General features: G+C 41.7%; 1 protein-coding gene across 1 annotated transcript; it reads left to right on the top strand.

Annotated features, from left to right (window-relative positions):
* The first annotated feature begins 27116 nt into the window (after positions 1-27116).
* ENPEP (glutamyl aminopeptidase) lies at positions 27117-123549 on the top strand. The gene is made up of 20 exons (XM_082243343.1): positions 27117-27889; positions 40939-41080; positions 47059-47190; positions 47352-47472; positions 53445-53599; positions 57647-57760; positions 67401-67535; positions 71029-71094; positions 75311-75376; positions 79834-79985; positions 87513-87592; positions 93934-94076; positions 97665-97720; positions 101474-101624; positions 105596-105669; positions 106272-106373; positions 113442-113612; positions 117952-118095; positions 118916-118997; positions 123343-123549. The coding sequence occupies exons 1-20, from the start codon at positions 27207-27209 to the stop codon at positions 123490-123492; spliced, it is 2919 nt and encodes a 972-aa protein (XP_082099469.1). The 5' UTR covers positions 27117-27206; the 3' UTR covers positions 123493-123549.
* The last annotated feature ends 20630 nt before the right edge of the window (positions 123550-144179 follow it).

The following is a 144179-nucleotide window of genomic DNA, read 5'->3' as shown; positions in this document are numbered from 1 at the left end:
AGAGTCTGGTCATTATTATGCACCAATCTAAAGTGATTGGAAACGCTATGGTTTTTAAAACCTTTTTTGATATTATCAATATGTTCACCTATTCTTCTCAGTTTCCTAGTTGTTCTTCCTACATACTGAAGCCCACATGGGCAGGTAAGTAGGTAGTTCACATGGGTGCTGTCACAGGTGATCAGTTTTTTTATACTATAGGTCTTCTTTGTGATGTTGTTTTGCGTTTCTGATTTTTTATGGTTTTGCACACTTTGCATCTGCCACAAGAAAAGAAACCTTTTTCATCAAAGAAGGTGATAAGTTTTTTTGGAGGATCCGGCACATTTTTCACTACAAGATCTCTCAGGTTCCGACCCCTTTTGTAAATAAATTTCGGTTGTGTTGGCAACACCTCCTTCAATCTGTCGTCTCTTAATAAAATTGGCCAGTGTTTATGTATGATGTGCTCGACCTCTTTATACCTGGTGTTAAATTGGGATATAAATGTAAGGGCAAAGATAAGGTAGGTTGATGGTGCTGTCTAGTATTTTTTTTTTTTTTTTTTGTAATTAGAAAAATATTTTTAGCACATCGTAAAGGAAATATATACATACAAACAATACTATAGATTCCTTTAAGTAAATCAAGCCCCCAATTTGACAATCACATCCCAGTTTACCCAGTGAAAACTTTTCAAGTATATTTTCTTGTTCTTAAATAAGAGATAGCGATTAAATACATTTCAGAATAAACAAATAAATCTCTTGTTACCACCTGTACTAGTCATTAAACAAATGGGTTGATGGCATTTTTAAAACAAACTCCTAAAGTTCTCCCCAAAAGACCAAATGGCTAATGATAATAGTTAGTGACTAAAAAATGTGCGTGACATATTTTCAAAGTTAGTGCAATCTGAGTGCAAAATGTGTTGTTAAATTGTGTGCTTTCTATTGCATATTGTTTGCTATGGGGCTTTGTTTTTATATTTCTTTATTAAATTTTCCAGGTAAAAAATTATTTACAACACTCCAATCGCTGGAGAATTTTTTCATATACATTTTACACATATTACCTTTTATCCCTTTTTTTTCCCCCCCTCCCTTCCTTATCCCTCCCCCCCCCCCCCGTCTCTTCTTATCATTCGACTCCTATTATTTCTCTGTATTCCCTTGTGTCCTTAAACTCTTGCCACTCATCCCAAATCTCCTCTTCATTCCCCTGTTCTTCCTCCTCCCAGGTCCTCAGCTGCTCCAACTTTCTTATTTTCTCTACTTTTAACAGCCATTCTTTCCTGGAGGGGGCCTCTTCTTTTTGCCAATTAAAGGGAATCAAGCTCTTAGCTGAGTTTAATAAGTGAGGGAGTAATGTTTTTTTATATTGTTTCACTGACATATGGGTTCCATGAAACATGCATTTCCAAGGATCCAAGGGAATATCTATTTTAGTAATTTTACTTATTAATTCTATAACTTCACTCCAGAATACTTTAATTTTTGGGCACTCCCACCATATATGGGCTATAGTCCCTACCATCTGACATCCCCTCCAGCAAAGTCTTGAACTCTCTACCTGAATTCTTCCCATCTTATCAGGAGTGTTATACCACCTTGTGATCAATTTATAGTTCATCTCCTCCGTGTTGGTGTCTATCGCGGATTTATGTACTAATTGAAGGCTCTTATCCCACTGTTTGTTGTTACTACACGGGCCGAGGTCTCTTTCCCATTTTTCTTTTAATGTTATTCCTCTCTCTTTTGTTATTGTTAATAGTATTTTATACACATTCGAAATATTGTTTATTATCTTATCTTTAAGACATAATTGCTCAAGAGGGCGGAGGTCGTTTTTATCTCTCAATGGCTGCGGTAGTGACAATGTGAAGTGCTTTAGTTGGATATACCTCCACTCATTTATCTTCCAGTTTTCTTTCCTTTGTTTCAGCTCCGCCAAGGTTATAATTTTCCCCTTCTCTACTATATCCCCTAATTGTGCTTCTCCTTCTTCTATCCATTTACCCAATTCCTTCTCTTCCCCTGGTGCAAAAAATTTTGTGCCCTGTAACGGGATCAGTGGTGAATTGTGTTTCCAATTTTCTTTTTTATGTATATTATCCCAAACCTTAATAGCATGTCTTGTGATTATATGCGTGTTAGTGTCCAGATTTCTAAACCTCTCAGGTATCCATATAACTTTTGCTAGGTGTGTACCACTCATCGTGCTTTCTATTACCACCCAATTTCTATCATTATTTTTTTTTGTCCATTCTATCACCCTTGTGAGTATTGCTGCAAAATAATAATTTTTAAAGTCGGGTAGGGCTAGTCCCCCTTGTCCCTTACCTTTACATAGTGTAGTGTACTTTACCCTTGGCTTTTTGTATTTCCAAATAAAGCGGGATATTAATCTTTTCAGTGTTTTAAAAAATACTTGAGGTAATGAAATCGGAATCATCTGGAATTTATATATAATTTTTGGCAGGATTATCATTTTTATCGTATTTATTCTCCCTATCCAGGAAAAAATTCTCGGAGATAATCTATTTAATTCTGATCTTACTTCATTCAGAAGTTCTAGAAAATTTGTTTTGTAGAGTTTTTCTGGAGTTGGGGTTAATTTTATCCCTAAGTATTTAATCTCATCTTTTCTCCAGTTGAACTGAAATTCTTTTTTTAACATCTCCTCTTCTTGTTTAGGGATATTAATATTTAATATTTCTGATTTTTTTTGATTAATTTTTAAATTGGATAGTTCTCCATATTGTTTCATTATTTTAATTATGTTGGGCAAAGTAATCCTCGGATTACTTATGTAAAGCAGGATATCATCTGCAAAGGCAGATACCTTATGCTCCACTTGTCCCACCTTTATGCCCCCGATGTCCACACTATTTCTAATAGTTGCCAGTAGTGATTCCAAAGATAAGACAAATAACATCGGAGACAAGGGACATCCTTGTCTTGTTCCATTGAGCATTTTAAACGAGTCTGACAAAGTTCCATTGACCTTTACCTTTGCAGTTGGTTGATTATACAAAGTTTTGATCCAGGCTAACATTCTAGGTTTTATTCCCAACTCCACTAGGGTGTTTATCATGAACTCCCAGTCTACCCTGTCAAATGCTTTTTCCGCATCTATTGACAGAAGTAGACTGGGAGCTCTGCTTTTTACCATATGGTCTATCAACAGTATAGTTTTTATCCCATTGTCCCGTCCCTGTCTCCCCGGGATGAATCCTACTTGATCATTGTGTATCCACTCCCCCATTAGGTTCTTCATTCTAGTGGCCAAAATTTTTGTGAATAATTTAGTATCAACATTAAGTAGGGAGATGGGTCTAAAACTAGAACATAGTACCGGGTCTTTTCCCTCTTTCCGTATAACTGTGATTGATGCTGACAGGGCCTCTCTACTCATCTCGTACTGAGTCCCTATTCCGTTTATATATTCTTTAAATCTTGGGATAAAAAATTTTTATAATAACCTATGGTAAACCCATCCGGTCCTGGGCTTTTACCTAGACTCGTTTCTTTAATAGCTCTCTCTATTTCTTGTTCTGAGATTGGTCTTTCTAGGAATGTTAACTTTTCCTCATCTATCTTTGTCAATCCTGCGTCTACAAGGTATTTTTTGATTTTCTCCCTCCTTTCTGTTTCATTCCCCTGTATCTCACCTTTTACTGCATACAGATTTGCGTAGTAGTTTTGGAATTCTTTGGCTATTCCTGTCGTTGTTTGAATTATTTCCCCATTTTTATTTTTAATTTTATCTACAAAATTATTTCCTTTCTTCTTTTTCAGGATTTTTGCTAGGTTTTTCCCAACCTTATTACTTTCAATGTATTTTTCTTTTATGCATCTTTTCATTTCCTGCTTTATTTCCTGTTCTAGTAGATCTTTCAATTCTTCTCTCTTCACCTCAAGTAAATTATTTATTAATATATCTTGTGTATTTTTATGTTTTTGCTCTAATTGATGTACTTCTGTCATTAGCCTAATCTTATCTTTTATTCTTTCTTTTTTCCTTTGGGTCCCCTTTGAGATAAATATGCCCCTCATATAAGCCTTATGAGCTTCCCATACCATGTCTTTTGGTGCATCTTTTGTATCGTTTATTTGAAAATAGAATTCCAACTCTTTCACTATTTCTTTTTCCCACTTTTTATCTCCAAAAATCTCCTCATTTATTTTCCAAGCATCCATCCTAGGCCGCTCTTTCGCCATTTTTATTTTTACCATAATGGGGGTATGGTCCGACCAAGTCTTGACCCCAATCTCAGCCTCGCTTACCCTTTCGATCCACCTATGTTCGATTAGTATATAATCCAATCTTGAGTATGTTCCATGTACACTTGAGTAACATGTATAATCTCTATCTTTCGGATGGAGAATTCTCCAAATATCTGCCAGTTGATTTGTAAATAATTTTTCCTTTATTTTCTTTGCCTGTACTTTATTTATCCGTAGGGTTTTTGATGTGGTATCTACTTTAGGGTCGAGGCAGAGATTGAGGTCCCCTTTGCCAGTATGACTCCTCCTTTTTTAAACTCCATTAATTTTCCCAGTACTTTACCTAGGAAGTCTACTTGTCTCTCATTAGGGCTATATATATTTACTAGGGTCAAATCTTCATCTCCTATTTTTCCTCTTAGAAAGAGGTATCTTCCCTCTGGGTCTACCATTCTCGACTCGAGAGCAAATCCAAGGTCCCTAGAGATGCCAATGGCTACTCCCTTGGACTTCCTCCCGGGTGAGTCCGCGTAATACCAGGTAGGATGGCTCTTAGAATATAATCTAATATTAGTTGCATGAGATAAATGAGTCTCCTGTAAGAATGTCAGATCTGCCTTCAAATAACTAATTTCTTTTAAAATCTTTTTCCTTTTTTCTGGAGAGTTTAAACCTCGGACATTGTAAGATAATATGTTAACTATAACCATTGTTTCTTAATCTTCATTACTGTCTTTCTCTATCATCTCTTCAACTCTAAGGTGGCCATAAAAACTGTTCAACCAACACCAGGGATCCCTAAGAGATGGCATTAATCCCTCTGATTTTTCTTGTCTTTTGGGTTCTCTTAATTCTTGTATTTTCTTATAGGAGACGTTTTGATCTATTGACTTCTTTTTCCCTCTTTCTTCCCCTTTCCTCTTCCCACCCCTACCCTCCCCTCCCCCAACTATTCCCGGTCCCTCCATCAGGGTTGTCGATTCTCCTTCCTCCCTTTCCAATCGACTTGTGGCCGAGGTCGAGCTCTGCTAGTGGTCACCGTTCCCTCCCATCTTCCCTACCGTAGGGTCTAATGGTGACGGCCCGCTGATCTCCATAGGGCCACCTGTTTTTTATTCTTACTTGCTCCTCCTCCCCTCCTCCCCTTCTTCCGCCAGCCCTCCCCCCCTCCCCCAATCCCCCCGGTCCCCCCAGTCCCTTTTCATCCTTTTGTTTTCATCTTTTTCTTCTGTTTCCACTGATTCAATTCTCCTTCATCAACTTCTTCCTCTGGGCACTCCTGGTCTGTCCAGCCTGGAATATCTATGAGTGGGATTTTTACTGCTTCACAAAAGTCTTTGGTTTCCTCTGGGTATCTAAGTAGTACTGTCCTCCCATCTCCTCTCACTCCTAAGCCTGCAGGGAAGTTCCAAAAGTATTGTATATCTTTTTTCTTTAATATTTCTACCATTGGTCTAAGAATGCGTTTTCTGTTAATTGTCTCTTTTGCCAGGTCTGGGAAAATCTGAATGTCCTCCCCGTCATATTTTAATTCCGGTCTACTTCTCATTTTCTCCCAGATCTGGGCCCTTGTCTCGTATTTATGGAATCTTGCAATCACATCTCTTGTTTTCTCTTTTGGTAGATTGGTTGGTTTACGCAACCTATGAATTCTCTCAAACTCAATTTTATCTGTGGTCGCCTTTCCCAGCAGAGGGTTAAATAACTTCTCCAGGGTTTCTTCTAATTTTTCTGTTGGCCCTTTCTCTGGTAATCCTCTTATTCTCAGATTTTTTCTACGATTTCTATTCTCCTGATCTTCGATTTTGTATAACATATTTCTCTGCTCCATTTTCATTTTTCTCATTTGTTCTTTTAGATTTTTTAGTTCTTTTCCTTGGGACTCCACCTTCTCTTCTATTTCTTCTACTCTGCCCAGAATATGCCCAAAGTCGACGTGTAAGGTAGCCATCTCGGCTTTGATGGATCTTTCAAGGCTGGCAAACATTTCCCGCATTTCTGATTTTGATGGTGGATAATCTTTTTCATTAAATTTCTCTTCTCTATTCATGTCTCCATCCTCTATTGTTATACTGCTTTCTCTTGACACTTGTAGGCTTTCTTCTCCACTTACTCCTATATGCTTTTGATTCTTAATTTTCTTGGTTCCCTCTGTATTTTGTTTGGGTCTAACAACCGGTTGATCCTCTTGCTGTGTGTTTTGATCTTTTCCCTCAGATGTCATGTATTTTTTAATTGTTCCTGGGCTTGCTGTAGTTTTTGGAGGTTTCCCTGCCACTTCCTTTGCCGGTTTACCTCTCATTGTGGATTCGGCTCTGGGGAATAAGCCCTCAGTATAGCTTCCTCTTATGTCTCAGTATGAACTAAATATCATATATATCATTTAGTGATTCAGGTAAGAGAGGTCCCACACTTTTTGCACGACAGTCTCCCTAGTTCTTAAGCTATAGACTCACGCATGATAATATAGCTGTGCTACCAGGGGAAGCAGTTTGTTGAAATCAAACGTATGAAAACCCTGGTGGTTTCCCCTCTCACTCAAGCACTCAGACTCCCGCACATCTCTCAATGCGCGCAAGCAAGATCTGAGGGGCCTCCGCACTCACCCAAGTGAGTAGAGTCTCGCACTTTTTCCAGGGCCGTTCAACTGGCTCCTAAGCATACACTCGTAAATAAATACTGTAGCAGTGCTTTCTAAGAAAGCTAGTATTTGAGATTGGTCATATAGGAATTCTGGGGGGTTTCCCCTCTCATTCAAACAGGCAGAGTCCCGAACCTTTTCAACACAAACCCACCTTCTCTTAAGCCTTATACTCATAGATGACAATATGTCTTTGCTTTCAGAGAGGGCCGGTATATTATATCCAATGAAGGAGGATTCTAGGGGGTTTCCCCCCTCCCTAAGTAAGCAGAGTCCCACACATTTTTTCCAAACAGTCCCGACAATTCTTAAGCTATACACTCATGAAAGATAATCTAGCAGTACTTCCAAGGAGGGCTGATATTGAAATCCTGTGCAATAAGTCCTGGGGGATTTCCCCTCTACCATAAGTAAGCAGTGTCCCGCACAATTTTCAGAACCATCCCCCTGAATCATTAAACTGTAAACTCATAGATGAAAATATACAGATGCTTTCACAAAGGTCTGGGAATGAGATCAGGTGTAGTGCAATTCTATAGGGGTTCCCCTCATACTTTGGTAAACAGATTCCCGCACATTTTTTCTCAACAGTCTCGTTGACTCTTAAGCTATATACTCCTGGGTGATAATTTAACAGTGCTTCAAGGAAGGCTGATTTTAGGATCCAACGCAGGGGGGTTCTAGGGGATTTCCCCTCTCGCTTAAATAAGCATAGTCCCGCACTATTTTCAGATAAGTCCCTCTGTTCTATTAAACTGCATGCTCATAGATGATAATAAGACAGTGCTTTTTAAGAAGAGCTAATGTTGAGAAATAAACGTACAACCTCTCTGGGGGGTTTCCCTCGCACTCAAGCAAGCAGGGTCCCACACCACTTTTCCATCACAGTCACATTAGCTCTTAAGTTATATAAGTAAGCAGAGTCCCACACATTTTTTCCAAACAGTCCCGACAATTCTTAAGCTATACACTCATGAAAGATAATCCAGCAGTACTTTCAAGGAGGGCTGATATTGAGATCATGTGGAATAGAATCCTGGGGGGTTTCCCCTCTACCATAAGTAAGCAGCGTCCCGCACAATTTTCAGAACCATCCCTCTGACTCATTAACCTATAAACTCATAGATGAAAATATACTGATACTTTCACGAAGGACTAGGAATGAGATCAAATGTAGTGCAATTCTATAGGGGTTTCCCCTCATACTTTGGTAAACAGAGTCCCGCACATTTTTTCTCAACAGTCTCATTGACTCTTTAAGCTATATACTCCTGGGTGATAATTTAACAGTGCTTCAAGGAAGGTTGATTTTATGATCCAACGCAGGGGGGTTCTAGGGGATTTCCCCTCTCGCTTAAATAAGCATAGTCCCGCACTTTTTTCAGATTAGTCCCTCTGTTCTATTAAGCTACATACTCATAGATGATAATAAGACAGTGCTTTTTAAGAAGAGCTGATGTTAAAAAATAAACGTACAACCTCTCTGGGGGTTTCTCTCGCACTCAAGCAAGCAGGGTCCCACACCATTTTTCCATCACAGTCACATTAGCTCTTAATTTATACACTCCAAAATGGTGATAGTATTTTTAAGAAAGACTGTTTTGATATCGTTCATATGAAAATTCTGGGGGGTTTCCCCTCTCACCAGTCCCCTTCGGCTAATCTGTGGCGTCCCTTGTAGAGTGGTATGGTGGGGATGATTACGATATCCAATGTTGCTGGGTCTCTCCAGACTGGATCCCTCCAGCACTGGCCCCTCGACGGTGTTCACTCCAATCAAACCTTCTCTCCTGATCCTGGACGCCGACTCTCCCAGCTTCTCAGCAGCTCCTGCACTCGGCGGCCACCTCTCCAATACACAGCCGATTCCAGTCTCCCGGAGGGACCCAGGGTGCTCGTTCTCCCTCCTCCAAGCCTCAGGGGGGGTCGGCAACCAGGACCGGGTCGGGGCCTCCGGGTAGCGGGGTGGGTGGGGGGGCAGCGGGATCCAGCTAGGCAGGCATCGAGGCTAGGTGAGAGAGCATTCCCTCACATCTCTCTGGGCGGTGGCTCAGAGACTCAGCAGGCCGTCGGGATCAGCTCCATTAGCAGGCTCCTCCCTCCATCAGGGCTCTCTACTGGCTGTCTAGTATTTGATAATATGTTGACAGTGCAGATAAAAGGTGCTGATGCAAGATAAGAATATATATAATGCACTAGAAATCCAGACTATGGAAAAAGGGCACTAAAGGTACAACTATATGGTAAAATCCAAAAGGAAAGAAATATAACAAAAAATAAAAAGTATAGTGTACAGATAATACTTAATTGGTATATAAAAGTGATATGTGCATGTATGTGTGGACAAAGAAAAGTTATAATGAAAACTTAGTTCACCTAAGACAATGTGAATAGTAAATATAAATATAAATCAGGTCCAATATATAAAGTGATAGGTGCGTAAGTGACTCCACACATTAAAATTCACAACATAAGCTGTATAAAGGTCTGAACCATATAGTATAAAACTTATAGACAAGTTAGTTGTATAAAAATCTAAATAATACAGTATAAACCTCTAAACAAATAAAGGTGCTCTGTGCGTATCAAAATACCCCAAATGGGATCACACACTGGAGTATAAAAGTGCAGTGACAATAAATAAATAAATAAATAAATAAATAAATAAATGTAAAATATATGATAAGTGATGAAAAAGTGCAATATTAGTGATAAGTGCCTATAAACAGGTGCTGTGACCATAAAAGGAATATATATATATAAATGTGATAAACACAGTTCGGTGTTGATAGCAGGTGACGATTTTCTTATAACAAACTGTAAGGAGTGACCCCGTGGTGGGCGGTGAGGTGCTGGGTGACCCCTCTAGTGAATAGCGCACTCACCAGAAATACCCACCCCATACAGGGGTATAGAGCAGGTATATAAATGTATCCTGTGGCCAAAGAGATCCTAGTATCCTCTACAGGTCCTAGGTGGGGGCATCCTGGAAGGGTCCTAGGTGGAAAGAAGGTTCCCCAGGGAAAATGACCGGGATCTAATAGGCTCCTGCCAATAGGAAGTGGGCTTCCAGATATCCACGGGGCATCACTCGTAATGATGTGTCAGGGTGTAGGGAGTAACAGAAAGGCACATAGCGTGATACCGTATAAACAAGTTTATTAACTATTAACACATAAGAGAGGTACTCACGTTTGCGGAGTAATATGTAAGCATATAAACAGGCGGTGGAGCGCTATGCGGTCCGAGCCTCGATTTCAAAACCGGAAGTTATGCGACACGCTGTACGCGTTTCGTAGTAGTACGTCTTCAGCAGCGAAACATAGTAGTACCAATACGAAACGCATACAGCGTGTCGCATCACTTCCGGTTTTGAAATCGAGGCTCGGACCTCATAGCGCTCCACCGCATGTTTATATGCTTACATATTACTCCGCAAATGTGAGTACCTCTCTTATGTGTTAATAGTTAATAAACTTGTTTATACGATATCACGCTATGTGCCTTTCTGTTACTCCCTACACCCTGACACATCATTACGAGTGATACCCCGTGGATATCTGGAAGCCCACTTCCTATTGGCAGGAGCCTATTAGATCCCGGTCATTTTCCCTGGGGAACCTTCTTTCCACCTAGGACCCTTCCAGGACGCCCCCACCTAGGACCTGTAGAGGATACCAGGATCTCTTTGGCCACAGGATACATTTATATACCCGCTCTATACCCCTGTATGGGGTGGGTATTTCTGGTGAGTGCGCTATTCACTAGAGGGGTCACCCAGCACCTCACCGCCCACCACGGGGTCACTCTTTACAGTTTGTTATAAGAAAATCGTCACCTGCTATCAACACCGAACTGTGTTTATCACATTTATATATATATATATATATATATATATATTCCTTTTATGGTCACAGCACCTGTTTATAGGCACTTATCACTAATATTGGACTTTTTCATCACTTATCATATATTTTACATATATTTATTTATTTATTGTCACTGCACTTTTATACTCTAGTGTGTGATCCCATTTGGGGTATTTTGATACGAACAGAGCACCTTTATTTGTTTAGAGGTTTATACTGTATTATTTAGATTTTAATACAACTAACTTGTCTATAAGTTTTATACTATATGGTTCAGACCTTTATACAGCTTATGTTGTGAATTTTAATGTGTGGAGTCACTTACACACCTATCACTTTATATATTGGACCTGATTTATATTTATATTTACTGTTCACATTGTCTTAGGTGAACTAAGTTTTCATTATAACTTTTCTTTGTCCACACATACATGCACATATCACTTTTATATACCAATTAATTATTATCTGTACACTATACTTTTTAATTTTTGTTATATTTCTTTCCTTTTGGATTTTACCATATAGTTGTACCTTTAGTGCCCTTTTTCCATAGTCTGGATTTCTAGTGCATTATATATATTCTTATCTTGCATCAGCACCTTTTATCAGCACTGTCAACATATTATCAAATACTAGGCAGCGCCATCACCCTACCTTATCTTTACATTTACTATATAGTCCTTTGGACTATAATTTAGGGAGGCTGCAGCCTAAATTCCACTATATATTTATTTATTTATTCATATAAAAATATTTATATTTAGACCAGAGGCGTAACTAGAGCCTTCAGGGCCCCGATGCAAGAAACCATGAAGGGCCCCCCTAGATCCCTGGCCGGGGCCCTTCCCTTCAAGCCCAGGGCTCTTCCCACTAATCCTGGGGCTCTTTATTCTCGTTGTATGGCCTTTTATTACGGTCCCGCAGCAGGATCCTTTCACAAGTTCTGCAGTGGGCTCCCTTCCTGCAATCTTGGGGCCTCCCCACAGTGGTGCAATGCCAGGGCCCGGTCGCAAGTGTGACTTTTGCAATCCTGGAAGTTCACCCACTGGTTTGCTACTGGGCCCCCTGGAGCATGGGGCCCGGTAGCAATCGCAACCCCTGCAACCCCTGTAGTTACGCCCCTGATTTAGACCATAAGCCCAGAGTTCTAATATTCTCTATAAATGTAAGGGCTTACTCTTCAGTTTCTTTCGTCTTTTTTTCCAACAGTTTGGTTCTATCCATACTTTTTACTTCCTCCTTGACTTTGTTCAATATGCTGGGTTTGTATCCCTTTTCTCTAAATCTTTTGATTAAGATGTCACTTTGTATTTCAAAGTCTTCATGTGTTCTACAATTTCTCCTCATACGCATGATTTGTCTTTGGGGATCCCCTTTATCCAGTTTGGGTGATGACAACTATGTGTAGGAATGTAGCCATTCCGGTCTGTTGGTTTAAAGTATGTTTTTGTATAAAGACCATCTTCTTTCTGGGATATGGTGAGGTCCAGGAAATAATTTCCTGTTTATTCCAGATACCTGTAAATTTTATTTGGTATTGATTAATATTAATTTCTTCTAAGAATGTTCTCAGAGATTCCTCGGTTCCTTTCCAGACAACAAATATGTTGTCTATGAATCTTCTGTATATTTTTAACTCTTCTCCTTTTTTACCAAATATCTCCTCATTTTCCCATTTACTAAGGAATATATTGGCTACACTTGGCGCATAGCGTGCGCCCATAGCTACTCCTTTGTGTTGCCTATAGTAGGATTCTTGATGCCAAAAATAATTCTTTCTCATTGCCATCTTCAGCATTTTGAGGATAAAAGTTTTTTGTTCCTGTTCTATCTGCGATTTAGTATTTAGGGCCAATTCTATAGCTGACAGTGCATCTTCTTGTACAATATTGGTGTACAAGGATTCCACGTCTATAGTGGCGAGGATAACCTTCCCATCTAATTGCGTGGAGTTCAATATATTAATTAAATGCCTGCTGTCCTTCAAGTGTGATGGATAGGTTTCCACTAACGGTTGGAGGTAGGTATCAAGGTATTCACCCAACCGTGAAAAAAGGGAGTTGATACCACTAATTATTGGCCGTCCAGGTGGTTTTACCGGGTTTTTGTGTATCTTGGGCAATTGGTAAATAATCGGCAGTCTAGGTGCCTCTGGGAGAAGGTATTTAAACTCTTTTTTGTTTAATATGCCCTTTTTGTGTGCTTTTTTCAGGTGCTTTTTTAATCTATTTTTATATCTAGTTAGGGGGTTATCTTTCAACTTTATATAAGTTTCTTCATCTTGTACGAGTTTGTTAAGTTCCTCGTAATAATCCTCTTTCTTTAAAATTACAATACCCCCCCTTATCCGCTGGACGAATAACTATGTTTCTCCTTTCTTCAAGCTCTTTTATCCCTGTGATTATATTTTGTTTCAGTTTATGCCATTTCTTTTTCATCTTTTTCACATCCTGTTCCACTAACGATTTAAAAGTTTCGGTAAAATGATTATTGGTACACTTAGGGTTAAAAACGGACTTGTTACGTAGTCCACTGTGTATATATGTCTCCTGTTCTTTTTCTTGTTCTGCACAAGTCCACAAATCCAAATGTTTGTTTGCTTATCAGAGAGCACAGTTAGTGTGAATGAGCTCTAAGGGTTAACGATGAAGCAAGCAGAGGGAGGGATGGACAGATCACACAGATCCTGCATCCCCACAGAGTCTCTAGATCAGGGGTAGGCAACCTTGGAGAGGTGGAGATTTACCTGAACAACATGGTAGAAGTCAAATATCACCGGACACAGGGACAGATTTAGTAAATCTAGTGCACACAGATTCTTGTACAGTTGTGCATAATAACCAATCAGCTTCCAGGTTTTAGCCCCCAGTCAAATTGCATGACAAATCGCAGCCTATTTCCGGCAATGGCACCGTCCCAATCGGTTTCCAAAAGTAGTTCCTGCACTACTTTTGGTGATTTTGGGGCCTGAACTCACACAGATGCCCCCAGTGTCGAACTGAAATGCGGTCCTACGATTTCAAAAGCCGAGTTCAATGTGAACGAGGGCTAATTGTCAAAGTTTAATTGATTCAATACGGGTACCTCGCTGGATGGGAAGTGGTTAAAGGTTGTAATTTAAAATAATTGTAATATTCCACAAGCATAACATAAAGATGCAATGAAGATATTGCACATACAGAAGTACCATAGGGTCTTTTCGGTTATAAGCACCATTTTCTCAAATTAGAAGCTAGTAGGATACAGCATATGCCAACCTCTGCTTTAAACTCACATATGGCCTGGGTAGTAATGAGCCGAACAGCCCTCTTGCAGCTCTGCAGGGGTTCACCAAGCTTCAGGTTGCTGCACCTGAGTCCCCTTTAAATCAATAAGAGCTACCTCTTTTAAATAAAATTATAAATTAAAAATGCCCATTTTCTGGCCTAATATGCAAGAGGGTGTGTTAAAAAAAACAATTGCATTGGGGGTGGCTGGGGTTTACTGCTCTGGGGAACAAAAAAAATTCAATGCAGTGGGAGCAGTGTTTTTTATAGCACTGACTTACACATGGGGGGTGCCTTGCCGGGGAAAGCACCTTGTCCCCATGTTGGTGAAGACAAGGGACGCTGATGATAGAATAACAATGCTTGATTATGTCAAATGTAGGACTTGCCAAATGTTTGTGTGTTTATTTCCAATTATCATTTCTATATGAATAAGGGTACTATGTAATAGACATGTGCAATTCTTTTTGGTCCGAATACAAACTTGGACCAATTTTTGGTTTATTCGGAGATTTAGATGTATCTGAATTTCTAAATGAAATAGTAACCAAATTAGTTGAAGTTCGTTAAAATTTATTTTGTTTATTCGTTTTTCTAACAAATCCCACATTTTCTGAATGACTCTAATTTGGATTGGTTGAAAAATGATCAGCCGATTTGAATTCTGTGTGAAGAATAGCTGCTTTTTAAGCAGCGGGCCGAGAAGCCGGCCACCTCGTTCTTAACAACCGATGACTCATCAGCTGTCAGCCGGCTTCCCCACTGACAGCTGAAATGTAAACAAAACAATGCCGGCAATAGAAAAGTCTGAAAAAAACAGCTTGGGGTCCCCCCCCAAGCCATACCAGGCCCTTTGGGTCTTGTATTGATTCTAAGGGGAACCCCACGCCAAAATGTAAAAAAAAACTGCTTGGGGTTCCCCCAAAATCCATACCAGACCTTTATCCAAGCATGCAGCCTATCAGGCTAGGAAAGAGGGGGGGAGAGCGAGCGCCCCCCCCCTCCTGAACCATACCAATATCCTGATGTAGATCCATCGTCAATCATGCCGTCCGCCGCCACTGCCGGACCGGAAAAAAAAGAGAAAGAAAATCTCTGGCCTCGTCGAACGATCCCCGCCGACTGCCTGCTCCTCCGTCTGACATTTCTGAATTAGCTAAGGGGTGGAGTCACTGATGACATCACCCTATCTGTAACGTCACAAGGGGGCAGTGTCACCCACCGATGTCATCTACATCGGTGGACATTGTTTTTTATTTTTTAATAAAGGAATTGTCAAAAACTTGTGTATTGTCTTTATTCACTTTTTTAGTGAATAGGTAAGGTACCCCATACTCATTCACATAGAGAGGGGATGGGATCTGGGAGAAAATTCCGTTAAGCCCCCCACCCACAGAACCTCACTTACCCCCCAGGGTTGTGGAGAAGAGGCCCTTGTCCCCATCAATATGGGGACAAGTTGATTTGGGGGGAGCAGAGCCCCCCTGCCCCTGAGCAGCCCCCATGTTGAGGGAATGTGGCCTGCAATGGTTCAGGAGGGGGGGAGAGCAGGCTTCAAGACTCCCATAAGCCACCCCACCCGTGGACCCCCACAACCACGGACTGTGGTTTTTTTTTCGATATAGCATGAATATAAAAGTATACAGTTTGCTGTTCATAATGCTAATTAATTTGTATTTGTTGTCTTGCTTACTCCATGTATTTGACACATATTTTTTGTATTTGATAGAAGAGTCATCGTCTTGCGCTAAAATTTTCTGAGGAAGCCTGTTTTTTGGCAAACCGGTCAAATAATTTAGCGTTTCGAGAAATTAGGCCTCACACTTCGCATCCAGACATCCAGGCCGCCCACGGAAGTTAACACCTCGACAGGAGCGTCTTCTGATAAGAAGGATTTAAGAAAATCGCCAATGCAAGTTCATAGCAATTAGCTAAAGAAGTAGAAGGCCAAACTGGGGTTATTGTTTCCTGGGACACAATATGGCTTACACTGCATTGAAATGGCATGCATGGGTGCTGTCCATGAAGGAAGCCTCTCCTAAAGCCCATGCACAAAAAGCCTACCTAGAATTTGCCAGGGCCCATGCTGAAAAAGAAGACTACTGGAACTCTGTACTCTGGAGTGATGAGACCTAGATAATTGTTTTGGGACAGATGGCTTCAAAACTATATGGCGTTGCAAAGGTGAGGAGTACAAAGAAAAATGCATGGTGCCTAAAGTGAAACATGGTGGTGGCAGTGTCCTTCTGTGGGGCTGCATGAGTGCTGCTGGTGTCAGGATGCTGTTTTTTTTTTTATGGTATCATGAGTTCACAGATGTGCTGCTCTATATTCAAAGAGAAGATGCTACCGTCACTCCGTGCCCTTGGTCGTCGTGCACTTTTCCAACATGACAATAATTTAAAACACACATCAAGGGGCCACTGTTGCATTTCTGAAGAAGAACAGGGTGAAAGTGATTCAGTGGCCAAGTATGTCTTCAGATCTGAACCCAATCGAACACCTATGGGGAATTCTGAAGAGACAAGTTGAGTATCACTCTCCATCTAGCATCCAGGCTCTAAAAGAGGTCCTTCTTGAAGAATGGAAAATGATAGAAATTGCAATATGGTGCCAACTTGTTAAAAAAAAAAGCACTTTGTGGACTTTATGCAGAAGGTGTTTGAGAGAGATCATCATGCTGAGTCTGCACCTCCTCTTAAGGAAGGAGAAGAATGTTGGTATCTACCATGCTTTGGTGTCTACCATCCTCGCAAGTCTGATCAGATTAGGGTGGTCTTCGACTCTAGTGCTCACCATGAAGGTGTCTCCCTTAATGACAATCTTCTCACAAAGCCTAATCTGAACAACAATCTTATAGGAATTTTACTTCACTTCAGATAAGAGCCAATTGATGTTATGGTTGACATACAGCAAATGTTTCACTGTTTCATCATCCGTGAAGACTATAGAAACTTCCTCAGGTTCCGATGGTACCGCAATAATGATGTCAATGATGAAGTCAAAGACTACCTGGTAAAGGTATATGTTTTCAGTAACGTCCTTCTCCTGCAATAGCAATTTATGGTAATAGAAATGTGGCGCTATTCTGGAACACTGCTCTCACAGAATGTCCATATATTGTAGAGGGAAACCACAGTCCATAAGTGTTCAATGTTAACAAAGGTGAAAAGTCCGTAAGCCCAGAGAACCACCACCAAAGATCAGCTCACACTGTCTCTTACCAAAAATATATAACCCTCACTACAAAGGTCATATAGAGCATACAGATCAAGATAAGATAGGGTCCTCCTCTCCTCCCAAAGGAATGGCATTGTAACGCTCCTGCGTTTTCTGAAACAAGATGGATTTGCAGCTGCAGAAAAACTCCACTCAGCAGTCATGTAGAGATACGTTGAAATACCAATTCCAACTCCCAAGACTCATCACTGTGGTCTGTCTGATTCAGCATACAAATATACACACTCAATAAGATGTTCCTGGGGTGATAGATGTATATAGAAGTATAGTGGTGATGAGCTGAAGAGACAGGTATGAACAGTGACAATAGGTGAACAGCACTTGAGAGAAATGTTCATGAGAGTATAGATGGTAACAGGTAGGATGCAGATAGGTTAGCAATCATGTATGGTAGTAGGTGGTAGGACAGCAGATGACATACAGGAGAGACGAACCCAGTGCAAGGATAGATGTTAGTAGGCTCAAGAGCTAGCAATCTAAACAACAGTGCAGATGATAGTTACAGTCCTTAATATGCAGAGCTAGATAGTGTAAGCTTAGTAGGAAGGTTATGGAGGATTCCCCAGCGGGGTACTTATCACTAATAGCAAGCAGTAGTAGAGAGGTTCGGTATGAGCGAGTGATCCGGTAGCGGGATACAGGGATCAGCAGCGAGGTTCCGACAGCGAGGTACGCTTGTAAGCATATGAGCTTCAAGGCAGGTTGAACGAACATGTGAGTGAGAACGCCGGCGGTTGAAATAGCCGCTCTGCGGCGCTCAGTGATGACAGCATCGGTCTTAAAGGTGTATGCGCACCTACCAGAAGAGAATGGTGGGACGCATACACTGAATTGGAAAGTGGAATAAGGGTACCAGAGGTACCAGAACATTACAGGCATACGATCACCTCTCCACCAAATGTAGGCTCAAAAGATATAAAACAGAGCACTCCACATAGTGTAAAACTATTTGGTAGGTTTATTTGCACAAAAAAGTAAAGTTAAACTTACAAAATAGCAGATCAAATGGAGCGTGGTATGTTTCCTCTCATAATGATGATAGCAATTTATGGACTGAGGAAAACAGCTCAAGAGGGTGAGAAGGAATTTGAATCTGATGCACGACAGTTCATCAAAAGAAATTTCTATGTAGACAACGGCCTCAAATCTCTGCCTACGGAAGAAGAAGCTATTGACCTTCTCACTAGAACCCAGAACATGCTTGCCACTGCAAACCTCGGACTTCACAAAGTCATCTCCAACAACGACAAGGTCATGGGAGCTTTTCCTTCTGATGATTATGCCATCAGTGTGAAAAGATTCCAACTAGGATCTGACCTTTCCGTTACGCACCTCAGTCTTGGATTGCTTTAGAATGTTAAGCAAGACACATTCACATTTCAAGCATCAGCCTGTGACAAGCCCTTCACAAAGTGAGGAGTTTTCTCTACAGAGAACAGCATTTATGATCAGTTGGGTTTTATAGCATCTCTCACCATTCAGGGTAAGATACTGCTGAGACAACTTCTGAAAGCTCAGACTGGGATACCCCCTTATCCAAGGAGAAACAACAAAGGTGTTTACAACAGCTGACGGTTCTTCTCTCTCAGCGGGGAGCGATCGCAGATGGCTGGCGGCAATCAGAGCTGCCAGCCCCGTGCATCGGATTCCTCCGCTGCCGAGTGGGGGTGGGAATGCGTCACCGGCCGCGCACGCTCGATCCCTAGCTGCAAGCGCACGACCGACATATACCTACGTCGGTTCGCGCAGGAGGGCGAGCCTGGGCTGAACGAAAAAAAAAGAACATTGCATTTATGCCCATGATTAGAAGTGGGTGGATGCTGGGAGGTCTAATGGTGGACATACCACACACTTTCTGGCAGACATTTCTTCATCAACATCGATTGATGTGAATGGAGGAATCTGTTAGGTTCTCTTTTTTCGTTCAGCCCATAGGCTGCATGAAAACAAAACAAAAGGACCTTACAATATATGCCCAACAAGGACCAGCAACGTACTGGTACGTCGCTGGATTTGGAGTGGTCATACCATGCTGCCTGGAGATTTAGGCATCATTTTGGTATCGCTATTTACAGTCAGTGGTCAGCTTTTATGTAAAAGCAATCCTAGTGTATAATTAGCTGCTAGACTGTAGTGACTCCCCCCCTCCCGCCGCCTTCTACATTTTTCATGGGCTTTCCTGTCCCACCGGGTAACCCGAGACTGAAGCCGGTAGTTCCGTCAGCTGACTATAGAGCTGATTGGAGACAAGAATGGCTCCAATCATCTCTATGGCCTAAGATACCGGAAGCTACAAGCATTTCATGACAGGTATAGACAGCGCCATTGGGAAATTGGGAAAGCATCTTATCACACCAATCTTGATGTGGTGAGATGCTTTAAGGCCAGAGGAGAGATCTAGAGTCTAATAGACCCCAATTTTTAAAAAAAAAAGAATACCTGTCACTACTTCTATCATAGGGGATATATAAATTCCCTGTGATAACAAAAAAAAATGATAAAAGAATAAATGAAAGGGAAAGTGTCAGAGTAAAATAAAAAAGCAAAATAAACAATAATAATAAAAAAAAAATTCAAGCACCCCTGTCCCCCCAAGGCGAATGCAAGCATCAGTTTGGTGTCATACGTAAACAGCAATTGCAGCATGCATGTGAGGTATCGCTGTGAACTTCAGGTTTTTTAAAGGCTTTAAAAGATGTACATAGTTTGTTGCCGCTGCACGGGCATGTGCAATTTCAAAGCATGTCATGTTTGGTATCTATGTACTCGGCATTCGATCATCTTTTATATTTTTCCACACAATTGGGCAATATTTAGTGTATTTGTACATTAAATTAAAAAAAAAGTATTTTTTTCCCCAAAAAATTGCGTTTGGAAAACCTTTGCGCAAATCCTGTGTGACAAAAAAAATTGCAACCCGCACCATTTTGTTCTGTAGGGCCTCTGCTTTAAAAAATATATATATACTGTTTGGGGGTTCAAAGTGATTTTCTATTTAAAAAAAATTTTTTTTTTCATGTAAACAAAAAGTGTCAGAAAAGGCTTGGTCTTCAAGTGGTTAGAAGAGTGGGTGATGTGTGACATAAACTTCTAATATTGGGCATAAAATGCCAAGACAGTTCAAACAAGGATTTTGCTGTCTTACGTCCAGGCCACTTTTTGCGATTCGGCACTGTGCAAATTTAACTGACAATTGCGCGGTCGTGCGACTCCGTACCCAATCAAAATTTATGTCCTTTTTTTCCCACAAACAGAGCTTTCTTTTGGTGGTATTTGATCACCTGTGCGATTTTTACTTTTTGCGCTATAAACAAAAAAAGAGCGACAATTTTGAAAAAATAACAATATTTTTAACATTTTTTTATATGAAATTCAACCCCAAAAAAATGTAAAAATCAAATTTTTTTAAAATTTTTGGCCAATTTGTTTTCTGCTATCTATGTTTGGTAAAAAAAAATCACAATAAGCATATTTTGATTGGTTTGCGCAAAAGTTATTGCGTTTACTAACTAAGGGAAAGATTTCTGTCATTTTTGGTGTTTTTTTTTTAACGAGTAATGGCGGCGATCTGCGATTTTTTTTGCGGGACTGCGACATTGCGGCGGACAGATCGGACCCTTGACTGACATTTTTTACACTTTTAGGGGTACCAGTGACATTACTACAGTAATCAGTGCTAAAAATATGCTCTGTTACTGTAAAAATGACACTGGCAGGGAAGGGGTTAATTTTATTGGAGAGGGAGGGGTTAATGCATGCCTGGTGCTTACTAACGTGTGTGGGGGGAGGTGACTGAGTGAGTCAGGGACAGATCGCATGTTCAGCTATGCTGAACACTGCAATCTGTCACTCCCTGTCACTTAGGAGATCTGCCCGCTCTGTTTACACAGGCGGGCGGATCTCCAAACTAAGAAGAGGAGTACGGGCCGGAAGAAGGGTACAGTACCAAAAAAAGAAGGAGAGATTGGTGAATGAGGGAATCTTTAATATCAGCAGTGTGAGTTTAACTAAGAGTGAACTTCACATTTTAGATCAAGGGCTCAAGTGCGCACCCAAAAAACCCATTAATAAATTCAATGTATACATTGATATACATAAATACATTAGAAAATTTAATTAAAAAAAAACACTTTATAAATAACCCCATCACATCCATAAGCAATAGAAGCAGAGGAGGGATGGTTAACAGCGGGTTGCGTAATAAATCCATTTTCAATCCACCGGTTAGCAATAACCATTGTGTGGAAGTTTTTAAGAGTCTAGTATTACAAGATCTCCAGTCATTGGAACCTGGCCATGAGGTCAACAAGAAGTATAGACATATACATGAAGGCTTGGAGTCACTAGAATCTCGGAAGGAGATCATTATTCGCCCCGCTGATAAGGGCGGTGGAGTGGTCGTGATGGACAAGGTGTTTTACCATGACCAGATTAAGGTGATGTTGAATGATGCTTCAACTTACACCAAGCTATCTAGAGATCCAACTGGGGATTTTGTGATTGACCTTAAAAGGTTGGTTGAACCCGGATTTAGGGATGGAGTTCTGACAAAAAAAGAACGGAATTATTTAATACCAAGTTCATGTCGGATTCCTATTATATACACGCTACCTAAAATCCACAAGGATTCAACCAATCCACCTCCGCGCCCGATAGTTAATGGTATTGGGTCTGTGAGTGCTCGACTGGGCCAATATTTGGACCAATTTCTCCAAAAGAGTGTAACAAGTACGAGAGCCTTTTTGAAGGACACTGCGGACCTCCTCTTGACGCTGGATGATGTGTTGTTGGGGGCGACTCGTCGGCCTTCTTGGTCACGGCCGACGTGTCGTCCCTCTACACCATCATTCAGCATGATGATGCCCTCTTATCCCTAAATTGGGCACTAAGTAAGAGAGATGATTTACCTCATGAACAGAAGGTTTTTATAGGAAGGGCCCTTGATTTTTGCCTTAGCCACAATTATTTTTGGTATCAAAGCAATTTTTTTAGCCAGAAGACGGGTGTGGCTATGGGCCTGGTAAATTTATTCATGTCAGAATGGGAGGATAAATTTGTTTTCAAACAGGAAAGGCAGGAATTAAAACTATACAGGCGTTTCATAGACGATATAGTCTTTATTTGGGAAGGCTCTGAGAATCGTCTATTGGCATTTATGGAACATCTTAATTCCAACCAAAACAACATTAAACTGGATTTTCATTATAGTCCGAGTGAAATCAATTTCCTGGATGTCACTATTAAGAGGGATGGAAACAGATTGACCACTAAGGTGTTCTTTAAAACGACAGACCGTAACAGCTACTTGGCGATCCAGAGTGGTCACCATCCTAATTGGCTTAGGAATATACCAAGAGGTCAATTTGTGTGTGTAAGACGCAACTGTACGTCTGTTAAGGACTATATTGAACAAGCTGACATCCTGAGAGAAAGATTTGTTGCTAAGGGCTATGATGAATCCTGTTTGGATAGGGAAATAATTAAGATTAAAGACGCCCCTAGACCTCTAAGGCCTTCCACCAAAGCTCCTAGGAATGATGATGATCCGAAACAGTGGAGCTTCCTGTCGGATTTTTCGAATGACTACAGGAAGGTAGAGGAGATTTTCAGTCACCACTGGCCTATTCTTCGAATGGACAGAACATTAGGCCCAGTTCTGCCAGAAAAACCACCTTTTATTTACAAACGGGCTCCGAATTTTGGGGACCAGATTGTAAAAAAGGTATTAGATCCCCCCAATGTCTCTTTCTTCCCGGACATGAAGGGCTCCTTTACCTGTGGGAGGTGTAGGGCTTGCTCATTTGCACCAACCAATTTTAGGAGAAGAGAGTCCTTTACAGTTCCGGTGATTAACTACTTGCCTTCTGTGCACTTAAACACCCTTCCCATCCAGGCCAATTTTCAGCTTTCAGCGCTGTCACACTTTGAATGACAATTGCGCGGTCATGCTACACTGTACCCATTTGAAATTTTTATCATTTTTTTCACACAAACAGAGCTTTCTTTTGGTGGTATTTAATCATCTCTGGGTTTTTTATTTTTTACAAAAAAAAAGAATAAAGACAAAAAATTTTGAAAAAAAAAAAGTTTTTCTTATTTTCTGCAAGTAAATTTTGATAATAAATTTTTCTCCTTCACTGATGTGCGCTGATGAGGCGGCACTGATGGGCACTGATAGGCTGCACTGATGGGCACTGATGAGGTGGCACTTATGGGCACTGATGAGGTGGCACTTATGGGCACTGATGAGGAGGTACTAATATGCCGCACTGATGAGCACTGATAGGCGGCACTGATAGGCGGCACTGAGAGTCGGCACTGATGAGCACTGATAGGCGGCACTGCTGGGCACTGATAGGCGGCACTGCTGGGCACTGATAGGCGGCACTGCTGGGCACTGAGAGGTGGCACTGCTGGGCACTGACAGGTGGCACTGCTGGGCACTGAGAGGCGGCACTGACGGGCGGCACTGATGGGCACTGATAGGTGGCACTGATGGGCACTGGTGGATGGCACTGGACACTGACGGGTGGCACTGTTGAGCGGCACTGATGGGCAGCACCATCAGTGCCCACACTCAGTGCCCATAGTGCTGCCAGTCAGTGCTCATCAGTGCCTAGATGAGCAGGCACTGATGGGCACTGACTAGCAGCACTATGGGCACTGATTGTGGGCATTGATGGGGGGCACTGATGGCGGGCACTGTGGGCACTGATGGGGGGGCACTGTGTGTGTGTTTTTACCTCTTGTAATCAGGGCACTGGTGATCGGTGCCCTGATTACATTCTCCTGTGTCCCCGGCGCTGTGAGGCTCCCCCTCCTTCCTCACACTGCAGGCTCCGTGTGAGGAAGGAGCGCCGGCGATGAGAGATGATCTCTGGGTCGCTCATTGGTCGCTCATTGGACGGCCAGATCACGTGGTGAATGGCCGCTGTGATTGGCCATTCACCACGATCTGTGATCGGCCGCTGGGGGCGTGTCACTGGGAGGCCGTTTAAAAACGGCCTCCCGAAAATTCGAGTCCGCGCTGCAGCCGTATATAGGCTGTAGCGCGGATGGGTAGTGGTTAATAAAACTTATAAAATTAAGAGCTTAATCACATGTGACACCACACATGTGGTTTATGCACTTATGTGCCCTTGTAATTTGATATACATAGGCCGTACCAAGCGAACCCTGAAAATTAGGGTAGGGGAACATATCACTAACATAATGAAAGGAATGCGTGAACACAATGTGTCAGCACATTTCCGCCAGTTCCACCAGAGGGACCCGAGAAGTCTCCATTTTTGGGGGATTGAGCGGGTCACCCCGTCGTGGCGGGGGGCTAATTTGGTGAGGGAACTCTCTAAGTGTGGATTTTCCTCGCCCAATCCCTCGCCCCGACGGGGTTGAACATAGAACTGGACCTGAATTGCTTCATTAGTGATTCATGATCTAATGCTTTGTGTTCTCCCCATTTTTTGGAGTTGATACTATGACAATATGTCTGGTTGTGAAATACTAGGTTTATAATGGCTACTCAGACACAATGCTTTGAACCATTTTAGAAGGATAATACACAGGTTTTCTCTGTGCACTCTGAATTTATTATATGAATTTTATGAGATTTTATGTCCTTTTTTATATATTGATTGTGATTTTGAATGTTTTAATGTTTTAAGCATTTTTAGATATCTTTATAGATATTTTTATATATTCACATGATTATTAAGTATATTGTGGTTTTTATGGATTATAGAGTTATACTACAGGTAATATTATGCATTACTGATCGGCACATTGCAATCTGCCTGGATGATTTTTAGTCTAGATGACACAGTCATTTTTAGTATATGTTTATTTTCCTTTTTTTGTGACCGTTTTGCCCATTTAGCGGCACTTCCGGTGCTTATTAGAGCATCAGAGGGGTCACGACATCAATTACATCTAATTAGATGCAGCTTTGAAGGATACGAGTCTTTACTTCCGCTGTAGTGAGTGCTGGCTCTCTTCCGGTCGGCTTGCCATGCTGCCAATTGGTTGGAGTTGCGTTCCTGCGGGGGTATTTAGATTCCGCGATGCGTCGTCTGAGTCACGCCCCCAGTTGAAGTCGGAAATGACAAAACGCGTCGGGGCGTGACCAGACGACGTATCTGGCATCACGTGACACGGCGGAGGAACATCCCGGAAGCAACTGGGCTAGCGTGGAGCTAGCTCGGCGTGCGGTACGAGTGGTGATTCCTGTCTTGCCGTTCATTCATGAAGTGCCTGCTTTTACACTGCCAAATGTGAGTGCAATACATATGTTTATTTCAATAAAGTTTATGATTTGACGGTATTTCACTATTGGAGCCATTCTTTTCTGCATGGTGCCTGGCTTATGAGGAGTTTATGAGAAGGAGTGGATAGCAAACTTTTAGCGGTGTGGATCACTATATGTTTTCCTGCTAATCCAGCAATATATACCCTGTGTGTTTTCCTCACATGTGAGAACATTTGAGCAACAACATTTGGTGAGTTGCCACTTCTTCTGACCCCTCGGTTTGGCACTTGGTGGTGGTTGAGAGGTGATCCTGCATAAACGTCACGAATCTTCGGATGTTTTTAATGGACAATTTTATATTCATTCTAAGGACTTTTTTGACACTGAGAATATTCATTTAATACTTAGAGTGCTAGTTAAGTATGACCAATTTGAATACTTAGTTCATATGTGTTCATGTGTTTTTTTCTGAGACAATTCATATTGACTCTTGCGCTACTATTTTTTTCATTTTTATTTGGATCTCCAAACTAGATTCCCCGACGATCGGGGAAGAGCAGCGGCGATCGCCGCCGATCCTCCCCTGACTCGACTCCCGCTGTGACTGAAAACAGCGGGAGCGCGCCTCCGGCGGCGCGCGAGCGCCGCCTACAGGGGGAGGAGTCCAGCGACGTAGGTCTACGTCGCTGGACGGGATCGTGCCACATTGCCGCAGTAGCAGCAATGTGAGTGGTCTTAAAGTGGTTAAGGACAGATCTATGCCTGTCACCTCTGAGAAGATGTCAACATGTACTAAGCTCATTTGGGACCTGCGTTTTTAGTGCCGTTTTAAAAAATGCAGCTAAGATCCAGCTTGCAGGACCTTTCAAAACACACTGCACCCTCAGCGCAGTGGTGTGAAGAGTCCCATGGCATGTAAAGGGATTTGTGTTTTTGCTGTGTAACATTGTAAAAATGCAGCAAAAACACATTAGTGTGAAAGCAGCCGAAATTAGAGAGCTCATCATAGCTGTAGATAAAGAAAACATGAGTTGCCTAATCAGAGATCAAGTAAAACAAATCTATATTACTGAATTACTAAAATTTCATATAAGCTTTAATGTATTACATATCCGGGTAATATTTTAAAGCAGTTCTAGCAACATTTTTTTTCACTTGGAAAACTTTATGATTTAATCCGTTGTTCCGCTTTTAAAATGTGATAAGAAATTTGCTTATAAAAGATATTTTGCACTGTAATAAGATATATGCATACAACAGCTAGCAATAGCAGATCTTTCAAATCACCTTGTCATGCCAGATATCTCAAATTCAACCAGAACAGCTCAATAAAATCATTCATTAGGTTTATTACCTTATCCTCATAACTTAGGAAAAAGCCCTGAAACATTCATAAAGTTTCATTGCAGCTGTATGGGCAGAGTCCGCTGATAGAGCTGGCTTGTGTTTCCAATTTAGAGATGCTCTGATTATTGCATGTGGCCATCAAGTCACTGATAATACCCTGGCAAGATAAATATCCTGCCATCATCTATTGCTGATTAGCTCGAAGTTATTTTCAACTAGTCTGCAAGGAAAAAGGAGGAGGAGGAGTGGGGGGAGAGCTGAGAAATGTGCTGTTAAAAGCAGAGGGTAAAGAGTTTCACATCATTGTGGCCTCTGCAGGAGGAGGAAGAAAGAGGACTAGGTGAACCGCTACAGCTGCTAGCCACTCTGGCAATAGAAAGCTTAAACATGGATGAGGATTCGGAGAAGGGATTCAAGAAGTACTGTATCCAAGGGAAACATGTGGCTATGATTGTAGCGGCGGTTGTTGTGGTGGGATTAGCTGTAGGGCTCGGGGTAGGTCTCACATACCCTGAGCCATGTAAAAGTACCAATGGAGGTGATCACACAACAAAACCTTCTACATCTTCCTCCACCACTAACTCTATCTCTTCTACCACCTCTTCTACCCCCACTTCTACCACTGCTCCTTCAGAATCTGAGATGTGTCCAGTTAAGGATGACAGCAGTGGGGACTGGAAGAACTTCCGACTTCCATCACACATCCGACCTTTGCATTATGACCTGGAAATCAAGCCAGAGATGGACAAAGACACCTACACTGGCACAGTGACAATTTGGCTTAAGCTGACCCGCGGAGACAAGTATCTATGGCTACACATCAGGGAAAGCAAGATCTCGGGGCAGCCCAAGCTAAGAGATCGCAATGGCCAAGAGATACAACTCAGTCAATGCTTCGAATATAGACCCCAGGAGTATGTTGTTATGGAGTTCACACAACAGTTGCAGCCCAATGCCGATGATGACAAACTAGAGGACACCTATCTTCTGACTCTGCAGTTTGCTGGTCAACTCAATGGTTCTCTGGTGGGGTTCTACAGGACCACATACCAGGAAAATGGCGTCACCAAGTAATGTATTTTTATATATTGTGTATATTAACAAATTCAGGAAACCTATAGCTAGTGTTTAATTCGAGTTTAAGTGGGAAGTCCAGCCCAAAATGTTTTTTTCAGCTTTGGATAGAATGGGAAAAAACTCTGCCATGTTTTTATTGCTGCTGTGTTCTTATCTGGGAGATTGTCCCTCACTTTCTGTCCCTAACAGGGATTCTCACAGCAAATAAAGGCTGTGAGGTTGTAACCATTTCTAGTGTATCCAAAAAAAAGTTTGTGCACAGTTCTGCTTGGTTTATTCACAACTAGGTGTCTTGCTGCATTACAGTGCATTGCACATGTGCATTCCCTTACTGCCATTGGGTGCCATTAGGGCCATATTACATGTGTCAGCATGTTGTGGTGACATGTATCTTCAGTTGCACATCAAAACAGTAAGAGAACACATAAAGTAGGTATTGCAACACGCTTCCATGCATAGTAACATATATTTTGGTGTGTGTGTGTTGGTAGCCTATTCACTTGAATGGGCTGCCTAAATACAATGCATGTTAACATGCACAAATGCAACACACCAGGGGCCAAGGTATAAATGGTCCCTATCTCCTCTGCTGCCTGATCTCTGAACTCCACTCTAATGCAGAGTAATATGCTGCTAAAGTTTCTTCTGAGACTGATACTTCTAAGAAAATGGGTGGAAGTCAGCAGACGGAGCCACTGAGCACTGCAGCTGATCCAGAAATCACCTTTCTCAGAAGAAGTACACCTTTCTCAGATCTCAGAGGAAACCTCAGCAGTGGATTTCTTAGCATTAGAGTGTTTTTTGGCAGCGGAAGAGGTAAATATATTCTTGCTTCTTTACAGATATTAATATTATTATTATATTTGAGTAAGTGGTATTTTAAGATCTGCCCTGCATGTCTACTGGAAATTGTAGTTTATCAAAGACCCTAGAGTCAATTAGTTGACCTCTAAATCAAAATTCAGTGGAAAGAGGTTTTCCATAAAACTCATCCAGGGGTTAAGTGCATTCAAATGTCATTAAAATTAGGTTTGTTGCATGCCAGATGAAGTTTAACAATTGGAACTCCCACAACCACTCAGTTTTTCTAGTTTTGGGTAGAGTGAGTAAGGGTTAGGATCCCTGAAATTTTGGTTATTGGTGGAACACAGGTGACACGCACACCGGTCCATAGTGCTGATGTCCCTGTTTACTGCACGCGTGAATGAAAAGTAGTGGGTGCCGCTTTTGGGCACAACAAAATTTGAGTGTTCTATGGATTATTTTATGTGGAAAATTGAATAAACGTTATTGCACGATTATATCCTTTTTGCTTTCTTCTGGGAATTTTTATTATTTGGAGCCTGATTTAACATTTCAAGAAGCTTTTATAAATATACCAAAGTCGGGACCATTCTAATTCAGGTGATTGGTTTTGAAGATGGGAGTCTTAAGCTGAGACTTACCAGGGGTCTTCAAACTATGGCCCTCCAGTTGTTTAGGAACTACAATTCCCATCATGCCTAGTCATGTCTGTGAATGTCAGAGTTTTACAATGCCTCATGGGACATGTAGTTCTGCAACAGCTGAAGGGCCGTAGTTTGAGGATCCCTGGTATATACCAAGCTGTGTGGGTCCTGGTGGCCCAGATCGGTCTGGTGAGTGGCCCCCTTACATTAAAATGGAGGAGTATCACTAAGGAGTACGTGTGAGACAGAAATATAGAGCACATTGGAGCACTGGGTGTGGAAGACAGCTGTTCATCTTGAAAAAATTGTTCACAATTGTATTTTTTTCATTATCTCAAGTGTTTTATATATTTTCTTAACTTAACCACTTGCCGACTGCCGTCAGTATATTTACTGCGGCAGTCAGCCCCTCACAGGCAAAGCGACATAGGGTTACGTCGCTCGCCTGTGAGCCTCTAGGGGACGAGCGCGCACCACCGGAGGTGCGCTCCCGCCCCCGCTCGTTCACAGACACCCCCGCGTGTGTGCCCGGCGGACCCGATGTCCGCCGGCCACTCACGATCGTCCATTGCAGAGGGAGAAAGGCAGGCAGCTAATGTAAACAAAGCCACCTGTCATTCTCCCCTGTGTAAGAACAGAGATCATACGGACCTGCTATGTAGGATCGTATGTCTCTGTTGTTACACCACTAGCCACATCCCTTTACAGTTAGAAGCATGCCCCTAGGGACACACTTAACCCCTCCTTCTCCAATAAAGTTAACCCCTTCCCTGCCAGTGTCATTTTTACAGTAACAGTGCATATGTATAGCACTGATTACTGTAGTAATGTCACTGGTAACCCCAAAAGTGTCAAAAATGTCAGTCAAGGGTCCGATCTGTCCGCCGCAATGTCGCAGTCCCGCAAAAAAAAAAATCGCAGATCACCGCCATTACTCGTTAAAAAAAAAAAAACAACAAAAATGACAAAAATCTTTCCCTTAGTTATATGTAGCAGAAAACAAATTGGCCTAAAATGTTAAAAAATTTTGATTTTTACATTTTTTTCTGGGGGGAATTTCATATAAAAAAATTTGAAAAATATTGTTATTTTTGCAAAATTGTTGCTCTTTTTTTGTTTATAGCGCATGATCAAAAAATTGCACAGGTTATCAAATACCACCAAAAGAAAGCTCTGTTTGTGGGAAAAAAAGGACATCAAATTCGTACAGCGTTGCACGACCACGCAATTGTCCGTTAAAATCACGCAGTGCCGAATCGCAAAATAGGCCCTGGTCAGGAAGGGGGTAAAATTTTCCGGGGCTTAAGTGGTTAAGTGTATCATTTCTATCTAGAAGTTCACAATATTCGTGGAAAAAAATTTTTGGTATATTGCACACATCTATTAAGTTTGCATGATTTTTGTTCTATTTTAGTCACTTTTATTTAGCACTAGTGTACCACGCAGCTCCTCAAATTGAAACACTTTACCATTTACTTAGGGGAAATCAGTGTGCTGAAACTTTTTTAGAAATGTGCATAGTCTGAGCTAAAGTCAGAGATGGAGCTCTTGACAATTCTGTATGCCTGGATATTGCAGATAATTACTGAACATGTCTGTGCCCAGTGAGATTTTTGTATCACACTGCAGCATAAATAAATAAAACTGCATAGCTGGTGTCCAGTGCACATCATTCTAAGGTCAGGGCCAAAAAACTTGCTAAGCTTTTTCTCTTTTCAAGGTATTATGGCATTTAAACTTTTGTTAGGTGTCATTTGGAAAAAAGTTGTTCTTACTATCATGGTTGTTGTCCTTTTCTCAGGGTTGAGAGTAACCTCTATTAAAGTGAATGTAAAACCTTTATTTGCATTGACACTCATGATACAGAGACCTTTAACTACAGAGTTTGGGTTCTGGCATGGTTTCAGGCTTTGTCCTGTACTCTGCAGCCAGCTTGTAAGTTGGGTGCAGCATGATGTGGTGGCAATAACACACACAGTCCAAGTGTGATGAAAGAACTTGTATAGAAATAATGCAAGACAGTTCACAATAAACTTGGTGGAAAGACAGCCCACCTGGGAGCAATGGTTCCAACTGTGTGTGGAGAGCAGGTTTCAGTACAGTACCTTTTTAGGAGGGGCAGAATGCGGCCTGGCCATCTAGTGCTTCAAGCAGGAAGATGTCCAGAGAAGTTGCAAGTCCTGGCAGAAAACAAAATCAGTTAAAACACGATGTGAGAAGGATTAGAATAAACTGACCTAAAGCTGAATTCCAGAATAAGCAAATATTGTCCAAATCAAGAGTCAAATTTATCCTTATTTGGATTTTGGGTGTTTTTTGTGTATTTCTTCTATGCATGTGCCGTAATCCAGTGTGAAACTTTACCTTTATCTGTGCTGGAGTTTCCTGTAATAAAGACCACTCACTTCTGCTCTGCCTCCTTCTGCAGGGTGACTGGTCTTGTTTCCGCCCCCTACTTTAGCTTTCTACAGGCAACCTGTACTGAATGGAGCCTAGAAGCCCCTCCCACAACTCTGCCCTCTACACAGGATATGTATAGCACACTGGTGATGTCACTACTACATTTACAATGTTAGCATCTGGGTTTTTAAAGACATTTGGTGAACACAAATTTGATTTATATCCTTTGTGGCTATTGAGGAATATATACCTTTTTTGCATGAAGATAAGAAACCTTCTCTGTGCACCAGCCCCCCATAATACTTACCTAAGTCCCATCACGATCCACTCCCTCCTCATTGGCTTCATTAGCAGGGGGAGCCTATGGCTCCCACTGCTGTCAATCACAGCCAGTGAGCCAATGAAGAGAGAGAGGGGATAGGGCTGAGCCCCTGCTATGTGTGAGTGGACATATAGAGCAGCAGCTAGGTAGTAGTGTGTCCCCAGGTATAGGAAACCCTGGAAGTGGGTTGCCAACATCCCAAAAATACTGTAACAAAACAGGAAAGGGTTCTCCCTAGGGGTGGGACTTTAGCAGCAATCACACTTCCAAAAAGAGTAAAATTAAATCATTTAATAAATTACAGCAAGGTAAATTTGATCAAAAAGATCAGACAATATACAAATATACAACATTAACAAGAGTGTAGTGTATGGATGTAAAACCATATGTGGAACGTAAGTAATACATATATTGTAGGGTATATGATGAAAAGGATGATGAGGAAATCCTCCAACCCCATGGTGATTAAATTTTTCTTTTTGAAAGTGTGATTGCCACTAAAGTCCCACCCCTAGGGGGAACCCTTTCCTGTTTTGTTAGAACAGCAGCTAAGGAGTGAGCCTGCTTGGGTGCCCCCATTGCAAGCTGTTTGCTCTGGTGGCACTCGGCAAAGGGAGGGACCAGGAAGGCCGGTGGGGGACCCGAGAAGGAGAAGATCTTTGTGCAAAACTTTGTAAGTATAACATGTTTGTTAATTTCAAAAAAATACATTTTAATATCACTTTAAACTTTAGCTGCAGCACTGATATTGAGATAAGAGGCTAAAGGTGCACTGTAACAAATCATAAATTTAAATAATAGTGAAATCAGGGTTCCCAGATTATACAATATGTAATTTATTCTATAACTAGAATTCCAAAACAGTACCAGTACAAATTGGGCTCCATCATAAAGAACTCTATTATTTACAGAAGAACAGACAGACCTGTACTTTTTTTTTCAGTGTAGCACACCATAATTCATGGTACAGCAGCACAGGTGTATTGCCTCTGTACTTGTGGTTTAGGAAAGTGATTGTCAATGCAGTACGCCTTAAAAAAAATTCCATGCATTAATGTGCATTGTGGTAATGCATGGTAAAATGCATCACCCCAGTATGGTAGTGTGAAGCAAGAATAGCATACTGTCTGTAAAGGACATGTGTAGGGATTAATGCCCATTGTGTTGTGTGTTAAAAATCCCACACCATTTCTCATAGTCCAATGTATCATGACTGGCTGGCTGCAGTTACGCTTTCTATTTGTTCCAGGTGTCCAAAGCAATTTGCACTACATCTGGCATCCCTAGCCGGCACTTTTTACTAGCTCTGTTGCGTCATACAAATTTTTTGCAGCCCTACAGCTTCAAAACAACAATGGTTGTTACAAAAGAAATGACTTTCAAACAACATCATAACTAAAAGTCATTTTGCAAAAAGCCTGTGATTCATAGAATGAAAACCAGACATGTACAACAGTGGGAATGATCCATTGCCATTTAAGTGCTCATGCCTGCAGAGTTGCTGCTGATGAGACACAGTCTCACGCTTTAGTCCCATTTAGATCTGTCATGCACATTCAGCACAAGTCAGTCATGGCACACACTTCAGTGAATGCAAGTAGGTATTTCGTTGATTTTAATTGGGGGTTTAAACTAAACCTGTTAAAAAAAGAGGTGGAGGAAGGGGCACACCAAGAATAGTGACTTAACAGCTGCATTTGCCCATGCGAAGCAACAAATTATTTTTAATACCCCCCCCTCCCCAGCGGGATATACTCATCTTCCTTTTGCTCCTAATGTTTAATGGCTGGGTGCAAAAAGAAAGCTCTGTTTAAGCTATGAGTTGCTAGTGTTATAGGGTACACAGGGCTCTGGACTTCCCTCTGACAGCATGGGCTGACCAGGACTATCATATATAATGAGTTTCATGATTTTAATAAAATGCCAAATGCATACTCACAGACATGAAGATAATAAAATCGTGTTACAAGAATCCACCATGTGTGAACTGGAACAAGTCCTTCAATCAGGACTGCTAACGCATTTCGGGGGTCAAGCCCCCTTCCTCAGAGCTTGACCCCCGAAACGCGTTAGTGGTCCTGATTGAAGGACTTGTTCCAGTTCACATATGGTAGATTCTTGTAACCCGATTTTATTATCTTCATGTCTGTGAGTATGCATTTGGCATTTTATTAAAATTTTGCAAACAGTGACCACGGGTAATGCACTAGGTGTTTGCGCCTCCTTTCTCTCTTTTTCTATGTACCCATGTTGGAGTTCCCTGCCTGAGGCGAGCAGCACGCTAGTCTTCCCCTTCGGAGTGGGAGCTAGGCTGAATTTTGTATAATGAGTTTCATGCTTATCTATACCTGGAAGGACCAGGTACTTCCTTTGTCTTCTTGACAGCTTGTAAAAATATGTGATTTTACAGCTGTCAGTAAATGTCTGTTAGAGAAATTTTATGTCAGTAAAAAACTGGTTAGTGTTGGCTCGGCAAGTGTAAGAAAGAACCCCTTAACTGCTTGATGCAACACCAGTAGTCACTTATCCAGGCAGAGTTTGAAGCTAGTTGGGATTATTTTTAAATAGAAGCAGGCTGAAGCCAGTGGCAGAAGGAGAAAGCAGCAGTGTTTGCTAATCCTGCTCCTCTCGTTCCGGCTGTGGAGTGACTTCAACTGTGCTCCACCTGTGGCCTCTCTGCATAGATAGGCTGTTAGAACCTGATGCTTGTTTGGTGCCAACAGCTTCTGATGCCTGTGTCATGTGCCCCACAGCTACACTACACTCTCCTTTTGAATAAGCAGTCCTGCTCTTCTGCAGCCACAGTTCTCTATCAGGTACTGTCAAGGAGAGGAATTTGGGGTGGGAGTAGAGCACTGTACTGGGGGAGGGGGTGATTTTAGGGAAAAGGGGACACCCTCTGCACTAAGCACACCCCTGAACCGTGCACTCTGTATGCAGCACACCCCTAAACCCTGCACTTTGTATGCAGCACACCCCTAAACCCTGCACTCTGTATGCAACTCACCCCTGAACCCTGCACTCTGTATGCAGTGCACCCCTGAAGCCTGCATGCTGTATGCAGTGCACACCTGAAGCCTGCTCTTTGTATGCAGCTCACCCCTGAAACCTGCACTCTGTGTGCAATGCACACTTGAACCCTGCCCTCTCTATGTAGTGCACACTAGAACCTTGCACTTTGTACGTAGCACATCCCTGAACCCTGCACTCTGCACTTAGTGCACACTGCTGGTATTTAATGGCCTTTGAGACCCTTCCACTGTTAGTGCAGGAGGTGATACCACTGCTCCATTGATTACAGAGGAGCCAAAAAGAACCAAATTTGCTTAATATCCTAGTATACTTACGGACCCAGCCTGCAAAACAGCCAAATTGGCGTTAAAAACAGAGGGTTTTGTTTGCACTTATTTGCAAATATATGCATAAGGTTCCTCTGTATATACTGTGGTCCTAACTTTAAATTTACAGAGCCTCCATAGCAGGGCACACATACCAAAGAATAGATTAAGGACTAATTATTCCCCTCTTCCCTCTGAGTGCTGCCTGCGGTGTTAAATACTTACCTTCATACCCCTTCCAGTGATCTTCATTGCTTCATGGTGCAGTCCTGCCTGGCACTGAAAGTTTTTTTTTTAAAATGTCCCTGCCAACTCCTCTTCTTACTGCGCACTAAAAATAAAGGTGTCCTTTAATCCTTGTTTCTCAGGCTCTGCTATCCCACCTGTGGGACCAGGACCGCCATGGAGGTTGCCGCCTGGTAGAGGGGAGGGAGACCAGTGAACATCCATTTGCTGATCTTCCTTTCTGGGTAAAAACCCGGAAATGGCATGTATTGCATTAATTTAGGGTTCCACTGTCACTTTGCCCAGCCGCTGTGGTCAGGGAAGAAGCTAAAGTGTGATTATCATCAATAGAAAAAAAAAAATAAAGTTATACCTAAGCACTTAACTAACCTCAACCCCCCCCCCCCCCCCAAAAAAAAAATAGGCCTATAGCAAATTTATGGTACCAAACTTTGTTGCTGTTTCAGGAAGGCATGCAGTTTTAAGGCTTGAAATATTGAGTATCTAGTTACTCGGGGCAGCTTCATGCTTTAAAGTGATTGAAAAGTCTAATTTTTTTCAAAATAAAAATAGCAAACATGGTATACTTACCTCCTATGTGCAGTTGGTTTTGCATAGGGCAGCCTGGATCCTCCTCTTCTTGGGTTCCTCGTTGCTGCTCCTGGCCCCTCCCTCCTGTCGAGTGCCCCCACAGCAAGCAGCTTGCTATGGGGGCACCCCGTGCTGAGCTGCAGGTCCGTGAGTCCATTCAGACACGGAGCCATGGTTTGGCCCTGAACCCTCTCTCTCCTGATTAGCTAATCGACTTTGAGTGACAGTCATGGGAGTCCCGAACGGACAAGGGAATCGTGGACATTGCTGGACAGAGAGGGGGCTCAGGTAAGTATTAGGGGGTGCTAGGAAGGCTGCTGCACAGAGAAAGATTTTTATCTTAATGCATAAACTGTATTAAGATAAAAAACCTTCTGACTTTACAACTTTAACAAAAATTTTGTTATACTGTATATTGTATTTTTGTGCCCTAAAATGAACTTTAGTGTAATTTTACCTGCACTTTTGCACTTGGTAAAACGTTGTGAAAAAAATGACATTACCACTAATGTATTCTCCAGGGTCTCTTCTGCTTTCAGAGTTTTGGGAATTTTAGGGAATCCTCGGACCTTTTCCTTTTTTTTTTCTCTCTCTTCTGTATACATATGGACCCAGTGCTGATCAATGTCATCAAAAACTCCAATGTTTTTCAGCAAATACGTGAAAAAAGTCTGCTACACTTAGAAACCAGATACCTCTTGTCTGCTGAAGACAACTTTTTGATTTATTATTCTTTCATTACAACAGTAATATCAAATTAGGAAAGCAGGGCTACACAGTGTCAGCCCTAATTAATCACAAACAACATACTTCAGATTCCAGAATAATTAAACCTGAGAGGGGGATGCCACACTTACTTGAAGCTTGCTAGAAACCTGTTGAACTATGTTCAAGGTTCAATATATTAATGATTTAGCAGATGCTATGTTCAAAACCATTAGCATTGTATTTCTTGCTGGCTGTTTATGAAACATCATGGCAAACTATAATAGGTTGTAATAAAAAAACTTCACTGAGTGCACAACAAGCTTTATTTATTTGAGCTGCTCTAAGGGTGGCAATAATGTGCATGGTTCGGCTCCTGCAAGATGGCCTAGTTCAATTCTCATGTAGCACCCCCTGACTCCCAATGGCATGTGAGTGTAGCCTGGGCTACAGCAACTTTGAGAATGAGACATTGCCTTTTTTTCTTTTATCCATCTACTGAGATACTGATGTTATGTAGCACCATTCACCCCTGGCCAGCGAGGGCGCAAGCTCATGCTTATGTGATTTGTAGTTTAAACGGCAGCCATATAATGAGACATATTGACTCCTGAGACAATTCCCAATAGGCACTGTGCAGTAGGAAGAGTTGAGAGATGATTTTTATAAAACTGCTCAGGAAAGCTCTTCCTCTTGACACCAAAGGAGTTAGAGAGAGAGCACCCCTGTCTGGATATTTGTCTGCAAGCGGGAGAACATACCAGTGGATATTCAAGCCTGAGGCTGGGAGTGTGGACATCAAGGACAGAGCAGAAAAGGTCATATCACAACACCTGCACCGCTGCAGCAGGAAGACAGTAGCCTCCACTTAGCCTCTGCTTTCCACCTCTGATCACCAGAGGCTTTTGGGGAGAGACCGAGGGGACCCCCTTTTAAAGTGAGAGGTCACTGCAGCATCCCTCGGACTGGTGAGTGGGCTGTTCACCCATTGCTGACACTGTCAGCAGGGACTGAGCCACTGGGAGCAGGACAATGAGTGTACCCAAACCATTCTGCACTCATACTGCACACATTCCAAACCAAGACTGCATCTATACGACATTATACTGAATCTTTACTTCATCTGAGCCACATCTATCTTGCACCTGTGCCGAGACTATACCGTACCTATATTGTGCCTATACTGCATGCAGGTTAACTGGGACTGTCATTAAGTGCACCGACACTCATATAGGGCCCCAACGATAGCCAGCAGAAAAACGTCTCAAAGGACTACCCCTCCAGTAATAATCATTTTTCAAGCCCCCTTTGTTCCCCTGTTCCCTCTGGTAGCATCCTCCTATTCTTTTAGACAGTGCATACCCAGTCAGTTTAATAACTACCATAAATGCTCTCTGGCAGTGTAGTTTCAGCACTCAGTAAATTAAACTTTACTATTTGTCACTGCTGCACTTAAGGTGGCCTTGCTACTGTTTATTCTGATCTGGGCGACAGTGTCATTTTATACCTAGTCCTTAATCACTTTGTATGCTAAAATGTGTTATTACCATTGGTAATCTATTTTATGCTTGCCCAGGTACCATCCATATTGGGTAATAATATATTAAGATTGCCTTTATTGCCTGGTCTGGTGCCTGTTTTCTTTGGTATAGCACTACTTTTGGGTGCTAAGTATTACTTTCATTAATTTTCTGTGATATTGTATGTTTATACACTCAAACTGGTGTGTCAGAGGGGCTGAGGTTCTTGAGAAGGTTGAGGTAAAGAAAAGAGGACACATCCTCTCCAGCGGCTCCTACAGGGATAGCGCTACATGAGAGACCCATAGAGGCAAGAAAAGCTGACAATTACCCCAGGGCTAAGTCCATGGCTAGAAATGGGAGATTGAGAGACATTGGGTACCAGTCACTTTAGTATTTTTTAAAAGTTTAAAACCTTTTTTTAAAATGTAATGTAATCTATGGCAGACAGAGCGGCTCGGGTTTGAGCATGCATGAGAGCCCCCATAGAAAGCAGCTTTCTATGGGGGCACTCACTGAAGAGGTGGAGCCTTGAGCATTGACATGGGACCCCAGAAGAGGAGAATCAGGCTGCTCTGTGCAAAACCATTGCACAGAGAAAGAAAGTATAACAAGTTTATTATTTTAATAAATAAAAAAAAAGAAGCTTTAATGTTACTTTAAGATTTTTTTTGCTCCAAACAGACAGGGAGAGAGTAATAAGGGCTGCAGATACCCAAAAGCGACACTTACAGACAAGACAACACCAGCAACAATGTAAATAGCACACTTCAGCTGGCTAGCAGACTTCTCTGTGTATTATTATGCTTCCTCCCTGGTCCTTAGTCTTGGTTAAACGTCTCCCTTCATCATGCAGGACAGGTTCTGAGGACCACTTTTGGCCCCAGTCCAGCTCTCAGCACAAATAAGGCCCCGTAAATGCTACTGGCCTAGCAGGACAGACTACAGACAGCACACCGCCTCAGGCCAAAGTCTGGGGAAAAGATACCCTCACATAGTCTGCCCGTCATATTTATGCTCACCCCCTGCATGCGCTACTGGCAATAAACTTCCCAGTGGTTGGTCAGGGGGAACAGAAGGCAGAACCAACAGCAATACTGAGCTTAGAGGAATAAGTACAAATTAGCTAGCTAGTGTCTAGCACCAAGCAACTAAATTGACAGGCTGGCTACAATCAAGTGAAAATTGGGGCAGTAATGAGCACTACCAACAGCCAAAAGTGTTTGTTATCAAAAACATTTTCTGATTGTCTATAAAGGCCTGGTCCTTTTTTCACCTAGTTAAGAAGAGGGAAGGAAAAGCTAAAAAGCCTAGTACACACTATTAGTTCTTTTTCGTTCAACCCAGCGGGTTAAACAAAGAAAAACTGACAGCGCAGGTTGTAGCCACTGTACTAACAAACTGATGTTAGTACAGGAATCTCCCCTGTTGTGCTATTGTGTTCTGACAGGGGACCTTCCCCAGAACACCCAGGTCAGCTGGTCGGCAGACCTTTTTCAGTCATGACCCTTCGACAGAAGCAGGCCAAACAGCTGGCTTCTGTCGGACCGGCTGCCTTACACATGGGCCGGGTTCTATTGAATCAGCTGATGCCACCCAATATTCGGTCTGTGCGTACTAGGCTTAAGTCACATAGATGCTGTCCACTAAATCTGTTGAAGATGAAATAATGTAGTATTTTTTAAATTGGGCAAATGTCTCCCAGATCAAAATTATCGGTAGATCCATTTTATCTTCTATGGTCCGTCTCTTCCATAGCAACCAATCATAATCTTTCTTTCACATAAAAACCATTGCTGAAAAAAAAAAAATCACAGCTTTAATCTGATTGGTTGCTATAAAAAGCTATAGACACAGTTCTTAATTCAGATATTATGAAAAAAAAAAGGTAGAGTATTAACTGAAAAAAAAACATACTCTGACCTCTGTTCTATGGCTGTCAGCAAGTCCTGCATTCTGACCTCCCGCACAGACATACCAGTTGGGATAAAATATTTCCGCTTTTCCATGTTATTTCACCACAAAAGGGAATGAGTGTGTGTGCGTGTGTGTTAATGACATATCAGCAATTTTTAATGAGCAATACCCCTTAAAAGACTCTAGATATAAAAATCAGAAAGGATCTATGTGAGCAAAAATATTATTGAAGATTGGTAAATTAAGCCTTTGCATGCTGCTATACACGCTTGGATACTTCTAGCACGCCTTTGCTTTAAATTTAATCTGATAAAAAATGTTGTAACAATAATATACATTTAATCTGATAAAAAATGTTGTAACAATAATATACATTTAATCTGATAAAAAATGTTGTAACAATAATATACATTTAATCTGATAAAAAATGTTGTAACAATAATATACAAAGTATACTTGTATGGCTGCTATATACTTATATGGCTGTTGATGAGATACTGACTGTAATAAATAAACGAAAGCTGCATAATCACCCCTGAAATCTAGTAGACTAAAAGAAGCCTTTCTTTTCTCCAGGAGTATTGCAGCTACAGATCATGAGCCAACAGATGCACGAAAATCATTCCCTTGCTTCGATGAACCCAACAAAAAGGCAACTTATAATATAACCATTATTCACACTGCTGACTACGATGCAATCTCAAACATGCCAAAAGAGGTAAGTGCTTAGGACCCAAAGAATCATATTTAAAATAATTTACTGTGTGTTATTTTTTTGTGTGTTTACTTGACATAATGGTCACTCGGTTTAAAATAATGTACACCATTGCAGAGTTTTTGTTCTTTGATCATGGGATTGTTCAAAATAATAAAGACAGACCACTTCCCTTCTTCCTTTATCACAAGGCAACCTGAAGCCTCTCCTCAGAAAGAGTTGTAAAATAGAGAGACTACATGTAAAAAATTTTTTAGTCCTTAAATGGACAATATAGATTATTTTTAGACAGAGATTAGAAAAAGTAGGAAAATGCATTAGAAAGTAGGAAAAGTCAGTGAGTTCTCAGTCAAAACATCTGCAGTTCGGAGTGTCCATAATAACCCTTTGACAGTATTAATATCATGGGTGCAGTGCATTTTTTAAGACCTTTAAGAAGGTCCAGATTTTCCCCTTGCCCAGCAATGCCCAGGGAGTGGAATGCAGCAGCACTGCTACATATACATCATGGGACTGTCTTGCAATCACACCCCCACTGAACAGAAGAGGGATTATGATGCTGGAAAAAAATATTTTTTTAAGGCAAATAGCAAATTTTTATGGTTTTTAAAGGTCTTTTCAAATTCACAGAAGTGCATATAAAGTTACAGTCCGCTTGTTAACACAGACTTCACATAAGCTTTAATTTACACCCAAATTCTGGCTGGCTCACCCCAGGGTGGACCTCACTGGGCCTTTTCCTGTTATCCTGGAAAAGCTGAGGATCCCAAATTGTGCAAAGATATAAAGTCCTGGAGAATCTTCCTGTAAGATTTAGGTTACTCAGCTTTCTCAGGAAACTGAAAAAAACTCAGTGATGTCAGCAAAATTAGGCAGAAAGCTGCTGGAAATTAGGGAGTAAGGTAAGTATTTTTTTAATGTTTTCCTTCCAGTAAGTTATGTGTAGCGTTACCCCCACAGAAGCCACTGGTGATTTGGGTCTTCTGCTCTGGTCCAGCCTTGTGTGAGGCCTCACCCTCACTGACATCACCAGAATACCTTTCTGCAAGCTCCTAGCAGGCATACAAGGATGAAACTCACAACCTTTTAAAAGATAATTAGAATAATGTTTTGGCAGATAAGTCATATAATATAACTGAGGATATTGACCCATGAATGTCAATCAGCATAAACACAAGGGTAACGGTATAAATAATCTCACAGTGATGCATATGGAAATTGAGATTCCAGCTTATACTGTGACCCCAAGAGCATAAACAGTAGCTCTTCATATGAGATGATATACCTGTGATGTTAGCAAAATTAGGCAGAAAGCTGCTGAAAGTTAGGGAGTAGGGTAAGTATTTTTATTCTTTTTTTGCTTCCAGTGAGGTATGTGTAGCGCTACTCCCTGCAGGAGCCACTGGTGATTTGGGTCCTCAGCTCTGGTCCAGCCTTATGTGAGGTCATGCAATGCCAAGCCGCTGCAAGCAAAGCCAACAGAATACTGGGATGTATAAAAAAGGGGATTCACTCCAGAAATAAAGAGATTATTCTTCCACTCTACAAGACTCTGGTCGGCCACATCTGGAGTATGCTGTCCAGTTCTGGGCACCAGTCCTCAGGAAGGATGTGCTGGAATCGGAAAGAGTCTAGAGAAGAGCAACAAAAATAATTAGGGGAATGGAGGACATCAGCTATGAGGAAAGACTACAAGCACTGAACTTATTCTCTCTGGAGAAGAGACGATTGAGGGGGGATATGATATCAATGTACAAATACTGTACTGGAAACTCAAGCATATGGAAAAACCTATTCAGAGAAAGGGAATACAATAAGATGCGTGGCCACTCACTATAACTAGAGGAAAGGCGGTTTAACCTTAAAATACGCAGGGGGTTCTTCACTGTGAGAGCAGTAAGGATGTGGAATTCTCTTCCGCAAGCAGTCGTATCAGCAGGGAGCATTGATAGTTTCAAAAAACTATTAGATGGGCACCTTAAAGACGGCAACATACAGGGGTATACAATGTGTGGTTAACAGTAGAGCCAAACACACACACACATCATAGGTTGAACTGGATGGACTGATGTCTTTTTTCAACCTCACTAACTCTGTAAATATATGTAAGGTCTCACCCTCACTGACACCACCAGAATACCTTTCTGCAAGCTCCTAGCAGGCACACAAAAATTATACTTAAAACCCTTTAAAAGATAATTAGACTGTTTTGGCAGATCAGAGTCATATAATATAACTGAGGATATTGACACATGAGTGTCAATCAGCATAAACACAAGGGTAACCATATAAATAATCTCGCAGTGGTCCATATGGGAATCAAGATTCCAGCTTATACTGTAACCCCAATAGGATAAACAGTAGCTCTTCGTATGAGATGATAAACCCAAAAAAGGGGGTGACAACATAGACAAACTATGTCACTTGGGAGCTCTCAAACAAAGGGGATAGGTTTAAGCCTGCAAGATACAGACTTAGAGTTAATACAGTTCTGCCCTCAGGATAGATTAATTTGGACAAGTCTTTGTAATGGATCTTCTGCCAGCTACATTGGGGCCATTTAAGAATGTCGAAATGTTGGTGAGAATTTTTCAATTAAATTAGTATTGCAGCAATGTATTGCAGATGTTGAACTTAACAAAAGAGTGAACTCCTTTGAAGCAAATGTATACTGAGAAAGGACAAACCAAGATGCGGCAACCAGTTCCCAAGATGTACACTGTGATTCAATAGTGGCGGGCCCTCTTATGCTGTAGTCAACTGATGGTAGAGGCAGGTGAGGTGGCTCCTCAGCAGCTCTGGATGATGACATCCTGGATCACAGCAAGCATCTTGTGATAGCGCCTGGGCAGCCGATAATACAGCAAACTCTCTCCAAGCCAGCCTCTGTGCTCTTAGGTACATCAGCGTCCAGCAAATTCAGCACAAGGCCTGCTCATCCAACACAACATAGCACAGCAATCTTTCTCCCTTCTTTCTTTGGTTGGTGCTCTCCCTAACTGCCCTGCTCTTTCCCAGGCTTTCCTTTTTTTTACGACCCCCTTCTGCTCTCAGGTGTACATGGGTATTGTAGTTGCTTCCCATGGATGCTTGTGGCTCGGATCCCCCTCTAAACCACATCTCCCAGAATGTTCCTGTGTAAAACCAGTCACTAGCTAAACAAAGCACACCTGACATTATTATCTTGTGAAAAAAAAAAGAGTTCTGCAATCAGTAATATTGCTGTGTGTTACATATGTTTTTTTAAAAAAAAGAAAACATGTTGATGCCTGATCCTCTTTAATTTGGCAGCTCTACTTCGTGAAATGGTTTATGGACCTTTTATCTGGTATAAATGTTTTATATTGCAAAAATCTAAATTACCAACGTGCTATAATCTATTTCTGGATTTATGTAGGTGTGGTGCCCCTTCGAAGATTTATTCTGTTTGGTCTTGCCTACCATTTCTTTAGGTTTTACATGATTGGTAAAATATGTCTAATAAGCTCCCACAACATAAAAAACACTTTTGTCTTTCTCAAAATGCACACCAGACAAGTTTTAGTTTTAGATTGGATGAAGGCAAGATTACACAAGTAAGGATAGTGTAAAATAGTAACACCACATTCATGAATGACAGACATGGCAACTACTGATGTGTGGCCTAAAAGAACACTTCTTTTGTTAACTATCCTTTAAATTCTACCCAAGTGCCTTATTCACATTTTTAAATTTATCCTTTGGTGGCCTGTCTGATTGATTGTGTTGCAACCGATAGTGATGCCATCACACACACTGCCAGGCCCAAAAAAAAGTCGTCACCAAAAAAAAAAAGGTCACACACTCTAATATTTAGTTGGACCGCCTTTAGCTTTGATTACGGCACACATTAGCTGTGGCATTCTTTCGATAAGCTTTTGCAATGTCACAAGATTTATTTTTGTCCAGTGTTGCATTCGTTTTTCACCAAATGATGGGAGAGTTGGACCACTGTGCAAAGCCTTTTCCAGCACATCCTAAATATTCTCAATGGGGTTAAGTTCTGGACTCTGTGGTGGCCAATCCATGTGTGAAAATGATGTCTCATGCTCCCTGAACCACTCTTTCACAATTTGAGCCCGATGAATACTGGCATTGTCATGTTGGAATATGCCGCTGCCATCAGGGAAGGAAAAATCCATTGATGGAATAACCTGGTCATTCAGTATATTCAGGTAGTCAGCTGACCTCATTCTTTGGGCACATGCAGTAACTATCCAATTGGATAGTTACTGCATGCTTAGTTTAGTTAGTTGCTTAGTTAAATCAAGGTGGCAACTTTTTTTTTTGGGCTGGGCAATATATCTTTATGAAAGTCTTTTGGCTCCATCTCACTTCTGAACAGATAACTTGTCATAGCTTTGAGTTTTTGCATCTCCATCCTCAGGTTACCCAGTCACATTCTAGAAGTTTTAAAAAGATAAATAAAATAACTAAGAAGCTTGCCACTTGTCTCTAAACATGTATTATTATTAGTACTCCAACTAACTTTACATTGTTGGGCTGAGAACGTATGGGACAACCCTTATAGATTTGTAGGTGGTCTTTGATTGACTCAGTTCAGTTAGTAAATCTTAAAGTCTTCTTGCAGTGATTCTATTATACAGTGTAATTTACAGCAGCAGAGATAGCAAGATTTAAGCATAGTTCAGATGTAAAGAGCTGTATAAAAGCGAAAAAGCAGGCATTAATGAATAAAATGTCTATAGCCATAATGCCAACCCTTAAAGTTTAGGTAACCCCAAACTCTATGTTTCTGTCTGTTTGGCATATTAACTTGGTTAAACAAACTGTTTTTGGAAACTTTTTCTAAGTTTCCTATTTAGCGATCCTGTCTGTAACACTTGGGGGTTGGTTTACTAAAGGCAAAAAGGGCTATTTACTTTTCAAGGGAATTGGACCCAGAGCTTAGTAAATGGGGTATAATTTCACTTTGCAAAGAATACCCAATCATACAAGGAAAAAAAAAAAACAGGATTTTTGTTTACACATGATTGGATGAAAGAAGGCAGCTGAGGTTTACTGTCACTCACTAAGCTCTGGGTCCAGTTTCCTTGCAGAGTGCAACTTCCCTTAAACAGCCTATTCATCTTAAGTAAATCAACCATTTTCTGTTGGAGGCTGACAACACTGTCTCTGCCTTCCAATTAGCAGCAGAGTCATCAGCTTGCCTCATTAAACTGCCTATATGTCGGCCATGATCAGCAACCCAGTGGCCAACTGAAAGAGTGCGCATTGCACTGGAATAGCATTACCAGCCTCCAACAAGAAGGTTGGTATTGGCAGGCTCTTTAGGTAACAGTCTTTGCAAAAAAATAATTTGCTTAGAAAACATGTACAGTATACAATAAGAAATGATGCCAAACATAATGAAAAATAGATTTTGGGTTTACATACACTTTGATGGGCACCTACACTGAAAAATGTATAGGCTGTCATAGCGGATCATCTTCTAAAAATGCTAGTTGTCTGCCAATTTCACCTAGTCAATATCAGCTGAGTAACTGACCTGGAAAAACAAAATGCAGCAAGAGTAGTCAGAACTGTTGGGATCTAGTTTCTCCATATGTTTTTAAAATTGCTGGATTAGCATGAATGCCTCATAGCTTGCATTTCTAGTAGAGGCCATCAATGCACACATACAGTACATATTTCCCCCTTCCTTATTTAATAGTTTGCTGAAATTTATATTACTGTATGTTTTCCCCATTTAGTTCCTTTGACATTTTAACCTCTTCTATCTCCATTGGCACTTAATTTACTTCCTATTTCTACAAAATTATTCAGAATTAAAAAAAATATTTTTTTTAATAATGAAATTTAGTAAATCTATGTCTCCAAGAGAAGAGATAAAGATTCTGTTTACAGTAATTCTGCTATATTCATATGAGACACAGTTAATACATTTGTTGGTTCAATACTCTAATATTAAAACAGCTATATTAAATTGTTTTTTCACTTAGACCTCTACTAACTTAGAAAATGGGTGGCATAAAACGGTGTTCCAGAAGTCAGTCCCTATGAGTACATATTTGGTTGCCTTTGCTGTCCACCAGTTCACATTTGAGGAACGATTTTCAAAAAGAGGAATCCCTGTAAGTATTCTAGATCCTGTAATGACCTTGTACACAGCATGCTTGATATATGGGCTGATCAAAAACAGAGTTACACGGCAGTTTGAATTTGTTGTATTTCTCAAGCTACAGTTTTTTTTCTTTTTTGTTTTTTTGCATTAATATTTTTGTTTTAATTTTAGCTAAGAATCTATGTGCAGCCAAATCAAAAACAAACAGCGGTGTATGCTGCAGAGACTACAAAAATTGTATTTGACTACTTTGAACAATACTTTGATATGGACTATTCTCTACCCAAACTGGGTATGTATGAAAATTATGTCTTGAAATATGTCTTGAAATATATTCAGGGAACTTAACCTCCCTGCTTAGTGCTTTGGATTTATATTTTAGTTCAGTATTTCAAGTCTAAATATATGCTGCACTATCTAATTCAGATATATAGTGTCAGAATGAAGTGCAAATAAACAACATCATATACTCAACATCAATTGTGTGAGACTGTGTATATATATATATATATATATATATATATATATATATATATATATATATATATATATATAAAGTAAAAATAGTAAATAGTAAATATTTTATTATAACTTTTCATGTGACAACACTGAAGGAATGGTAATTTTCTACAATGTAAAGTAGTGAGTGTACAGCTTGTATTAAAGTGTACATTTTCTGTTCCCTCAAACTAACTCAACACACAGCCATTATTGTCTAAACCGCTGGCAACAAAAAAGAGTACACCCCTAAGTGAACATGTCCAAATTGGGCCCAAAGTGTCAATATTTTGTGTGGCCACCATTATTTTCCAGCACTGCCTTAACCCTCTTGCGCATGGAGTTTGCCAGAGCTTCCCAGGTTGCCAGTGGAGTCCTCTTCCCCTCCTCCATGACGACATCACGGAGCTGGTGGATGTTAGATACCTTTCGCTTCTCCATCTTCCGTTTGAGGATGCCCCACAGATGCTCAATAGGGTTTAGGTCTGGAGACATACTTGGCCAGTCCATCACCTTTACCCTCAGATTCTTTAGCAAGGCAGTAGTCATCTTGGAGGTGTGTTTGGGGTCGTTATCATGTTGGAATACTGCCCTGCGGCCCAGTCCCTGAAGGGAGGGGATCATGCTCTGCTTCAGTATGTCACAGTACATGTTGGCATTCATGGTTCCCTCAATGAATTGTAGCTCCCCAGTGTCCGCAGCACTCATGCAGCCCCAGACCATGACACTCCCACCACCATGCTTGACTGTAGGCAAGACACACTTATCTTTGTACTTCTCACCTGGTTGCCGCCACACACGCTTGACACCATCTGAACCAAATAAGTTTATCTTGGTCTCATCAGACCACAGAGCATGGTTCCAGTAATCCATGTCCTTAGTCTGCTTGTCTTCAGCAAACTGTTTGCTGGCTTTCTTGTGCATCATCTTTAGATTTGCTTCCTTCTGGGACGACAGCCATGCAGACCAATTTGATGCAGTGTGCAGTGTATAGTCTAAACACTGACAGGCTGACCCCCCCCCCACCCCCACCCCTTCAACCTCTGCAGCAATGCTGGCAGCACTCATATGTCTATTTCCCAAAGACAAACTCTGGATATGACGCTGAGCACGTGCACTCAATTTCTTTGGTCGACCATGGTGAGGTCTGTTCTGAGTGGAACCTGTCCTGTTAAATAGCTGTATAGTCTTGGCCACCGTGCAGCAGCTCAGTTTCAGGGTCTTGGCAATCTTCTTATAGCCTAGGCCATCTTTATGTAGAGCAACAATTCTTTTTTTTCAGATCCTCAGACAGTCCTTTGCCATGAGGTGCCATGTGCAACTTCCGGTGACCAGTATGAGAGCGATAACACCAAATTCAACACACCTGCTCCATATTCACACCTGAGACCTTGTAACACGAACGAATCACATGACCCCGGGGAGGGAAAATGGCTAATTGGGTCCAATTTGGACATTTTCACTTAGGGATGTACTCACTTTTGTTGCCAGCGGCTTAGACATTAATGGCTGTGTGTTGAGTTTTTTTGAGGGAACAGCAAATTTACACTGTTATACAAGCTGTACACTCACTACTTTACATTGTAGCAAAGTCTAATTTCTTCAGTGTTGTCACATAAAAAGATATAAAAACATATTTACATAAATGTTAGGGGTCTCTCTCTCTCTCGTAAAGGTGCTAAAGTGAATCGTCAGTGACCAGATTCAATGCTCCACCACCCAGAGCACACCATAGCAGCTTACCAGAGATTAAGACCCCGAGTTATAGGAGGTCTGACACCCAAGCACTCTAACTGTAACACAGCTTCTCACCACTCCAACTTAAGACACCATAATGGATAAAGTAGAGGAACTCTGTAGTGAAATATATATTGTAAACCATTTATTTATAACAGAAAGGTACTCACATGAAAAACAGGGGCACAATGTCGGTTGTGGCTAAACACGTCGGGGGGGAGCTTAGTGGTGATATTACGCTCGATTGAGCGGTGGTTGCTTGTTACATTGATGTGCTGCTTCTTATAAGTAATGTTCTTTCTATGCTCCAGCCACTACCCTGAGATGAGGAATAATTCTCCTATGTTTTGGGATATTTGCTGGAATGATTCATGTGAATACATTCTCTTTTGAGAAGGATTTACTGAGATATGCACTGAATAAAAAGAAGGCTTTTTGATCGCTTATGTCTCATTCTGACCATACCATGTATGATTTTACAATCCCTAAATTAAAACTTTTTTGTAAGTTATTCAAACACGTTAATGCTTCTCCAAAAACTAGCCCTAAACCTTGTACTGATCCTTTTTCAGCAGCAGTAATAAACAAACTGCAGATTTTACTAAAGTTGCATAAAGACTTTCACTATAAGTGGAAGCCATCCATATACCTCCTGAAACCTGGCTGAAAAACTCCCAGAGATGGTTCCCCCTGTCCTGCCTTGTTGCTAGTACATGGCTAGGAAACCCCCAGCTTTTGCCACCATTACAGGAGCAATCTCTTAAACCCCTGCACATGTGAGATTCACTAACTCCTTCATTTCAGAATCGCTGAGCTCAGAGCCAATGTGACAAGGAAAAGCGAGCACATGCAAGGGTGTTTGAATTGATGAAAGGGCTTGCTCTTGGGGGTGAGAATGGTTGGGACAGACTTAGAAACAGCCTAACAGCAAGAAAGGATAGAGGGACACCGTTTATAGGAGTTTTTTTGGACAGGCTTAAGGAGGGACATAAATGGCCTACACCTATAGCAAGGGAATATTTTAACTTAAAAGCTGTACATTTATTTTATCTACAGGAGCCCCTTATCTGCATAGGCAGATTTTGGAAAATGTGAACTAACTCTTTAAGTCTATCTATGGCCCAATCCAGAAATGAAAAATAAATCGCCCATGTGTATGTCGTTATTTAAAAACTGCCATCATAACAGAAAAAGAGTCTGCAGCAATAGCAAGGAGAGTTATCATTTTTCACATGTGACAAATTTGTTGTAGAGAAACACTGTACCTTGAAGTAGATTTGTCTAATGTGGCAAAACAATGGGGGGAATTCAATGAAGAAATGACATTTTTTTTGGCGCTATGGCCCTTTAAAATGGCCTGCGCCTAATTGAAAAATGTATTTATATTTAATAGTGCCACTTTTAGAAAGTAGTGCTAATAATGCACCAAATTAAAAAAACAAATGCCTCTAGTTCATAGATAATAAAACGGGGGGTAGTTAAGATCTACTAGGACTTTAAAATTCTGTTTTGATCACAAGTTATGGTGAATGAAAGATTAAAGTCGTTGACACCAATAGCCTTTACTGAAAACAAGATATATGTAATGCTATCAACAGCAGTTAAACTATGCATATGGATGCTGTAATGAAATGTACTATGTACTGCTGTATGGTTAGTGTTACTTACCTGTCTGATTTTTTTTTTATAATCTTAGAAATGTATGCAATTTTGTCCTGCGAAACATGTTGGAGTTGAAGAATTGTATGCTAGACCCCCTTTGTTATCAACTGGGACCTCATACAAAATACTGGCATATTCTGCAATTGTACTGTGTTTTGAAACAATATCATGTCTGACATTCAATTTAAATCCTTCATTTTTTTAGTCCCGGTTCACACTACCGCGACTTGTCAGGCGACCTGTCAGCCTGACAAGTCGCGTTCCGTTCAGTGCTACGGGAACCGTTCTAATAGGAGCGACTCAAGTCGCTCCGACTTAGAAAATAGTTCCCGTACTACTTCAGGGCGACATCGGAGCGATTTGCATTGACTTCAATTATGTGAAGTCCGTGCAAGTCGCGCCGAAGTCGCGGTGCACGCAACTTCACAGGTCGCCCCCGAAGTTGCGCTGCAGTAGTGTGAACGGACACTTAACGTTTTGTATAAAAATAAAAAAGAATAAAAAAAATGATTTTCTCTCTAATTTGGTGTGGTACCTATAAAGTCCTAGTAGCTCTTCGTGGTTGGGAATTGACAATTTTTAGTGTCTTATAATAGAGGATGTGGTACCAGTAAAACCTCAGAACAAGTTAAGACTCGTCTGTTGAGATCTCCTTCCCATTTTCTCTAATTCTGGCATAATTAAGATCTACTCTTTACTTGGCATACAGAGACACAAAGAGTGCCTATCCCTGTCCACAGTGTAGCAGAGTGGCATATTCACCGCTGTTACTCCCTACTTGTCACTGATTGTTAAGGGCGCTGTCAGCTTCACAGCCAAAAGCCTCCTAACAGCCAATGATGCTGCAGTGGGTGGAATCTGAAGGGAAAGCTAAGACACTAGTTCCTCATCAGGTCTGCTCTCACCTTGTAATTGACAGCAGTGGCTATTTACTGGCTAAGGATCCACCCATTGCCGGCTGTCAGTCACAAGGGGAGTGGATCTGATGGGGAACTAGTGTCTGTAAATCCCCATCAGGCCATGCTCCCCCAGTATTAAACTAGCTAGCTGCCATAGCCCCAGTATCTTTTTTTCAGTTAGGCGGTCAGCTTTCAGATAAAAGTGGTCCCAGGTCCCAGGTGGCGGATTTGCCATGGGATCACTTTTAGAGGTGGCGGGAGAGGTGGCGGAAGAGGTGCCCCCCCCCCCAACCACGGCGGAAGAGGTGCCCCCCCCCCCCCAACCACTCCTGACGCTTCTCGGTCATCTCCGAGCTTACCGGAGCCGATCTGATCCATCAGATGCTTGGGCAGGAAACCGAGTGAGGGCAAGGTAGCCCCCACTCGGCTCTATGCCCTTGGAGGACCAGAGCGACGTCTGACATCACTTCTGCCTCTCAGGCTTGAAGAGTTTTTTTTTTCTTAAAGTCAAAATGTCCTTTTTTGTATGTTTTTAAAGAAAAATGAGAGACCCGGGGTCTTTTTGACCCCAGATCTGTCAAGAAAAGGACCTGTCATGCTTATTTCTAATACAAGGGGGAAAAAATGAAAGGGACAGTGTAAAAATAAAAAGTAAAATAAATAGGAAAAAAAAAAAAAATGTAAAGTGCCCAATTTCTGTAAACTTGTACGCAGAAGCAAACGCATATGTTAATGATGTTCAAACCACACATGTGAGGTATCACTGCGATCCTTAAAGTGAGAGCAATAATTCTAGTGCAAAACCTCCTCTGTAACTCTAAACAGTTACCCTGTAAAAAATGTTAAAGCATCACCTATGGAGATTTTTAAACACCATAGTTTGTCGCCATTCCATGGGCATGCACACTTTTAAAGCATGACATGTTAGGTATCTATTTACTTGGCGTAAAACCATCTTTCACATTGTTTTTTTTTTTATTAATTAAAGTGTATTTTTCCCAAAGATAATTGTGACCGCTGCTCAAATACAGTGTTACAAACTATTGCAACGACTGCCATTTTATTCTCTAGGGTCTCTGCTACAAAAAAAATATATAATGTTTGGGGGTTCTAAGTAATTGTCTAGCAAAAAATAATGATTTTTACTTGTAAACAACCAATGTCAGAAAAAGCCAGAGTCAGCAAGTGGTTAATGAGGGATCTTATCAGTAGACAGTGGGATTGCTATGACTCCTAAAAAGTCTGCTTCATCATATAGCATATACTAACATAATGGTAAGAAGTTTCCAGAGAACGGTCTAATTTTGCTTTATTATGCAGTTTGAGTACTGTTACAGTTATTACTATCATTTTTATCTCTTTTGTTTAGTTGTATCTTTGTAGGATCAGACAAAAAGTTGTCATATCTATGAGCAGCCTAGCCTGTATTACAAATGGTAATGGAAATGTGCTTTTTTTCTTAATCTAGACCAAATAGCAATTCCAGATTTTGGAACTGGAGCTATGGAAAACTGGGGATTGGTCACTTACAGAGAGACTAACCTGCTTTATGACCCCAATGAATCAGCAACAATCAATAAACAGCGGGTGGCAGCTGTTATAGCTCATGAGCTAGTACATCAGGTATGGCTATATATGAAGTTTTTAAAAGCTTAGGCCATCCATAACTAATAAGTTAGATGCTGAATGGTTTAATTCTAAACTGATTTCCTAGCCACGCAATGGGGTTGATTTACTAAAACTGGGGGGTGCAAAATCTGGTGCAACTCTGCATAGAAACCAATCAGCTTCGAGATTATTTTGACAAGGCTTAATTGAACAAGCTGAAGTTAGAAGCTGATTGGCTACCATGCAGAGCTGCACCAAATTTTGCACTCTCCAGTTTTAGTAAATAAATCCCAGTATCTCAAGTTGTGAACTCTGGCAAAACTTTGAGGATATTGTCTATTTTAGATGCATAGTACAGGCAGATTAGGCAACATCATGGAGAATACATGAGGCTAATTGCTGTTTGGGTAGAGGGGTGGGACTCTGTGGTGGAAATGGCGTGGATGGTTTGAGAGCTGGAAACTCCATTAACCTTTAGGTCCATTGAGTATCCCAAAAATATAAGAAGCTAAATGTCCCAACTCAGCACTTTGCACTTACAGATGACTCTTTATTCACATTCTCCAATACACAGTAGAGGCACCAATCATCTATTTATGACCCTAATGTCTTTGTAAAGCAGAACTGTCATTGGTTGTACATACTGTCACATAGAGGATGTCTAAGTACCCTTGTGACAATAATAAAATTACATAAAAAGTAAAGTTAAAAAAAGTAAAAATGACACTATATTGTCAAAAGTATTGGGACACCTGCCTTTACACGCACATGAACTTTAATGGCATCCCAGTCTTAGTCATTAGGGTTCAACTCTTCTAGGAAGGCTGTGCACAAGGTTTAGGAGCGTGTCTATGGGAATGTTTGACCATTCTTCCAGAAGCACATTTATGAGGTCAGGCACTGATGTTGAACGTGAAGGCCTGACTCACAGTCTCTGCTCTAATTCATCCAAAAGGTGTTCTATCCGGCTGAGGTCAGGACTCTGTGCAGGCCAGTCAAGTTCCTCCACCCCAAACTTGCTTATCCATGTCTTTATGGACCCCGATTGTGCACTGGTCCAAATCAATTGGTGGAGGGGAGATTATGGTGTGGGGTTGTTTTTCAGGGGATGGGCTTGGCCCCTTAGTTCCAATGAAATTAACTCTTAAGGCGTCAGCATAGCAAGACATTTTGTACAATTTCATGCTTCAAACTTTGTGGGAACAGTTTGGGGATAGCCCCTACCTGTTCTAATATGACTGCGCTCCAGCGCACAAAGCAAGGTCCATAAAGACATGGATGAGCGAGTTTAGGGTGGAGGAACTTGACTGGCCTGCACAGAGTACTGACCTCAACCCGATACCTTACCTTTGGGATGAATTGGAGCGGAGATTGCGAGCCAGGCCTTCTCGTCCAACATCAGTACCTGACCTCACAAATGCACTTCTGGAAAAATGGTCAAACACTCCCATAGACACACTCCTAAACCTTGTGGACAGCCTTCCCAGAAGAGTTGAAGCTGTTATAGCTGCAAAGGGTGGGCCTACTCAATGTTGAACCCTACAGACTAAGACTGGGATGCCATTAAAGTTCATGTGCGTGTAAAGGCAGGTGTCCCAACACTTTTGACAACATAGTGTATATACACACATTTTTTCTATAAACACATGCACAGCACATCTGCATGTGCATAATGCACACTTTTGTACAACTAAAATTCACAGACGTACAAATGACCCCTATTGCACTAAATATATTAGATATCCCCATCCACTTTAGAGGTTTAGAAATAATTGTATACTAAACAAATGAAGTCCTTTTCTTTTAGTGTAAGGTGTTTGTTTATAGTTTTGGGTATCTTCCGTTTAAAGTGGTTGTAAACCTTTACATATACCTAGTGAAGTGACTCTTGGTGTCAAGGAAAACCTAATAGAAGTGATTCATGCCGATAGCGGAGGAATGAAGCAGCAGCCAGAAATGACACTTCGAGCCGGTCCACACTAGCGCGACTTGTCAGGCGACTTGTCAGCCTGACAAGTTGCGCTCCCTCGCGGTCCATTGACCGCTACAGGACCTGTTCTAATAGGAGGGACACAAGTCGCTCCGACTTAGAAAAAGGGTCCTGTACTACTTCGGGGCGACCTCGGAGCGCATAGACTTCCATTATGCAAGTCGCTCCGAAGTCGTGGTGCATGGTAATGCACAAGTCGCCCCCGAAGTAGTAAGGAGTCGTGTCACCATAGTGTGAACCGAGCCTTAGTGCTCTGGATTGAGACAAGTACGCACTATGGAGGGATATGCTTTGCTCATATTTCATGTCTGAGGTTAACAACCACTTTAAATTTTTTTCACAAAAACACTCTTTTATATTTAGAATTTTTATATAATACAAAGTGCAGCACTCTGTGAAAAATGAATAAGTTGATACATTGATACCAATATATTAAAGGAACTTATTAAAGGAATCACATCTATCAGTGGCGTAGCATGGGTTGTCAGCACCCGGGGCAAGGCAAGTAATTTGCGCCCCCTAACCCGCGGGATTTTAGCACTCGAGTCTCTTCCACTAGATTAGTTTAAGAAACCCTTACACCCTAAGCACATGTATTGTTTGTTATGAAAATACTGATGTAATTACTAATTAAAGTAAAATGCATCTAAATACAAGTTTGAATGACCAGCGTGCCCTCTTTCAATGCAGAATGACCAGCGTGTCCCCTTTCAATGCAGAGAGACCAGCGTGCTTCTCCTCAGTTCCCCGCATCTCCTCGAGTCCTCCCGCCTCCTCCTCAGCCAATGGCATGCGTTCGCATTTCGGCCAATCAGGAAGCAGGTCTGGGACCCGCTTCTTGATTGGCCAGGATGATCTGTGTGACAATAGCAAATTTTCATTCGCTATTGTGACACAATGGGTGGGCTCGGGGCACAGGGTCCACCCTTTTTTGAAGCCTATTAGAGCCTCTGGCTCTAATCAGGTGATAAAAAAAAAACACTCTGTGACAGCGCCAGGCTGCTGACTTACTTGCTGCGAAATTGACTGAGCAGTGAGGATAGGCAGCATAGGCGGGGCCTGGCTTGCAACGCCACCCCACCCTACACCAATGGACAGGTGAGGCACAGTCCAGCCCCACCCGACCCGCCATTTTCAGCCATAGGGCGGCCACACTGGACATCTCCCAGCCTAAAGATGGAGGCAGCCGCAGACAGTGTGTGAACTGTGTATGTCAGAGTCAGACAGACAGAGTGACACTGCAGATGCGCCCCCCCCCCAGATGTTGCGCCCGGTGCGGCCCGCCCCCCCCCTGCACCCCCCACGCTACGCCACTGACATCTATATCCCTTTCCTGTGGGTGCTGGCTCCTCACTTGGTTTATACTATAGGTTTTGCACAACTTCTGAGGATTCACAGTTCACTAGCTGGACTCTCTATGATACTTACTTTCCTGTATTATTTCACTTTATTGCTTATTATATTGATTTTTTTGCATTTTTTATCAGTTTAGGAGATTGTATGCACAAAGTTCCTTTAATATATTGGTATCAATGTATCAACTTATTCATTTTTCACATAGTGCTGCACTTTGTATTATAATTTATCTGTAACAATTTTATGTTAGTTGTGGTGTTAGCTGCTACTCTTTAGGTATTTGTTAGGGCAGCTGTATTCATTTTTTTATATTCAAAATTCGTTTTTTTTAGACCATCTTGTGTTTATGTGACTATGATAATGAATATGATGACAAGAATGATTTTAGTGTATTCCTGATTTAATTTTGAGAAACATTTGCACAGTTCCTTTTATTCAAAACTTCGAGAAACCCGCATAGCCAGGATTCTATGTTTGTACAAGCACGCTTTCCTTGGAGTAAATAAACTGCTACATATGTATACCTCTTATTTTTGTATTAGGTATTTCTTAGAAAACAAATTATTTAGCTTACAGCTGTTTTATATTGTGCATGTTTTTTCTCTTCATCTCTGGCACTGAGCAAGCATCTTTCTAAGCATGTTTATTTTTTTTGGGGGGGGAGAAGAGACCGGAGGGAATGTTTATAAAGGTTCCTAATGTGTTTGTATTTTTAGTGGTTTGGAAACATAGTCACAATGGACTGGTGGGACGACCTGTGGCTTAACGAAGGCTTTGCCAGCTTCTTTGAATATTCAGGCGTGAATTCAACTGAACCCTCATGGAACATGGTGAGCTTGACTTTAGAAGAGAAGAAGGCTTTGTTATATACAGTTCTGCAACATTCTATAAAGAAATGCGTACATTTGATTTTCTGTCTTTAGGGCGGGTTCATACCAGATGCAGTCCAGTGCATTTTTAATCTGCATCAAAAATGCATGGACAGGGTTTTCCATTTCTTCCAATGGCCCACATGCAGTCAACAAAAATAGAACCTGATGATTTTTTTCTGTATGAAATGCACTAAAAACCCACCAGAACGCATGTAAACACATGCCCTGGAAAACATGTAAACGCATCAAAAATGCACTGGAATGCACATTGTCTTGGATTTTTTATGTTTCAAAATGAAAACGGGGGGGGGGGGGGGGGGGAACGTACTTGAACGCATTGAAAATACATTATAAACGTGTGAAAGTGCGTAAACAAAAAGAAATCTGGAATATGAAAAGAAAAAAACAATATTTTTCACTTTCTGCTATACAACATTCCCCCCAAAAAATTAATTAAAAACCTAATTTTTTCATCCTTTTAGGCCAATTTGTATTCTGCTAAATATTTTTGGTAAAAAAAATCCCAATATGCGTATTTTGATTGGTTTGCGCAAAAGTTATTGCGTCTACAAACAAGGAGAAAGATTTAGGTCATTTTTATTTATTTTATTTTTTTACTAGTAATGGCGGCGATCTGCAATTTTTAGTGGGACTGTGACACTGCGGCGGATAGAACCTAACTGACATTTTTGACACTTTTGGGGAGACCATTGGCATTACTACAGTAATCAGTGCTTAAAAATATGCACTGTTACTGTAATAATGACACTGGCAGGGAAGGGGTTATCCCAGGGGTGATCAAAGGGTTAAGTGTGAGCCTAGGGGGATGTGTATGGGGGATGGACTGTGAAATGAACACAGAGACCTATATTAGGAGGATCACAGGCGCTGTGTTGATTCCAGAGAGAAGAACAGTCAGCTGTGTTTACAACAGCAGACCATCGTTCTCTCTCAGCAGGGAGCGATCACGGGTGTCCGGCGGCAATCTCAGCCAGCGGCCCCATGGATCGGCATCCCCGCTGTCTAGTTGAGGCCGGCGCGCGCTTCCCCCAGGAGTGCTCCTGCGAGCCACTGTACAGGTGCAGTATATCCGTGGCGGGTGGTCAGCAAGTGGTTAAAGAAAACCTTCACTCGAAGATTAAAGTGGCACCACTTATCCAACTCCCCACCCCCATCCAAAACACTTCTGAAGTTTTTTTTTGACAATTCTCACCTAGGCAAGAAGGATGCTGCTTTTACCGCCCCCCCCCCCCCCCCCCCCACACACACACACACACACACACACACAGCCTCCTGGGATGTGGGACATGTCATGGCTGGAGGACCCCTCTCACTGCACCATTCCATCCCGCAATGAGGAGCAGGCTGTGATTCCTCAGGAAATCACTGTCAGCTCTCGAATCCAAGATGGTGGTGCCGGTAACCCTCAGAGGTGAGCAGAACAGTCTGTAGGAACACAGTGCTAGACTCCAGAGGCAGATAAGTACCAGATTTTTTAAAAGTCAGCAGCTACAGTATTTTTTTTTTTTTAAAAAAGGGTCACGTTTCTCTTTGAGAACATCTTTATACCTGAAAAGATAGTACAGGGCATTTTCAGTAACCATTTTTTTAAATCAGCTAAATACATTCCAAATGCATCCAAATAAAAGGTAGTCAAAGCTTTACAGTTTGTTTTATTTATAAAGCAAATAAAGTTACAGTGTTTCACTTTACAGGTAGCAATGTGACAATACAAATTTAAATATATATAAAAAATGAGTCCATATAATGCATAACACCCAGTGCTGTTCTTCGTGCTGATACACCCATGTGCCCCTGCTCTACAACATAAAATCAGTGTAGTCCTCCTTTACATAAATCTCCACTGTGTACCATTATGTATGCTGATTTTTTTCACTGCTGCCACCATAAAATATATATAAGTACAAACAAATAAAGTTAGTGTTTCACTTTACAGGTAGTGCTGTGACAATACAAAAAAAATAAATAAATTATATTTATCAAAATGAGTCCATATAATGCATAACACCCAGTGCTGTTCTTCGTGCTGATACACCCATGTGCTGCTGTTCTATAACATAAAATCAGTGTAGTCCTCCTTTACATAAATCTCCACTATTTCCAAAAACCTCCTTGCATGCATTCAGTGATACCTCTCCCTTTAGATGAAAAACTCACCAACTTCAAATGCCTCCCATTCTCATGGCTGGCAAAACAGCTTTAGATTAAAATCAACTCAAGGGTAGATGTCAGACAATCACTCCACACAGTATAATATATCAGGTATCATGTAGGGAAAAAAAAAAGAGGGAAAACTTCCAAACCACAAAATTTTTATTTAAAAAGATAAAAGAGCTGCTGACATTTCTTAAAAACAGTTTAGGGGTTTTTGATGTAATCATCACTGTTTCCACATCAAATCACCACCGATGGACACTGCCAGTATTCGTCCCAGTGTCTCCTCTGGCCACACCCAGACACGTTTCGTCACTTCTGACGAACATCAAAAACGCCTAAACCGTTTTGTGTCAACAGCTCTTTTATTGGTTGGTTACTATGCCATTAGAAGTTTTCCCTTTTTTTATTTTTTTCACATAATACCTGGTACCTGGTATATTATACTGTGTGGAGTGATTGTCTGACATCGACCCTTGAGTTGAGGATTTCAACATGGGTGTATCAGCATGAAGAACAGCACTGGGTGTTATGCATTATATGGACTCATTTTGATAAATATAATTTTTTTTTTTTGTATTGTCACAGCGCTACCTGTAAAGTGAAACACTAACTTTATTTGTTTGTACTTATATATATTTTATGGTGGCAGCAGTGAAAAAAAATCAGCATAGATAATGGTACACAGTTTTTTTATTTTTGTACAAAAGAGATTTGATAGTTTCATAGCGCAGAATTTTATTTCTAAAATGTAACTATTCTCTTATTTATAAAGCAGCCACAGCCTGAGTAGAAAAGAACACTTGCTCTCTGCGTGGAAGCTGTGGCCTTTCTGCCGAGGTCCAACAAGCCCCTGTTGAGTTAGAGCTGGAACTCTTCAATCAGGAAAGCTGCACCTGCTTTTGAGAACTTTAGCTTTGACTTAGTGGACGTGTAGGACCTCTGAAGAGACATCACAGATTCCATGCAGATGGCAAGGGTTCTTTTCCATGAAAGGCTTTTCTACTTAGATTGTGGCTGTTTTCTATGGAAAAGCAAACTGTAGGACTGCACATATTTTGATTTGATGGACCTGTAAAGTATTCAGCTGATTTCACCTAAGTTTATTATGTTTTATCTGATTTTAGAGAGTCATAATATGGCAGGGAAATTCAGAAAGTGTTGAGGTATGGAGGTTACTGCGTGTTCCTTTGGACAGCAATAAGTGCTGCTAGCAGAATTCCCTATAACTCCAGATGTATACATATTTTCCTGGTGCCTCCATGGCAGCATACTAGTGATAGAGCTCCGCCTCGACTCCACCTTCAGGATCAGTGAATAGCATAAATTAAAAGGTATAGCCCCCCCCATCATTCTCCTTTTTTTCCTCATACCTCTTGAGCAGTGAAGATGGCAGTATGTCCCTACCTCTGCCTGGGAAAACGGGCAGCTTCCACCGGGTTCAGCCTCTCCCGTGTGCAGTCCCTGTTCTTGGGCCGCTAAACGCGCTAATAAGACTGGGAACCCCTTCTGTGGATCTTCTGGGGTCTGTGAGTAACGGCGTTTCCTAACGTGGAACAAATATGCCGTCTTTTCTAAAGATATATTTATATGCATATATAAATACATTTGTGTTGATACGTATGTATATGGAAATCATTACATATGAGGTGGAAGTTATGGTGGCAGAAGGATCAGCAGTCTGTCCTGGCTTTTCTGTTTTGTCTACTATGGTGTGTTTGTTTCCTGTACTGGCTCCCCTTTAGGTAGAATTTTCCCACTATTTATTCATTTTAATATGCCTGCTTTTATTTAAGCTGTACCTGGGGTTTGTGCCTTGTATCCTTTGTTAGCATTTATTTTCCTTTCTGCCGAGGGTTTCCATGTCGGGTCCTGGGGCCGTGGCGTCCTCGTGTCTCGTTCGCGCCGGTCGCGCTGTGATGACGCGACGGTCGGCGCATGCGCATTGACTCCCGATGCGGCCATTTTTTCGGTGGGAGCAGCGGTGCGGCGACACGTCGGGTTGCGGCGGCGGCTGCGCATGCGCGGTAACTTCGCGGCGGCGGCGCATGCGCGGTAGAGATCACGGCGGCCATTTTGCCGTGGTCTTAAAAAAAAAAAAAAAAAAAGAAGGGAAAAAGGACAAATAAAATATAGATTAATGATAATTTAAAACAAGTACATTTTTACAAATGATTATATCAGGAAACAGACTGGGGAGGTTAAATTTGGCAATGGATTAGGGACAGCATACTTGGCTGTTCCCTTAAAGAGGCGGTACTAAAAAAAAAAAAAAAAAAAGAAAAGGGGGGGATCCGATTAAAGGCTTTCCTGTATCCTATTGGTACCTCGGTTCAGGTGGAGGTGGAGCTTGAGGTATTTAAGGCAGGAAGTTTAGAGTGGTAGTGTCTTCGGTTTCAGCTAGCCTTGCCCTGCAGACCCCTTTTGTTTGCTCTCACTCGGTAGGTAATTTCAGGCTGTCGTTCTTACCTTTCCTTTATATATATGTATATATATATTTGTATACATATTTTTCTTTTATAATTTTTCCCTTTTCAGCTGATCCTTTTGCCCTTACCATGAGTCATTCCTCACGAAACCAAGATCCACCTGACCGTAATAGGTATGGGACCAACTTTTCGTGAGTATTAAAAAAAAAAAAAAAAAGAGTGCGCCATTGACATCCATTATTTTTGGTTTGTCATAGTCCAGTACCATCGAAGAGATCTCAAAAGTCATCGGGAAGACGGGATGACCACAGTCCTGATCGCAGGTCACATTCCTCAAGATACCCAGAGAGATCAAGATCCAGAAGCCGTTATCGCTCTCCTTCACCACATTATTCTTCGAGAAAAAAGTGCTGGTCTTGTGGCGCGGAACCCCTCCCGAGAAAGCTGGTCTGTAAAGACTGTCTCAGGGATTATGCGGCCAGTTGTGACACGGAGAGCCGCCAAGTAGTTGATCTACTTAAACAAACAATGAAGGACTCAATTTCAGAGCTGATGTCCACCATCCCAGCTCGTCCTATACCACAGGCTTCTCAGCCACAGGAATCGGATCCGGTGATCGCAGGTCCTTCCGCTATCACTGTTAGCGCAGTTCCAGCCACTAGAGATCCTTCCTCGGAGGAACATTCGGACAAATCTTCAGATGAAGAAGAGCCTTCAGGTTTCAACTTTGCTTTAGTTCAGCCGTTTATTCAGGCGGTTAAGCAGGCCATCGCCTGGGATGAACCAGCGGAACCCCGGCCTAAGTCAAAGTCATATTTCCCTTTTCTCAAGAGGAAACAAGTCGCTTTCCCTTTAATGGGAGAAATAAGGGAAGTGATTGAGAATGAATGGAGTAAGACAGATAAAAAATTCTCCTTCAACAGAGTGAATAAATTTTATCCGTTGCCGGAAGAAGGAATACAAGCCTTATCCTCCATGCCAGTAGTGGATGCAGCGGTGGTGCGTCTAGCGAAGAACATGACCCTTCCAATGGAAGATTCAACTTCATTTAAAGATCCATTGGATAGGCGCATTGATCTTGACCTAAAAAGAGGCTATCTGGCCGCAGGGGCAGCTTGTAAGCCCGCTATTGCGCTGACTTCAGTCTCAAGTGCCATTCATTCCTGGACTGACAACGTTGAGACAGCTCTGCGACAGGATGTCCCTAAAGAGGATATTATCAAGTCACTTGAGGAATTGAAGTTAGCGGCAGACTTCGTGGGAGAAGCCGCCATTGACACAATTAGGTGCGCCTCTCGTTCAATGCTCCACTCAGTGATGGCTAAGAGGGCACTATGGTTGAGGCCTTGGACGGCTGACTTGGCATCAAAGCAGAGCTGGTGCAAAATACCTTTTGATGGTAAATCGCTATTTGGTGAAAGATTGGAGAAGGCCATTTCCAGGGTCACTGGAGGAAAGACTGGTATTCTTCCACAAGATAGGAAGGAACGCAGAACAAGGGGTTTCCTCTCAAGGTTCCGCCAGTCAAATTCTAGAGGCTACAGACAGACCCGTCCATTCAGGGACAATAAGAGGCCCTGGAAAGGTACCCAGTCTTCCTTTCTTGCATCCAGAAAAAATAAAAATCTCACTACCCCACAAGGGGAGACAAAGTCCTTTTGACGCCAGAAAAGAAGTGACCGATCCAGTGGGAGCCCGACTTCGCCACTTCTTACCAAATTGGATGACAAAATGCCAGGACCCTTGGGTCCTTTCTACCATCCGTTACGGTCACTTCTGGACATTCCAACAGCAACCACCTCGGGCGACTTACAAAAAGACGACACTACCATCATCCCCACAGAAGGCACAGGCCTTAAAGGACTTTCTAGTTTCACTTCAACTTCAACAAGCGGCGGTACCGGTACCCTATGGGGAACGCTTCACAGGTTTCTATTCAACCCTGTTCCTGGTGGAGAAGAAGACAGGGGGTTGGAGGCCGGTTATAGATTTGAAAGGTCTAAACCGCTATATTCATCTGGAAAGATTCAAGATGGAGTCTTTACAGACAATAATCCAAACAGTACAGCCTATGGATTGGTTGATATCTGTGGATCTGCAAGATGCCTACCTACACATTCCTATACTTCCGCCTTCCAAAAATATCTAAGGTTCGCAGTAGGTCATGTCCACCTACAATTTCAAGCTCTGCCTTTCGGCCTGTGCACATCCCCAAGAGTCTTCACAAAGGTCTTGATATCGGCCCTTGCCCCCCTAAGGGAGAAAGGATTAAGAGTATATCATTACCTGGACGATATCCTCCTCCTAGCCGACTGTCCACGGAAATTGATTCTCCACAGGGACATTCTACTACAAACCCTGAAGGATCTAGGGTGGTTAGTAAATCGGCAGAAGAGTCAACTATCTCCAACCCAGGTGATGGTATACTTAGGGGCAGAATTCAACACGGCCAGAGGCACGGTCTCTCTACCCCAAATGAAGGCAACAGCAATAATTCAAAAGACACTTCATGCCATAGGAAGGGACTACATGTCAGCTTCACAATGTATGAGTCTGATCGGCTCAATGTCTTCCTGCATCCCTCTAGTGCCATGGTCACATTGGCACCTGAGGTTCTTTCAGTCGGGATTCCTGTCCCAGTGGCGCACACGTCAACTCTCGCAAACGATCCAGATAACATCGATAATGCGCAGAGGCCTTCATTGGTGGACAGATCCGGAGAATCTCGCCAAACCTCACCATCTGGGTTCTCATTCCTGGACCATGATCACATCGGATGCGAGCAGCCAGGGATGGGGAGCGCATTGCGAAACAATACAGATTCAGGGGAGATGGTCCTTTCCGGTGAAAGGCTTGGTTTCCAACATTCTGGAGCTGAGGGCGGCATTCATGGCACTAACCTCACTAGCTCCTCAGGTGAGGGCGCAGAGGGTCCTACTATGCCTAGACAACAGGGCAGCGGTTTCATACATCCAGAAGCAGGGAGGAACCCGCAGCAGGACCCTCCTGAGGGAAGTAGAGCCCATTATGATCTGGGCAGAAAGGAATCTGGTGGCCCTCAGAGCAGCCTATCTACCAGGCAGATTGAACACAGTGGCGGATCATTTATCAAGAGACTTCGAGGACACCAACGAATGGGCAATACATCCGCACATTTTTCAGCAGATCCTCAGCCTATGGGATCTCCCACAAGTAGATCTATTCGCAACTCCAGAGAACTCCAAGCTCCCGAGTTTCTTCTCACGTCTCCCTTACCCGCAAGCGGAGGAAGTTGGATGCTCTGTCCTGCCCATGGCGGTTCGCGACAGGCTACGCCTTTCCACCACGTCCCCTAATTCACAGGTTCTTACTGAGATTGACGAGGGAACCAGTACAGATACTGGCAATCCTTCCGTATTGGCCGAAGAGGCCTTGGTTTCCATTGGCCCTACGCATGAGCGTATGCTCCCCGATCAAGATTCCCCCCTTTCCTCACCTACTATCACAGGGGGGGAGGTTCCATCCAAGACCACAGACTCTGAACCTTCGAATATGGCTGTTGAGAGGAGGCGGTTTGAATCCTTAGGATGCTCCCAGCAAGTCATCAATACTCTCCTCAAAGCCAGAAAGCCAGCAACCAATTCCGTATATGCTAAGATCTGGAATAGGTTTGTGTCCTACGCGGAAACAGAAGAATTTGATCCCATCACGCCTTCTGTTTCAAATGTATTGGCCTTCCTTCAGTCTGGCCTAGACAGGGGTCTCGGCTTGAGTACACTTAAAGTTCAGGTGTCAGCGATTTCAGCGGCAACCAGCATCAGATGGGCAGATAATCCGCTGGTAATCACCTTTCTCAGAGGAGTTCTTAAGATTCGTCCTCCAAGTAGAAGTCCCTTTCCTCAGTGGGACCTTCCTCTGATTCTGGAGATGCTGTCCAAACACCCTTTTGTGCCGGTGGAGCAAATTTCGCTATGGAACCTGACTTTGAAGACAGTTTTTCTAGTGGCGATCACTTCCGGCAAAAGAATTTCAGACTTGCACTCCCTAGGAATAGGGGAGGAGCATATATCGTTTTTTCCTGACAGAGTGGAGCTACGGCCTCTTCGAGGTTTTACTCCGAAAGTGACTACACCAGACAACTTAAGTGAACCATGGGCATTACCAGTCTTCTCAGATTCGTGTCAGGAACTAGATGTTCCCAAGATATTAAAAGCCTATCTGGAAATGACAGCAGCCTTCAGGAACTCGGAAAAGCTTTTCGTGATTCCTTGGGGTAAAAACAGAGGAAAGGAAGCCTCAAAAAGGACCTTGGCATCCTGGGTAGTCAAGACCATTCAAAAGGCCTATACTGCACAAAACATGGATGTTCCTTCCAGAGTGAACGCACACTCAACAAGGGCAGTGTCAACTTCATGGGCAACGAGAGCAAACGTCTCATTGGAGACAATATGCAGGGCGGCATCTTGGTCGTCACAGCACACGTTTCTCAGACACTATAGAGTTGATCCAGGGGCCCTAACGACGGTTGAATTTGGAAGACGAGTTGTTCAAGCAGCAATGTCTTTGTCTAATTAAACTTTATTTTTTGATTAAGCATTATCCCACCCGTGTAAGCTAGTTATTTATCACTAGTATGCTGCCATGGAGGCACCAGGAAAACGGAAAATTGTATCATACTTACCGTAATTTTCCTTTCCTGGTGCCTATCCATGGCAGCATACTATCCCTCCCTCGGTTTTCCTATTTACGGAGAATGATGGGGGGGGCTATACCTTTTAATTTATGCTATTCACTGATCCTGAAGGTGGAGTCGAGGCGGAGCTCTATCACTAGTATGCTGCCATGGATAGGCACCAGGAAAGGAAAATTACGGTAAGTATGATACAATTTTCCGTTTTGGTATACTATATAGTATAGGAATATGCTATCTTTTTCCCCTAGATCTGAAACTAAATAGGTTTCTTTTTTTTCAGACCGAAGAATGTCTACATTAAAATATATTTTCTGTTTTTCAGCCTGACCAGATTTTAATTGACGACCTGCTCCCTGTAATGAGAGATGATGCACGCCTGTCTTCCCATCCAATTATTGTCACTGTCTCAACCCCAGCAGAGATCACATCTGTCTTTGATGCCATTTCATACAACAAGGTTCCTGTCACATCATTTATTGGAATGTTTGAGATTTTTTTATAGTTTATAAATAGAACAATACACAGACTGGAAAGCTAGTAAATCTGGAATATGCCAGAAGGGCTGCTGTTCTATTTATAATATAGTAGGTAGGCTAAATATGTAAAAGCGATATATTAATATTCATAGCAGCAAGTGCTATACTAAGGTGGCATTGGTGCTAGGACTTAATAATAACTTCTTGTAGACCTGAGAAGATTGTTACCTGATACACCCAGCATTTAATAATATGTTTGGCTGATCATTAAATTGGTCACACATGAATTTATTATATTCATTTTTAGGAGATAAGAATGGCACAGATGTGTCATGACATTCTCACGCACCAGTCATTAAGATAAATATAGTTCAGTGGTCAAATCTTGCTCACACATCGGACCACCAATTTCGTTCAACTCAGCTCACTGGGTTACACACACACAAAAAAAACTCACATGTGTACCCAGCCTAAGTAATAAAATTGAGTAGCTTACTAAGGTTGGTGTAATATGGCTGCACTCCATCACCCATCATTATACTATCGCTGTCTCTATGTTATCGTTAAGCTGTAGGCTGGGAATCCCCAGGGGACAGCGGAATGGACCTGGACAAGGATATGTCACTGTTTGTCAGGATGCCAGTAGCTTCCAGCTTCCTAACCACCAGGAGCCCCTAGCAGGAAGCTGTTACATCACATTGAGGATCAGTAGTAATACCGTTGCTAAACGTTTAATTTCCCACAACAGTTGGAGGTTCGATATGGCTGAACACCCATTTAATTTGTCTGTATGCTGAACCTCCAAACAATCAAATTTTTAGTTCGAACCATGCTTCGGACCAAACCCAGAGTCCATCCCACAGGATTATCCTTCTCCATATTACTATTCAGAGTCATTACACAAAATGCCCCACTCTTTAACTTTAAACAGGTAAATGTGTTCATTATTATGTTAGGCCACTTAAAAATATAATTGATTGAAAAAGAAGCTAATATATACCGTATATACTCGAGTATAAGCCGACCCGAATATAAGCCGAGACCCCTACTTTTGCCACAAAAAACTAGGAAAACTTATTGACTCGAGTATAAGCCTAGGGTGGGAAAAGCTGCAGCTACTGGACCCAACTGGACCACCACGAGACACAAAACAGGGGCTGCGTGCATGGTACAGGAGATGGCGCAGGTCATAGTACAGGCATTGCACAGGTCATGGTAAGGGCATGGCACAGGTCAGGGCACAGGTGATGGTACAGGCATGGCACAGGTGAAGGTATAGGCATGGCACAGGTCATGGTACATGCATGTTACAGGTCATGGTACAGGCATGGCACAGGTCACAGTACAGGCATGGCACAGGTCATGGTACAGGCATGGCACAGGTGATGGTATAGGCATAGCACAGGTCATGGTATAGGCATGGCACAGTAAGTACAGGCATGGCACAGTATGTACAGGCATGGCACAGTATGTATAGGCATGGCACAGTAGGTATAGGCATGGCACAGTAATTACAGGCATGGCACAGTATGTACAGGCATGGCACAGTAGGTATAGGCATGGCACAGTAGGTATAGGCATGACACAGTAGGTATAGGCATGGCACAGTAATTACAGGCATGGCACAGGAGATGCAGTGCTGCGGGCATGGTACAGGAGAATGTCCTGTACCATGCCCGCAGCACTGCATGAGGAAATACAGGGGCTGCGGAGGCATCTCACTTACCTGTCGGTGAGGCGCCGTCTTTGATTTAAAAATCGCGCCACCCGGCGCCGCCATACGTCACCGCAAATGCGCCACCGATGCTCGGGAAAAGCCGAACACGTTCGGCTATTTCCGGGCATGCGGCACATGCGCAGTGACACGTCGGCGCCGAGCGGCGCCATTTTTAAAAAGACACTCCAGTCAGTGACTCGAGTATAAGCCGAGGGGTGCATTTTCAGCATGAAAAAACATGCTGAAAAACTCGGCTTATACTCGAGTATATACGGTAACCGGTACATTATATAAAGCCCTGCTGGTGGTTTAAAGCAGCCTTTTTCAACCAGTGTGCCCAGGTACCCTGGGGTACCTTGAGGGTTCTTTAGAAGTGCCTTGGCAAAATGCCTAAAAATTGCCCAAAAACTTTATACAAGCCAGCGTGTGGATGTAGGTTGCCTTTTAGTTACACATACTTAGACTTACCATAGACATTTAGACTTACCAAAACCATATAATATGAGGTCAAACCTAAACACTTTCAATTTGTATGCAATCAAGCAGACCCTTGCACTACATAGAAAAGGTAAATCTGAAGGAAATCTAACCACAAAAGTTGGATAGTGTGTATCCAGCTTAAGTCACAGGTTTTCATTGTGCACCATTACCACCTTCTAACTGCCGGAGTTCTAATGTCCAAGGGCATCATCTGTTGACAAGGAGGTCAGTCACCTGCATAGCATACTTGTTTGACCCTCCCCTGCCCCTCTTCATCAGTGTTGGGGTCACATTAGCTGAATGATGGAGAAAAATTGAGGGAGAAGAGAAACATTGGAATACTAGTTAGTACCAGTTTGCAAAAGTGTATTTGCTTTGGAAGAATAAACCACCTCTAAAGTTGGGCGTCCTACTTGGACTTGTGGATATTGCTGCATTATGTAAAACTATTGGAATCGTTTTTACATTTCAGAATGGGGTGCCTATCATTTTTAAAGGTTGCCTTGACTGAAAAGAGGTTAAGAAACATTGGTTTATAGTGTGAGATTTTCAAATCTAGAAACCAAAGTAAAGAAAAAGGTTCCCCTGCATGCCTTGACATTGAATTGTAGCCTACTTACCTTACAGTGTCACATTGGAGTTGATTTATTAAAGGCAAATTAGACTGTGCACTTTGCAAGTGCAGTTGCATTCTGCAAGTGCAGTTGCTCCAGAGCTTAGTAAATGAGGTAACGCTTCACTTTGAAAAGTATACCCAGTCATATGCAAGGAAAGCAGAGCTTCTTTTACTAAGCTCTGGAGCAACTGCAATTGCCCTTAATAAATCAACCCTATAACCTCTTCCTCACCTAAGCCCTAAATAATGAAATGCATTCAATTATATCTACTACTTTAGGTTACTCTAGCTAAACCTCCCATAACCTTTACCTATGATCCAATATCTCAGAGAGTGTAAGTACTGTTGATTGGAGCACTGGTTAAGGGGCATATTGGATCCCCGGAGACCTGGACAACCGTATTTTGTGTGATAGCAGTAGTCAGTTCTCTGGTCTAGCATGCTGCTACTGCACAGTTAATTTTAACCCTTGCTGCAGGAAATAGAACTACTGAAAAAAAAAAAGGGACTCACACTTATTGTTGTTTATGCAGCCCAACTGCATTTAAGTAACAATGTAGAATGCATCAAATTGGTCTTTAAAGTTACAATGTATATTTAAAAAAGGAACTTGTGCATATAAAGTAATATTCTAAAAAACCTAACTTACATTTTTGTCTAGGGTGCATCCATTTTGAGAATGCTTGAAGACTGGATTACTCCACCAAAGTTCCAATTAGGATGTCAGGTACAGTTTAAATTTATGTTGTCACAATCTGACGCATATACCATATTTGTCCACACATATAAAATTACATCTCATTGTTTCTTGGAAAACCAAGGCTGCAACACTGAATATTTATGGAACAAAAAACTTCTAGATTTGGAACACAATAATATTTTAGACATAAAGAGATTTAGGGCTATAAAATGAAGCCACAATATCTAGGCTTTAAAGTGGCAGTATACCCTGCTTTATTATTTTTACTTACATTTAAGCCTATATGATAAGGCTTACCTGTAGGTAAAAAGAAAATCTCCAAAACCTGCACGGTTTAGGAGATATTCACTCTGCATACAGCCGCTAACATCAGCGGTGCATGCGCTCTGAAGGTCTGGCGTACCGTTCCGCAACTTCAGAGCTTCTTGCCGGAACTGAGGGCTCCCGTGCGAGTGATGTCATTGCAGCGCTGGCCACTCACAGTGCCGGAGCCCATGATCCCGGGAAGAAAGGACAGGAGATGATGTCCTCTCTCTCAGTGATGACTGGGCACCCCTGAGATTGCTTTGTTCTAAGGTGAGTATTTCATAATGTGCTAGTATGTGATGCATCATCCCGTCATCATTTTTCCCTTGGTGTCAGGAGTAATTGTCAGAAGTGATTTATGCTGATAGCAGAGGAACAAGGCAGCAGACAGAAATGACACTTAGTGCTCTTGATGGAGACAAGTACACACTATAGAGGGATATGCTTTGTTCATGTGCATGCATGTCCTGGAGCTCTCTGAGGTCACGGCCGTTCCAGCCGGCGCTCTACCCCGGATACTTTTGAACCCTTTGGACAGTGTTACAGGAACTGACGCCTTACTTACCAGTAAGGGTCTCCCTGCCCTACAGCAGAACACCCTTATACAAGCTACTTGGTTATCCGGGGTGGTCGCGTTTTATTATACATTTTGAGGGAACACTGAATTACCTTTTCTGGGATCTGTCTGTGACTGCATACATGCAAAACAGTATCCAGTTATATACTTCGTGACCTTATCTACATTGTCTAGCTTGAATGGATCAAGGACCGTGATTCTAAATATCCCCCCACCTCCTTTATACATACCCCCCTCCCTTGTGTCTGGGGTGTGTTTGAGGCATTTCTCGGACAGCTGCTCCTTTTTGTCTGTCTTGCAGGCACAGGCATCTGCACCTATTGAATAGAAAACAGTGCCTTTGTGCACTATGCTACCAACACTTTTACATTGAATTGTTCAGCTGTTAACCACTTTACCACTAGAGCATTTTGCTGTCTTACGTCTGGGCCACTTTTTGCGATTCGGCGCTGTGCGACTTTAACTGACAATTGCGCGGTCGTGCGATGCCGTACCCAAACGAAATTGACGTCCTTTTTTTCCCACAAACAGAGCTTTCTTTTGGTGGTATTTGATCACCTGTGCGATTTTTACTTTTTGCGCTATAAACAAAAAAAGAGCGTTTATTTTGAAAAAATAACAATATTTTTAACATTTTTTTATATGAAATTCCCCCCAAAAAAGATGTAAAAACTAATTTTTTTTTTAATTTTTGGCCAATTTATTTTCTGCTACCCATGTTTGGTAAAAAAAATCGCAATGAGCGTATTTTGATTGGTTTGCGCAAAAGTTATTGCGTTTACTAACAAAGGGAAAGATTTATGTCATTTTTGGTGTTTTTTTTTTTAACGAGTAATGGCGGCGATCTGCAATTTTTTTTGCGGGACTGCGACATTGCGGCGGACAGATCGGACCCTTGACTGACATTTTTGACACTTTTGGGGGTACCAGTGACATTACTACAGTAATCAGTGCTATACATATGCACTGTTACTGTACAAATGACACTGGCAGTGAAGGGTTTAATTTTATTGGAGAGGGAGGGGTTAATGTATGCCTGGTGCTTACTGACGTGTGGGGGGGGGAGGTGTCTGTGTGAGACAGGGACAGATCGGATGTCCAGCTATGCTGAACAGTCCGATCTGTCACTCCCTGTCACTGAGGAGATCCGCCCGCTTGTGTTTACACAGGCGGGCGGATCTCCACACTAGATCCCCGACGATCGGGGCAGAGCAGCGGCGAGAGCAGCCGCTGCTCCTCCCCTGGCCTGACTCCCGCTGCGAATGAAAACAGCAGGAGCGCGCCTCCGGCGGCGCGCGAGCGCCGCCTACAGGGGAGGAGTCTGGCGACGTAGGTCTACGTCGTCAGACCTACAAGAGCCACTTTGCCGCAGTACTATTCAAGTACTTAGCGGTAAAGTGGTTAAGCTATTAATTAAACTCCTGAAGAAGCGCTAACCGCGCGAAACATGTAGAGTTTGTTTCTGACCGAATTCAATACCCAAATACCAAGCCTCCCTATTTCTACCGTCGATGGATTTGCTCACAAGCTTCATGCTACTTTATCAGGAATAGCCCTAGGGCTGCTCTACAACTTCCAGTCTGTACAGTTCCATCACGGTATATTTGGTCCATTTAGATGGTTTCAGAGGCTATGGTTATTTAGGTTATATATGCCTTTTAAATCTGTGTTTTTTGATTTGAATGTAATTGTTTTTTGATTTGTTTTTCATGTTCTGCACCTGTGGTGGTACACATACACATATATGTCTTTTAACGATTTCTTAATAAAATAATTTTATTTCCACGATGTAACGGTCTGGTTGTCAGTGCCAATAAAGTCCATTTGTTCTTACTCCTTCTATACATACTTTGATTAGGACGTGGCACGTATTAATTCAAGTGTCCACAGTGTCATCCTGTGTTGACACTATTTCCCTCTTCATGCATGTCTGAAGTTTACAACCACTTTATAAAATATCACGCGACATTTCAATAAAGTTCTCTTTAAAACAAACAAAAAAAAAAACACTGTAGGATGCGCCAGGATCAGCACTTCAGGCACTATATCCTCCAAGTGCACACTGGCAATTAGGCATTTAGCTCATATGCTGGTGAGAATTATCCCTATAGTAAAGCTATAGATAGAGAAAGGAATGGTTGAAACCCCTGTCAGACTTTTTTTTGCCATCTTTATTGGAATTATACCCCCATTTCCTTTTCTTGTGACAACCCAAAATATGGATTTTCCTTTCACTTTTAGTCCCAGTGATAATGGTCACCAGGAAAAATAGAGAGGGTATATCTACCTACAGGGGATGTAGACCACAATAAAAACTATGCCAGCACCCCCTTGGTCCTCTGTGGCTTTCTATTGATCATTGGCAGTTTTCCCTGTACTGCAGATGCTTCAACTTATCTTGTTCAGATTTGGAAGTTCATACTTCAGGCAATTCTGAGTTGCAGAAAATTCCTCATCCTTTCTGATGGTCCTGTCAGTGGCTGTAGTCTATCCCGCAGTTGGAATGCTTTCTAACATCCCAACTGTATCTGATTTCCTGGGTCCCTCAATGTGTGAGAAGGAAGATACGATTTTTGTGCTTACCGTAAAATATATTTCTTATAGTTCATTGAGGAGCTTTTGCATTTTTGCTCTTGCCCTTGGTACTGCTTTTACACAAAACTGAGGCATTCTGTGTAGAAGAGGGGTTATATGGAGCTAGCTTACATATTTTCTGCTTGCCAGTGACCAAGCCTTCTGTAGGTGGTAAATATAACCTGACTGTAGTTGAGTCTTGGATTCCAAGAAATAGATTTTGCGGTAAGTTCAAAAATGTTACTATATGCCATTTGGATTGGAGCATAGATGTTTCCACAGTTCTGCTGCAAAGTGAAATGTGATATTTTTTCCATCTCAGAGGAATGCTTTGGTGTGAATAGTGTCATAGATAGAAAAAAGACAGTAATATTCGATATGGCTCATAATGTGTGAAGGGTCTGCATCCCTTTAGATATGATTTCTCTTTGATAGTATCACACTAAAAATTACATTTGCATTGCAGGGGATGCCAAAAAATGATTTATATCTTAATGCATATCTGGGAAAATCAGTAAGCCAATCACACAAGCAGGAAATTACATTTCTGGAGAGTGTTCTGTACACCATCTGTGTGAAGAATGCCTCCAGGTAGCCATATTGCATTGCATGTTACAGAAAATGACAGCACTGTAGATTGAAAAAGAAAGGAACATTTGAATACCATTCCAATACAATATGACTTGAGTCGAAATTGTACATGTTTTTTTTTTGTGCTATTTGCTATTTTTTTCCCACGAAAGCGGAGATACACTTTAAAATACTCTATTGATTTTCATTTCTTAGAATTACCTTAAAAAGTACCATTTTGATAATGCGAAAACAGATGACTTCTGGGATTCTATGGCACAGGTAAAAACTACATGAACATTATTGCATAGTTAACAAGTGTAACCTTTTTTGCAAGTATATCCCTGTGGGATGGCATGTCTGACATGATTCAAAGTCAATCGGGGGGATAAGGGGTTGAAAGTGTAAATATATACTTAAAGTAGAGCTATAGGCAAAACTTTATGGGGGAGTTATAACCCCTGTCAGATTATTTTTCCTCATCTGTGTCCCATTGGGGTAATTTTCCTTCACTTCCTGTCTCATAGCCATATAGGAAGTGAGAGGAAATCCCTGAAAATTAGGGGAATTCCTTAATGCATATCTTCCAATGAGGACTAGTGTCCTCATTGGAAGATATTCTACCTATTACTTTTCTGGGGACAACCCAAAGATTTGGGATTTTCCTTGACTTTGACTTTTAATGATTAACAGGAGCAATAGAGAGAGAGAGAATTGCCATAACTGAAGCAGAGACAACAATAAAACTGACAAGTGTTCTAATCCCTCTCCACTCTATCCAAAACTAAAGGAAAATGTTTTTTTTTTTTTTAGTTATTCTTTAAGCATTGTTGGTTCACTGGATTGTAAGGCATATACAGTATATGTGATTGATGTGAATGAATAGTGTGTAAATTGGCAGCACTATATAAATTCCTATTATAAATAAATATATGTAATAAGCAGCCTGTACACAGGCCCCAAAATCTATAGCTTATGGCACTTTTCCACTGCAAGTACCGGCTCGGCTTTACTCGGCCCTGCTTGGCCCGGTTTGCTTTTCCACTGCTGGTACCGCATGGTAGGGTGTTGGAACGGTTTGGAACGGTACGGTATGGTTTGCATTTCCACTAAAGTAGTATTAAAGTTAAGTGGGTGGGATAACAACGGGGTGGGTGGGATTCTCTGACAATCAGTGGCTAGTAGTGACTGCATGCAAAGGATTGTGGGATATGGTACCGGTTATGGTACCTCTTGGAACCACAATCGAGGTGGTACTGTTTTTGAGAGCCGTACCGTTCGGTTCCATGCATGTACCGTACCGTACCGAACCGTTCCTACACCGTACCATGCCGTACCAGCAGTGGAAAAGCACAAAAGCGAGCCAAACCGTTCGGTTCCATGCAGTGGAAAAGCGCCATTAGTATCAGCAGAAATTCTTGAACCACTGGCAATCTGGTGTTGAAAAGCATCTGAAAATGGAACCCTTGTTAATCTATGCCTTTTTCAAATACACTTTAACTTCTTTAACCTATTTATGCTACTCCTGATCCCCTGTGTTTAGAGGAAAAACCTTGTCACTCTTAATAGTCAACTAGCAATCATTTAGCCACTTTTTTTTCCCCTTTCCTCCCTTTGCTGACTGAGGAGTAAAATCCACAGCTTTACACACAGCTGTGGACTCCATTTTGACTTTATGCAGCATTCAGGCTGTATGATAAAGTTATCATTCAGTTCCAAGCCATATTGCAACTACTGATATTGTGTTCTATTCTAAAGTATTAGAAACAATACATATTGTAGAAGCTTTTAACCACAATTTTCCACCATCATGCCATTTTATTTGCCTATAGGCCCACTTACAAAGTTTTAACACAAGGATAAGTATTGTGGGCATAACTACAAAGCATGGGTGCCATATAAAAATCTTTTTAGTGTCCCCCTACTACCTAACTCTGTAGCAGCTGGCAATGTCTTTAATACAGGTCATTGATCTTAACATAAAGTGTGCCTAAATCAAGGAGCGGTAGCAGGAGAGCTGTCGGCATAGCCAGTACGCTACAGGGAAACAAGCCCCATAGCAGCTGTGTGGGAGAATATCGTTATTGTTTAAAGCTTTATTTTAGCCATGTGACAGTAATTTTCAAATCTCATTGGATTGAACTGAATACAACTGTAATTTGATTTTTTTTTTAAACTATCTATACTCTAGTCTATTGTGCTCTAATACTGTATAGAATAGTAACACACAGTAGATCTGTTATAAATGTAATTTTCAAAAGTAAAAAATATTGTTAAATATAACAAACTGTCATTTGGTATCAAAGATGACAGTAATCATTCATCTAAAATTTCTTTAACCACTTTACCACTAGAGCATTTTGCTGTCTTACGTCTGGGCCACTTTTTGCGATTCGGCGCTGTGCGACTTTAACTGACAATTGCGCGGTCATGCGACGCCGTACCCAAACAAAATTTACGTCCTTTTTTTTCCACAAACAGAGCTTTCTTTTGGTGTTATTTGATCACCTGTGCGATTTTTACTTTTTGCGCTATAAACAAAAAAATAGCATTTATTTTGAAAAAATAACAATATTTTTAACATTTTTTTATATGAAATTCCCCCAAAAAAGATGTAAAAAACAATTTTTTTTTAAATTTTTGGCCAATTTGTTTTCTGCTACCTATGTTTGGTAAAAAAAAATCGCAATAAGCGTATTTTGATTGGTTTGCGCAAAAGTTATTGCGTTTACTAACTAAGGAAAAGATTTATGTCATTTTTGGTGTTTTTTTTTTTAACGAGTAATAGCGGCGATCTGCGATTTTTTTTGCGGGACTGCGACATTGCGGCGGACAGATCGGACCCTTGACTGACATTTTTGACACTTTTGGGGGTACCAGTGACATTACTGCAGTAATCAGTGCTATAAATATGCACTGTTACTGTAAAAATGACACTGGCAGGGAAGGGGTTAATTTTATTGGAGAGGGAGGGGTTAATGTATGCCTGGTGCTTAATAACGTGTGGGGGGGAGGTGACTGAGTGAGCCAGGGACAGATCGGATGTTCAGCTATGCTGAACCCTCCGATCTGTCACTCCCTGTCACTTAGGAGATCCACCCGCTCTGTTTACACAGGCGGGCGGATCTCCAAACTGGATTCCCTGACGATCGGGGCAGAGCAGCGGCGATCGCCGCCGCTCCTCCCCTGGCCCGACTCCCGCTGTGAATGAAAACAGCGGGAGCGCGCCTCCGGTGGCGCGCGAGCGCCGCCTACAGGGGAGGAGTCTAGCGACGTAGGTCTACGTCGCTAGACGATAACGAGCCACTGTGCCGCAGTAGCAGCACAGTGGCTAGTGTTAAAGTGGTTAAAAAATAACTATTTATTTATTTCAGGTATTTATATAGCGATGTCAATTTACGCAGCGCTTTACATATACAGTATATTGTAAATTCACATCACAATAAAAGTAAAGGGTATATACTGCAGACCCCAACTTCCAGCCTATTTACTTTCAGGCCCCTAACTTTGCCTACTGCACTAAAAGCCGAGCTTCACTGTATCTGAGCACCACAAACCAAAAATACTATTTAATTCATTTTTTAACATTCAAAGAGAACTCCTCTAACATCCATGTCTCCATTCCTTATTTTGCTGAGAAATTACTTTGAACCCCCCCATTACCATCGAGAGTAATGGCAGATGATTCCTGAAGCATTTACTTCCTAGGAATCCATCTGCCCTTAGTTCAGGAATGCATGCAGGGGGGTGTCCTTATCTAAGAAAACTCCTACTCCCCTCCTGAAGACTCCTGGGAGGGATGTATGACATAATTTGCCTAGTTCTGGAAACCATAAATTAACTGAAGAAATGTATAAAAAAAAAAAGTTTAAAATAAATAAATATGATATACTTTACAATCTATTTACTAATGCTGGCAGGATAAGGATTAAAAATAGTCAATGTTGAGAGAGAGTGAAGTTCTGCTTTAAACAATACATCCTGGTCACCTCCCTGTTGCCCCCTTTCCTTGTCCTAGTCTGAGCGATGCTATTCCGGGATTACAAGACGTGGATTCTAACTCACAATCAGGTACTTACACTAGTTTGCATTAAAACATATATTTAATATTTTTTTTGAATGAACATATAACTGCATTTATTTGTGGGGCTCTTCTATATCTACCTTAAGATCAGTTTTATAATCTTAAATTAAAGTATATTTAAACTCAAGAACAAAAATATAATATTCTACAGCTTTACCATTCCTTAGATGCTGTGGTTGCATTTGTTTTCTTTGTTTCAAGCTAAGTACATTATCTACAAGTACAAACAAATATCCGTTGAACCTTCCATGAATCCAATGTTCTTGTAACTTCCCTTGTACTGAACTGAAATCTCAAATGTTATCTGCTTTCCCAGTTCTTTCTAGGGAACTACAGAACAAACCCCCCCTCCCCAGGGGTCTCATGTAATTGCGATGAGAAGAGAAAAGGTTGTTCTGTAGTCCTAACATATTACCCATGCTAGGGAGACAATCCAGAGATACAGTACATCAAGTGAGCATTTTACCTAGGACAGAAGGTGTGTTACTTGCAGGATCACCTGGTAAAAATGAGAGAAAACAGGCCCGAAAAAAATAACAAAAACGAATGCAGCCACATGTAAGGACTGATAAGCTCGAATATATTACATTTTTGTTTTTGGGTTTAGATACACTTTAATACGGATGGGTTATAACAAAATAATTTTTTTTTTTAGGCAAGTGGTGAGCCAGTAAAAGAAGTAATGGATACCTGGACTAGACAGATGGGTTATCCAGTACTTAATGTTTCATCAGGAAATACTGTTATACAGGAAAGGTTTCTTTTGGATTATGAAGCAGATCCATCAAAGCCATCTTCTATTTTCAAGTGAGTATTATATGTGAATTTCTGTGTCAGCAAATAATAAATAGATGGCAGCATCATAGCACCACTTGTGGGTAGATGGGAATCAGGGCATCTAGGGAAAGAAATAAAGGGCTTCTTTCTCAAAAATCTAATTTCTCAAAAATCTAATTTCTCAAAAATCTAAATCATTAAAGAAGGGATGAAGGAATCAAAAGGCCCCCTACTGCGAAATACAATACAATAAAACCTTGGATTGTGAGCATAATTTGTTCCGGAAATGCGCTTGTAATTTTACCACTTGTCGACTGCCACACAACTATATACTGCGGCAGTCAGCCCCCTACAGGCAAAGTGATGTACCGGTACGTCGCTTGCCCACGAGCCTGTAGGGGGCGAGCGCACGGCGCGCCCCCGCTCGTTCCCTGCCATCCCCGTGCATGTGACCATGTCCGCCGGCCACTCGTGATCTCCCTCGGGAGAAGGAGAAAGACAGACGGCTGATGTAAACACAGCCGTCTGTCATTCTCCCTTAGATCATCACAGAGGCTATGCGATCCTGCTATGTAGGATCGTATGTCTCTGTGATAATCTAACAAGCCACGCCCCCTGACAGTTAGAATCACGCCCCTAGGGACACACTTAACCCCTTGATCACCAATAAAGTCAACCCCTTCCCTGCCAGTGTCATTTTGACAGTAACAGTGCATATTTATAGCGATTATTACTGTAGTAATGTCACTGGTACTCCCAAAAGTGTCAAAAAATTTCAGTCAGGGGTCCGATCTGTCCCCCGCAATGTCGCAGTCCCGCAAAAAAAACAAAAATTGCAGATCGCCGCCATTACTAGTTAAAAACAATAAAAATGACAAATCTTTCCAGTAGTTCGTAAACGCAATAACTTTTGCGCAAACCAATCAAAATACGCTTATTGTGATTTTCTTTTACCAAAAATATGTAGCAGAAAACAAATTGGCCTAAAATGTTAAAAAAATTTTGATCTTTACATTTTTTTTTTTAAATTTAATATTAAAAAAAAAAAAGTGAAAAATATTGTTATTTTTTCAAAATTGTCGCTCTTTTTTTGTTTATAGCGCAAAAAAATAAAAAAAATCGCACAGGTGATCAAATGCCACCAAAAGAAAGCTCTGTTTGTGGGAAAAAAAGGACGTCAATTTCATTTTGGTACAGCGTTGCGTGACCGCGCAATTGTCCATTAAAGTCACGCAGTGCCGAATCGCAAAATAGGGCCTGGTCTTTGAGCAGCCAAATCCTCCGGGGCTTAAGTGGTTAAAGAGCTTGTATACCAAAGGGAATTTCCCCAAAAGAAATAATAGAAACTCAGTTGATTCGTTCCACAACCATTTATTCATATAAAAATAATACAAAACACAGTATAAAGTGTACTGTAAAAATTAAACAAATTAACCTGCACTTTAGGAGCTACAGAGTATAAAAGAGAAGAGAGGCGGTTCACACTGCCGTGATCTGAAAGTTGACATGACTTTGCCAGGCAACTTCGAGGCAACTTTAGGGAATGCCTAGGTAATCTTCCTGTAATGTCCGATCAAATCACATCAGTTAAGATAAGGATCAGTCTTGGAGGCAACTTCCATTAAGGTCTATGGGCACAAGTTGGATAGAAGTCGACTTGAAGTAGTACAGGAATCTTTACTAAAGTCTGAATGACTTCAGTAGTGCTAATTAAGACAGCTCTCATTGACTAAAATGGGATTTCACATGTCACGTGACTTGGAGTCTCACAAGTTGGATCCCAAGTTGCGAAGTGTAAACCGAGCCTTATACTCAGTTGTGACATGACACTACTCGTATTGCAAGACCTCGTTCTATTATCAAGTTGAAATTTATAAAAAAAATGTTTGCTCCTCTTGGAAAACACTCGCAGACCAAGTTACTCGCAATCCAAGGTTTTACTGTATAAGGTATTAACATGTCTCATTCCATCACATATCCCAAAAATAAGAGGGTTTTTCCTGATTCAGAGCAATAAGCGAAGCCATGCAAATTAATTATTTAATTATTAATGATCCAGATTCACTGGTGTATATTGCAAACATAGTCTAATATTCTAGAGCCATTTATTCCAAACTTCATATCGTTGTTTAAGGCATTTTTGGCCATTATCAGTACAGTGTGTTGAAACCATGGCTTTTTAAGGGTAGAGCTTGGGACCCAACAAGAAATTCAGCCATTAAGGAAATGGTGAGAACGGACTAAAGAAATCAAATATCCCTCCAACAAAATCAATGAGTAGAAGACTAAAGAATAAAAAGTAAAATGTATTCACGTCTTATTCTCAAAAATAAAAAGGTTATCATTTACTTTAGGAAAGTGGGCAGAGGCATGCCAATAATTCCCTTACATCTCAATGGCCAAAAGAAATTCCACATCAAAATGGTATTTTGAAAATTATGCTGTCAAGTGTTGCTTATACATTCCTGGAGCAGTCTCTACAGTTGAATTTTAGGACAGTTGAATTAGATTGAGTTTAGAAATGCATTATGACTAGTATTAGCCTAGCAGAATTACACTACAGTCAAACTCCCAAACTATGACTACAATTGGGCTTATTCAATAAAACAGTGCAAAGTGGTTTTAAAATGTGCAAATGCAAGAATCAATGAAGGACGAATTACTGCAACTTGCATAATGATCTTTACCCCAATAAATAATCTGTACTGTATGCTCAGGAGATGTGGTGTTATGTCCATCTACTAAAGTTTTCCAACCGCTGATTTTGTGCATTGTTATCACTTTTTTATATTAATTTCAGCACATTGTAAAATCATTATCAACATGCTTGACTGCTGAGAAGCATTGACTCATTTATGACCAACTAATAAACCAAAACCTTACCCCCCAAAAAGACAGGGAAACTGATTACGTTGGAAATAGGGCAAGGCCACAGCTTTATTGAACTTTGCAAAAGTAACAACTTTCCAAATGTACCAAACAACAATGCCAGTCACGGTTATACTGTGAGCACCCATAAAACAAACTTACATAGTCTAAGAGGCCTGTCCTTACATCAGTGCCAGACAGACATTAGAGTGACCCCAGAATTTAACTTGAGGGCATAGCCCATAAAGCAAAATCAAATGCTGGCAAGGTCAAAACCGCCACACGCAAGTCAATGGTACACTGACGAGCTCCCCACCGCAGCCAGCACCTGCTCGACACCAGATTGTAGGCCGAGATTACCATATTCAGGAGAGTTATTTAAATGGACCCCATAAGGTCTCAATAAATATTGTTATCTCCCCCAAGACCCCTGTGGCGGACAACAATGCCACCAATCCTGTGGACAATTTTGAAAATCTAGGCATTCACTTTGCGGTGAAAAAGCTCCAAACAAGAACTAGAAACAAGAACAAAGTATGTGATGGGCCAAAACCAGAAAAAGGGGATAATGTTGGACTAAACGATAGATTGGTAAAAGTGTCACAACATCGAGCAAAAAAACATGCTTAATGGGGGAGATTGAACCTACAGACCAGTAATGCCCTACAATTGTTCCCCTATATATGAATGATAAGAATGAAGGCACCTGAAACCAATTGTCTCAGGTAATACCAGCAACCAGCGTAGGCCATGAAAACGGCAGCAACGAATTCTGCTAACTGCTGACACCCCACAGTGTCAAAATTTGGCATTGCAAAAGGCCCAATAAACGAAGGAGTCAGGAGTCAGCGATGATCTACTGTAATGCTGGGGAGAAACATTAAATTAGAAAAAAGGTGAGGACGAACATTTAGCAAAAAATTTTAAATGATTCCCATCTACCTAAATGTCCTCCCCATGGAAAGCCATGGCTGCGCCAATGAGGAAAGAGTGTGTAGGAAAAATCAGCAGGAGGCAAGACCAGCTGGGAAAGGAAACGCCGGAAGACCCGAAAATATTGGAATTTGCCGAGGTTGGAAGAATCAGCGTGAGATAAAAACAAAGAATTCCGTGATCAGCACATTCTCTCAGTTACCACCAACTGAGTGTTTATTCATGGCGACAAGTTCACTAATCCTAAAAGTCCCAAAGAATGCCCAAAAAAAAAAAGCAACTAGAAACAAGAGAGCCCGAAATGCAAAAAACCGACAGAGGGCAAAATGGAAAGGATGTCGCTTAAGTTGTGCACAGAAAACAGGTGCCGCAAATCAGGGAAGCAAGTCAGAGGTTTCCAACCCTTTAAAACCCTCTGGATAAGAAAATTCTGGAGATGTCCTCCTAGCTGAATAGTCTGAACAAACAATACAGCAGAGAGAGCAGTACCCACCGTCAAACCAGCCACAACTATATCCTGCAGGTAGAGAGGTAGGAGAAAAGAGCCAGATGCCTGTCCCGCAGGGGGAAAGGGAGAACTCTGCCAGATGAAGGCACTAATTTGTCTCAAATTCGCTGTCAGGTTACCCAAGAGTTCTGGGAGGGATAATAAAGAGGGGGTCCAATAGGAATCAGAAACAAGGCTAGAGAGCGTGCAGAGGGGCAGTTAACCAATTGTACCACACTCATCTGTCTATAAAACCACTTGCCTATTCTTCAATTTTTTCCACCTATAATTCCACTTTCACCACATTGGGAAAGAGCTCTAACAGCATTATGTTACACAACAAATAGAGTTGGGTCCATGAGGCCAGCCAAGGTTCAGCAGACCAGTCACCCTGGACGAAATGCCAAAGCTACAGGAGCTGAATTACGCCCTGTAAAACACCAGCTGTGAGTTCAGCAATTCCTCCATTTTTCAAATAATGACCATTAGAGTGCAAGAAGGACAAATGCGCTTCCAAGTCATCACACATAGGTCTGATCATTTTTACTTAAAGACGTGTATCTGATATACATCTCATAGATGCTCACAGGAGGCACTACCCATCAGAAGTACACGGAATGTGAAAACAAGACGGCCCAAAAGGACTGAAGGTGCTACAGCGAGAGCTTCCTAGGGTCCCTTAGAAATTTAACCAAGGACAGAAACGAATTAACCCCAGGAAGTTGACAGACCATCTATACAATGTCAATCTCAATGCCCAAAAGGAAAAAAGATGGGCAGGACCTTCCGTGTTGTTGGGATGGAAAAGTCACAGTGTACAGGAAGAAGGCGAAAGGCAGACCTGATGTCAGCCTTCATCAGAAGGGTAGAACCACCAGAAAACTCAACAAGGAAATTGCTGTATCAAAAGTGGAGTATTAGTCCTGGGATTTCTCCTGATAATACCACCATTAACTGACAGGTCTGCAGGGATAGAAAGTGGTGTACAAGTTGGAATCTTTTTTTTTTTTTGTTTCAAACATTTTTATTGGAAATATAAAACATAACATAAAATTTTACAGATAATAATAAATCAGTCCAACAGAGACCAAAGTCGATGAGCATTAACAGAGATATAGTAATCAAGAGAGTCGCTTCATATGATCAGGAAGCAGGCATCAAACAGCGACTACAGAAATGACAGTACATCGGGTGACTAGAGTTATATAACCTGCGATCTTTAGGTGGGTAAAGACTCAGTCTAAGAAAGGGAATATGGATGAGTTCAATAGAGGGCATATAGAGCTCACGTAAATGGGGGCCAGGCAATAGATGGGTTTGGGGAATCATTATATCAGATCTATCAGTTACGTATGAGTTAATGGTCATTAATTAGGAGGTATTCTGTATTTGGTGACTAGGACATGCGTTGTCGAGCTCCTCAGTTTTCTCTGTATAGTGAATTAGATGTGTTAGTAACAAGCTTATGAGGTGTGTAGATGTTAAATCACTGTGTGTAAATGAGGAGGTGGGGGGAGGGGAGAAAGAGGGGGGAAAAAAAGAGAAGGAGAATGGAGGGCTCCCCCTGTCTCCTGCTCTCCAGAAAGTAGTGTAGTTGTCCAAACTCCATATTGCAATGAGTTACGGTTAGGTATTTACCCAATTGTTCATGGGAAGGATGGGGTCGGATATTAACAGTGTCATGGTGCATCGCGGATCTCCCGATCCGGTAAGTATGCTGGGAGGACGTCTCTTAAGGGGTAGGATCGGATCCTGGGTTCTAACCAGGTTACCTCTAAGTAAGATACCAGATATGAGTATGCTGCAGTTGATTTAAAGTGTGTCCAGCAAGCCCAAATGAAAACATAACCCTGAGGGTTATCTCTCGAGATGTGTATTAGCTCTTCCATCTTGGCTATTCTGTCCAGGGTGATGAGCCATTCTTTGATGGTGGGGGAATATCCGTAGCGCCCTCGGCACCAGTAGCTCCAGAGGATGTCCTGTGTCTGGCTGTATTAGTAATGACCCTGGAGGGGCTGGGGCTCAGTCTGGATGGAGGGAAATTGCATTGAATGACCCTGGAAGAGGGTGGCTTGGCAGCAGGGGATGGTCAGCAGGTGTAGGAGGGGACAGTCTCACCAGAGGAAGAGAAAGCAGCCAGTCAGCCTGACCTCTGGATAAAAGTTCTGTGTTCATGATGGTACGGGAACGCTGGGGAAGGACATCTCCTGTGAAATTTGGTAGTGAGGGGCTTGTGAACAGAAGAGGGATACTCACCTAGCAACTCTTGTGACAGCTGAATCTCCTCAGAGCAGTTGGATGCGCCCCAGCGTAGTCTTTTCCTAGAGTTCAGGCTCCACACAGTCACCTCAGGTCTTTGAAGCCAATCCTAAGGGAGCTACTTAACTTCTCTTTAGGTTCACACCCACAGTGACGCCATGCTTCCAGCATTCAAGGCACCCTTTCCCTAAAGGAAGTTCAAGGGGCCTTCATTAACATGATTCACACAATTTAATACACTGCAGCTCCCGCTGTATCTATAATCCATTAAAAATAAAGTATACAGTAGATGGACTTGGGGTGGTAACATTTAAACAACCGGCTGCAAAGAAAATTGCTGTACACTAAACTTTACAAATTAATTTATTAATAAGTTGCTGCAGACTGAATCACTTTTTGTTAATTACTTCCTTTGGGTTGGTTAATTACTATTCATAATCCCCCGCCACCTCATCCATCTTATCAAGAGGGTGGTTATTTTGTAGTCCTTATGCGTTTCCTATCCTAGGGAGATGAGTATGCTCATCCATAGATACAGAAAAGATAGTGAGCATTTTTCACCTGAAGACAGGAAGTGTAATACTGGCAGGATCACCAGGTAAAAATAAACAGATAAAAAGCCTGAAAAATAAAGTCAATATAGTCACCAAATCCAAACACTGACAAGCTGCAAGATATTATTCTTTTTTTTGGTTTTAGAATTTTAAAGGCATGTCTTTTGTAAAATGTAATCTACATTATTCCAAAGAAACTAGAATTAACGTGTCTGATCCTTTAAAGTGAGATCTCAGGTTACTACAGCTTAATGCGCTTTCTACAAATGATTAACCTTAAAAAGGTACATCTAACCTATAAAGACAAATGTAATAAAGATAACAAAATATGTAAATGGCACCTTCAAATTAGCTATCCACTTGATGGTGCGACTGGTTGGTTGCAAGGTCCGGAAAACAAAGAATATGGTAAATTCAATTACAACATAATTTATAGTTCTTTCTGTACAAATTCAGTTACAGGTGGAATATCCCAGTGACATTTTATTCAACCTCCAATGAAAATGTGAAGAATACTTTAATGTACAATATAACAGGTAAATCAGTGAAGAGGTGTTATTTTCATCTTAGAATAGGATTTTTTTTTTTTTTTTACAGGTTACTATTATATGCGAATATATTGAGAAAATGTTTCACTTTTATTGATGTCTGAGATTTTATCTAATTAACTAAATTTTATGTAATGTGATACAGTTAGATTGCGGGGAGCTGCATTCTTAACCACTTCAATACTGGGCACTTTCACCCCCTTCCTGCCCAGGCCAATTTTAAGCTTTCAGTGCTGTTGCACTTTGAATGACAATTGCGCAGTCATGCAACACTGTACACAAACGAAATCATCATCATTTTGTTCACACAACTAGAGCTTTCTTTTGGTGGTATTTAACCACCACTGGGTTTTTTATTTTTGCTAAATAAAGGAAAAAAGATTGAAAAATTCTTTGTTTCTGTTAGACAATTTCTGTTATAAAATTTTGCTATAAAATTTTGCTAATAAATAATAAATTTAGCCCAAAATCTATTCTGCTACATTTCTTTGGTGAAAAGAACCCAAATCAGTGTATATATTTTAGTCTGTAGGAAAGTTATAGAGTCCACAAACTATGGTATATACAGTATCTGAAAATTGTTCAGTCTTGATGGACTACCTAATTTCTCGAGGCCCTAAAATGCCAGGACAGTAGAAATACCTCCTAAATTATCTATTTTTGGAAAGTAGACAGTCCAAGCTATTTAGTAGGAGGCATGGTGGGTTTTTTGTCCTTTTTTTGGAAAAGACATTAAAAAAAAAAAATATTGCAATTTTTGTCACCAGTGTAGTACAGTGTCATCATACACCTGGTGTAGCAGTGATCAGGGACACTGACTGTGACAGTATGTTAAAAAAAAAAAAGAGAAGAGGTTTTTTTATTGTATTCGTTTGTTTTTTTACTATTTTGTTTTTAACACACTCTGACCAGAGCAATATTATGGTACCATGGTTACATATATGTTTGCTTATAGCAGTAAATTATATTTACTGAATAAAACTGAATCATTCAGTTTGTTTTGTTGTGATTCGCTGTGATTGGTAAAAGCTAATCACATGGTACAGATGGGCTCTGATTGGCCCTGTCTGTACCATGTGATCAAACTGACCAATCATAGCCAGCAACACAATTGTACAGTGGATGGCATGAAATGAAACCATCCAGTGTGCAAAACTGTCATGTGACCTGCTGGGATTAGTCACAGTGAGCCGGTACACTGATCAGCATCGCCGCTAAAAGATCACCACGCTGCGTGGCCCCCGATGTCAGGACTGCCTTGTCAGCAGGGATGTGGCGGCATTTATATCCCTGCACATCAGGGAATAAAAACCAACACATCTCTTAGTGAAAGCACCTCACAGTACGCACATAAACACTGGTTAGGCACACATTTAACCCTTTCATCACCCTAGATGTTTAACCCCTTCCCAGTCAGTGTCATTAGTACAGTGACAGCGTTTATTTTAGCACTGATCTTGGTGTCACTGGTTCCCACAAAGGGTCAGTTAGAATCAGATTGCCCACCATACTAATTGCAGTCCAGCTATAAGTCGCTGATCGCCACCATTACTAGTATAAAATAAATAAAAATTTCAGTAGATATATATATATATATATATATATATATATATATACTGTATATATATATATTTATGTATTTATTTATTACACACACACCATAGTTTGTAGACACTATAACTTTAGCCCAATCAAATGCGCTTCATGGGATATTTTTTAACAAAAATATGTAGCATAATACATATTAGTCTAAATTTATGAAGCTATTTGATTTTTACAAAATTTTACTGGATATGTTTTAAAGCAGAAAGCAAAAAAATACTGTTTTTTTTTTTTTTTTTACAAAATTCTCGTTCTTTTTTCATTTATAGCGCAAAACATAAAAAACCCAGTGGTGATTAAATACCACCAAAAGAAAGCTCTATTTGTGTGAAAAAAAAAAAATAAATCAGCGTTGATTGACAGCGCAATGGTCAGATAAATTAACGCAGTGCCAAATGGCAAAAAATGGACTGGTCATGAAGGGGGTAAATCTTGCGAAGGTCAAGTGGTTATGCACCTGTACTGTTTTCTTTCATTATATTGTGTCCTTTGTAACTTGTTGACAGTGTTTTGGGAGCAGGAAATAAGATATATTTCACACACCTATTAGGACACCATGGCAAAAGCAGTGCCTAGCACAAAATAAAACCACACTAAAGTGATCCTGTTGCCACAAAAAAAAAAAGTAAAAAAGCCCCCAGTACCAGAAGACTATTTTCATCTACTTGAATAGCTCCAGGCACTGCTGCTACCCAACACCTCCAGGTGTGTCCGATAGTGTGTTTCCCTTGCTGGGTGCTGTGGTTCCTCTCACCTCCTGCCAGAGAGGTTATGCTGACCACTCTATGTTTGTACAAAAGTACAGAAAAGTCAGAACATTCCTTCTTGCTATCATTGAGTCAGCTAATTTTGTTCGAAAGCCCCTAACATTTTGTCTAGACCTGCTATTTAAATGGAATCCCAGATGTGTTAAACATGTTTCATTGCAATATATACAGTCAGGGCCGCTGATTGGGGGGGGGGGGCACTGGTCCTCTTGTAGGGGGCCCAAGCACACAGGGGGGCCCACACAGGGAGGGGGATTCATGAACAACATTTACAGAAATCTTCCTCCAGCAGCTGAAAGCTGATCTCTCTCCCTCTCCCTGCTTCCAGCTTTTATCTGCTGAGAAAGAGAAAGTTGTCCCTCACTAATCCCCCTCCCTGTGTGCCCCCCTCCCAGCCCTGGCTCTAATGTTAGCTCTGCTCCTGAGTTTGTTCTCTCTGTAACTTTATTTCTCTCCCTGCAGTTCTTCCTATACTGCTTGACCCAGCCTGTATATTTTTTTCATCTCTCTCCCCCATTGCTCTGTCTTCCTGACACAGTTACAGCTGATCAGCTGCATTCCCATGGGGTGAAGAATTTACTTTTGCACCGGTTCTATAGCTGCCTGTTATCTTGTCCCAGTGCAGTTTAGTGTGCTTTATGTAGCTGGGCTTCCCACTCCTCTCCCCCAGACTGCTTCCTGACCTATGCAACTTTGCTTCTTCTCCCCTTCAAGGTCAGTTCCCTCTGAATATCCATGTATCAACTCCTTCTATTTAACCATTTACTAACTGATCTAGCAGCAGTAAACTTAAATTTTCATCTTGTATCTACAGGTAAGCCTATAGAAGGGCTTAAATGTAAGTACAGTGAATATCTCCTAATTGCAGCAGCCAGTGATAGCACCAGCGCATGTGCACTGCTCTCCCAATGGATGACATACTATCCATTGAGAGAGCTGTGCTGTAACCATAACACCCGCACACATGTGAGTGAGTTACATCACCGCACTTTGGCCAAACGACTGAAGATGGAATCCCTCTTAGTAGTGACAGCACGCTACTGAAGAGAGCTGTTGGCTCATTCCCACAGGTACTCTGGCTGTGTGAAGGAGAGGTTTGGGCTGGAGCCACCTGTCATTCTATGGGGATGCAGATGCCTGTACCATGGGCATTCACAGAACTTTTTTCGGAGTGGGGGGGGGCGTAATTTTAAGGTCATCCCTGCTCCACCCCTTTTTGACAATGTCATGAAGGGGAGGGGCTTTGTCATCACATAAAGCGCAAGCATCCAAAGGTTTGAGTGAGCCATGTTTATCACAACTCAATCATTCCCCCTTATGTTACAAAAGCACTGCCACCATGGTATGTGGTACGGCAGTGGCAACTGAGGGTTTTACACACTCCCAGTGGATAAAGTCATTGGGCATGTGTGTAAAACCCCCTGGCACCACTGTTGTACTATGTATGACAGTGTCAGTGCCTTTGCAGCATAAAGGGGAGTGGTTGCGGTTGGGTGGTGGTAAACATGGCTCAGCCATGCATTTTTACTGCCCTGAAAACATAAATGAAAAGGCCTAAAAGAAAGCATCTCACTTACTGTGTAAAAACCTGACAAGTCAAGTGTTGCCTGTCATATGGAAAGAATCCATTAGCAGTGTAGCCACCAGATCACTTTCACACACCCCTGTTAGTGCCGGCCACCTCCCCCCCACACACACACACACGTGCACCGGTCCTCAGCCATGTTTCTTGGGCTTCATGCACCCATTGGCAGACCTGGGACTGACATGGCAGGTACCAACAGGTGGAGGGAAGGGAGATCAGCGAACACCAGTTTGCTGATCTCCCCTTACTGTTTGATGACAAATCGCCAAAAGTAGTACAGAAACTTTTGGGAATCGGGGCGGCGCCGCAAAGTCGGTGTGGCACCGATTCGGCCGATTCCATTGCTGGCAATTGGCTCCAAATTGACATGTGATTTGACATATCAAATCAGACCAATGAGAATGTAGGCAGAGGCCTGGCTGGGACAGCAAATGTGCAGGTGCAGCGTTGAGAGCTGACAAGCAAAGTCTCCCCTCCTGCATAAGCACCAATATCCCTGGGATTAATTCCTTCAAATCAAAAATCCATGTCATGTGTGTGCCCCAGCCCTACCACTGGCCTCTGCCCCTGTACTCCAGTGCTGCCTCTGGCCTGGTGCAGCATAACCCAATAATATTAACATCCTTCCTTCCCTTGAATCCCTTCAAATCTACATCCTGCTCCACTGCCCCTGACTGTGTCTTATCATGCCATTAGCAGATCAATTAGTTCTTCTGATGACTCAGTTTTCACGGTCACCGCCGCTGGTGTGTCCTGACTCTCTCCTCGGCGAGCAGGGAATCCTTGGTCCAGCCCACCCCTGCAGCTGTCCGAAGGAGAGAGGACAGGGAGAGCAGGGAGCTGGCAGCGATCGGCACACAGAGGTTGACATTCCAGGCATTCCAGGGGGAGACACTCGCCCCCCCCCTTGCCCCCCCCCATGCTGACGCCCATGGCCTGTATGAACACAGCCGCAGGCCCTACTTGGACAGGTGTGCAGGTGAGCGGTCCCCAAATGCACACTGTGTTCGGGCCGTACACCTGCATCCACATGCCTGTTAAATTAGGACCTGCAGCTGTATTCGTACATCTCCAGGTGGCTCAAGCCACATAAATGAACCACTGATTCACACTGTACAGACCACAGCACCCATCTCATTCACACACACACAGATTTATTTGTTAACTCAGTTTCATCTTTTAGATTTAGTAGGAATTCTGTGAGTTATGTTGTATTTGTGTCTGCTAATAATGACTTTATTGCATTTTTATTGAAATATAGCTTTAATATTTTCTTGGGGTGGGGCCTGTCAGGTAGTCTGTACGGGGGCCCTGTGATTTCTAATAGCAGTCCTGTATACAGTATAAAATTTTCTCATAGGAAAAGCTGGCCTTATTTAAAGGCCAAGTTCACCTGTTGTAAAAAAAAAAAAAAAATTAATACTTGCGTATGATTTTGAAAAGTAAAAATATGCGCATTTATAATTTTTTTTACACTGCAGCCTGAAAAGCATTGCACCAGTGATCAGTAGATCGTGGGTGCAATGTAAGTCTCCTGTAGACAGATTTCTGCCCATACCTCCTGTATAGGTAGACAGTTACAGACGTGCAGGAAGAGTCAAGGAACTACACAAGTGCTCATCAGCGCCCTCGCAGTTCATTGAGAATTACAAGCCATCTGCTGCGGAGGAAGATGGGACGTGTAGTTCATTCATTCACAGATCTATGTCAATGCATGGTGCAGCTTTAAATTGTGGCAGTGGATAAGGGCATCCCCCACCCACTGTCACATTGGGAATCGAAGGGTGCTCCAAAGTAACATGTTACACCCAAAATATGGGTGTAACATGTTACAAAGGTGAACTAAACCTTTAAAGCTAGCCATACACTGAAATTCAGCCAATCCAGCAGGGAACAGGGAACACATGTTCCAATAATGATTTATTTCAACCATAAGATACTATTGTGGCTTGTCATATTCCAACCATGGCTGAATGTTTTTTTTTTAAGATAGTAAAACAATCTCTGCAAAGCCCATAGCTGTTGAACACAGCCCTCTGGAGGGCAGTTTGTTTAGGCAGATAGGACGTGACGGAAAAAAGGGGCCTGTATGTCATATGTAGAAGAATATGTGGCCTTTACAAGTGAGATTAATGTCATGTATTTATTTATTTTAGCTGATTTGATAGGCAGAGATACAGTATTATAGCTTTAACAAGATAATCCTGTCTGGTTTTAAATATTAACACTGTGGGATTTTTTTGCCGTGAAGGTGGATAAGGGTTGATTATAATAAATATTGATTATTGTATATACTATGCATTTGTCCCCTATTATAGTGTTAAGTCTAGTATATTATCATAAATACCGTACTGACATACAATTTTGTATTCTAGATGCATCCATAACTTTAACCCCATTTAACAACAGTAATGCACAGTTCTTCAAAATAAACAATAAGCATTTTGGATATTTCCGAGTAAATTATGAAATTCAAACTTGGCAGAACCTAGCCGCACTGTTAGAGAGTAGCCATAAGGTAGGTTACATGATCTCTAGTTGGATTTTAACAATGTGTTATGAATTGTTATTTGGTATGCATATTGACATTTATATTGTGGAAGGATATTCTCATATTTTGTTTAATTATTTCTATGCCTTTTAAAATGCAGTAATTATGTAGAGCAAGCATGCCAAAGCTAGGCTTTTTTGAGTTACTTGTGGCTCTCTCACTCCTCTGTCTTTAAACTGTTCTTTAGTTGATAAGGGCTACACTTCCTTACATAATTTTGCAGCTGAATATTCTACTAAAGGTTTTAGGCCTGGTTCACACTTGTGCTGGTGGTTCCCGCTGCAGGTCCGCACCTGTTCCTTCAGCCGCAACCACCCACACAGAAAAATGCAGGAGATGCATGCAGGTGCTATTAATCCCAATGGCACCTATATGCACAGGAAATTGCAGCAGCTGCTTCCCATACTGGTAACTGCACTGCACTTGCAGTTTCCATGCGGGCTGCAATTTAAAAGATGGAGCAGGGACCTTTTCCTTGCATTTTCAAATAGAAGGGCTGCCGCAGAGCTGCAGGAAAATGCGTAGATGATCAGCTGATAAAGGCTACATTTCCTTATGTAGCCGGGACCAGACTACCATATTCTGAAAGTGCAGACTCACCTTCTGTTCCTTTGGATTGTCTTTGCGATATTATGACGATTTAATCCTGAAACCAACACTAGAGGGATGCAGAGGCTGGGAGAATGGCTTTGTGGGAACTGTAGTCTTCTGTAAAGTGATGACTGAGGCTGGATTGTTTAAGAACTATCTTTCCCAGCAAGTTCTGGAACAGTGGAGCATCTTGGGAGAGGTTATAAAGGTATCGGCTAAACAGGCTTGGGGCCTCTTGCTTCCTGGAACCCATGTGCACATCGGTCTGCCGCGCAGAGAGTGAGACAGCAGATTGCGGCCTACCACACCCCACCGGATCCGTCTGCAGACTCAGCCGCGGCGGAAACGGATGTCCATCGCAGTATTGCAGACATCCTTGCAGCATCGCTGATCGGGTGGAGTTGGTGGAACGCCCTGAGATAGCAGAGCACAGCCATCTTGAGGCCACAGAGCATGGAGGATTGCATAGCTTCTTTCCCCAGGACCCTCATTGATAGACATCAGGATTTGGTGAGAGGGCAACTGCTCAGAGTTCAGACCACACTGGTCACAGTTCTCTTTTACATTGCATACTGACACTTTGCAACTGAATCAGTTACCAAATCTCTTAGGATTATAATCAGCTATCCTGCATTTCTTGCTATACACCAAGTCATACTGGGAACTGTTATTACTATTACACGAGCTCCAACTGCCGGTGAAGACTTTAGCAAGCCTTGCAAGTGGGACATTATTATACTGTTGCTCTTAAAGGGGACACATTACTGGTATCTAGACTACCCTATCTCTCATTAGGATACAGGTGATATAGGCTGGCCTGGGGTTCCCCTTTAGCTTGAGTGATAATATACAGCTATTTGTTTACATGCTTATGCTCAGATTGTGTTCATTTATATTATTTGGTGGTATTACAACCCATTTTCTCACTTTCTTTTTGATGTCAGTTCAACTGAACCCTGGAGGTTTATCCAGGGTCTAGTTGACTAAAACTATTTTACAAGTTTATCTTTTAGGTAAAGTTAAATCTCATTTATACTGTGTCAGTGTATTACTTAAAGATATAGATATAGATAGATATATATATCTATCTATATCTATACACACACCATGTCTGAACCTAGAGTGTCAGGAGGGCTGGACGGTTTAGAGGGTCAAAGCAGTGCAGAAGAACATACACTTTGCAACCCCCAAAGGGGTAGTGCTACACTTACATAATTTTGCAGCTGAATACTCTACCAAAGGTTTTAGGCCTGGTTCAGACTTGTGTGAGTGCTTCCCACTGTGGGTCAACACTTGCTGCCGCAGCTGCAACCACCCGCACAGAAAAATTTAGGAGATGTATGCACTGGAAGTGGCAGCAGCTGCTTCCTGCACTGGTAACAACACTCAAATGAATGGGCTGCCGCAGAGCTGCCAAAGTGTGAACCAGGCCTTACGGCATCTTTTTCTGCAAGGATTTAACCAGTATGCTTTATTCTTTTTCTGGAGTAAAAGCCTAAATGAAATCATGGAAATAAATATGCAATCAGATCAAGATTGTACTAACAATTAACATTTTCATACTCCTCCCTCCACTCTCTTGTTACAGCAGTTGTGCAGAATGTCTTAATGTTATTGTTTCGTCTAATAGGTACTAGAGTTAAACCTAATGCCCTCAGTAATCAGCTGTTACTAACAGAACTGGTGTGATAATCCCCCTAATTTTACAATAAAAATCTGCGTGAGGACAATTGTAATGTTTGGCATAAATCTTATTCAGCTCTGCCAGCATAGAGCACTGAAGTGGAAGGGCAGGGAGCTGCACTTCCAAGCGAAATAAGTTACAAATCATATCATGTGGGGGGGGGGGGGGGGTACTGAATTCTAAAGAGATGAAAATCCATAAGGCTTCAATTTGGCTTTCTGTAGGTGTGGTTCTAAGTAGACCTAATATAGCCCTTTGAAGGCTGCTTGAACTCATCTTGGTCCACAATTGTATTTGCATATGACATGCTTGATCTCCGTGTCACCATTAAAGCAACATTAAACCTTTGTTTATTAAAATAACAAACATGTTATTCTTTACCTGCTCTGTGTAATGGTTTACACAGAGCAGCTCCAAGCCTCCTTTTCTGGGGCCCCCTGCCGGTGCTCCAGGCCCCTCCACTTTGGCAAGTGCCCCCATGTAGTGTCCCTATTGACACAGACCAGGCGACTCAGCACCGACCCCAGCAGCCCCCCCCCCAACCCCCCTCCGCCACAGCATTTCATTGACATCAGCAGGAGCCAGCTCCCACTGCTATCAATCTGCCCAATGAGGAAGGAGACATGCACGTTGCTGGATCTGATCAGGATCAGGTAAGAATAAGGGGGGGCTGGGAGGATCCTGCAGCAAAGAAGGTTTTTTTACTTGAATGCATAGAATGCTTTAAAGCAATGTTAGTGTGTCTTGTTTTTTTTTTTTTAATATCAAACATGTCATACTTACTTGCTTTACCTGCTTTGTGCAGTGGTTTTGCACAGAGCAGCCCGTATCCTCCTCTTCTCGGATCCCATGCTGGTGCTCCTGGCTCCTCCCTCCTGCCGGTGCCCCCACAGAAAGTAGCTTGCTGTGGGGGCACCCAAGCAGGCGTGCTCCCTAGCCGCGGCTCTGTTTCTCTATTCACACACGTAGCCACGCTCCCATTCCATCTCCTGATTGGATTTTGACAGCAGCAGGAGCCAGTGAGCCAATCTGTAGTGAGAGTCCCCGGAAAGGCAAGGCTCTCCTGGACATCACTGGATCTAGGGGATGATCAGGTAAGTATTGGGGGTGGGGGTGTCTGCTGCACACGGAAGAAGATTTTTTTTTACCTTCTTGCATAGAATGCATGAAGGTAAAAAAACCTTGTACCTTGAGGCTTTAGAACCACTTTATGAGTGAGTGCGTTTTTGCTTTACTGAAACTTTCCCTTTTGATTTGCTAAATGCTTGTTTTTGTTTTAGGACTTGAGTGCTGGAGACCGAGCTGGATTAATTGATGATGTCTTTGCCTTAGCAAGGTGATTTTGTAGCTGAACTTTATTCCTTTATCTCCTGATTTTTTTATTTATTTATTTTTTAAGCATGGAAAAAGGTTCTATCATTGATTCTCCAATCAAATATAACACAGCACTGAAATGTATCTCTTGTCAAATGAGTAGTCTACTGGTTTAGACATTAAACTTATTTATCCATGTAGCTCCAAAACTAACTATAGATAATACATATTTTACAGAATTCAGTTATGATAATATTTTAGCATGTAGTATTCATCACAAAAGCCTGTTACATGAAACCTCACCGTACTGGTTGATGCAAACAAATGTTTTAACTACCAAAGTCAATGTTTAGATAAAAGCCCCAGAGAGTCACAGTGACAGATTACCTTCACAATTGCATGTCAGAAGTTACAAAGTACAGATTCCCCCACAGTACTGGAATTTCTTTTCAGAATTGTGATAATTATTCACAGGAATAGGATACCAGTCTGCTTGTGAATGTCTATTGTATAGGGTTATCAATAAAATGATAACTGTGTGACAGCCAGTCAGACCAGCCAAGTGGCTGCCAGAATAACCACACCAGTGACCCTTTTTGCTAGTAAAATTCAGTAGTGAGACAACTGTTCTGGTTGGCAACGTAAAGCGGTATTAGACCCAAAGCCAAAAATGTAGCTTACCAATAAATAAATGTGGTGGCTGCATTTGTTTTCTTTTGGTCTTTAGTCTTTTTTAATTTTATTTTCACCTGGTGATCTGGCCAGTAATACACCTCCTGAATTACAATACCCCCATTCTGGATGAAGGAGAATAGAGATCTTTGGACAGCAGCACTGTTAATCTAGAGGGAGAGGAGTGTTAGATGTACTATCAGATTTAGATACACTAACAAATTGAAGTTAAACTTCAGATAACACTTTATAGGCAGTTACAGCAACCCTGTTTTTTTTTTACCTTTTGGTCTGTGTGTCCATTCACAGAGGCTCGACGCCCCCTCTCTCTCCTCATTGGCTCACTGACTTTGATTGACAGCAGCAGGGACAAATGGTTCCTGCTGCTGTCTCAGCCAATGAGGAGTCCCGGACAACCGAGGCTCTCGAACAACATCACTGGATCAAGATGGGGCTCAGGTAAGTATTAGTGGGGCTGCTGCACACAGAAGATTTTTTATCTTAATGCATAGGTGCATAGGTGTGAACCCATGAGATATTTTAAGGGTCTGTAATATATATATATATTTAGATGCACAATAAAGAACAAGAAATCATACCCAATCATGTGCAAAGAAAATTTAAAAAAAATAGGATGTTTGCTTTCACGTGACTGGATTCTGCACGTCAGAGGAGCTATATCTCATTCATTAAGTTAAAAGAAAATTCCCCTCCAAAACGAAAATACCCATGCAAATTGAAAATACCCCTGCAAAGTGAACAGTCTATTCTTTACTGGCAGAAGTAGAGAATAATCGATGAATGCAGACTGGCAGGCACAGACTGACATACAGCACCTGGGTAAAGTTAGCAGTAGTGCAGCAGTGGCTGGGACTTTCTATGACAATAGGTAGGACTTCAAATATTTCCAACACTCAATATTTCTTTAGCTTAGAAAAGAGTGGGAAATAATTAAAACCCTTGTCAAGTTTTTCTGTCTTTGTCTCAATAAAGACAAACTTAAGGAGGTATTTTAAAAAATAAAATCTGCAGCCACCATTACTGTAGGCACTTACCAGCCCATGAAGTTCAGCACTGTCTTCCTGCAGAAGATTCTTCTCACTTCTGCTGGATCCCCCACACCACCAACTTGAATTTGTGAGCCGGCTGTGACTTCCTTATGAATCACAGCTGCCTCCCCACAGCGCATGAGCAAGATCGAGTGGTGCATGGAAACTGGTCTTACAGCCTCCTAGGATATGTGATATATCTGTATATCAGTGATGGAACTACCATGGTCACAAAGGTCGTACTTGCAACTGGGCCCTGGCATTCTACAACAGTGGGGGGGGGTGGGGGGGGCTCCATTGTGGTACAGTAAGACTTGGCTCACACTGCTGTTACCCCAAAGTCATGCAACTTCCTTGTGACTTGCTTGAAATTTCCTTGTGACTTGCTTATAACTTTTGTGATTTAACATTGCAGTTGGTGCCACTCAAAGTCACAGAAAAGTTGTTCAGGAACCTTTTTTGTCACTGCAACTTAAGTCACATTGATTAAGAAAGCACTGATTGAAATTAATATGTGTTTTGACCTGTCATGACTTTGTGTCGCAGTGTGTACCGGGACTTATAATGGCCCCTGTGACGGGTGTAAATAGCCCTGGGCTTGGAGGGAAGGGCCCCAGGACCAGAGGAAAGGGCCCTAGCACCAATGGGAAGGGCCCCAGGACCAAAAGAAAGGGCCCTGTGGTTAGGGGGGGCTTTCGTGATTTCTTGTACCGGGGCCCTGAGGGTTCTAGCTACACCTCTGCCATATACACATATCCATACATAGCCCCAAGAGTAGCCATGGCACTATATAATTAAGGTAAATGCCCAGGTGACTCACAAAGAAATGCATACAAATCCAAAACTGGTCTAAGAGGCACTCACGGGTCAGCATAGGAGATATAGTGTATTACCAAAAGTATTAGGACACCTACTGTCACGTACATGGTTGGTGAGCCCAACGTGTGGAGGAAGGCCTCTCGTACAGCTCTGGCTTGAGGGCCACTGGTGGTGAGACAGTAGCCACTGGAGCACGGCGGGGTAAGAGCGCCTATGATAGTCCAGTAGTCTGTGCAGGTAGATGAAACAGCAGGCAGACGTGTCGGCAGGATAGCTGGGAGCAGGCAGACTGGCTTGGCTGATGACAGACTGTGGATGCACAGCAGGAAGCAGGTGCCAGAAGACGCTGGACTGAAGCTGTAGTAGGCTTTAAGAGCTGGAAGCAGGGTCAGACGAGCCAGATTGGTAACAGGCAGACAGATCAAGCATATAGGGCAAACAGCATCGTAGTCAGGCCACAGGCAGAATCGGCAGGATCAACAGGTGTAGCAGGCAGAGACAGAATCTGAGATGAAGCCAGGGGTTAGGACTAGTAGCAGACAGGAATTAAGTATGTCGGATCAAGATCAGAGGTCAAACGCAGAATCCGAAGAATGCAGGGACAACACAGAACGCTGTAGACCAAACAGCAATTAGCCAGTGCTGAAGTTCTGTTTAAATAGGCTGTTTGGCGCCAGCCCTAGTGACAGATGCGCATTCGCGTTTGCATTTGCATGCGCGTTTGCATTCGCATGCACATGCGCGTTTGCATTCACGCTCATCTGCAAGACCCATCAGTGCCTCTATACCAGTTTAGGATTTATATACATATACTGGTTGAGGAGTGAGAAAATGGGAGCGGGCACCAACAAAAAAATATACTTGTTCTCCCTCACCAAAAATAACTATCTTCAACTCAGTTACAGGCCAGGGGGAATAGAAGGAATGAGCAGTACTTCACTTATTGAGTGAAATTCCGCTTTAGGTAAATTTTCTTTGACTTTCTGTCATGAGATGCAAATAATAACCTGACAGTGATTCTAACCCATTCACACTCTATTCAAAATCGTATCGAAATGGCCTAGGATACAAATTACCCAGTTTACCAGAGGATTCTCTTGCAGATATCAACCAGCTTGATCCTGCTGTCAAAAAAAAAAAACATGTCAATTTGTGTCCAAGAATGAGCATTGGTTAAGAACAAATGGCACATTTTACAGTATAATAGATTTCTTTTTTGCATGGTGTTTACACAGTGCCGAAAGGCTAGACTATAACATCTCACTCGACCTGACCAAATATCTTCAGAAAGAGGAAGATTATCTGCCTTGGCAAAGAATTAATTCTGCCCTTTCCTACCTAAATGACATGCTGGAAAATGATGATACCGTCTACCCAAAATTTCAGGTACATGTGTAACTATGCATTCATGTATAAATACATATACAGAATTCTATTGGAACTTGATTGTGATACTTGTACCTGCACGTTCTCTTAAAACAAGCCAGAGGAGTTGAGAAATTGTGCTATTTGTACCACACTGGGAAGGCTGTAGGCCACTTGACACTGAAAGCCTGCATGTAAGGTGTGTATAAGGGGGTTTAGGATGGCAGGGGAGACCACTTACTGTAAAGTTTCTTTAGTCCCCGTTCACACTAAGGCGACCTGTGAGGCGACCTGGTCGCCTCACAGGTCGCCGTAGGTCGCCTTCCATAGGGAAGCTGCGGACCCATTCTAATAGGAGCGACACAAGTCGCTCCGACTTAGAAAAAGGGTCCGGAGCTTCTTTGGGGCGACCCGTAGGCGACCGCCATAGACTTCAATGTTATGAAGTCCGTGGCAGCCGCTCCGAGGTCGCGGCGCGCTGCTCGCACCGCGACCTCGGAGATCGCCTCCCCAAGTCGGATCGCCCCTGTGTGAACGGGGCCTTATAGTTACAATTCTTCTTTAGCAGCAAGGGATGTTTTTTCTTTTTCTATTAAAATAACAAACAAATCTCCTCTGTGCAGCAGTTTTGCACAGAGCAGCCCTGATCCTCCTCTTCTCGGGTCCCTTTCCAGCTCTCCTGGCCCCTCCCTCCTGTTGAGTGCCCCCACAAGAAGCAGCTTGCTATACAGGCACTCAAGCTGAGCTGCAGTTCCGTGTATCCGTTCAAACACAGGGCTACCCCCGCTCTCTCCTGATTGGCTAACTGAGTTTGAATGAAAGCAGCGGGAACCAATGGCACCGCTGCTGTGTCTCCAATCAGGAGAGAGAGTCCCGGATGACTGAGGCCCTCATGGACATCGCTGGATAGGGATGGACCTCAGGCAAGTATTGAGGGGGCTGCTGCACACAGAAGGCTTTTAATCTTAACCACTTCTGGACTGGAAGATTTTCCCCCTTAATGACCAAGCCATTTTTTGCAATACGGCACTGCGTTACTTTGACAATGCACGGTCGTGCGACGCTGTACCCTAATAAAAGTCCTTTTTTTCCCACAAATAGAGCTTTTTGGTGGTATTTGATCACCTGTGCTATTTTTATTATTTTTTGCACTATAAATAAAAAAGAGCGACAATTCTGAAAAAAAAAAAAAAAACAATATTTTTTACATTCTGTATGTAGCACTGCCCCCTAGAGGACTGCTTAGAATTACACTCTCTGGATTCCCCTAAGCAACTGATAGCAGACAAATAGCATTTGAAAGTCCTTGGCTCAGTCACTCAATCCAGGGGATGTTTTGTGTTTTTATTTGGAACTGGGATAGGAGAAGGATGAGTGGGATACTATGAGCTATGCACAATCTTGACGACAACTAGCTGTAGTGTGCGGCGAGGCCGCTGCTTCACCTAGCCACTGAAGTGACGATAGATAATGTGTTCCTGTTTGAATTACTCTTCAGGGTTCTAACTTGGCACCCCCTTTCTCACTTGCTGTGTGTGCTGACACCTGTCCACTGACTCTCCACTGGAGTGGTCCCCTTCCTGGGCAGACTAGCAAGCTTCCCGGTACTCACGGACACTGTTTTTCCCAAGGTTGCTCTGCACCCAACTCCACTAGTAAGCTTTCCTGGATCTCCTGGCTCAGCTCCACACTCCTGGCTCACAAGACGGACCGCCTTTGACCACCATCCATAGCAGCAGAAGGAGAGACAAATGTCACCCTCCTTCTGGGACCTGGCTTCCCGCCCAAAGACCCCCTGTCATATATGCACTTGGCTTTTACAACATATCCCAGGATGCACCACTGTTTGTGCAAACCCACTGGGATAGTTACAAAAGCCTGTGTGTCACTGGTTGGGTCCATCAGGCTCCCCTATTGGATTCAGCAGGGACACTCCCTCAGTCCAGATGAATCACACCCTGGAAACATGTAACAGGCATAACTATTAATCAGGCTCCCCTGATAAGCAGATGGAAACACTAGGCTTTACCTACCTAGCACCTATCTAGGAGGGTGCTACTTGCTATATGACATTCCCAGTGAAAAAATATTTAAAATCTAATGTTTTCATCATTTTAGGACAATTTGTATTCTGCTACAAATTTTTGGTTAAAAAACTCCCAATAATTGTATGTTGATTGGTTTGCTCAAAAGTTATCGCGTCTACAAACTAGGGGAAAGATTTATGTCATTTTTATTTATTTATTTTTTAATAGTAATGGCAGTGTTCAGCGATTTTTAGCGATACTGCGACATTGCGGTGGACAGATCGGACACCTGACATTTGACACTTTTGGGGGGGACCAGTGACATTACTACAGTAATCAGTGCTAAAATATGCACTGTTACTGTACTAACGACAGTGGCAGGGAAGGGGTTATCACCAGGAGCTATCAAAAGGTTTAAATACATCCCTAGGGGGTGCTTTCTAACTGTGGGGATGGATGTATTTACTGAATGAACACAGAGACCTGTGTTCCTAACTAAGAGGAACATAGGATCCCTGTGTTCTTTACTGACAGAACAGTGGTCTGCGGCAATTGCGGTTGCCAGACCTGCTGTGGCGAATGGACGCACACGCACCCCCACTCGTGGTCCTGCGAAGCGACCTACAGCTACGTCGTTTTGTGGGACAGAGCCGAACTGCCGCAGTATATGTACTGCTGGCAGTCGGCAAGTGGTTAATGCATAAAATGCATTAAGATTAAGAAAAACCTACCTTTACAACCCCTTTAAGGCCCTCAAGTGGCAATAGCATTTTCTTACATTTGTAATCCTCCTATGATAATAGATAGTCTAAACATAGTAATATACATGTAGCAGTTTTTCCAGGTCATGTGCCTGATGTGGGTCTGCCATTGTTACCGGTGACACTTCCAACACATTTAAAGTTGTGAACCCAAGTGTGAGAACTGAGACAATGACCATTCCGGCATCTTTGGTTTGTTTTGTATATAGTATTTTGGGGATGGGAGAAGGAAATGAGTGGGATTCTCCTCTGGCTCAACTAGGTTTGACTGGGACACTATACAGAAAAATGCGCTGTCTTGAAGCCCGCTGAATGACGACCAGCGCTTCCTGTCGTTTATAGATACGGTTATGCTGAACTTGTGCTAGAACTTCGACTTTAAACTTGTTAACTCAGAAGATCCAGGACTTTAGTAGAACACTTGACTCCTGACACTCGATTTAGCTCAAAAGTCACTGAACAGCTCCCTTCAGCCCTTCACTGACTAGGGTAGCTCCTTGTCACTACTTGTGCTGCTGCAACTCTTAACTCTGTACATTGCACACTGACTCTTCAGGGCCCAACTGCTGGCGCCCCCTTTAACACTTCAGGGTCCTCTGACTAGGCACCCCCTGTAACAGCTAGCTGACTCCTGGATCCTTCACTGGAGTGGTCCCCTCTACACTAGACAGACCCCCAGGGGCAGTTTGCAGTACTCATGACCTTGGCAGGCTTTCCTGGAACTGAACCCCTCCTCCTCGGCACACCGGATCCCCTCTGCAGCTCATCTCAGCACTCTCTGGATTCTCAGGCAGCCACCCGAGACACCCGCTTCCTCTGACAGGAGGAGAGACAGCCATCCTCTCCCTCCTGGGACTCTGCGTCATGCGTTCCCTTCAAACTTATACCCACTCCTAGAATCCTCTGCGGCAGAATCTGCCTTCTGGGGTAGATACAAGCCTGAATGTGTCTGATTGGGTTTCCTCCACTGCCCAATGAGAATCCTCTCATGGAGCCAGTGGGAAGATTTTTCCACGCAGGAGTCCAGCAGACACACCTGGGAGACATGACAGCCCAGTTGAAGTCATGGTGCTTCTGTTAGGCAGCCAAGGCCCATTTTACTTAGCACCTACCTGTAGGGTGCTACAATATATATATATATAGATGGAGATCAAGATTGTGATTTACAGCTTTGAATAATTGTACCATGTATGTTATATTTTAGGAATACTGGCGCAAACAAGTAAAACCAATCACAGACAAACATGGTTGGGATGATAATGGCGATGACATAACCAAGTAAGTATGAAATATTATGGTACTGACACTGGTAAAGCAGTAGAGCCATACTTCCTTATATGATAAGGGCGGCACAGTGGTGTAGTGGTTAGCACATTCACCTAGCAGCAAGAGGGTCGCTGGTTCGAATCCCAAACACGACACTACCTGCCTGGAGTTTGCATGTTCTCCCTGTGCCTGCGTGGGTTTCCTCCCACACTCCGAAGACATGGTGGTAGGTTAATTGGATCCTGTATAAAAAAAAAAAAAATTGTCCTTACTGTGTAAGTATGGGAGTTAGGGACCTTAGATTGTAAGCTCCTTGAGGGCAGGGACTGACGTGAATGTGCAATGTATATGTAAAGCGCTGCGTAAATTGACAACGCTATACAAGTACCTGAAATAAATAAATAAATATGATCAAAATAAGCTTAGCAGCATAAAATTAACAAATTCTTTCACAGTCACCTCATTTACATCACATTTAATTCAAGGTGTTGCAAATATAATGACTGTTAACTGGAAATCTCGTGCTACTAAGTAAATAAAGATAAAAAAAACTTGTATAGCTGAGCCCTATATCTGGATGTCATGTGATTTAATCTGGTATGACTATTTTTCAGGCTTCTTCGATCTCTAGTTCTGGCACTTGCATGCAAGATGGAAGATCCTGATGCGCTAAACAATGCGTCAAGACTTTTTAGTGAATGGAAAAATGGTAAAAGGTAATGGAGAATTTTTTTCTAAGCTTTTAAGACAAAGTTGATAAAACCTTGCTTGTTTTACATTGGGATTGACAATCATATCGTTATTTGTGGCTTCTAAAAACATTGGCAGAAAATGTTTCATTTTGCGAACATTTATGCTGTGTTCCTAAAGCATTTGCATAACTTTCTCCAAAACTTTGCAAACACTGATCAGCAGAATGGGGAACTGAAATAGATGTAACAAAGGTTCATCATCCTTTGCCTTTATTTTCCTTAAACTCCTACTGAATCACTCCTGCGTGGAAAAATCTTGCCAGGGATTCTTTTCGTAAGAATCACTGCAGCTGGACTAGGTAGAGTCATACAGCTTTAGGGGAGTATCAACAGCATGTATGAATCTCTATTACTGGGCCAGTTAGAGTAATTGGCCATACACACTATACAATGGTCTTTAGATTTTTCCTTTAGATTTACCAAAACCATATAATATGAGGTCAAAGCTAAACACTTTCAATTTGTATGCAATCAGGCAGGCCCCTGCACTACATAGTTGAAGGTAAATCTAAAGAAAATCTAACAACAAAAGTTGTATAGTGTGTATCCAGCCTAAGGCAGCAAAGTGAAAGAGTCAACAGCAAGTAGGAGCTCACCCACTTTAAAATGGTTCTAAACCCATTTTTTTTTTTTTACCTTAGCGCATTCTCTGCATTACAATGAAAAATAAACCAACTTCCTATCCTACTCCCCATCCCTAAACACTTACCTGACTCCTCCCAGCCCTGAAGTACTGTTTCTCTCACTTCTTGGTCTCAGGAGACACCTAGAGCCTTGGGAGCCATAAGCTCCAGCTACTGTCAGTCAAACTCACTCAGAGGAAAAAGAAGCGGACAGTGCTGATGGGGGGACCACCAAAAGAGGTGGTAAGGGACTGCTCTGTGCAATATCATTGCACAGAGCAGGTAAGTATAACATTTTTTATTATTTTACCAATAAAAAAAATGAACCTAAAAACACCCTCATGCACACAGGGCATTTTTACAGACTTTCTTTTTGCAGCTTAAAAACCCTCTCCGTGTTATTCTTTGTGTTCATGCACACATAGGCCTTTAGGAGCTGTAAGTGGTATAGGCGTTTTCAAGCTGCAAAAAAAAAAAAAAAAGCCCGGGCCAGTGCGTTCCGAAGCAGCAGCATTAGAGCCTTAAAAACATTACAGCTGCTAAATGCGTGGTAACGCTGTATACTGTGTTAAACCGCATCAAGCTGTTTTTTTACATGTCAAAATCCATGGTTCTCTATGACAGCCATTTTATTTTTCAATCATGTTATTGAGTTTTCAAGAAAAGAGTTACAGACAAGTAGCGTCAGGTATACATTCTGTATAGGTAGGTTAATTACAGAGAGTACATGCATGAATATGCCTTTCCAAAGAATAATAGGCGTGGGGATTGAGAGCGTATGGTAGCAGTTATAAAATTATAGTGATTTATTATGTTAACCGAACAGTAAACAGCAGTGTTCGGTTGAGTGTTATACCACGTACCTCATATATACATATTTCCAGTGCAAACATACAGAAGTAAGAGCAACTGTTGCCATTTAGAGAAAGGAGGGGGGGGGGAGAGTATAACATAGGGTTGCAGGAGGAAGTTGGGTGGTATAACAAAGGACTTGCATGGTTTTGTGCTCACTGGGTATGGTTGCCCATAGGCCCTCAAGTTGTGAGCCCACTCTGAATCTCTCAATGTGGTCAGACCACAGTATATGTATGCGGGATCCTATTGGTCCCCATTGACGCCAACATAAGAAGGAGGTGCTAGGATACATTTTCACAAGTTTATATGGAGTTAGGTACCATCTGTGCAGCAGTTTATGGTACGGGTGCCAATGATCGGTGCATAATGTGGCTCTATACGTCTCCTTAACGGCTGTTTGCCATGTTGTGTTGGAGTATGTAGATCCTAGGTCTGATTCCAATTTACTCATAGTGGTCATTTTATGAAAATTGTGTGAGTGGCTTAGAATTTTATAGAACATTGAGATAACCTTATATTTGTGTACTCGTTTGCTCGAAGAAATCTTTGACAGGTTTGGGTAAGGTTGCCTGTGTCGAGATTTTAGTCTTTTTAAATAGGTGCGATATTTGTATGTATCTATAGTATTCCTTAGATGATAGTTTGAATATAGTTTGAAGTGTAGAGAAAGGGCATAGGGAATTACCATCTAGTAAATCTTTTATGATTTGTATACCTGCTGCCGACCAGGATTATAAGTGAGGTATGAGTAGTTGTAGGCATTGGATTTGTATTGGACATTGGAGATGAACCTTTTCCAAGTGGAAACATTTTTTGGAGATTGCTAATGCTTGGATCGTTGCTTGAATAGCTGGAAAGGGAGAATCTGGGATTTTAAGCCCTGCCAGGGTGGCCAGAATAGTATTTTTGGTACTGATTATGGGTAGGTGGTTGGTCTCGAGAAGCGACCAAAGTTTGTTGTTGTCGTTTTCCCACCAATGTTTACATTGGTCCAATAGGGAAGCTGTGTGGTAATCTTGGATATTAGGGACTGGTAGTCCACCAGATAGCATGTGTTTGTTCAGTATATGTAGAGCTACTCTTGATTTGGAGTTTTTACAAATTCATTTTGAAATTACTTTGTGTAGATTGTCAAAGTAACTCTGGCAAATAGAGATAGGGATAGTCCAGAAGAGGTATAGTAGCTTAGGGAAGGTCATCATCTTGAAAGCTGCTATTCTGCCTAGATCAGATAGCTCGGTAACCATCAGCTTAGAAAGTTCCTGGGGGAGGTTATCCAAGAAGGTTTGGTAGTTCAACATATTTTTTTTATCGTGTGAGGAGTGGATATTTATCCCTAAGTATTTAATGTGCGAGGATGCCCATGCGTAAGGTGTATTCGTTTTTATGAGTGGTCGTAGTGAAATATTCACTTAAAATTTGTGATTTAGTGTCATTGGTTTTATAGTATGATATGGAACCAAATTTTTCTAGTATTCGTTGGGCTATTGGTAACGTTTCAATGGGATCCGTGATTATAAGGATCACGTCATCCGCAAATAGACCTATGTTTTTATCAGTTTGACCTATTGTAACTCCCTTAAAGTCGGGGGAGGATCTGACCGAGTGCGCTAGGGGTTCCATGATTAGGGCAAAGATGAGCGGAGAGAGTGGGCATCCTTGTCTTGTCCCATTGGTAACGGGGAAGGCTGATGATAGCGCTCCCGATGAATATACTTTAGCAGATGGCGATGAGTACAATGCCATGATGGCGGTTAATATAGGGCCTCGGAATCCAAACTTCTGGAGGACAGCCTGTAGATACCCCCAGTGCACTCGGTCAAATGCCTTTTCTGCATCCAAGGTTAAATATAGGGTTGGGATTTTGTGTAGCTCAATATGTTTGAGTATATGGAGCATACTGTACGCATCAGGGGCTTGACGTCCCTTGATAAAGCCCACTTGGTCTGGGTGGACTAACTGTGGTAGTAGATGACAGCCATTTTAATAGCCTGACTTTCAGCCGATTCATTTGAATGGAAGTCACATCCAATTCAGATCATCACGATCTGACTTGTGGCATGCTGCTTGTGCTCTGGGGATCTTGAAGGGGAACCCTACGCCAACCCCACTCTGCCCCTTGAGTCTCATGGTGGTGTCATCGGATGGCCATGCCAGCATCGGAGGAAGAGCAGGTCAGCGCCGGAGAAGACCGGAAGAGGAATACATCACCAGAGGAAGAACACATTACCGGAGGGAGAAGACAGCAGAGGGAGGAAGAAGACACGTTGGAGCTTTGACAGGGGGGAACATTCTACATTTTTAATAAAGAACTTGTCAAAAACCATCTCTTGTTTTTTTGTTTTTTTTTACACTACACTGCTTTTTTGGGGGGTGAATAAGTAGGGGTACAATGTACCCCATACTCATTCACATGGGGGGCTGGATCTAGGAGCCTCCTTGTTAAAAGGCGGTTTCCAGATTCCGAAAAGCCCCCTGCCCACAGACCCCCCACAACCACCAGCCAGGGTTGTCGGGAAAAGCAACTAGTCCCCATCAACATGGGGACAAGGTGCTTTGGGGCGGGGGGGCACAGAGCCCCCCCTGTCCCAAAAGCACCCATGCCACCATGTTAAGGGCATGTGGCCTGGTATGGTCCGGGGGGGGGGGGGCGATTGCTCATACTCGTCGCCCCCCCCCCTCTCCTGACCTGCCGGGCTGCATGCTCTTGGCGTTTCAATTACATACCAGATCAAAGGACCTGACCTGGATGCGACTTCCATTCAAATCAATGGACTGAAAGTTGGATCAGTTAAGGCGGCTCTCGTAGGGAACCATTGATTTGGACATGTCCTGCCACTTGTGCTCTGTAGTAATTGTATTTGGAAGTGGGAAATAAATGAGTCAGAGAAATGCTGCTAAACACTAAATGTGGCTAAACATGCATTAACTCCAATGTAAAAAGCTACTAAAAGTGCATTTTTATAGCTTTTTCTTGGCATCGGTACTGGTTTTGCAGCTTGTTTTTTCTAATGCCCTGTGTGCATGAGGACTAAATATCACTTTAAGTATATAGCTCACAATGCTGGAAACTGGCCACTATGCCCTCTCTCTCATATGCTCATCCAACGTCTTCTCATGAAGCCCATGTAAAATTAGACATGGAAAGACATTCCTGCTTTTGCTACTTCCTTTAGCCACTTCTTGAGTGCTAAGTGGGGTGGTCCTACTGCTGTAGTCACACAATCATGTCCAGTGAGCCAATCACCTGAGTAAAGTAGGACAATTCTAGGAAAGTTCTGTACACAATCGTGAAGCATTTATATATTATTGTAGAACATTGAGGTTTTAACGGATACCCTCAAAGTAGATCACATCAAAAATAAATAAAAAAGTACCGCTGAGGTTCCCATGTCCACTGATGCCACTGTACAACTGTCCCCTGATCAGTTGACCATAGATGGTTCCTTCATGAAGTGTTTTAGTTACGAGTATGCTTCTTTGAAATGGTTTTGTTCAGAAAATCATCTTTTTATTTTTTGTGTGATCATTTGAGAATATCCATTAAAGTCCCTATGTTGTTCTACGATCATTTTTAAATCAAGTCTGTTTATAGAGATAACATTCAATATTAATGCTTTATGAATAGATTACAGTAGAATAATATAGTGCAATATAGCAGATCATTCAACAGAAGTATAAAATTGTGTTAGCATATTTACTGTTTTGTGGAATATAACATAAAAGTTTTTATTTTTGTAGTCAAGTGACGAAATAGAATACGGTATAATTGAGGCTGAAGTACTGTTTCTTTAAGACTGGTGATCAGTATGGGTTCTCCTGTGAGAGTGGTGCATTGGATTATGGGAAATGTAGTTCGAGGAAGGATAAAGACTATGCAGGATGGGCTTGATTGGACTATACTCCCAGGGAGCAGAGGGATCCGGAGGATTGTGGGGAATAAGATAAATAGGGGGCGGAGTCGGATGTACACTCTCTTGCTTCGTTGACATCGTGGAGAGTGGAGGGTCTGGAAGAGGAGGAGGACTGCTGCTGAGAGCAGAGCAAGCGGAGGCTGAGGCCTGTGTGAGAGCACATCTGAGAGGCGGCGTAAGTCACAGGGAAGTGGCTAGCCCAGTGCGAAGGCCTGCTGGACAGAAGTGGCGGAGAGTTGGGCGAGAGAAGCCTGACTGTTGTGAGTGAAGGAAGAGCGAGAGAGCCTGTGACGCGGCACAGAAACAGAAAGAACCCTGAATAGCTGGGATGGTTGTCTTGGGACACTCCTGAGCTTTTGCAGTGCGTGGTGAACCGGAGAACCGCAAGTATATGTAAAGTGATTTAAACTGATCATATCTCAAGCAGAACTTGGATTTAAAAATACCCCTTTCCTTGTGGATTACAAATGTCATTTATGTGAATGACCAGAGCTCAAGCTGCCGGCAAAGAATTACAAGGCCTTGCTAGGAAGAGACTCGTAATTCATAGCAAAAAGGGGGCCCCTATAGGTGATAAAGTGCATGCTTTCAGTTGCTAGTTTAAAAGTTAAACGGTATTTAATTGTCTGATAGTCACTCTCACACGTCTTTTAAGGAAGCTACATAATATACTCATATGTACCTTTAATTAGATATTTTCATATTTTGTCATATTGCTGTTACTAGATTTTGGGTCCTGGGCCTCGTATCTGCTTTTGGGACCCTGAGACTCAAAATCTCCTTATATTTCTTGGTTATCATTTCAGTTGTGTTGAAAGTGGATTTGTTTATTTCTCATTTGAATCAGTAAACTAATATACTGATACTTAAGTGTCATTGGTATCTTTGAACTAACATGTCAGACTCAGAACCAATAGTGCCTAGCGAGTTGGAGCTACCTCAGGGTCAAGGGAGTGTGGAGGAAGTAAACATACTCAGCAGCCCCCGTGGGGGTCGTGCTACATTATTATTATTAGTGCATAGCCGTCATTTAAAAAAAGAAACAAATAAATAAAATTATGCAGAACATATTTTATAACTGTATAGTTATACAGTATATACTTGCAATATATAAATATTCTGTATATAGATATATCTGTTTATTTATCTCACAAAATAGACACATTTGAGTTTGTGCGGGAAAAACAAATATGCTTAAAGCATGGTGCACTGCTTTTCTCATAAAAATATTCTAGGACATTTTGTACCGTCATATCTGACTTTTACAGTAAAGTAAAAATGTCTTGCAGGCTCTCTGGGATATCTAGATACTTCTTGGTTCATTATTGTCCTTCAAAGAACAATATTATGGGGCTGATTTACAAGGTTGTACTAATAGAAGATTCTCTTGAAGTTTCCAATCATGTGAAAAGCAAATTCACGTTTATTTATTTCATCTGTACTTGAATGGAAGTGAACATAGGTACAATAAAGTAGAGTAAAGATTCTCAGCTCCATTAAAAAAAAAAAAAAAATAACCCCAATGTGTATCTTTAAAATATAATAAATGTCATTCTTCCTTTTTATGTACAGATAAACATCGCAATTTTAATAAGGAGTGAATTTAGGTTGATTACATTGCTATACGTTATATTTTGCAGCATTGCAGTAAATCTCAGGCAGCTGGTATACCGCTATGGGATGAAGCAGGCTAATGATGAACAGTCCTGGGATTTCATGTTTCAGAAATACCTTGAAACGCCATTGGCTCAAGAAAAGGAAAAGCTGCTTCAAGGACTAGCATCAGCAAACAGCATTCCACTTCTGGATAAGTTAGTATTGAATATTTAAATTTTTGTTTTTCCTAAATGGGATCTGTTTTCACATACTTTTATTTATGTATTATGTTGTTGTCCAGAGATTAGAAAAAAATAATTTTTATATTTTTTAAGTCAACTGAAAATATGAACTGCATATTTTATAGTTGTCATGCTCATTCAGCAAGCAAAGCTATTGCATCTGCTCACTACAGAAACTGGGCATACTTTGATCTGCTGCTGTGTTCATCTCCATTAAGATACACAGCTGACACCCCCCCCCCCCTCTAGTTCTTGGGTTCTGTATGAAGCCCAGATTAGAGAGAGACAGTCTAGTCTAGAGAGTAACTACTGCTGAGGTGATCAGTGAACCTGGATACTTTGCAAATACAGTGTCATGAAAGCACCCTGTATTCATTTTTTCTTTCCAAGTTAGAATAATGCATGTAAAGAAAAGGTGAGCTTTCCCATTAAAGGGTAGGTGTACCCTAAATTGATTTATTTTTAAATGAGGTGAGAGACTCGCATCAAGTATAGAGTGTTTAAGATACACCGCCACTCGCTTTTTCTTTCTTTTAAGGGCTTTCCTTGCCCACGTTTATTAAAAGAAAGTTCATCAAACAGAAAAAAAATAAATAACAGGATTTCCCTCGCAGGGGTTTCAGCATTTCAATCCTCAGCAAAATAAAGGATCACTCAGCCCTCCTGGCTTGTACTTGCAGCGCTTCTGCTGTGGCCTCAAACTCCAGGCCTTTGTCTGTCTCCCACAGACATTGCTCACCCAACAGGGTGCACACAGGTAGCAGCCTCGTGGGGCCAGCCCTCCTGTCTGCCAGGGTGGAGCAATGAACCATGGTCAGGTCATTATTAAAAGCCCAGCACACACCTGACCAATTAATATGCTGGCTATATTGAATAGCTGGACCCAGGATTGGAGATTCCATCCCACCCAGATCACTTTGAAATCTCCAGGCTCCAGGTCCCAAACTGGACTTTTTAAAACACAGAGGAAACTGAAAAGCCAGGGTTCTCTTCACTTCACAAGCTCCCTGGAGCCCCTCAACCTGCCTGGTTGAGAATTCTGGGTCACCATTGCTTTCTAGACCCTGGCAGGGCAACGCTCTGCCACAGAGGGTAGACACTGATGACATTAATCACCTACTGTAAAAGTTCTGATTTAACAAATTAAGTTATTAACAATTACAGTGTTGGGACTTCACTTCAGAAAAGTTCACTTTAAGCCCAGCTATTTCCCTTTAAGTTCAGTTAGCCCAGTTACTGCTGTAATAAACTGTGCTGAAGTTAGATTAAAAAAAAAACTGCTGAATATTTAATATTAACACGTCAGGGTTTAATGGCAAATTTCTGCTAGCTGTGACTTGGTCTATTCAAGCCAGGTATCAATGCATGGTGACACACTTGATAAAAATGAATATAAACTCCACGCTATGGTATAGCAGGGAATTGTGTGTGCAGCTGCCTGCACAATGATTACTCCCCTAAATGAGGAAATAATCCCAATACACGTCCCAAATTGGTGCGGTGCTTACTAATCAATATATAAATGTAAAAATATACAAACTCATTGTGAAATATAAAGTGCCATCAATAAGTGCCATTAATATAAAGTGTCTTATATGAAATCCTCATATATGAGTATCATAAACCTGTGTCTCTACATAGACTAGAATACAAATTCATTATGGAACATAAATTACCATCATATACTGTATATATCATCATACTGAAATCTGAAGTGCCATAAATATACATCATACTCCAATACTGCACACACTAAAGAACTGTATGCTGTATTGGAGCATGATGTATGTTTATGTCACTTCAGACTTCAGTATGTGGGATATATTTGATGGTAATTTATGTTTGATAATTAATTTTTATGTGGACTATTATATCAATTGTCCTACCATACTGGTTGGACAATTTTTAAAGCTACGTCGCATCTGTTTGCCGACATTACACAGAGCTGTAGGTATTGCTATGTCTAGGATTAGGGATGCCTTATTGGAAGATTGGGACAGGAGTTTTGGTGTAAGAGGAGTTCCAGTTTTTCCAACTACATATAGAGCAGAATATAATAAGGTTAAATCTACTGTGGAGCGTTTGTTACCAATACTCCTAAATGATGATATATACTCACAAATTTTGGATAAAGAACTGTATCCACCAGAGCACTTAATTTGGGAAGCTATTTGTCACCTAGCCGGTTTACAAGTAAGAAACAAGGGGTTGGGAATTGGCTACATTTTAAGGGCAGTTATAGATGTGATGACAATAAATGCACTTTTTATTCCTATCTTACTAAGGGAGGCACATTTCAATCTACTGTTATTGGCAGGTCTTTCAAGATTCTATCATTTATTAATTGCAACACCAGGTATGCAATATACAGTATCTCACAAAAGTGAGTACACCCCTCACATTTTTGTAAATATTTTATTAAATCTTTTCATGTGACAACACTGAAGAAATTATACTTTGCTACTAAGTAAAGTAGTTCATTGAGGGAACCATGAGTCTCAACATGTACTGTGACATACTAAAACAGAGCATGATCCCCTCCCTGCGGAGACTGGGCCACATGGTAGTATTCCAACATGATAATGACCCCAAACACACCTCTAAGACTACCACTTCCTTGCTAAAGAAGCTGAGGGTAAAGGTAATGTACAGGCCAAGCATGTCTCCAGACCTAAACCCTATTGAACATCTGTGGGGCATGCTCAAACTGAAGGGGGAGGAGCACAAGGTCTCCGACATACACCAGCTCCGTGATGCCGTCATGGAGGAGTGGAAGAGGACTCCAGTGGAAACATGTGAAGCTCTGGTGAACTTCATGTCCAAGAGGGTTAAGGCAGTGCTGGAAAAATAGTTGTGGCCACACAAAATATTGACACTTTGGGCCTAATTTGGACATTTTCAATTAGGAGTGTACCCACTTTTGTTGCCAGCGGTTTAGACATTAATGGCTGTGTAGAGTTATTTTGAGGGGACAGCAAATTTACACTGTTATACAAGCTGTACACTCACTACTTTACATAGCAAAGTGTAATTTCTTCACTGTTGTCACATGAAAAGATATAATAATATATTTGCAAAAATGTGAGGGGTATACTCACTTTTGTGAGATACTGTATCTGATTACTTGTGGTATCTGCTTGATACAATATGTCGGCAAAACCACAAGACAATTACGAGATCACCTCCATGACTATATTTATAACATTGAGCAAAATCATTCTACAAGCTACAAACTAGGATACCGGTGGAATTTAATTTTGAATGGGATATTAGTCATGATGTATGAGTTGCATATGAGTTTTTCATATACATGTTTCATACTCTGTCCCGTTTAAGATGCATGTTTGTGGATCTATTTGGTTTTTTTTCATCCTTATGGGGTTGTTACTGTTTTATGATTGTGATTATTGATTATGATTTACATTGTTTTAGTTCACATAATCTTTTTTTTTAATGACAGTTTACAGATTTCTTTTTAGCAATAGTTTTTCTTTTCTAACAGTTGTATGCTTACACTGTTGTGTAAGGCTGGAGCCAGGTTTCCATTTGTTCCTACCTGTTTGCACCTGTGTGCGGGTACTTCTTTCCACACATACCTGTGAGGGAGACATGAACTCTTGTAGTCTATGACTAAAGCCAGCAATAGATGGTGCAATTTTCTTTCAACCACGGGTCAACCACGGGAGAACACAGTGATTATTGCTAGCGTGCTAGCGCCTATAGCTGCTGGCAATAATTGCATGAAAAATCAGACAGGCTGGTTGTACCCAAGTTTATCAAGCGATCATAGGAATAATTCTGAGGTTGTAAGAATTATTTAAGAATATTACAAATTCATCTAGAACCCTCCAGAGGTAATCCCACTCAACGTTGTCAAAAGCCTTGGCAGCATCGAGAAAGAGGAAAGGATTGCCCTCTTACTTGCATTATCTGTGGGAACCTGGATGTTCAGAAACACTCTTTCAATATTGGTACTAGTGGATCTATTAGAAATAAATCTTAATTAACCTGGATGGATAATTTTGGTTATCAACTTACTCAGGTGTTCAGCCAGTACAGAATGTTAATGTTGGAGCCCAGTACGAAGTTTAGTGTGTATCAATAGGGCAGACTGGGGCCTTTGCCCTCTTTAAGGATAACTATCTCTGTGACCTTAATAAGAAAAAAGGCACTCTTAACACAGAAATGTTAATAGTGGGCTGTATTTTGGATTTCTGTAATGTTTGCTCATTGTTACTTTTCTAGTATGTTATTCCCTTTTTAACCTACATATCAAAAGTAAAATGTTTCAAAATGTCATTCTCTGTTACAGATTCCTAAAGTACATTTATAACACCAGTCTTATTAAAAGCCAAGATGCACTGAATGTGATATATTACATATCTGTATATAGTAAGCTTGGAAAACAAATGGCATGGGACTGGGTACGGATCAACTGGGACTATTTGGTCAACAGGTAACTTTCTTTCTTCTTTAATTACTTATAAGATCCTTTATATGTATGTATAAATTAACCAATGAAATACGTTAACTTGGCTGTTTCCTTTACTGATTGGGATATCCAACTCAGTTAAAAGTTATCATCATACACAGCAGAGGATTGGGAACATTTTGTGTAGGCAAATTTCAAGCAAGTGGCCCTTTAATAATAGAAACCATTTTTTGTGGCCTAAAGAAAGAGGGTATCTCATGGTGCCTCTGTTATTATTATACATGGTGAAAGGTGAGTATTCCAAATCTCAGAAATGCAAAGGAAGTTCATGGTGCAAGACTCTCCTCTGTCAGATGCTGTAATCATAGATCTTAATGTGCAGCGGGTAGCTATATAAAGCCCACCATATGTCACTGACTGTGTCCCCCATTCTGATTGATGTCTGAATAGTGAAGTATCTTCTGTCAGGGCTACTAGTCAAACATATCTCGTTAGCACTGTCACTGGGGGTAAATTCCCCCAACCCAGACCTTCCTGCTTAGATAAAGGTATAGGCACAAAAAGTCCAAAATGCAAACAGAACTGATCTTAGAAGTTGTGTTCTGTGCTTCCTGAATAAAGATGAAGAATTTTTAAGAGCAACTATCGGTGTGCGGATCATCTTTCTACACAGGCACAATAAGTACATACTCAGCAGTATCAGAACTGGATCATTCAAAAATTAGAGTTTGAGCACTCACTGTGTTTTTGCTGAAAACAATTTGTATTGATTTGTAATTTATAGGGTTAACAAATATATGTACTTTTATTATTCAATGAACACAAACTTTGTTTTTTCTTATAGATATACAATCAATGATCGAAACCTTGGTCGTATTGTTACAAGAATCTCGACTACATTTAATTCAGATGATCAACTGTGGCAAGTAAGTTTATTTCTCTGTACAGATAAATATGCTATATTTTATCGTACAGAGCTGCCCCAGCCCTCCTCTTCTGGGGACCCCCGACGGCAATCTGGGCTCCTCCTCTTTTGTGTCTGACCCATAGCAAGCGGTTTGCTATGAGGGCAGACGTTTGGACCTGCTTTCGAGCTGGGCTGTGTGTGTCCATGTGTACACCTTTGTCTGGCTGCCTTTGCAATTTGGGAGAGATTTAAAAAAAGTGGCTCTAGGGCCTGCTTTTACCAACCCCAAATGCAATTCTAAATGAGCCCTTATATTTTACATACACTTACAAGGTAAAAAATGTTATATAGTCTTTGTATGCTCACTGAAAATACATTGTTTTTTCCCTTTATATACAAAACTACTGTTTCTAATATAAGTTGTTGACACTCTCATGTTCATCTCATTGTCTCCTTTATATTTATTCCATTGAGTTCTATGAAATCAGTTCAGGTGTTAGGCCATGTTAGCAGAAATATGACTGTATAAGACTTTAGGGATTCTATAAGCATGGCCTGCAAAAAAAAAAACAAAAAAAAAACAAAGATAGCGTCAATTGGGGTATACCCTGTGCTAAATCCTAAATAATTTACAGGTACTGTACATACATTAAAAAATCATCAATTGTATAATAAAACTGACCCATTACATTTCAAGTAAAAAATGCATCCTTAACTAAAACCAATGCCTAGCTTTATACCAATAAACCATACCAATTAGCATGTTTTAGGTTGACTTTGAGAGAGGAGTACTTTTTTTAATCTATGTAATTGTGTAAATATGCAATGGATATTAGGTAATTGCATTAAAACAGCAATGCTTACAAATAACCATTCTATGTATTAGTTTACTCAGTAAGGCAAATTGCATAATTTATCAAAATGGATTGATTCCATAATAGAGAATAAAGAAAGTGATTATCCAAAGTCAGCAGGATCCTGCAATGCGCGGAACTACCTGGCCTTTGTAAGCCATCACAGTCTGATAAGAGCATAGTAGTATAGGCTGGCTTGTACTGTGAGGATCAGAGGCGATACAGTACACATATTGTTAGAATTAGATGCACCTAATAAAAAAAAAAAGTACCTGTATTGTTCCAATTACTTTGTATGGATTATAAAGGATAAAAAAGAAGTCAAAATATGCTTGTCATTATCCGGTAGTAGAAAGTACAGATGTATAAATTTACACTTATCTTCAATCATCTTCAGTTATAACATTGCTGAATTTTTAAAATTGCTACATTTCAATAGGATGCAAAAATATGTAAGTTGTTGTATATACATGTAGCAAGGTTTCCAGGCCTATGGCCTGATGTGGGTCTGCCATTAGTACCGGTACTTTCCCCAGCCCATGTGAGCTGTGACCCTGGGTGTGACAACTGAATCAGCGACAACTCCGGCATCTTTGTTTGTGGTTTTTATTGTATTTAGATCCCCTAAGGGAATGAGTGGGATACATTTTGAGGCTTAACTATTCACAATTGAGACTTTATCCTTGAAAAATGCCCGTCGTCGCTTCCTTGACGCCAGCTGGCGCCAGCCAACGCTCACCAACACTGAGAACAACTTGTTGAGCACAGAAGTGCTGGATCCTCGACCTTTAGTCCAGAAGATCCAGGACTGAATACTTTTATAGCTCCTGACACTGTTTAGCTGTGAAAGTCACTAAATACTGTCCTCCGCTTTGGCCAGCTTGGGGTAGTATGAAGTTGAACTCTGTACAATTGTGCTGGCAACTGACACACTCTGTACAATTCAGGGCCCAACTACAGGTACCCCCTTGAACTTGAACTCTTCACGGTCCACTGACTATGTACCCCCTCTGTAACTTCAGGGTCCTCAACCTATGCACCCCCTTTACAGCTAGCTGATGACTGGATCCCAGAATCTCCTCCGGAGTGGTCCCCTCTGACACTAGACAGACCCCCGGGGCAATCCTCAGTACTTACGACCTGTGTAGGCTTTCCTGGGACTGGACCCCTCTCACTCTCCGCAGATTTTCGGCACACCGGATCCCCTCAGCTCACTCAGCACTCTCTGAATATCCAGATGACACCCCGAACTATCCGCTTCCTCAGACAGGAGGAGAGAGACAGCCGCACTCTCCCTCCTGGGACGCTGCTCCCACCAAAGACACCGTGCCACACACTTCCCCCAAACTTATACCCACTCCCAGAATCCTTTGCAGCCAATTCTGCCTTCTGGGGTAGATACAGCCTGGATGTGCCCCCTGATTGGGCTTCCTCCACTGTCCTATCAGGAGCCTCTCACAGGAGCCAGTGGGGAGACTTCCCTCTCAGTGGGCACATTTGGAAACCATGATACCCTGCCAAAAATAAATCACAGCCCTGCTGTTAGGCAGACAAGGCAAATATGTATTTACCTAGCACCTACCTGTAGGGTGCTACATACACTATTAATAACATTGGCAAACACGTGTCAAAAAGTTCAGAAGTCTTTAGAAAAATTAATCTATTTAGAATAAAGTTCCAGAAAGAGAAGCAAAGTTCTACACACAAAACCTTTTTTTGAAATTGTTCTGTAAAATCAATTCTTTAAATCATTCTACTTAGTCACGTATTTTAAATGGAGAGTTTGCTGGGTGCCAGCAAACTCTCCGTTTAAAATAAGTGACTAAGTAGAATGATTTAAAGAATTGATTTTACAGAATAATTTTGTTTTTATTGGCCAATGAATATGAGATTCTCTTGGCATTATGCAAAAAAAACATTCTAATGTTCCTGGCATGTGTGATTATAACCTAATTTTTTAGCAAGTGTGATTGCACCTTTAGTGCAGTTACACTTATATTCTATTGCCTCTTGCCAGTCCTATCCTCATCTGTCCCCGATCCAGCAAGATATCGGTTGCATAGTACTCCACGTTCAATTCTACTCTGTAGTCTACTTTGACTTTCAGGTAGTGCATAGTGAACACACCTCAAAGGAAGTGTCTTTACCAAAGCCTAGTACACACAATGAGAATACAGGACAATATGATGAATGATCGTCCATTGTTTTGGTTTTTTTGCATGCTAGTCTCATATCGAAAACCAATAGGTGACTAAAGTTACCAAAATTCTCGTAAAACAAAATACAACTTCGGAAGTGATGCAATGTATTGTAATGTATTCTTTAGTTTCCGAGCATGCGTGGTCTTGGTCACAATTTCTTTTCCTACAAATATTATACTAACTACACTAAAATAGTTTGTTCTGTTATCGTAGGAGAAAAAAATGTTGTGCTTGTCCCTTCGTACATTTTCACAGGAACTGTTGTGGTTGGCTCTCGAAAGCTGTGTATTAGCAAATAGATTATTGGATCGCTCCGAATGTGGGTTTTTTTGGTCCAATATTCTCATCATGTGTACGGGCCTTGAGGAAAGACAAAGTTTGGTAATATTTGGATTTCTCAGTTTGGGTTTTGTATGACAATACCTATTCTCAGCAACTAGAACATCTGAAAAGCCCAGGGGCACTACTGCAAAAAAAGACAACATGAGACTTAGCACCTCCATCATACTGTACACTTACATATAATTAACTGCTTAACATTGTTGCCCTTTTTTTTCTCTACCAAAAAAAAAAATGATTGAAAGCTCAAAAATGAGTAGCGGGGGGGGGGGGCATGAAATTAGGCAGGGAAATTAAAAGAAGATAGCATTTGAGATGGGAGTGGTGGATTAAAGTATATCTAAACCCAAGAACAAACATATAATATATTGCAGCTTGCCAGTCCTTAGATTTGATAGCTGCATTTGTTTTCTTTTTTTAGCCTAAGTGCATTTTCTGAAAGTTTAGAAAAATACCTGTTGACATAAATGTCTACTGTAGACTGAAATAAAATCTTAAAAAATGTTTAAGCATTCTCAGGTAAATTTAGTGGACTACAAAAAAAAACCTATGAACTGAAGATGCGGAGAAGGGAGGTGTTTGTAGTCCAAATTAGGAGAGAAACCTAGGGTGACAACACAGCTCCTTCATAGATAAAGTACAACGACTGAGCATTTTTACCCTGGGACTAGAAGTGTGTTACTGGCAGGATCACCAGGTAAAAATAAAAGAAAGAAAGTTAAAAAAAAAAAAAAATGCAGCCACCGCATATTACGGCAGTAAATTGTGACATATTATATGGATAGATTTTTTTATTTATATTTGATAATTCATGAAAAATACCAAGTGGTTTATCTCTCAATGGACACAGCCATCTGAGATTCTTCTTTGATTTGAACATCATGACCTTCCATTGTCACCTATTTGATTTCCTTATGAATAAAAATTGCCAAAACGTTTGACTAATCTTTAATTTGTGTTTTCTTTCCAGATGAGAAATTTCTTTGAGAGATACCCAAATGCTGGGGCTGGAGCCACCCCTAGGGAGCAAGCACTGGAAACCGTCACAACTAACATTAAGTGGGTCAAAGATAACAAAGATGGCATTAAATCCTGGTTGGATCAGAATGTTGTTCCTTAAGAACATAGTTAATAGCAATGTTTCAAGATCACTAATGTTTCTAAATTTGCCAGCATTGTCTATTTTAAAATAAAAAAGAGGGGCATAATGTGCATATCAAATATTTTAGAAGGGAAACAAGGAAATATGTCCGAAGTCCGTTTTGTCTTGAAAAAGAGAATGTCCCAGAAAAAGTGGAGAAGGTGTACTACGTATATTTATTATGGTAAAAATGTACACACAATAGGGTTACTTAATGCAAATAGGCAGTTCATTTTGCAAGGTAAGGATTGTACAAGTAAATTATACCCAGAGCTTAGTGAACTTGGTGAAGTTTAACTTTGCAAAGAATACCCAATCATGTGCAAGGAAGATAAAAAAAAACAGCATTTTTGCTTGCCCTTAATTGGATGGGTGAAGTCAGCGGAGTCTCACCTTATTCACTAAGCTCTGGGGCTAATTGCAAAGTGAACAGGTAATTTGTCTTTTAGTAAATCAACCCTAATTATTTTTTTTATCTTCTTAAGATAAGCTATACTGACTTTTTTTTCTTACATTTCTGACAAATGTAAACCTTCTATTAATTTCATTCTATCATTTTGTTTTTTTTCCCATAATCCGTTTTTTGTTCTTTAGTGTTTTTATGTTACACTCTAATTTTTGTTCAGTTCTTGTCTGAGTTTTATCTCCTTTCCCATTTTCTTCATTGTTTTGTTCCTTAATCTGTTTTTCTTTTTTTCCTCCTTTTAATCAATTTCTGTATTTTTTAATCACTATTTTAATTTATAACTTTGTTTATTGGCCACTTTATGTTCCATATGTCCTTGTTCACTCTCCACTTTTCTATCTGTTTATTTCCGTAAAGCAAAGCCAGCTACAAGTCTCAAGGCCATACTTAGGCATCCACAAGAACCTGCCAGTAAAGGCTAAACCATTGCTACAGAAACTTAAAAAGTTTTTTTTGTCTAAAGATCAAGACGTAGTCTATTATTCTCAATATAGAGAAACTAACAAATAACTTTTTTCATGTGGCATAATATTTTAATTTGGTTTCACACAACTCTGCCAAATTTTCACCCCCTTTTTTTTTTTTTTGTTTTTCGCATTTTTTTACTCTCTAGTTTGACACTATATTTTTTTTTATTTCTGAGTTTTATGAAATGTAGGGCACACAATGTCAAGGTGAACAACAGGCATTTTCCTAACCAATTAAATATGTCCTGTTGCACAGAACATAGCTATTTTTAATGAGAAAATCTAAAACTTTGGCATTGTTTTGTCATAATCAGTATAATACTATTTTTTATAATCATTTTTTCAGAGAGAAAGACCAACAGCTGCTGCCTCAGCAGTAAACTTTAGTTTAGGGAAGGGGTTCTATAAAATTATTTAAAAATGTAAACTTTCCTTTTCAAAAAGCATCAGGTACAAATTTCTACCATTATAAGAACATTTGTCACCCATAGAGTATTCTGCTAATAAACTACTGTTAATAAAAGTGCAACACTCAAAGGACACGGTTTCAAACAATATTTTTGCAAGCCCCTTTTCTCACTAACATGTTTGCAAAGTTGTATATATTCTTGAAAGCACTAACTTTGATCATGAACCCTGTTCAGTTACGGTTTTGTAGCTGTCACTGTAGGGTTGATTTACCAAAATTGGAGAGTGCAAAATCTGGTGCAGCTCTGCACAGAAACCAATCAGCTTTTTTTTTTTTTTTTTTTGTCGTCAAAGCTTAATTGAACAGGCTGAAGATAGAAGCTGATTGGCTACCATGTACATCTGCACTGGATTTCACACTCTCCTGTTTTAGCAAATCAACCTCACTGTGTGTCTTAATGTTAACTTCCTTTTTCTACATTACTTACTAGATGGCGCAAATATTCCTGAAACTATAGTATAGGCACCATCAGGTCCAGATTGGTGCCAGCAGCTTTCTATTGTTGCTGCTGTACAGCTCAGGGCATCTCACATGGTAATAGAGGTTTCAGTAACCTACTGAGAGGAGCCATCATTTGATATGCACTCAACTCTGCTTCAAAAATCTCAGTCTCTGAAAAGGTTCCTGGGGCTGTAAAGGGTCCCAACAACCTAACCTGTAGCAACAAACTGGGAATTTACTGGCATTTTGTCATTTTATCAGTTTAGTACATGTATGTATGAATGCGAGTTAGGGACCTTAGATTGTTAGCTCTGTGACGGCAGGGACTGATGTAAATGTACAATACATATGTAAAGCACTCTGTAAATTGACAGCACCAAATAAGCACCTGTAAAAAAAATAATTTCATTATCACTGGTAACATTCCTGCCTTAAGGATAGCTAAAAAAAAAAAAAACATTACCACCAGTGGTTAATTATTAGAGAAAGAAATTGCTCATTGTTAAAGGAACCCCTAGCAGCCTCTGGAGGAACCCTAGGGTACCATGTAACCTTGATTGAGAAAGCATGCTCTAGGTCTACTATACTCAATCTACCACCCTTACTGGCTAGCAGCTTCTTACAAAGCATATTTGTAGTCATACAATGCAAATTACCCTATTGCATTCAAACATAATTTTTTATTTTTAAATAATAGTGCATTAATCTGAAAAAGTGGCTATTACCTGTATTTTTTAGCTACAGCATGGGCAATTCTCCCATCCTTCTTACTGAGTGCAGGGGACATGGCTGCATTGACTGCAGGGGGTGTATCTGCAGTGACTGACCTATAGTGAGTCGGGAAAATATTTACTCCGTCTTTCTACTTGCAGGCTAAGCAGTGCAGGGCTGAGGGGCGTGTCAGCCAAGCTAACTATGCACCGATCAGCCATAACATGACCACTCACCTAATATTGAGTATGGCCCCCTTTTGCTAAAACAGCCCTGACCCATTGAAGCATGGACACCAAAGTAACAGCCACATGAATGGCAGGACCCAAGGTTTCCCAGCAGAACATTGCCCAAAGCATCACACTGCCCCTGCAGGCTTGCCTTCTTTTACCGCATCTTGGCGCCATCTCTTCCCCAGATAAGTGACACACACGCACCCGGCCATCCACATTATGTAAAAAGAAAACTTGATTCATCAGACCAGGCCACCTTCTTCCATTGCTCCAAAGTCCATTTCTGATATTTATGTGATCATTGTAGAAGCTTTTGACTGTGGACATGGGTCACCATGGGCTTCACAGCCCCATACACAACAGACTGCGATGCCCATTTTTTCTGCTTTCACCACATCAACTTTGTTGACAACATATTGCTGCCTAATATATCCCACCAATTTTGAGATGCCATTGTAACAAGATATTACCTTTACCTAGCAGTGGTCTTAATGTTATGGCTAATCAGTGTATATGCGTTGGCACAGCGTTCTGTAGTTCAGATTGGAAGCTGAGAGGTGCAGACAGACAAGAATATAAAAATTTACAGCAAAACCTCAATGTCACTAAAAAAGAAGGCACGTGTACAAAATGTCTTACTTTCAAAGGAATGTACAAGGAAATCAGTAATATGGTTTACATACACTTTAATTAAGTTATCAAAACCAATGTACACAATTCTTAACCAATAGTAGTAGTAACATAGTCTAACCAAAGAGGAAAACATAAAACCAAGCTAAATGACAAAATAATTTATTAACCATATTTTTCCAAAAAATGCATTGTTCTTTTTGTTAAAGCAATCTTTCCTATTATATGCAAAATGTTAATTTGTAAGAATAGTGATGGTATATTTGTATGATCTTTAAAAGCTATTCATTCTGAATGAATTCAGGGAGATGAACCAAGATATGTTTATTATAAAATGATTGGATATTTCAAACCTGTCATTTTCTATGTATAACAATCAAGCTGTACTCAGAAGAAATAACCTTTTGATGATGTTACTTGTCAGATGTTAGATTCTTGCAATTAATTTGATTAAAAGCACAATGAACACAAATAATGATAATTGTTAATAAATTCCAGAGCATGTGTCCTCATTTATTTAAGTGATTGTATGGTATGTTTTGTATAATACTGCATAAAGTACATGTAAAAGGTTACTTGGAGAGAGGTGGCTAGGAGCAGTGCCGGGACAAGGCCAAACTGTGCCCCCACCCCACCCCCACCCCCCAAGATGTATGAGCATTATGTGGCAGCAAAAAGCTCCCACAAAAACACTGAGTGCTAATTTGCATGCTTACCCCCAAGAATAAATGTCTCCTCTTTCCAGTACAATCCATACCCCTGCTGAAAACCCCCATCTGAGCACAAATCGTTGCCCCCCCCCCCCAACAAAAAATGTACCCCTCCTAGCACAAATCCTCCACCCCAAAAATGTCCCCTCCTAGTACACATCTTCTTTCCCCAGTTCAAATCCTCCCCTCCCAGCACAAATTTCCCCCAAATCTTCTTCCTCCATCTTCCCCCCAACACAAATTCCCTTAAATCACTTAGCAACCCCCAAATTTCCCCTCCTAGAACAATACTTATCCTCTGTAGCCCCCAAATTTTCCCTTCCAACATAAATCTCCTTCCCCCTAATCTCCTTGTGGTTCCTCCCCCACCTCACATGATACCACAGTGCCCAGGGCAGCTGCCCTTCCTACCCACCCCTTGTCCCGGCCTTGGCTAGGAGGGCAGATTCCTGTACACTCCAAATGCAGGGCTTTGACAGTCTGTTGTGGAAAAAACAAAAAGTGGACTGTAGTCTTTTTAGAACTATGGATGGAAACATTTCTCTATATTTTCCACTTCATATTCCTAAAGTGGGTCTTGGTACAGTGAATGCTTCCTCTGATAAATCAACCCCCAGGTATAAGTGATGATAGCACATACTAATGCATATGTCTGGATCACGGTTTACAAAACCCCACCATTTTGCACCATTTTGCATCCTGTCTTTCAATTCATGAAATCAAAATTTATGGAATCCCTTTAATTCAGGGGTCTGAGGTGAGAATAACTACTTGAGATGGATGCTTTCCTTTTATACTAGAAATTTGCTGAGACCATGACGTCCTACTTCAGAGGCTGACTTGTATAGCACATTTTCACTAATCATCCTATTATTATCACCAATAATCATAAATTTAAACAAGTCATTGCGAGCTTTGTACCTGTTTCTGACAAACAATATTTCTAAAAGAAAACATCCATTTGTATGTGTTGGCTGTTTTTTTTTTTTTTTTTTGAGTTTTTAATCTGAGAATTATTACTATTGGTTTGCTAGGCAAAGGGCCCACATGTTATAGGGTTTAAGAAAACGGAAAAAATATCACATAGAAAGGCACAATGTAAATGCAGCTCTGTATTCATTAAGGGCCCATTCACACCAGGAACATTAAGGGCCCATTCACACCAGGAACTGCATGCAAATTGCACAGGAATGCACAGGTGCTGTTAATTTTGTACTGACACCCACTGCAGGTCGCAAGGGCAGTGTGATTGGAACCCGGCAGGAAACGCGGGTCTCCAGAATTTCATTTGAAAATGTTTATTTTGAGGACATTCATTAAACTATCTAATTGTTAATAGGGGTAAATTAATGTTCAAATTCAACTGCAGTGACAAGAACATTTGAAGGAGCAGGATGGAAAATGTTTCCTAACAGTGAATGTGGTTTTTGCTTGGGAAACTTGAGAAAGTTTATCTACTCCAAATCCAGCGGAAAACAAACTTTTTTTAAAGTAGTTTTGAATGACATTTATCATGTCATTGAATGTACTGTGAGAATTTTTCGTACTAATGTTGGTATAATTGTTTGTGCAAAAACCTACATTATTTAACTTCAGCAGAAAAAAATCAGGTCTCCTGCCATCCCAGACTGAGCTGTGCTTTGTAATAGAGCTGTTTAAAATCCAGGACAGAATGGGCAGTAATAAAAATTATTTGGCAGGTAAACAGCTTCCATAGTTGTGTTCTATTAGTGTACTTAGATGTTTGCCCCATGTCCTACTTTAACTGTAGAAGTCTAAACTATGCAATTTGGAAAGTTAATGCTCATTAACCTTCACTTATCTAATCAACCAATCAGAACTAGAACATTGGAAAAATCCAATGTTTTATTTATTTCCCTTGCACAATATTTGTTAAAGAACAGCCTATCAACTTCTCTCAAGAATATGTATATCTTGTTGCTGCTGTGCTTGTTGCTGCAAATGTGAAATTATAACCAAAACCACCAACCAGATAAGATTGCGTTCAATCCACCAGTGAAGCTTACCTCTAAAGCTCTTTAGATCATTTGAGGGGGTGAAGCCTGAATCCTATGCACAACATTCAAATTGTAGTTGAAAACAAAATTTAAGAATAAATATTTTGCATTTATGAAACTTCTGGGGCATAGCTCCTGTGTGTTAAATGCTTTTATTGAAGATCCTGGTATTTATCTGTTAAACAGGCTGTCCTACCAGGGGCTGACTGGCAACTTTTGGCCCAGGGGGCAAGTACAAACCAAAGGCCCATGGTGCAGCTACTCAACCCCCCTCCCGCTCTCCCTCTTCCTTGCCTCCTCCTGACCCCCATTCCAGGCTGAAGCTCCGCTCCATGTACTCTCTATTCCCTGGCCGAATCCGGTATCCCGACCTAGTCAGAAGGGGGCAGATGGGGGGAGCTGGGACAGCACAGTGGGGACTGCCTGGGGAGGAGAGTCTCCAGTGGGGCATGGAACTTGCCTCTGCTCAGACACAGTTTACACTATCCATGCTGGGGGGGGAGGTCTGTGCTCTGTCCTTGTCTTCAACCCACACTCAGTAGGTTAGCAGCGGGGGACTTTTTACTTCTCTTTGCCAGGAATCCTTAGGGCATGACTGTGGCAGAAGTGGTGCAGCCTTTTTATGGAGCATCAGAGTGGCCTGGGGGGCAATTGCCCCCCTGCCCCCTGGCCCAGTCCTCCCCTGTGTCCTACTGTAATACAACTGTGCATTCAAAATACTAAATTCTGTAAATCACTGAATTCTTTGTCTAGGCTTCCAAATGTTCATCAAGTTGACAAATCAGTCCCTTGAAGCAATGATCCCCAGGTAGATCTAAAACCACCAAGTAAATGCAATATAATAGTATTTCATTGATTTTAATGCGACTGTATTAAGTACTTTTGGTCCAGCACATGGGTAAACGATGTTGCATGTAGACATCATTTATACAGGTGCTGGCTCCTAATGATGAATATGTTGTAAATGCATTTTTGTAATAATGCCTTTAAACTAGTTGTTTTATTTGCAGCGTTCATTGTTCCTATTTAACCACTTTAACTCAACCTTTAGTTAGTCAAAACTGCCTTAATATACCTCCCCTTCTTCTATGAAGCATGTTTTAGAATTTTTTTTTTTTTTTTTGCTTCATTTTTTTATTTTACTTCTCATTTGTACATTTTTTGTTTGTTGGTTTTTGTTCTTTGTGTTCATTAATATTGAAGTGTTGCAAAATTGGGAAAAAGCTTTCATTTAATTTGTAAATAACTTGGATGTGCATTGTACTGGAAACATATTTTCCTAAACAATCATTGAGGAACACAGGGTGAGGTTTTCTGAGACACTGGGTTATGCTACTACCTTCAGAAGATTGCACACTAGAAAATAATGTTGTAAATCAGCCTAATATAATCCCTCCCACTCCCATCATGCTCTATTATTTTGTTAGTATCCTAGAAGAATGGATGCATCCTCTCTTCTGAGAGAAGTAAACCATGTTTTTTGCCTATTTTCTGCATGTCCTCAAGACTCCTTTTATTAAAGCAAGTTTTTTAATGACTGCAGAGCCAGAAGAGCTAAATTTACAGCCTTTTGGATCGGCTGGTACTAAGCATAGCCTTGGAAGCCACATCTAAACGCTACAAAAAGAAAGATGCAGGGTCATCTTGTGATGTGATCTGTGGCCACTGGGCTCTGTTTCAGTGATCTCCGGACACTTGTACCATGTAAATTAGCAGCAGAGCTTTTTACATATCTAGGGATATGATACACTGGTCTGGTGCAATCCTGTCTTTAAAGACTCCAGCAGGAGTATGCCTGCCGCAGTGGCAAAGGCTTTCTAGTAGTTTAATGCCCTGCAAGGGCTACTTCCGCCTATCGAGACCACTACTGGTGAAAACCATGGCTTCTCCCTGCCTTTTTAGGTACCAAAACAATTAAATGTATTTTCCCTTCATGCCCATCATGGGTTAACTTGTGTGCTGTTGCACTATGAATTGTGATATAGACTAGTGATCGACCAATATCGGTTTTTCGTTGCCGATACCAATACTGATATGTTGGCCAATCATATCGGTATTGGCTGATATGGGCCGATATTTTTGTACATTTAAAAAAAAAAATTTCTTTTTACTTTACGTGTACTCTTGTGGAGGGATCTGGGGGTCTAAAAGACCCCAAACCCCTCCTCTGCACTTAAAAGCATTCAAAACGCCAAGTTTGGCTGTTTTGAATGCTGTCATTTTTTTTAATCTGGCGCCAGACAGTACCCGGAAGTGATGTCGCTCCTTGTAATGACAGCCGAGCGGCTTCTCAGCCGCATCGGTTGTCATTACAAGACAGCCGACCATTGGCTATGGACGCCGATAGCGGGGTGATGCCTCTAGCTGCAGGCATCACTCCGGTACAAGCACTTTCCCAAAATATCGGCAATATCGGTCACCTTGGTGGCCGATTCCAATATATCGGGGAAAGTGCATATTGGCCCTCGATATATCGGCTTTGCCGATAATCGGTCAATCTCTAGTATAGAAACTTCATTTGGATGCTGCAACACTTTTCTTTTAGTTTGTCACACATGCCTTTTATAGAGTGACACACACTCTTATGGCACAGCAAACCCTTTAAATTTGTATTGCCTGCCTTGTGAGGGTTATGACACATGCTTAGGGGGTAACCCTGTTCTCTGCAAGTGCCGCGACACATGCTTCCACTCGATGCTGCCTTAAGGTGACTGGGGGCACAGACAGCATTAACACTTCTTGCTCCTGCAGCAGTTTGTGAGAATTTCCTAACTGTGCAATTTGTAGCTTGCAGTGTACCTAGCCTGAACCACTGTCCCCTGCCGAAGTCTACACCTTTCGCTGAGTTTTCTTTAACTCCTTCAGGTGTGGCTTCTTTCTCCATACTGCACCGAGAGGAAGTTTCTACAACTATTTCTGAGTTAATGAAGAAACTTTCAGCCTTGTTAGCTGACTCAGAATGGGGGAGTCACGAGTTTGCTCCCACACCCTCTCCTTCAGAGTCCATCTTTTATTCCCTGTAGCTACAACTGCTTCTACGCAGTCAGTAGAGAAAGAAAATGTAGGTACCCTATCCCTTTTGGAATAGTTTTTACCTAGAGGTTCAGTCTGCTGACATAACTTCTAAGCTAAAAGATATAATTTCTTTCCTTGTTGATGGTGTACATTAGACCTGGAGCAACCTGCGTCAACTGTCTCTAAAGTTACCAGCCTGGGTTCCCTTAAGAGTCCCCAGCTTACTCAAACTTTATTTGTGCACTCACAGATGCCAAATTCTCTATATAGTGAGTGTTTACACCTCCCAAACACTTTGCCCAGCAAAATCCTATTAAAGTTACGTTTTTGTTTCATGTTGTTTTCTGGAAAAAAATTGATTTTTTTGGAAAAATTTAAAAAAACAATCACTGAGGAGTAATTTTTTAAATTTGAAAATCATCTTGTTACACTGGGAACATAAAAAGCAGTGTATATAAAAGTATTATGCTTAAAATAAAAAGTACAACTTATTCATTATTGTCCTCATCATTTAATTCCATACAGTATTTTTTAATGTCTTTAGGGCACCTCTGGCATAACAGGATGTATTTTGTCACCCATGTAGCATTTGAAAAAGAGTATTTCTTCTGACAATATTTGCAAATTTCAGAATTTGCACTGTGGAAATGCTTCCAAACTCTAGATGTTGGTCTCACCATTTTTCTGAGAGGAGGAAAAGGAAAAAACAATTTACTGATCAGACTATAGGTAAACAATATGTTGTGATGGTGAAAACATTAATAGGAATAATTTTAAGGTTATAAAGACAAACTCATTTGTCAGGCAAATTTACACTCTTACCTGTCAATTAAGGCCCAAGAGGACAGAAATTATCATCTACTTTATCCCAACAATCACTCAACTGTAGGAGGTACAACGTAGAGCCCACAAGCAAACCAAACTGGAGCCTTTTCCTTGCAGTGCCCCCTAGTGGCAGAAATGCATATTTTATTAGTTTAAGAACTGCATTGAGAAGTACAGTATTCCTTGAATTGTATTCCGGAATTTGCTTGTCTTAAGCTGAGAGAACTTGCAATAGTTTAAGACTTTACATAAAGTCTCAGAAATCTTTAATTAACCACTTACCCACTGGGCACTTAAACCCCCTTCCTGACCAGACCAATTTTCAGCTTTCAGTGCTCTCACTCACATTTTGAATGACAATTACTCAGTCATGCAACACTGTACCCATATGAAATTTTTGTCCTTTTTTTTCCACAAACAGAGCTTTCTTTTGGTGGCATTTAGACATCATTGGGTTTTTTATTTTTTGCGCTATAAATGAAAAAAGACCTAAAATTTTGTACAAAAAAAAAGCATTTTTCTTTGTTTCAGTTTTAAAATTTTGCAAATTTAGTAATTTTTCTTCATACATTTTGGCCAAAATTTATACTGCTACATATCTTTAGTAAAAATAACCCAAGTAAGTATACATTTTTTGGTCTTTGTGAAGGTTATAGAGTCTACAAGCTATGGTACATTGAAAATTGATCACACCTGATGTACTCACGGCCTCATTTCTTGAGACCCTAACAAGCCAGTAAAGTACAAATACCCCCCAAACTACCCCTTTTTGGAAAGCAGACATTCCAAGGTATTTAGTAAGAGGCATGGTGAGTTTTTTGAAGTTGTAATTTTTTTCCACAATTCTTTGCAAAGTGAAGATTTTTATTTATTTATTTATTTTTTCTTTCACAAAATGGTCATATTACCAAGTTATTTCTCACATACTGTATAGGCATACTTGCAACTACACCCCAAAATACATTCTGCTACTCCTCCTGAGTATGGCGATACCACATGTGTGGCACTTTTCCACAGCATGACCACATACAGAGGTCCAACATCCAAGTAGCACCTCCAGATGTTCTCGGAGCATAAATTACACATATAATTTCTTGACAACCTATCACAATTTTTGAAGGCCCTGGAGCACCAGGACAATGGAAACGCCTGTAAAATGACCCCATTTTGGAAAGCAAACACCCCACCACATAATCTCGGAGGCATAATGTGTCTTTTGAACATGTCATTTATTTCCAAAAGTTTTGGAAAATGTGGAAAGAAAATGAAAAAGCATTTTTTTTTTTACACAAAGTTGTCTATTTATAAGATATTTCTAACACATAGCATGTACATAGCAAAAGTGACACCCCAAAATACATTCTGCTACTCCTCCTGAGTATGGCAAAACCACATGGGTGAGACTTTTCCACAGCCTGGCCACATACAGAGGCCCAACATGCAGGGAGCACTGTAATTTCCTAACTTCCATTACAATTTTTTGAGGCACTGATAAGCACTGTAGTGGCACGGATGAGCACTGATGTGGCACGGATGAGCAATGATGTGGCATGGATGTGGCATGGATAAGCACTATTGTGACATGGATGAGCACTGACGTGGCACGGATGTGGCCAGGATGAGCACTGATGTGGCATGGATGTGGCACAGATGAGCACTGACATGGCATGGATGTGGCACAGATGAGCACTGACGTGGCATGGATGTGGCACAGAGGAGCACTGACGTGGCATGGATGTGGCATTGATGAGCACTGATATGGCCTGGATGTGGCACCGATGAGCACTGATGTGGCACGGATGTGGCATGGATGAGCACTGACGTGGCATGGATGTGGCACGGATGAGCAATGACATGGCATGGATGTGCCATGGATGAGCACTGACATGGCAATGATATGGCACAGATGAGCACTGATGTGGCATGGGTGAGGCACGGATGACCACTGACGTGGCATGGATGTGGCAAGGATGAACACTGACATGGCACGGATGAGCACTGACGTGACATGGATGAGCACTGATGTGGCATGGATAAGGCACGGATGAGCACTGACGTGGCATTGATAAGCACTGATGTGGCATGTATGAGCACTGACGTGGCATAGATGTGGCACTGATGAGCACTGACTTGGCATGTATGAGCACTGATGTGTCATGGATGAGCATGGATGTGGCATGGATGAGCCAAAGATGAGCACTGAGGTGGCATGGGTGGACACAGGTGAGGCATGGATGTGACAGGGATGAGGCATGGATGTGGCCGGGATGAGGCATGGATGTTGCACGGATGAGGCATGGATGTGGCACGGACGAGGCATGGATGTGGCATAGATGTGGCATGGATGAGGCACGGATGGGCATAGTTGAGGTATGGAGGAGACAGGGGATGGGTGCAGCTGCAGTTTCTCTCCTCTCCTCGCACACTGTACCAGTCGTTGTGTGCAGTGTGCGAGGAGAGGAGAGAACCTAACCGGACATGCGCCGGTTTGTTGACAAGTGATCGCTGTGTCATTGGACGAAGCGATCACGTGGCAAAGGGCTGCTGTCATTGGCCCTTTACAACAATCCGTGATGCACCGGGTCCCCGGGACCCGGCGAGCACGGACACTTCCCTGTACGCACCCCAGGGGGAGTGCAGGAAGCACAATTTTGGGAGCAAGTCATTGTACACCCTCCCAGAATAAGCTGACCACGTGGTAGCCATCATTCGGCTATGGCCTGGTCGCCAAGTGGTTAAGGTCTTCATGTTATATAGATTGAATATCATGGCATAGATATATAATATTTATCACTGTAAAAGAACATATTCCACACAAAAAACGGCTTTGGAAAAAAAATGGGAAAAACTAATTTTTTCCCAATTTTTCTGGGGTTTTTTTCCAGACCATCACGTCTATAACTCTGAGGGGCCTTGTGGAGGGCATCCCTGTGGATAAATTACTAGAAGCTCTTTTCAAGGCTTTATTCTCCCTTGTGGCCCTTGCCTACATGTAGTTCAATTCTCCTGCGCTCTAGTGCAATAATGGGAAGGAAGAGGTGAGTTTCCAACAAATATGAATGGGTAGGACTGAAGGTCTTGCTGCCACCTCAGGACCAAGGGTATCCGATACAAACTGAAGAAAAAGATAACAAAAAGAGGGGCGCACCGACCTAGTGCATTACCACTAAAAAAATGTATTAAAATGGTAAAAAGCATAAAATATACTCACAAACAAAGTGTGATAAAACACACATATCAACAATTCAATGCATAAATAAATGAGCAGCATTTCTTGGCTCTGAGGAAGGGGGTTCGCCCTTGAAACGCGTCAGCCAGCCTAAGCTACAGCAGCTCCATGCGGTTCTGCCACACGCCGTCCAGCACCGCGCAGTGCCTGGCCTCCTTGGAGACGTCTCTCTTTATACATTGAAATGTTGATATGTGTGTATTATCACACTTTGTTTGTGAGTATATTTTATGCTTTTTACCATTTTAATAAATGTTTTTAGTGGTAATGCACTAGGTCGCTGCGCCCCTCTTTTTGTTATCTTTTTATTCAGTTTGTAACGGAGGCCCTTGCCTACACCCTGCCATGTCTTTCTGCCTGACCTATTGTATCTGGCCCAAGGATATATCTAGGGATTCAGGATCTATCCTGAGAGATCATTCAATCCTCTCAACAACTGGAGCTCATTCCTGTGGCCCCCCACTACTGTACTGCATGAGCAGGCTAGTAGATATTATTTAACTAATATCCAGAATGGGTCTAATCAGTACAGGTGCGAAGGACCCTTTTGGCCCTTTTGGTACATGAACTGCTTACTGTGCATGCCCTTTGACAGGGAATGCCTCTTTGTTGCTTCCCTAGATAACTTTCAGGGAATTAGTACTCTTTTACTCCAGCTAAAGAAGGTCAAGGCTCAGTCTGTGACACCCTTTAGCTTGAAAGCTAAGAAATGTTCCATTAGTTTCTCTCAGACCAAGCATGGAACTATTCCTCTAAACCTATGAACAAGTCCTCTTCATAATGAGGGGGTGCCCCCACTTTTCAGAGTGGCCTTTCCAGCCACCTGGTACCAGGAAATTCCCCTGGACTGTTCAGTGCACCTCAGGTATTCACCAAACTATTGGTCCTTGTACTTGCTCACAGGCTGTCAACTGTTTTTTTCAGCCAATGTCTGACAGATTGTTCAAACTCTGCAGAAGTTCAGATGGATCCTGAACCTTCAGAAGTCAGTTCTGGAACAACTCACCGATAGGAGTAACTGGGCCTTTTCCTGGAAATTGTCCTGTCCAAGGTTATCTTTCCACAAGAAAAACTTCAGACTCTCCAGCTCCACATTAGGACTCTACAGACTAAGAGTCAACCAACCGCTCCACTTTTGAATAAAGGTTCTGGGCTTGATTGTGACCTCATTCAAGGCAGTTTTATTTGCCCAACTCCACTCTGGATCATCGGAACTCAATATTGGTAAATGGGTTTCTCAGTCAACAACATCTGGTAGGAGATTCTGCATGTGGATTTCCTGTCTTACAGGTTCAAGTTTGTCTCAAGATCATGGATCAAATTTAGTTTCTCATTCAAAGGCCACTTCCTTGTCACTCCTTAGTGAGACCCTTGTTCAGGGTGTTGCCCACATTGTTTCCCCTATGCTAATGACCCCAATCTACTTTTATCGGTTATTTTGAAGTCGCCCCTTTGAACCTATTTGGGATATTCCTTTCTCTATGCATACGCAATAAGGTGGCTTCCTTGCTGCCATCATCATTTGAGGTTTGTTTCTGAGTTAGCAGATTTAGCTCATAAGGAGCACGTTCTTTTGCTACACCAAGACAAGGCTGTGTTGAGGCCTAATGTCTTTTTTCTTCCTTGGTGGTTTCCACTTTTCACCTTAGCCAGGATAGGGTTCTTTCTTATCTATGTCCTGTTCCAAAACTTCCCAAGGAGTTTTCTCTCCACTGTCTGGATGTGGTACACACCATATGAGTTAATCTCTCAGTTACAACATCCTTTAGGCCAGCCATACAATGCATACCACGGGTTGCAGGAAAGAAATTTGCATGATTTCCCCATCAACAAAGACAGTGCTGACAGGGGAATCAGCAATTGTCTTCTCCTGTCAGGTGGGCAGGGGAAGCCGTCCTTGCTGGGAGAAGACAGTGATTATCACTAGCGGCTATAGCAGCAGCTTGCGATAATCAGAAGCAAATCGATCAACTTGGTGCTTTCAGCCTGTCCATTACCGGTTCAAATCTCGGGCAGTTCCACCTGAACCGACTGAGATTTAAACCGTGTATGGCTGGCCCTAGACTGTGTGAAACTCTTATGTGTCACTCCTGAGTGTGATCATTCCACTATCTCTTAGGTGTATTCAGCAGGTCAATATTCAAGCCTAATGGCTCAAGAGCAATCTTCCAGCCTTTCCTGTCAAAGTGCACTACATTAGATCAGTTAGTGCTTCATGGGCTTTTGAGCATCAGGCATTTTCTTCTAATATTTGCAAGGCTGCCACCTGATTTTAAGCTCTTACATTCCACTAAGCTTTATTAGGTGGATGCTCAGGTCTCATCTGATGCCAGTTTGGGCATAAGGTTCTATTTGTGGCCCCCTGAGCTCTATTGAGCCCCTCTGTTAACCTGTTAACATTTTTTTGCTGTGTTCCCAAATCTTAGTTGGACAGGGCATTCCAGGGTCTTAAAATTTCGAATGAAAACAGGATTTTTGACTTACCATTAAAGTTCAATAAGGGACAAGTAATACACTCCTAGGGTGGCTTACATTGAGGCATGATGGGGTGAATAGGAGATGTTATACCAGGCTTTCTACAGCTTTGTTTGGCTTCATGAAGGCGTCAGCATAACCCAGTTTTAAAGAATACTTCATCCTGCACAGCCAGGCACGGCAAATTTTCACAGTCTCCCAGATTTAGAAAACAGTCCAGCACTTTGTTTTTCTTTTGTTTTTGTTTAATGGATTAGAACTTGGATGGGGAGTAGTGTTATTATGGGATGCCCACTTGACTTTAAACAACTTCAGGGACAACTTCTCCTATGTAAAGTCTATATACACTCCTCACTTTCTCCAGTACACTTGCTTGCAGAAAAACTAAAAAAATCTCACTAGTGGATCTGACAAGGCAGATCAAAGCAAAAGCCCTTTACAGGCAGGGACTGCCGCTCCATGGTTGTGTAGCAAAGTTCACTTTCCAGCTTACATTCCTGTGGCTACCGATCCCAGCACCACCTCTTCAGTCACTGCCAGCCCGCCCCAGCTGCAGCTGCCCCTTTTACTAGCCCTCCTGGCTACTTCTCCACAGTCCTCGCAGACTGCTCACTTACCAGCCCACCCGGCTGACTCCTCTAGAGATTCCTGTATTGCTGACCTGCTCCCACTGCCCTCTCCTTGCTCCCATGCCTCCAGGAAGGATTTCCTCCGTGTGTTGTAGAGGGCCCTCCAGCACCCGAGCCCCAGGTCTGTGGCCACCCCCCCCCCCCAAAGCAACAGCCGTCCTTGCTGCTGGGGGGGGGGAGGCAAGGGCATCCTATTAAAATACAATGGGAGGGGAAAGAGGGAAACAACTTGGAAAGGGTTATGTACAAATAAATTTGTATCAAAAATATATATTTGCCACAAAATATCACATTGACATGTAGCACAATTCCCAGCCGTTTTGCTGGATATGGGTCCCCCTGGGTTACCGCTAACAACAACAACACATTTAAGCATGTTTCTCCAAGTGTGAGCAGTGGGACAATGACCAGTCCAGTATCTTTGGGTTTTTTGATTTATTTAGGAGCTTGGATGGGAGAAGGGATGAGTGGAATACTCCTTTAACTCAACTATGCACAATTGGGCAGAGACACTTAAGAATTACTGTTTGACACTGGTTAACGCTGGCTGAATGCCCGCCAACGCTGCCTTGACGCTGGTTAACGCTGGCCAGATGTCGGTTAACGCTGAACTCTTCTTGTAACTGAGCTTCAACTAAAGAAATCCTCTCTTAGCTGCCTTTGGTACTCCTTACTGAGGTAGCTACTCGTACACTTCCGGTTAGCTGGCTCCTGGATACCTTTGACCTTCTGGAGTGGCCCCCTCTCTTAGGCAGACCCCTGGGCAGATTTTGAGTACTCACAACACTGTTTTTCCTGGAAACTTCTGCCCAGCAGCTCCACTCGGTCAGCAACACTCTGGATCTCTTTCTGCAGCCCAGCTCAACCTCAGGCCGACTGCCCAGGACACCTTCACTAGCTCTGACAGGAGGAGAGACAGCTGTCAGCCTCCTCCTGGGACTCTGCTTCCCACCAAAGATGCTCTGTCACATGCTCCTGCCAGGTTTATACCCAATCCCAGAGTGCATTGCGGTGAACTCCGCCCACTGGGACAGCTATAAACCCTGGTGCGCTATTGGCCAGGTTTCCTCCACCGTCCAACAAGAGCCCTCATTGGATACAGTGGGGAGACTCCCCAGACTCAACAGACTACACCTGGAAACACATAACAGCCTAACTAACTGATCAAGCCCCCCTGATAAGCAGACAGGGCCACACATATACTTTTCCTAGCACCTACCAAGGAGGGTGCTACAGACGTAACATTAATAACAGTATTTACATACCCTAGCTACAGGTCCCTGTAGATAACTCTATCACAGTATAAATGACATAAAATATAGCTGGAGCACGTTCCCCTAAAGGGAAGCCTTCCCAACAAGCTGGAAAAAGTCGTATCCATCACACAGCAGGGTGAACAGCCATCCGCATTGATGCCTGCAAACGGAAAAAAGAAAGAACACATTTCTACCACTAACTTGCTATTTAATCTGTACAGTCTGTCAGCAGGGGGTTATAAGCCTGCTGGCAGAGATAAACAAACTGCAACACACTTTTTTTTCTTCAAAGAGTCTCTGGTAGGAAGACCCCCTTCAAGTTCAGCAAACTTTGCTAGGCCTCACCCAAAGTTCTTCAGTGGGACCAGAAGTTCCTGGAACTGGTCAGAGTGTTAGGCCGGCCTAGTCCGTGAACAACAAACAAAACTCAGGCAGCAATCTTCCAGGATGTCCATGTGAATTGTTACCTGCGAGCTCCTTCATAGGTAATAGTGAGGATTTGGCAGTCTCTTCAGTTTGTCTTTAGCTCCTCTAATAGCAACAGAGTAGCTCTTGGTGGGCTGTCCTGCTTGCACAACCACCACCCTGTCTTTGTGAATAGCTCTCCCCAGCGCACATTTCTGCCAAATGTCCTGGAACCGGGTCCAAGCTTGTTCACAATGTGGTCCTCGCCAGGGCTTGGGAACATGCAGATACTCCCACACCAGGTCATCCTCCCACTCTCCCCGAGAGTCCTCAATGATGTCCATAATGTTAGGAGGGACAAAGGGGTAGTCCAGACCCCACTCCAGAGCTATTATTTGCTGCACCTCCCGTTGGAACCTGGAAAACCTTGGCAGTTCTCTTGGCTTTCCCTTCCCAGGAAGAACACACTTGGGTGACCTCACTACCCACTGTCTGTACTCAGTGACTCTGGTCTGGGTGGTAGAGTGTGTTTTGGAAAGTCTGTCTCTCACTGACTGGGATCTGCATGACTCCTCCAGTCCCTTCAGCAAAGTCTGGTTCACCCATCTCCTCAGACAACACTTCCACATGTTCCTGGGAGTTTTATTATATATTGTGAAAGATGATGTCACGCCAAGTAAATAGATACCTAACATGTTACGGTTTAAAAATTGCACACTTGTGGAATGGCAACAAACTACAGTACCTAAAAATCTCCATAGGCAGCACTTTAAAAATGTATAACGCTTACCAGTTTAGAATTACAGAGGAGGTTTTTTTCTAGAATTTTTTCTCTCGCTCTGGAGATTGCGGCGATACCTCACATGTGTAATTTGAACACCGTTTTCATTTGCAGGCGAGACTTACGTATAACTTTTTTTTTTTTCGTTCACTGGGGGCATTTAGAAAAAAAAATGTCCTATTTATTTTATTTCATTTTTTATTTTTAACACTGTTTTTTAAAAAAAAAAAAATCTGGTCACTTTTATTACTGTCACAAGCAATGTAAACATCCCTTGTGACAGTAATAGACAGTGACACGTACTCTTTATGGAGGGATCAGGGGTCTAAAAAAGACCCCAGACCCCTCCAATGCACTTCAAAGTATTCAAAATGCCGAAATCGGCATTTTAGGCGCCATTGGCAGCCGAGTAAACTGGAAGTGACATTGTGATCCAGCTTCGTTCGGGACTCCAACCAGACGGCTGATCTGCAGACATCATCCCGGTAAAACCACTTCTTCAAGCCGACGTACAGATACGTCGGTTTGCGGGAAGTGGTTAAAATTGTTTTAAACCCAATAAAGGGGTCGCGGCCTAAACTTTTCTACAATCCTTGTTGTGTGTTTATTTTATATTTTAGGTATGTTTTTACGGTATGATGGGTGTTATTGGGGTGTACAATCCCATGTGTATCATCTGAGGCTGTTCACTTCACTGGGTATATGTGGAGATTTACAACCACTTTAAGCTTCTATTGCATAGGATGCATAGCATTTGGCCTATATCTCAGTGGGATTTCTGAGAAAGCATCAAGTCCATCACAAAAGCAAAAAACAACATTGCAAGGATTTTAAAAAACTTTGTTGCAGATTCCTACCTTTTGTTATTCTGAAGAATTCACTGTTTGTTCCTCTGTGCCCCTGTGCCGAGTCAGCCAATGGGAGTGGCTTCATAATTATCAACCAGCTCCTGCACCTGGGCTCTAACGAGGAACATTGCAGGGTCTGCATCCCTTTAAACATGATTTCCTATTGGAAGTATGTCACCAAAAATGACATTTTTGTTGCAGGGGATGCCAAAAATCTGACATATCTTAGAGTAGACTTCTGGGAAAATCAGTGAGCTAATCACACAAGCAGGAAATTATGTTTCCAGGGTGTGGTCAGTACACATTCTTTGTACAGAACACCTCCAGGTGGCCATATTGTATTGCATTTTATAGAAAAATAAAGTGCTGCAGATTGAAAAGGAAAGGAGATTATTTATATCATTTAATTACAATATGACTATTTTTTTGCAATTGTCTATGCTATATTATTTTTTTTTATTTGCAATTTTTTTTTCCCCATGAAAGTGGAGTTACCCTTTAAATTAGGGATAGAGTGATTATCGGCAAGGCTGATATATCGAGGGCCGATATGCACTTTCCACGATATATCGGTTTCGGCCCCGGAACTGGCCAATATTGCCAATATTTTTGTGATGTCATTCTGCCTTCTTAGGCCGCCTCCCTCGCCATGGACAGCCTCGTCTGGAGTTGGGACTAGTCTCGCGGGAGTGCATCACAGTCATACACCCACCCACAGCAGCCCAGTGCCAGCCAGCCACCCACATCCACAGGCCTTGTACCAGCCAGCCAGCCACAGGCACTGTACCAGCGAGCCAGCCAGCCACCCACAGGCCCTGTACCAGCCAGCCACCCACAGACCCTGTGCTAGCCACCCACCCACCACAGGGTACCAGCCAGCCAGCCACACACCACAGGGTGCCAGACAGCCAGCCATCCACCAAAGGGTGCCAGACAGTAAGCCAGCCCCCCACCCACAGACAGGGTGCCAGACAGCCAGCCACCCACAGGCCCTGTACCAGCCAACCACAGGCACTGTACCAGCCAGCCGCCCACAGGTCCTGTACCAGCCAGCCACC

Source organism: Pelophylax lessonae (assembly GCF_965119305.1).
Source record: "Pelophylax lessonae genome assembly, chromosome: 1".
Classification (NCBI taxonomy): Eukaryota; Metazoa; Chordata; class Amphibia; order Anura; family Ranidae; genus Pelophylax; species Pelophylax lessonae.
Note: the sequence above shows the minus strand (reverse complement) of the source record. Positions and strands in the feature narration are given on the sequence as shown.

What these genes read in the sequence shown, in the direction of transcription:
- ENPEP (XM_082243343.1), top strand. Translation starts at nt 27,207, where the DNA reads ATGGATGAGGATTCGGAGAAGGGATTCAAGAAGTACTGTATCCAAGGG. An exon ending in TCTCAAACATGCCAAAAGAG is followed by an intron (nt 41,081 to 47,058) that starts GTAAGTGCTTAG and finishes TTTTTCACTTAG; the next exon opens with ACCTCTACTAACTTAGAAAA. An exon ending in TTTAATGTACAATATAACAG is followed by an intron (nt 87,593 to 93,933) that starts GTAAATCAGTGA and finishes TTTGTATTCTAG; the next exon opens with ATGCATCCATAACTTTAACC.